Raw genomic sequence first — 144,179 nt, 5'->3', positions numbered from 1 at the left:
GTCAGCAGGACAGTGAAAGGTGGTGAGGTGGCTTTCGATATGTGAGGCAATGGATTCCTGGTAGGCATCCCAGTCAGCACGGTGGTTGTTGTGGACAGACTTTGGAGGACCAGCTGAGCTGAAGGCTGCAGGGGGCCCACAGACAGAGCAGACAGTGAGAAGGATGGGAAGGTGGCTACTACCAATGGGATTGAGGACGTCCATGGTGATATGATGAAGGAGGTTGGGGGAATCGAGAATAACATTGGGTGTGGAGTTACTTTCCGGATGGATGTGTTGTGGGAGAGAAACAAGGTCACCATGGAGGGTGGCAAGGAACTGATGCCACTGCCAAAGTGTGGCAGGGTCTTGGCTGTGGATGTTGAGGTCGACAGCAATCATGTAGGTGGACAAGGTATGGCCAACATGGGAAATGAAGTCATAGGGGAGAGGATCTGTGGGACAGATATAGATAGTGGCACAGGTGATGGTGAGGGAGTGAAAAAACATGCTGATGAGAAGGTGTTCAGTTGGGTCATTGAGTAGGGGTTGATGCCGGACAGGGAGAACCCTGAGGTGGCCAATAGTGACCCCGACTTGGGCGAGGGGAAGGGGATTGCCGGTGCAGTGAAGGAGATAGGGAGAGGTGCGGACAACATGGTGAGGTTGTCAGAAGGTTTCATTAAGGATGAAGGAGTCAACCTGGTGCTGGGATAGGGAATGCATGAAGAGGTATCTGCTGGCTGGGAGGAAGCGACTGTTGAGGTAGAAGAGACTATACAGGAGGTGGTAGGGGGGAAGGAAGTGGGGTGAGGAGAGAGGGGCTTAAGCGATGGTGTCTAGGTGTGTGAAGGTAAAGTGGGGTTGGCTGTGGGAGTAGGTGGTGTAGGTATTTAAATGGGAAACAGAGCGGGCGGCGAGGGAAATCTGCTGGAGAGTGTTGGGTCGCTAGAAGGGGCTGATGTCTTGCAGGACGATGGTTAGGAACCGAATGACGTCTTCTGCCATAGGGAGAGGGTGGAGGGAATTGTGGGGGTGGATGGACCTGTCGATGGTGCGAACAGGGACAGTGAGCTCAGGGTTGGTGGGAGGGGGTTTTGCTTTGCATTTGGAGGCATAGGGTTCATTGCAGGTGTTGCAGGAAGGGGGCGAGGTGAGTTTAGGACACTTTTTAAGGAAGTGGGAGGCTTTACAATGGGGGCAGGTGGGGGGGGGGGAGGTTCTTGCACTTTTTGGTGAGGTGTTCACTGTACAGGAGACAGCGCTGGCAGGGGTAGGATTGAGGAGGGGAATGGGATGGGTCAATAGGGTGGCAGAAGTTTAAAATCAGGGCCCCCTGTGTGAGGTGGAGATCGATGGAGGAGGTGGACTCAGTAAAGATACACACAAGCAAGGTAGGGCCAGAGGAGTTGTAAGTACAGTGGGCCAAGGGAATTTCCAGGGCGTTGTGAGCTTTCGGATCCGCCAACACCTCCACTGCCATGACCACAGGGCTGAGTTTTGTGATCAAGGTGGTGAGGGATGGTGGACAACGAGGGGGTTTGGGCTGATTAGGAGAGAAGGAAGTAAGGGAAGGGATGAGGGATGCATGGGGGTCAAAAGTGATGTGGGGAAGATGCCCAAGGACATCAGAGTCTCTGCAAGGGATAAGTTGAGTAATGGGATCACTGGGAATGTATTTTCAGATTTCAAGGGTGAGGGTGCAGACGAAGGTATACAGGGTGGGGGCTGGGGAGGTGGGAAGAGGGGTGGTATCCATGTTGGGATCAGAGGGAAGTGGGGTAGGCTGTGGTTCTCTGGAGGAGGGGGTGGAGGTGAGGTCACCACTTGGTCGCTTCAGAGATTTTGTGACGGGTATGGCATGGGATGAGGGACTGGATGAATGGGGATGTAGTAGAAGGCAGTCCTCTCTTGTGAGTCGGTAAGGGGTTGGGGCGCTGTGTGGTGGCGACTGTAGTGCGGCAGGTGGGTACTCGGGTGGGAGAAGCAGGAGTAGTTGTACTGGGGCGGGTAGGGAAGGAGAGAAAGTCACCTCAGTGGGCGACAGCAGTGGGAGGGGGGCAGGAGTAGGGGCAGGAGCAGGGCAAGGAGCAACGAGCAGGTGGGGATACAGGGATGAGGAGGAGACAGAAGGGGAGGAGACTGTGAGCAGGGGAGGTGGATGAGATGGGTTAAGCCCAGAGGGAGCACTCCACGAGGTTACAATGGGGGCAGGTGAAGGAGAGGTGTAGATAATGATGGTAGGTAGGGTGTCAATGATTGAAGGCGGCGTCCACTGGCGACAGGAGTCGCAGAAGTGCGGAAGGAACTAAAACGGGAGTCGGAGAGCATGACGACAGCGGCTGGCAGACAGACAGATGGCAACGGATGGAGGCTCTGCCAAAGCGACGATACACCCTGTACCAGGCAGTGTAATTCCTCGACTTACAACCGAGGGGATCCAACCCTAAAATGGGCATTTCGTCACTTCACACGATGGTTACTCTGTTGCATCTGTTTAATGTTTTTACATTTAAATTCTGAGGCATTACTTTTCATTGCGTCCTCATACACTAATACACTGCCGAAAAAAAACATTGTTTACTATTTTATAGGTTTGCAGTTCACTCAGAATTCTTTGTTCTAACACTGCATGCGGAGCACATGAAATGATTACATTTACACGTTAATAGGTCAAGCAGTTATGAGGTACGAGGAATCTACCACGCTGCAACACCCATATTAGTGCGTGGTGTAGCCTCCTAGGGTGAAAATGCAGGAGCTTCTTGGGATTCGTTATGTCCTGCCTGTTGGACCTGTTGACGTATTTCCGTAAGAATTGTTGGTTTACTAGTAGCACGAGTTACTTCGTACCCGATTATATCCCATACGTGGTCGATTGGAGACAAGTTCGGAAAGCCGGCTGGTCAAGGAATTTGCTGTACGTCTTGCAGATGTCGTTGAGTTTTCACGGGCAGTGTGGGGCCGGACATTAACCTGCTGGAATAATACATCATCTTGCTACTGCAAGAATGGCAAAAGAACGTGTCTAACAACATTCTGCAAGTACTGAGCGCGGTTTAGCGACCCTCCAGAAACTCCAGTGGTGCACGAGGTTTGTAGCTTATCGCACCCCTGACCATGAGATATGGAGGGGGGCCTGTGTGTCTTGGACGAATGCACTCTACGAGACAGCGCTCACCACGTCCAAGTCGTACGCGCAAACGGCTATTACTGGCGTGCAGGCACACTCTGCTTCCGTTGCTGAAGATCACGGCGCCATTCCAGCTTCCAAGTGATTGTCTGACGGCACCAGTCGAGCCGTGCACGTCGAAGCTGTGACGAGAGTGGAAGATGGGCTGGGGGTGTGGTTGTCCGTAGTCCCACTGCCACATACCGGTTCGCAACAATTCGTGTTGAAACGTCTGTGTAGTAACCATACAACTTCACCAAACCAAGCCCCGGGCGTCTCGTGAAGAGCGGCGCGGAGTCCACGTTGCCGTCACCTGAGTCCGAGGACGAGTAGAGGCCCTTCGAGGATGGCTCCGCTATGCTGGCGGCGGTGGACGATGACGCGGTGGCTACGATGACACCTGTGGGCTCGCTCGGCGTGAACTGCCTCTCCAGGTTTTTTTTTTCTTTATTGTATTTCAATTCCCCATCGGGGCGGGCTGGCAGCAGCATATGCGCTGCTCTTCAGCCGAAAGACATAGAACAAAACAATAGAAGACATTTAAAAACAGCAAGGAGAGAGAAGAAGGCGAACATAGATATAAAAAAGGGAGAACATCATGGAAGGCAATAGACAAAAAAACGGGGTGACTGTAAAACGGAGATAAAAAACTGTTTAAAAGTAGCACACACAAAAAGCCTCACACTGTGACGATTAAAAGAACACAAGGCACAGTACGACAGGAGCATAAAGGTAGCGACGGATGGCACAGCACATAACGTAACACTGATGGCGAACCTCAAGGCAGTACACAATTAAAATCACACCTCTTGACGCACACGAGAAACAGCACTAAACACAACACTGATGTGGCACACTGATGATGATCAATACAGAGGATCTGCCAGGTTCTAGGAGAGGAGGGAGACCTGAAGAAGGGAGGGAGGGGAAGAGATGGGGGAGGGGAATGGGGGGCGCGCGGAAGAGGGCCAGGTAGGGAGGGATGTGGGAAGGAGAGAGGCAAGTATGGGGTGCCGGGTCTCAGAGGAGGGGGGGATGGAGGAAAATCCGCTCTGGGAGAAGGAGGAAACAGGAGAAGGGGGCCCTGGGGTGGGGGGGGGGGGGGAACAAGGCCAGGTTATAGTTGGAAGGAAGGGTAGATGTCAAGGCGAAGTTCGTCATCCGGGAGGGGGAGGCGTTGGAAATTGCCCTGATGAAGGAGATGGAGGGTGTGGAGGTGGAGAGATGGAGTGCCTCTCCAGGCTCCTGCGCCAGCTTAAATACTGCTCGGCGCATGGATATGGCTGTCTCTATTTGCAGTCACGTGTGGAGCAGAAGGAAAGAGGCCCGCGGCTGTAGCGACCTCTTGCGGCCCCGTGGACGCCTCCTGGTGGTCTCTGGGAAGCGTCTGTGTTTCCGGGACGACCGGCCAGGCTGACCCCTACTCGGTCCGGGGCCCGCTGCACCGGTCTGCTTCGCGGGAGGCGACAGTTGCAGGCGCTTAGTGTGGACACAGTAGTCTGAGCCCGCAAGCCCTCTACCTGTACTGTCGTAGCTATAAGATCTGCCACTGCTGCCCTTACAATACGACTATCGTGGAAGGCGTCTGTGCTGCGTGGACGCCCAGAACCTCGTCTACGGGTGTAAGATGATCCAGGTGACCACTGATGCCAATCGAGCGGTCTAAGGCGCTGCAGTCATGGACTGTGCGGCCGGTCCCAGCGGAGGTTTAAGTCCTCCCTCGGGCATGTGTGTGTGTTTGTCCTTAGGTTAATTTAGGTTAAGTAGTGTGTAAGCTTAGGGATTGATGACCTTAGCAGTTATGTCCCGTAAGATTTCACACACATTTGAACATTTGAACTGATGCCTACATCGTTGAACAATTGACGCAAAACGTCCAACTTGGGTGACAGTTCTCCGAAAGGACCATCCCACCATTTGGAAGGCCACAATTTAACCCCTTTCAAAAGGGTTAATTTGGCTGTAGGGAGCCCGAGTGCGTCTCCGTGGTCTGGTTGCCTGCTTGCTTCACACGTTTGCACCACACTGAGTCTTCTTGCTGTGGGTATTCCCTGTTAAAGGGTAGACACAGATGGCGATCTGGTACCTAAGCCAATATGCTATCTGTTGGCGGACGACGTTGAAACAGTTATCAGTACGTCTACTATCTCCCAGGTGGCATATGCCGTTATCAGATCAAAATCGACGTCGTCTTTCCAGGTGTACTATTTTTTTTCCAGCAGTGTATATACATATATACACCCATTTTTATGAAATGTAAGAATACGCATTAAACGATACGTAAAATCACAAACGAAGTCCGAGTGTACCAGAGTATGGAGTGCCACAGTGTGAACGTCAATGAAGTGACATCTTGCACTGTAGAGGCTTAAAAAACACTATTTAAGGAATTTTCTGGAGCAGTTTTAAGCAGAGAAATCTGCTAACAGATTTTTAAATGAACACACCGCCATTTGAGTTGTTTGTTCAATTATGACCCAGGTTTCGGCCTTTTATGTCATTTTCTAGTGATTGAGTTTAGGGAATTAACATATATTGCAGGACATAAACTCCATCACTTTGAAATGGCATACAAGGCCGAAACCTGGATCGTCATTAAACAAACAACAATATAGTCAAATGGTGGTGTGTTCATTTAAAAATTTTTGTGTGACTATGTCTCAGCAACATCAAAAAGTGTTGATTTCCTCATAAGTTAACAAATACATAACGAGTGTTTCATATAGTTTTATAAATACAAAGTTCGTTCCTGTTGTTCACTTTATACCACTGACTAAAGAATTGTTTTAGAGAAGCTACTATTAATTCCATGTAGCTTGTTGCTTACTTGCGCTAACGTATAAAGTCAGTACAATCACTTTTCTCTATTACAGTGAACTTAAATATTTCTTACATGATATCTATTTTGTATTGTTTCATATTGAGCGTGTTGTGTGTACGCATGGCTGAGATTACTTATATCTGCGCTTAACCGGGGTTCTGCTTCACAATGTTACTCTAACGGCCCCCCTCCTTTTCTTGGGTGTGCTTTGACAAGTGAAGATAGTGATACTTCCTGCGCTCAATATATTACAGTCTTAAGTTTCCTATCAGACAAGCGTAAGTCCCGTATCTGAAATACAAAAATTTTATTATGTGGTGTCGAATGTTTGCAACGCGTTTGCTAAATGGCTCTGAGCACTATGGGACTTAACATCTACGGTCATCAGTCCCCTAGAACTTAGAACTACTTAAACCTAACTAACCTAAGGACAGCACACAACACCCAGCCATCACGAGGCAGAGAAAATCCCTGACCCCGCCGGGAATCGAACCCGGGAACCCGGGCGTGGGAAGCGAGAACGCTACCGCACGACCACGAGATGCGGGCACGCGTTTGCTGATTTGATACTCACTGAATGCATTGTGACGTATTTATGGATTTGTAAGTAGATAACCCGCAGAATTGTGACTTGTAGTGAAACCTTCGTGCGGGGCTATGTCACTATAACAGTTGGCAGTCACTTTCGATGTAAGCTTGAAGCATTGGCACCTAAGGTATCCATAAAGCTGATATACTTCCCACGCGAAGGCTAGACTAGCACTTTGGAGGACGACAGTTCAAATCCCTGTCCGGCTGTCAAGATGTGGGTTTTAATTATTTCGCTAAGTGGAGCCTGCGCTGTTTCCTTTGAAAGGACCTACAGCTTTCCTTCCTCATGTTTCCCCAAACCGAGCATTTCGTCCGTCAATAATGACCTTGACGTTGAAGGAACGCTGTACCCTAGACTTCACTTTGCAATAACACTCAGTTAGACCTTTACAAAATATCAGCCTTGAGCAAAGCTCGTGTGTGTGTGTCTGTGTGTGTGTGTGTGTGTGTGTGTGTGTGTGTGTGTGTGTGTGTGTGTAAGGTAATGTAAAGTTGTACGGTTTATGTGTGATTGATGATATTTAACTCGAGCAGTAACGACATGGAGACACCTTGGAGTAGCAATATAAGCAAATGTGAAGAAGAAAGACAACACAAAATCAATCTGTGTAAAGATGTTGACGACAAAACTCCTCTTCGGCTCGCTCTAATATTAATTATACGTGACCAGCGTCGACATTTGTCATTCACTTTTGCCGTGTATCCTGTCTGACATGTGTTCCATCTGCTAAAACTAGACGTAATATCCAGAACGCACGTCTTCACATGCAATAACACAGCAAAATATTTTTCTTTTGTGTGCTACAAAGATACATAGAAATTCGGCTAATGTATTAGACGGTGCTGCAGCCAAGGACTTGTGGGACACTGATGAAGAGATTCCCTGTGCTATCCTACATGCAACACTGTCGTTGGTGTTGAAATTTCTCATTATCATGCAACAATGGAAGACGTTAAGGCTATAGGTGATGGATAACAAGCGGTAGTCGATAAAATTGACAATATGGCCGTGGCATAACTCCTTACAGCCATCGAGACGCGACAAAGTCAGGATAATCCTACTTCGAATATGACATTGCTCTATAACTCACGGTAATCTCCTCCAACGAGAGGAACCTGCGGTCTGCCATACTTGTGGCCTGTTGTTTTCAGTGGGCCGGTGTACTTAACTGTGTTTTGTTTAGTCACGAGAGTGCAGCCATTGACGTAACTGGGTATCCGCCAACACAAAAGACCGAGGATGATGGGTGTTTGAAGGTTTTCTGTGTTGTTGGAGCTCCTCCTTAAACTATGCGGAGGTAGTATCCGACCAGTAATGATAAGTATCTTCAGTCTGTTGGTAAGGGATTAGCCATCCATATACGCCAGCCACTCAAAATATCGAAATAACTGAGAAGGAAGAGAGACAAAGGTGGGAACCAAGTGCAAATTACATCAACATATCGCAGATATCTAATTTCTACCATGTGTATGGGAAAAGAGTACTCACTTTTTAGAATAACTGAGATAAAAAATATTGAAAGGCGGTTATTAGTAACTCTCTTTCACGAAATTTCTTGATAAATGATAACCGTGTGTAGGTGTCTACACCATGTTGGTATCATGTTAAACGCATTCTCCTTGTATCTTAACAACAGAAGGCAGTGGGTCACATCAGCATATGAAACAACTGCGACAGAACTAAATTCAACCTGAGGAAACATTAAATAGGGTGCCTCGCAAGATTCGGTGGTTGAGACCCCCCACTCGTTCTTTACCTATACATATTATTTCGTTATTTTTTGTTTACATTCGTTATTGGGCTGCTTATGTTCTTGGGATGTTATTCGTCTAATGAAGCTAAATGAAACGTTGCTTGCACTGCGCCATAGGTGTTTCGCTTGTTTCTATCTGTGAGCTATCTTAGCGGTCTGTAATATATGCTTGTTTTTGTGTATAATAATTTAATTACATAATAATTACAGATTTGTCACTACACCACATTTTGTTCTTACTCTTTGGATTTTTAGTGACAAACTACTTTTTGTAGCAGTTGTTTCGTGATGTTAAATTAGAATTTGCCTCGTCTTTCGATTTGTGAACTTACTGGTGCTTATGAGCCGCCCTAGAGCTGTATTCATTTCGTTTGCGTATCCACGAGATCTAATTTACGAACAAATTTCGACTTAGCATTTCACTTTCACTCTTCACTGGGTTTCGGTTGGTTTGTTTAATACGCTTTTCTTCGCACGCGTGTGTGGCGGGGTGCGTTTTTGTTGTTATTCAGTCTTTGCATGTTCTACACTCCTGTTTGTTATTATTGTTGTGGCTAACATGATCAGATAGTTGTTATTTATACAAATTCCTACTTTCTGGCTCATTAGACGAGTGAGATTACTGCTGAGCATTCGACAGACCTTTGCAATTGTCGCAACGACCTGTATGGAGTGACCTTGTCGATGAACAGTTTGCTACTCATAAGATCACTTGAATCTAATGAAAGGTGGCTGCACTGTGCCACTGCGCCAGAGATTGCGCCAAAGAGTACTATTAAGCCGCCTCCACAGTGCTTGTCGAGAGATCGTAGCGGGCAGTGTGTGTTTAGAGTTCATGGCAGTCAGTGCTTGTTATGAGATTGTAGAAGTCAGTGTTTGTTGAGAGTTCGTGGAAGTCAGTGCTAGTAGAGAGCTCGTAGAGGACAGTGCGTGTTAAGAGTCGTGCCGAGATGTGCTAGTGGGCACTGCTTGTCGTGAAGTCGGAGCGAGATGTTGTAGTAAAGAGTGTTGTTCCATGTCTTATGCAGTTATTTGATTGGAGAGATAGCAGATGTTTTTGTAATGAGTGCATTTCGTCAATATATATGAAGGTAAAACTTACAATGTTCTTTTATTGGTTGTGTATCTGAAATAATGTGTCACTACAGGTTCAGTCAACAAAGCATCTGGCTTGTGTTCTTGGATTAGAGTGTAATTGTGATTTTCTTGCGTAATTATAGTTTTTCTAAATTTCTTTTGGCACGTCAGTATAGTTGGTATTTAAAAATTCTTGTCTTGTTGGAAAAGAACCGTGCCAGATGTGGGCGTTGAGTCACACTCCCACATACAGAACAGTTACTCTTGTGCTTGGATTTTGTAGGTTTTATAGTTGCTGGGGACTTAATTAATTAATTGTGTTTACGAAAATCTACTTACATTGTTTGTTGCAGTCAGATAGCGTAATAATACTAGTCAGGGCCAGCCGATTACGAGACACTGCGTAATCGGACTAACAGCTACTAAAAATATTTTCAATCAATATATTTAATTAAGCCCCCATGCACGTGGCGACCGCTGCTTCGGATCGTCCCTTGGATTCTTCTGATTGTGAAAATTGTAGACTGTAGTATTGTTGTAGCAATTTGTAGTTTAGTAATTGTAGGTTATATTGCATGTGTAGATTTGGTAATTGGCATTCTTCTAATGGTATTTTTCAAAATTTAATTTTATTGCCTTGTATACGCGTTTGACAAATTAGTGCAATTATTTCAATTGTCCGATCAATCGTGTTTGAGGGAGTCATTGCATGTGAATGGTATTGTTGAGATAAAGAGTCACCGTGTGTAATTTTCGTACAGTGACGAATCTTTCGTATATTTTGTAAATGATTACGCGATCAATGAAAAAGGCAAAAATGATGAATAGTGAGAATAACGAAATTGTTGACATGGCGAACTCGCCAACAGAGGAAAACAGTATGATGGATAATGAGGTGGAAAACAATGTGATAAGTCGGGAAAATAGTCCGGAACCATTTCGAAATTTTTCTCAATCAGAAAATTCACAGAATACGAGAGTAACGATAGAAGATTTTGGAATAGTATCGAACACAGATAGCTTTACAGCCATGCAGAAGGAAGCTGGTTTTGTGGGAAATGTGAGGGGTGAAAAGAATTTTGAAACAGTTACTATGGAGCAGTTGATGGGTGCAATATTAAATCTGGGATCACAAATGGGAACAATGGTAACACGAATGGAAACAATGGAAACACAGATGGGAACTTTGCGATCTGAAATTAAAACTGATATGGGAACAATGGAAACACGGTTAGGATCTGAATTTAAAACAGAGATGGGAACTTTGACAACACGGTTATGCTCACGAATAGGGACATGTTTCAAAAATACGAATGATGAATCAAAGAAAGAAATTAGAGAAGAAGTACAACCGATTTTAAATTCTCACAATAATAGTTTAATTTCAACAGAAATCAGACAAGAGGAACAGGACAGAGAACGGGAAGAAAGAGATCGCGTGATAGTACAGAAATTTTCAGAGTTAAATTTACAACGTGCACAAGACAAGGAAGAAATAAGTGAAAGAATCGAGGAATCCGTACCAAATGACAGAATAAATAATCTAACACGACAATATGAACAGTTAACTACCAAATGTGTCAATACTGAAACCCGAGTCGCGACACTTACGGAAGATGTAAATAAACAGAAAGGACAATTAAGTGACTCATCGGAAAGAGTTGAGGAGATCTCAGATAAATTGACAAGTCTTAGTTTAGCAGAGGGGTTTGAAGAAAGTAATTTATTTCATTTACGGGATGCAACAAGAGAGCGCCAGGCGCGTGAATTTAACAATAATCGTCATTGGGACTGGGACAGACGCGGTAGGTCTTTGTCGCCACGAGGCGAAAACGTTGACTATAAACACTTTTTGACTGTCCGGAAATTTAAGATCTTCCGCAATTCTAAGAATGACATACATCCATGTGCATGGTTAGATCAATTTGCGTACGCACTTCCGCCAGATGTGCCAAAAAGTCACAAACTGGAAATTATGTGCGGCTATTAATGTCCTCAGGGGATTCACTACTCTAAGTGAATATGTGCCGTAGCGAGCATAGGGCCCCGAGCTGTAGTGGTGCTATTTCTCTTTTAGTTTTCTGCACCGCTGCCTACTCTTTTACTATTCTTTGCATCTGTCAAAACAACTCTTCGACTATCAATCTATCTAGACAGTAAGTGAACAATAACCGGATATGACTGTTTTACCCAAAAGTGACTTTGGAAATTACCGATTGGACTTACTGTACCTATTGCAGCATTCATTCGCAGTTTAAACTAAATGTTACCTGTTTATCTTCGTGACAACATTACTTCTTATGTTGACGACATTCTTATCGCTAAACGTTCTTGGAGTGAGCACAACAAAATTTTGGATTCATTATTGCGTATTTTTGCACGAGTTGGCATGACAGTGAACTTAGAAAAATCTGAATTTGGTCGCTCTCAGGTGAAATTTCTCGGTCACATTATTTCTACAGAAGGTATTCTTCCTGATCCAGTGAAATTAGACGCTATTCGTAATTATGCTGTTCCTAGCACAAAACGTGACGTTCGTAGTTATTTTCCTAGACGCTTTGTTAGTTTGGACGATTTGACCACACCTCGTTTTTGCGATCTATCTGGAAAGTTTCTTTTTAAACGAAAATCGGTCGACAACTTCGTTTGGTTAGTTTGTATTCCTGATGAGTGGGTCAATAAATTGATTTGGTATACGCATCTGAGTTATGCACACTTTGGTCCCCGAAAATGCTTTCATAAATTACAAGAAAATTGTTACTTCAGTAATATGGAAAAACGTATTCGATCTGTTCTTGCCAAATGCAAATTATGTCAAATGGCTAAGCCTCCAACGATTTCTCACAGAGCACCGTTGTTTCCCGTCATTCCAGCGAAATTAAAGGAGATGGCTGCAGTCGATTTGTTTGGTCCAGTGGTTCGTTCTACTAATGGTTTTGCGTACATTTTCGTAGCAGTGGAGTTGACGTCAAAATATGTTTGTTTTACACCTTTACGCAAAGCAACAGCTCGTTCAGTATCTAACGCTTTTATCAAACATTTTCTTAAAGAAGTTGGTCATGTTGATAAGGTTATATCAGATAATGGATCACAGTTTCGTTCTAAAATTTGGCTTCGTACTCTACAGCGTCGTAAAATTAAACCAATTTTCATTTCACTTTTTCACCCTCAATCTAATGCTTCAGAGAGATGGATGAAGGAAATCAATAAATTGTGCCGTCTTTATTGTCATCAGAATCACAGAACTTGGGATCAGTATCTTCATATTTTTCAAAATATTCTGAATGAACTCCCTAATGATTCAACTTCTTTACCGCCTCTATTGATATTAAAAAATAAAGTACCAACAAATCGCATTTCTGAAATCGTTCCTTTTCCGCCTTCACGGAAACTGCGGCATTCTGAAGTTGTCAACCTGGCTCTGCAAAATATTGCATCTGCGGCTGCTAGAAGAGAGAAATCAGCGAAACGTCCTGGTCGTTTAAAAACTTTTTCAGTTGGTCAAAAGGTATTAATTAAGTCTCATCGTTTGTCTCATAAAGGAAAAGGCTTGTGTCGCAAATTTTTTCTGCTTTATAACGGTCCATATAGAATTCGTAAAATTATTCATGATAACACTGTTGAAGTAGAAACTCTTAAATCACGACGCTCTAAAGGAATACATCATATATCAAATGTTAAAATTTTTGTGGAATGACATACTTGTGAGAAACTAACAGCTACATGTAAACATGCGGAGAGTACAAGGATACCACGCTCTGTTTTGGCGGCGGCACATACTCAAAGCAACAGTCAAGTCTGCGCGCCGCACAAGGCAGTCGTTGACCGCGAACAATAGCTTCCTACGTCACGCGCCCACAGCTGATCGAGCGCTCAGTGCGAATGCACTGACAGCCGTAAACAAATACACAGTCTAATTTCTCCGACTAAATTCAGTATAAAGCTATAGTGACTTGATGAATTATGTTATTAACATTCAGTATTTTTCAGGATACGGTTGTATAAAATATTTAAGAACTTCAGGTAAATTCTGTGTGTCTCCGACGTTAAGAGGACTTGCTATCGAGAGATTTTCAGGAAGAATGTAATTTCGAAGAAGAAACTAATAAACTAAAAAGGGTAACTATTAATTGAGTTCATTTTTCAGGTAACATATTTCCACTTAGGTACGTACTTTAGACGTAATTTGCTGCTCGCGATTACGTGATTCATACTTTGTGCTAAATTTTATGTTCTATGAATTTACTTGTGAAGCGACATGCTTGCGTACATTTACTGATTTTGACAATTATTATTAATGAACTGGGTTGTAACTTGTATATATTATGCATCGCTTGGCTGCTATGCTTTTTCACTGATGTCATATTTTTCTATTATGTGCCTGCTGTGCTTATTTATTTAAATTATAATTGTTATCTGATTAATTGTGCTGACTGTGATTATGTATGTATGTTGTACTTTGTCATTTATCTGCTTGCGCCTTCATGTTTACTTATTAAGATGACATTTATTTGCTTATGCTGATATGTTGCTAATGACCTGTTTATTACGTAAGATATATATTTACTGCTATGCGTATGGATTACATATTTACACATTTCTGTTTTGTTGCCATAACTGCTCTTTAATTTGGTGTATAGAAATGCTGATATACTGTGTATAAACATAGAGTTTAGGTCACACTAGGGTATTAATTATAGATTATTCGCTTGGCAGAGCCTCGTCGTGGGAATTGTGCTGCATCCACTTGTTGACATTCTGTTCTCTACTGGTATATTTACTCGCTATTGCAAGTTTTGCTTACGCTCAGTGCCATATTTTTAAGATAAGAAAATGAATTGCTATAATTCGACGAACGACATTAGTACAAGAAAGTCATTGAAGTCACATGAGCTGAGGTTTTATGGAAGCTGTATAAATTTATGCTAATAGGAAGGAGGCTAACGACATGACAGACCGAAACTAGGTTTAGACCATTGACAATTATTAGACTGCATTTTTCGTAAGCAATTGAAATAGGAAGTGACACTTGACACAAAAAATACTCCACATGTTTGCTTCTGCTATGATTCTTGAAGTGGTGTACACACTGTGAAACATTATGATTATTCACACTCCGTAATCGTACTTAATTACTGAGAGTTATTCGAACTAAGTCTGTTACAGGTCAGGTATGCATTTCTTTTATTTAATGATGGACAAGGAACCAAAATGTATCTTATAATTTATAATGAGTAGAAAATTTGGGTCAGATGGATTACACAGAGGTTGTGTGTGGACACTGTGTCTTCGGATTGTATGGGATGCTGAATTGAAGTTGCATTAGGATTTTATCTGTACTTGTTCGAGGAGACTGACTAGAGGAAAGAGTTGTGTTGGAAGTGAAATGATATTGGTGCTGAGGTTTATATTTATCGACGTATTATTGAGGTACTGAGAGTATATGAAGTTGATGATTATTGGAGTTTTTGTGGACAAGAGGTAAGGTAAATGATATTGATGATAAGAGTTATATGTATCGACGTATTGAAGAAGTATTAGTGACATATTGAGATTATGTGATGCTGTTGATTATTGGAGTTTTGGTGTATAAGAGGTAAAGTAAGTGAGGAGCATATTTTTTTTGGTTGGTCTTATGGAACAAGGAGGATGAAGATAGCAGACTAGAACACTAAAATAGAAGGTAGATAGTCTATACACACACTTGGTTAAATCACTAAGCAGTATATACTTTTTTTTTGAAGAGAGGAAGTAATTGCATATCGTGGCTCACTGACAGTTGTTCAACAACAGTACATTTTGATCTGGCTTGGCAAACATTGGTCTTGACATGATGACTATGACGTTGACTAACTATTATTGACTGTTATACATTGCTGCCAGTACTACTTGATACACATGATGAACATCAGATTTTGACAGAATTACATTTACACAATTAACACTATTCAGTTACACAGTAGTACTTAATGTGGATGAAAGATGAGTGAGTGTGTTCTGTGTGTTTTCCTTTACTAATCCTAACCACCTATCTCCTAAGTATTATTTTATTTGTTGGTAGTGGCTTGCACTGACACCCATAAATATTATAGGTTTACTGGTATTTGTGTATTGTAATAGTTAATAGGACAATTATCTGACATCATTTGTGTGTTTGTTATGATTTGTATGTTACTGTAAAAGCATTTGTATGTGCATTCAAACTATTGTTCATGCCTGAACTGTCTAATTAGTGAAGATAAATATTCTTAACTGTTACCTGCACTTTTCAACATGATGTGTGACATTTAGTCGTGTTTAATTTCTGCTGATGAACTGTGTGATCAGTGATTGTAAAAAAAATTATGGACTGTTACTTGTACCTTTTCTACATGATTGGTGCCAGCAGGACATGTTTAATTTCTGCTCATAAACTCTGATGAACAGTGTGATCAGTGCTAGTGAGTTTGATGGAACTGCTTCTGCTGAGAGATGTGACTTTTTGCTGTCTGCACCTACTCAATATTGCTGGGTGCCACTGACAGACTGCGTCTACTGAAGAGATGACCCCTGTTGCTGTGTGCACCTGATCAACATTGCTGATGCCACTAATGGACTACTTCTACTGAAATAATGTCACTTGTTGCTGTCTGCACCTACTCAATATTGCTGATGCCACTAATGGACTGCTTCTGCTGAAATGATGTCACTTGTTGGTGTCTGCACCTGCTCTCAACATTGCTGGGTGCAATTGATTGACTGCTTCTACTGAAATGATGTTACTTATGAACTGTTTCTACTGAAATGATGTCACTTGTTGCTGTCTGCACCTGCTCAACATTGCTGGGTGCAACTGATGGACTGCTTCTACTGAACTAATGTGACTTGTTGCTGTGTGTACCTCTGCAACTTTACTGGGTGCCACAGATGGAACTGCTTCTACTGAAATAATGTCACTTGTTGCTGGGTGTACCTGCTAAACTTTGCTGGGTGCAACTGATGGACTGCTTCTACTGAAATGATGTCACTTGTTGGTGTCTGCACCTGCTCAACATTGCTGGGTGCATCTGATGGATTGCTTCTACTGAACTAATGTGACTTGTTGCTGGGTGTACCTGGTAAACTTTACTGGGTGCAACTGATGGACTGCTTTTACTGAAAAGATGTTACCTGTTGGTGTTCTTTTTTTGTATAAACTAATCATTGAAAGCATTTTATGTGAACATTTGTATAAACTGATTTTTTGTATATTGTGTAAACTATTATGTAAAGCCACATGCATGAAAAGAAGTTGTATTGCTTACTGTACTTTATATATTAGGTTAGTAAAAGGTCAGTGCAAAGCCAAAATTTTAACTAATTATGTGATATTTAGGTATTAATATTATCTTTTATTTTTGTCTGTATTTTTCTGGACGAATTTGGTGGCATTTTCACCACCAATGCTGGCAAAAATACCATCAAATTCTGGCCTGTGGAGGAGGGGCATATGAAAGGTGGCTGCACTGTGCCACTGCGCCAGAGATTGCGCCAAAGAGTACTATTAAGCCGCCTCCACAGTGCTTGTCGAGAGATCGTAGCGGGCAGTGTGTGTTTAGAGTTCATGGCAGTCAGTGCTTGTTATGAGATTGTAGAAGTCAGTGTTTGTTGAGAGTTCGTGGAAGTCAGTGCTAGTAGAGAGCTCGTAGAGGACAGTGCGTGTTAAGAGTCGTGCCGAGATGTGCTAGTGGGCACTGCTTGTCGTGAAGTCGGAGCGAGATGTTGTAGTAAAGAGTGTTGTTCCATGTCTTATGCAGTTATTTGATGGGAGAGATAGCAGATGTTTTTGTAATGAGTGCATTTCGTCAATATATATGAAGGTAAAACTTACAATGTTCTTTTATTGGTTGTGTATCTGAAATAATGTGTCACTACAGGTTCAGTCAACAAAGCATCTGGCTTGTGTTCTTGGATTAGAGTGTAATTGTGATTTTCTTGCGTAATTATAGTTTTTCTAAATTTCTTTTGGCACGTCAGTATAGTTGGTATTTAAAAATTCTTGTCTTGTTGGAAAAGAACCGTGCCAGATGTGGGCGTTGAGTCACACTCCCACATACAGAACAGTTACTCTTGTGCTTGGATTTTGTAGGTTTTATAGTTGCTGGGGACTTAATTAATTAATTGTGTTTACGAAAATCTACTTACATTGTTTGTTGCAGTCAGATAGCGTAATAATACTAGTCAGGGCCAGCCGATTACGAGACACTGCGTAATCGGACTAACAGCTACTAAAAATATTTTCAATCAATATATTTAATTAAGCCTCCATGCACGTGGCGACCGCTGCTTCGGATCGTCCCTTGGATTCTTCTGATTGTGAAAATTGTAGACTGTAGTATTGTTGTAGCAATTTGTAGTTTAGTAATTGTAGGTTATATTGCATGTGTAGATTTGGTAATTGGCATTCTTCTAATGGTATTTTTCAAAATTTAATTTTATTGCCTTGTATACGCGTTTGACAAATTAGTGCAATTATTTCAATTGTCCGATCAATCGTGTTTGAGGGAGTCATTGCATGTGAATGGTATTGTTGAGATAAAGAGTCACCGTGTGTAATTTTCGTACAGTGACGAATCTTTCGTATATTTTGTAAATGATTACGCGATCAATGAAAAAGGCAAAAATGATGAATAGTGAGAATAACGAAATTGTTGACATGGCGAACTCGCCAACAGAGGAAAACAGTATGATGGATAATGAGGTGGAAAACAATGTGATAAGTCGGGAAAATAGTCCGGAACCATTTCGAAATTTTTCTCAATCAGAAAATTCACAGAATACGAGAGTAACGATAGAAGATTTTGGAATAGTATCGAACACAGATAGCTTTACAGCCATGCAGAAGGAAGCTGGTTTTGTGGGAAATGTGAGGGGTGAAAAGAATTTTGAAACAGTTACTATGGAGCAGTTGATGGGTGCAATATTAAATCTGGGATCACAAATGGGAACAATGGTAACACGAATGGAAACAATGGAAACACAGATGGGAACTTTGCGATCTGAAATTAAAACTGATATGGGAACAATGGAAACACGGTTAGGATCTGAATTTAAAACAGAGATGGGAACTTTGACAACACGGTTATGCTCACGAATAGGGACATGTTTCAAAAATACGAATGATGAATCAAAGAAAGAAATTAGAGAAGAAGTACAACCGATTTTAAATTCTCACAATAATAGTTTAATTTCAACAGAAATCAGACAAGAGGAACAGGACAGAGAACGGGAAGAAAGAGATCGCGTGATAGTACAGAAATTTTCAGAGTTAAATTTACAACGTGCACAAGACAAGGAAGAAATAAGTGAAAGAATCGAGGAATCCGTACCAAATGACAGAATAAATAATCTAACACGACAATATGAACAGTTAACTACCAAATGTGTCAATACTGAAACCCGAGTCGCGACACTTACGGAAGATGTAAATAAACAGAAAGGACAATTAAGTGACTCATCGGAAAGAGTTGAGGAGATCTCAGATAAATTGACAAGTCTTAGTTTAGCAGAGGGGTTTGAAGAAAGTAATTTATTTCATTTACGGGATGCAACAAGAGAGCGCCAGGCGCGTGAATTTAACAATAATCGTCATTGGGACTGGGACAGACGCGGTAGGTCTTTGTCGCCACGAGGCGAAAACGTTGACTATAAACACTTTTTGACTGTCCGGAAATTTAAGATCTTCCGCAATTCTAAGAATGACATACATCCATGTGCATGGTTAGATCAATTTGCGTACGCACTTCCGCCAGATGTGCCAAAAAGTCACAAACTGGAAATTATGTGCGGCTATTAATGTCCTCAGGGGATTCACTACTCTAAGTGAATATGTGCCGTAGCGAGCATAGGGCCCCGAGCTGTAGTGGTGCTATTTCTCTTTTAGTTTTCTGCACCGCTGCCTACTCTTTTACTATTCTTTGCATCTGTCAAAACAACTCTTCGACTATCAATCTATCTAGACAGTAAGTGAACAATAACCGGATATGACTGTTTTACCCAAAAGTGACTTTGGAAATTACCGATTGGACTTACTGTACCTATTGCAGCATTCATTCGCAGTTTAAACTAAATGTTACCTGTTTATCTTCGTGACAACATTACTTCTTATGTTGACGACATTCTTATCGCTAAACGTTCTTGGAGTGAGCACAACAAAATTTTGGATTCATTATTGCGTATTTTTGCACGAGTTGGCATGACAGTGAACTTAGAAAAATCTGAATTTGGTCGCTCTCAGGTGAAATTTCTCGGTCACATTATTTCTACAGAAGGTATTCTTCCTGATCCAGTGAAATTAGACGCTATTCGTAATTATGCTGTTCCTAGCACAAAACGTGACGTTCGTAGTTATTTTCCTAGACGCTTTGTTAGTTTGGACGATTTGACCACACCTCGTTTTTGCGATCTATCTGGAAAGTTTCTTTTTAAACGAAAATCGGTCGACAACTTCGTTTGGTTAGTTTGTATTCCTGATGAGTGGGTCAATAAATTGATTTGGTATACGCATCTGAGTTATGCACACTTTGGTCCCCGAAAATGCTTTCATAAATTACAAGAAAATTGTTACTTCAGTAATATGGAAAAACGTATTCGATCTGTTCTTGCCAAATGCAAATTATGTCAAATGGCTAAGCCTCCAACGATTTCTCACAGAGCACCGTTGTTTCCCGTCATTCCAGCGAAATTAAAGGAGATGGCTGCAGTCGATTTGTTTGGTCCAGTGGTTCGTTCTACTAATGGTTTTGCGTACATTTTCGTAGCAGTGGAGTTGACGTCAAAATATGTTTGTTTTACACCTTTACGCAAAGCAACAGCTCGTTCAGTATCTAACGCTTTTATCAAACATTTTCTTAAAGAAGTTGGTCATGTTGATAAGGTTATATCAGATAATGGATCACAGTTTCGTTCTAAAATTTGGCTTCGTACTCTACAGCGTCGTAAAATTAAACCAATTTTCATTTCACTTTTTCACCCTCAATCTAATGCTTCAGAGAGATGGATGAAGGAAATCAATAAATTGTGCCGTCTTTATTGTCATCAGAATCACAGAACTTGGGATCAGTATCTTCATATTTTTCAAAATATTCTGAATGAACTCCCTAATGATTCAACTTCTTTACCGCCTCTATTGATATTAAAAAATAAAGTACCAACAAATCGCATTTCTGAAATCGTTCCTTTTCCGCCTTCACGGAAACTGCGGCATTCTGAAGTTGTCAACCTGGCTCTGCAAAATATTGCATCTGCGGCTGCTAGAAGAGAGAAATCAGCGAAACGTCCTGGTCGTTTAAAAACTTTTTCAGTTGGTCAAAAGGTATTAATTAAGTCTCATCGTTTGTCTCATAAAGGAAAAGGCTTGTGTCGCAAATTTTTTCTGCTTTATAACGGTCCATATAGAATTCGTAAAATTATTCATGATAACACTGTTGAAGTAGAAACTCTTAAATCACGACGCTCTAAAGGAATACATCATATATCAAATGTTAAAATTTTTGTGGAATGACATACTTGTGAGAAACTAACAGCTACATGTAAACATGCGGAGAGTACAAGGATACCACGCTCTGTTTTGGCGGCGGCACATACTCAAAGCAACAGTCAAGTCTGCGCGCCGCACAAGGCAGTCGTTGACCGCGAACAATAGCTTCCTACGTCACGCGCCCACAGCTGATCGAGCGCTCAGTGCGAATGCACTGACAGCCGTAAACAAATACACAGTCTAATTTCTCCGACTAAATTCAGTATAAAGCTATAGTGACTTGATGAATTATGTTATTAACATTCAGTATTTTTCAGGATACGGTTGTATAAAATATTTAAGAACTTCAGGTAAATTCTGTGTGTCTCCGACGTTAAGAGGACTTGCTATCGAGAGATTTTCAGGAAGAATGTAATTTCGAAGAAGAAACTAATAAACTAAAAAGGGTAACTATTAATTGAGTTCATTTTTCAGGTAACATATTTCCACTTAGGTACGTACTTTAGACGTAATTTGCTGCTCGCGATTACGTGATTCATACTTTGTGCTAAATTTTATGTTCTATGAATTTACTTGTGAAGCGACATGCTTGCGTACATTTACTGATTTTGACAATTATTATTAATGAACTGGGTTGTAACTTGTATATATTATGCATCGCTTGGCTGCTATGCTTTTTCACTGATGTCATATTTTTCTATTATGTGCCTGCTGTGCTTATTTATTTAAATTATAATTGTTATCTGATTAATTGTGCTGACTGTGATTATGTATGTATGTTGTACTTTGTCATTTATCTGCTTGCGCCTTCATGTTTACTTATTAAGATGACATTTATTTGCTTATGCTGATATGTTGCTAATGACCTGTTTATTACGTAAGATATATATTTACTGCTATGCGTATGGATTACATATTTACACATTTCTGTTTTGTTGCCATAACTGCTCTTTAATTTGGTGTATAGAAATGCTGATATACTGTGTATAAACATAGAGTTTAGGTCACACTAGGGTATTAATTATAGATTATTCGCTTGGCAGAGCCTCGTCGTGGGAATTGTGCTGCATCCACTTGTTGACATTCTGTTCTCTACTGGTATATTTACTCGCTATTGCAAGTTTTGCTTACGCTCAGTGCCATATTTTTAAGATAAGAAAATGAATTGCTATAATTCGACGAACGACATTAGTACAAGAAAGTCATTGAAGTCACATGAGCTGAGGTTTTATGGAAGCTGTATAAATTTATGCTAATAGGAAGGAGGCTAACGACATGACAGACCGAAACTAGGTTTAGACCATTGACAATTATTAGACTGCATTTTTCGTAAGCAATTGAAATAGGAAGTGACACTTGACACAAAAAATACTCCACATGTTTGCTTCTGCTATGATTCTTGAAGTGGTGTACACACTGTGAAACATTATGATTATTCACACTCCGTAATCGTACTTAATTACTGAGAGTTATTCGAACTAAGTCTGTTACAGGTCAGGTATGCATTTCTTTTATTTAATGATGGACAAGGAACCAAAATGTATCTTATAATTTATAATGAGTAGAAAATTTGGGTCAGATGGATTACACAGAGGTTGTGTGTGGACACTGTGTCTTCGGATTGTATGGGATGCTGAATTGAAGTTGCATTAGGATTTTATCTGTACTTGTTCGAGGAGACTGACTAGAGGAAAGAGTTGTGTTGGAAGTGAAATGATATTGGTGCTGAGGTTTATATTTATCGACGTATTATTGAGGTACTGAGAGTATATGAAGTTGATGATTATTGGAGTTTTTGTGGACAAGAGGTAAGGTAAATGATATTGATGATAAGAGTTATATGTATCGACGTATTGAAGAAGTATTAGTGACATATTGAGATTATGTGATGCTGTTGATTATTGGAGTTTTGGTGTATAAGAGGTAAAGTAAGTGAGGAGCATATTTTTTTTGGTTGGTCTTATGGAACAAGGAGGATGAAGATAGCAGACTAGAACACTAAAATAGAAGGTAGATAGTCTATACACACACTTGGTTAAATCACTAAGCAGTATATACTTTTTTTTTGAAGAGAGGAAGTAATTGCATATCGTGGCTCACTGACAGTTGTTCAACAACAGTACATTTTGATCTGGCTTGGCAAACATTGGTCTTGACATGATGACTATGACGTTGACTAACTATTATTGACTGTTATACATTGCTGCCAGTACTACTTGATACACATGATGAACATCAGATTTTGACAGAATTACATTTACACAATTAACACTATTCAGTTACACAGTAGTACTTAATGTGGATGAAAGATGAGTGAGTGTGTTCTGTGTGTTTTCCTTTACTAATCCTAACCACCTATCTCCTAAGTATTATTTTATTTGTTGGTAGTGGCTTGCACTGACACCCATAAATATTATAGGTTTACTGGTATTTGTGTATTGTAATAGTTAATAGGACAATTATCTGACATCATTTGTGTGTTTGTTATGATTTGTATGTTACTGTAAAAGCATTTGTATGTGCATTCAAACTATTGTTCATGCCTGAACTGTCTAATTAGTGAAGATAAATATTCTTAACTGTTACCTGCACTTTTCAACATGATGTGTGACATTTAGTCGTGTTTAATTTCTGCTGATGAACTGTGTGATCAGTGATTGTAAAAAAAATTATGGACTGTTACTTGTACCTTTTCTACATGATTGGTGCCAGCAGGACATGTTTAATTTCTGCTCATAAACTCTGATGAACAGTGTGATCAGTGCTAGTGAGTTTGATGGAACTGCTTCTGCTGAGAGATGTGACTTTTTGCTGTCTGCACCTACTCAATATTGCTGGGTGCCACTGACAGACTGCGTCTACTGAAGAGATGACCCCTGTTGCTGTGTGCACCTGATCAACATTGCTGATGCCACTAATGGACTACTTCTACTGAAATAATGTCACTTGTTGCTGTCTGCACCTACTCAATATTGCTGATGCCACTAATGGACTGCTTCTGCTGAAATGATGTCACTTGTTGGTGTCTGCACCTGCTCTCAACATTGCTGGGTGCAATTGATTGACTGCTTCTACTGAAATGATGTTACTTATGAACTGTTTCTACTGAAATGATGTCACTTGTTGCTGTCTGCACCTGCTCAACATTGCTGGGTGCAACTGATGGACTGCTTCTACTGAACTAATGTGACTTGTTGCTGTGTGTACCTCTGCAACTTTACTGGGTGCCACAGATGGAACTGCTTCTACTGAAATAATGTCACTTGTTGCTGGGTGTACCTGCTAAACTTTGCTGGGTGCAACTGATGGACTGCTTCTACTGAAATGATGTCACTTGTTGGTGTCTGCACCTGCTCAACATTGCTGGGTGCATCTGATGGATTGCTTCTACTGAACTAATGTGACTTGTTGCTGGGTGTACCTGGTAAACTTTACTGGGTGCAACTGATGGACTGCTTTTACTGAAAAGATGTTACCTGTTGGTGTTCTTTTTTTGTATAAACTAATCATTGAAAGCATTTTATGTGAACATTTGTATAAACTGATTTTTTGTATATTGTGTAAACTATTATGTAAAGCCACATGCATGAAAAGAAGTTGTATTGCTTACTGTACTTTATATATTAGGTTAGTAAAAGGTCAGTGCAAAGCCAAAATTTTAACTAATTATGTGATATTTAGGTATTAATATTATCTTTTATTTTTGTCTGTATTTTTCTGGACGAATTTGGTGGCATTTTCACCACCAATGCTGGCAAAAATACCATCAAATTCTGGCCTGTGGAGGAGGGGCATATGAAAGGTGGCTGCACTGTGCCACTGCGCCAGAGATTGCGCCAAAGAGTACTATTAAGCCGCCTCCACAGTGCTTGTCGAGAGATCGTAGCGGGCAGTGTGTGTTTAGAGTTCATGGCAGTCAGTGCTTGTTATGAGATTGTAGAAGTCAGTGTTTGTTGAGAGTTCGTGGAAGTCAGTGCTAGTAGAGAGCTCGTAGAGGACAGTGCGTGTTAAGAGTCGTGCCGAGATGTGCTAGTGGGCACTGCTTGTCGTGAAGTCGGAGCGAGATGTTGTAGTAAAGAGTGTTGTTCCATGTCTTATGCAGTTATTTGATGGGAGAGATAGCAGATGTTTTTGTAATGAGTGCATTTCGTCAATATATATGAAGGTAAAACTTACAATGTTCTTTTATTGGTTGTGTATCTGAAATAATGTGTCACTACAGGTTCAGTCAACAAAGCATCTGGCTTGTGTTCTTGGATTAGAGTGTAATTGTGATTTTCTTGCGTAATTATAGTTTTTCTAAATTTCTTTTGGCACGTCAGTATAGTTGGTATTTAAAAATTCTTGTCTTGTTGGAAAAGAACCGTGCCAGATGTGGGCGTTGAGTCACACTCCCACATACAGAACAGTTACTCTTGTGCTTGGATTTTGTAGGTTTTATAGTTGCTGGGGACTTAATTAATTAATTGTTTTTACGAAAATCTACTTACATTGTTTGTTGCAGTCAGATAGCGTAATAATACTAGTCAGGGCCAACCGTTTACGAAACAGCGTAATCGGACTTACAGCTACTAAAAACTAAAAAGTATTTTCAATCATATTTAATTAAGCCCCCATGCACTAATTACAGATGTAGTGCAATGGATAACTTAGTGACGTGAATTATTAAACATTGATGATCTTAACACATATGAAACATGGGTTCTGTAACTCAGAAGGGTGATAAAGATATAGGATTAATTAAACTAGTGGAAGAAACAATGCTCACTATAAAATCCTATTTTTTACGAGTACCTGTAGACCTCCAGTTAAAACAAAGTGCACAAATGAGAGACGACGGTAACTTTCATAAAATATCAAGACAGGTTACAATTGAATTAAGGTATTAACTCCTTCACAAAGGTCAGACAATAAATCTGGAATGAACAAGTTAGAATCAGCACTCGTTTAGCAAAGCAACTAAGTTCGTGGATGCCACACAGTGATTGGTGATTGTTAATCGAGAAGGAAGGAAATAAAAAGTGAAAGATTCACGCAAGCACCTACTGCCTAGATTGAGCGCATATTGAGCCTGTGATTACTAATAAGCGTACTAAAAATAAAATGTCAAAGTCGTAACGTTAATATGAGGTCTTTTCCTGCCTTCTGCAACTCAGGTTGCGAACGCTGCTGTTGTTCACCATAGGTTGCTTAATATTACTGGTGCCAACCAGTTATTGTTGTGGTGGCTGGAAAACTGTAAGAAGAAACCCCTTGAGTGAGATGTCACAAAAGACCAACCACGTTTCCTGCATTCGACGTCCTACAGATCGTCTTCTACGCAACCACAATACTGGCTGCTAATGGTAACAGTGGCGGGTCTGGACGTATCCAATAGTGAGCACAGCGTATGGCTACGGAGCGTAGCTGAATTACTTAGTCTATGAGTAACTAACAACAGAGCAACAGTGCTAGTGGTGTAGATACAAAGCAGAGCAATGGGAATGGTAAACAAAGCAAACATTACATTATATTTACGACAACGTTTCGTCAGAAAGGAACCCAAGCAATTTCCCAGAGTGAGAAAGTAATGGCAGATGAAATATTAGCGTTTCTGCAAAATCAGTCACTGGAATGATGGTGTCGTATACGCTCGACTGTGTAGAGAACGTACGCGAATAATATAATGATAACGATAGGTGCTTACCAAGTGAAAGTGATGTTAAGACAGGTATCGAGGCATGCACTTCATCATCCTTGTCGGTCAGGGAGCCACCAATCCCGTCATCAGCGAAAGGCAGTAAAGGCCAATCTTGTCCAAGGAGCGGGTACTGAAGATAATTACGCACATGGAAGATGATTCACAGTAAAAATACAGTTGTAAACAGCTTTCAGTAAGTCAGCAGCAAAATGAGCGGGTAGTGCATAAAAAAAACTACGGACATTCGAGCGAGGACAAGGCGCACTTGTTACAAAAACTAGTTTTTACTCGTTTTAAAAACGCTCGATACAATTTACAGCATGTCCGTAATAGTGATATTCTACATTATGCACATCAAACTGATCACGACATATATTACAGCGATTTCATTGGATGCAGTGGATGGTTGCGTAATGGCAAACAGTAACACAGAATTGGAAGACGTAAGATAATGAAATTTCAAACAAAGCGCCAATTTGTCAATGCACACCAGACTGTGGAATCGGTCCTAAAATGTTTAGATGAGATAAACAAATTTATCACATCGTTCAGTAAGGAATTTGTTTTCAGTTCCGACCAATCGTAATGTGAAGAGGAAATACACTCCTGGAAATTGAATTAAGAACACCGTGAATTCATTGTCCCAGGAAGGGGAAACCTTATTGACACATTCCTGGGGTCAGATACATCACATGATCACACTGACAGAACCACAGGCACATAGACACAGGCAACAGAGCATGCACAATGTCGGCACTAGAACAGTGTATATCCACCTTTCGCAGCAATGCAGGCTGCTATTCTCCCATGGAGACGATCGTAGAGATGCTGGATGTAGTCCTGTGGAACGGCTTGCCATGCCATTTTCACCTGGCGCCTCAGTTGGACCAGCGTTCGTGCTGGACGTGCAGACCGCGTGAGACGACGCTTCATCCAGTCCCAAACATGCTCAATGGGGGACAGATCCGGAGATCTTGCTGGCCAGGGTAGTTGACTTACACCTTCTAGAGCACGTTGGGTGGCACGGGATACATGCGGACGTGCATTGTCCTGTTGGAACAGCAAGTTCCCTTGCCGGTCTAGGAATGGTAGAACGATGGGTTCGATGACGGTTTGGATGTACCGTGCACTATTCAGTGTTCCCTCGACGATCACCAGTGGTGTACGGCCAGTGTAGGAGATCGCTCCCCACACCATGATGCCGGGTGTTGGCCCTGTGTGCCTCGATCGTATGCAGTCCTGATTGTGGCGCTCACCTGCACGGCGCCAAACACGCATACGACCATCATTGGCACCAAGGCAGAAGCGACTCTCATCGCTGAAGACGACACGTCTCCATTCGTCCCTCCATTCACGCCTGTCGCGACACCACTGGAGGCGGGCTGCACGATGTTGGGGCGTGAGCGGAAGACGGCCTAACGGTGTGCGGGACCGTAGCCCAGCTTCATGGAGACGGTTGCGAATGGTCCTCGCCGATACCCCAGGAGCAACAGTGTCCCTAATTTGCTGGGAAGTGGCGGTGCGGTCCCCTACGGCACTGCGTAGGATCCTACGGTCTTGGGTGCATCCGTGCGTCGCTGCGGTCCGGTCCCAGGTCGACGGGCACGTGCACCTTCCGCCGACCACTGGCGACAACATCAATGTACTGTGGAGACCTCACGCCCCACGTGTTGAGCAATTCGGCGGTACGTCCACCCGGCCTCCCGCATGCCCACTATACGCCCTCGCTCAAAGTCCGTCAACTGCACATACGGTTCACGTCCACGCTGTCGCGGCATGTTACCAGTGTTAAAGACTGCGATGGAGCTCCGTATGCCACGGCAAACTGGCTGACACTGACGGCGGCGGTGCACAAATGCTGCGCAGCTAGCGCCATTCGACGGCCAACACCGCGGTTCCTGGTGTGTCCGCTGTGCCGTGCGTGTGATCATTGCTTGTACAGCCCTCTCAAGTGTCCGGAGCAAGTATGGTGGGTCTGACACACCGGTGTCAATGTGTTCTTTTTTCCATTTACAGGAGTGTAGATATGAAAGGAACCCTGGGAATCAGAGCTTCCAAGAAGGTTATATCAAGATCGGCTAACAACTATACCTCAACAGATTTGTACAAAATTATGCCTACTGTTAATCTGGATGGAAAATAGTCTGGGATATTTACGTCATAGCAAGCAAGAGTGGGAAAATGGAAGTAAGAGAACTACAACTATGGCATGAGCACATCCTTTGGCCAATAGGCGGTCGAAATGAATCGCTTTTGATTCATTCCTGGTCTGCTTATAAAAATCATACTCCCTTACAGCAAATTATATCTCCTGAAAAGTGTGACATTGCAACTGATACCACCTGGAACCAGTGGACAAATTCATCTTCTGGATGTTTATTTTTCCCGTGTCTATAAAACACATTATCGCACTATCTGCAAGCAGTTTCACGATAATGTCCGCGACAGACTATTTCGGTTGCATGCAATCCCATTCCATCAGTTCTTATCACCCTCTTACACCAGTATGGTTCCATATGATTCGATGTGCATTCCTCAAAAGTGGATACATAGCTGAACGTCCGTCACTGCTTACAATTCCCCAGGATTTCGCCTTCGATCTTGATGGTGCGAGGCTTTGTGATGACTGTCGCGAGTCATTTTTCATTCGGTGATCATGCTGCAAATTAATGGTTTGTTTCGAAAATCTCTCGAATATTGACGACGTCCATTTCGTGAAATGTAATACAAACATTCCACTGAATGTTGATCTCTAAACCTCCCATCTCCCACACACACATTTTATGTCACCCTCTTGATACACATTGTTAGGCATTTTAAGTTGATATTTTTCATGCCATAAATGTTAACATAATGCTTAGTAAATGAGCCTTACTAAAGACTGAACTTGCAACCTCGCACTCCAGGGGTTCCTTGTAAGTCACCTAGCCTGCACCAAAGGCTGCTCTACCTCAGTGCTCGTAGCGGAAATCCCTCACTCGGCTAAAGAGTCCCATGCTGAGTCAGAGATGGAAGTATATTGTACAGAACACTCCCAGCAAGATATGAATTTTCATTCTTTCTTTGTGTGTGGGCCTTGATTTCCAGAAGCAGTGGTTCTTGCAAGTGGCGACCAGTGAGATTCATTCTAATAAGGCAGCAGTCCCCTCCCATACTGAAATTTAATATGATTAACCCATTGTGAGAATCTTTTAGTGCTGTGCTCACAAACAGTCAGCTTCTGACTCTCATTATCTCTCCTATTATGTGTGCCCGCCAATAAAACTACAAAGGTGAGGTCCGTTCCCCACTCCAGAGTTTATTTATGTTAACCATTATATTATCATTACAATTTATTAGTAAAAAGCAAAATCCTCGTCTAGTTTGGCACCAGCCTGACAGCTGCCGAGGCGATGCTCCCAAACACAAAAGATGCCTGGATGACCTCTTCTCACTTCACCTCTTATATCTTACCTCTAAACTGTCCGTTGCCCAGCGTTTCCCTCATTCCGAGACTCCGGCTCATTTCTTTACAATTCAGCACGTCCCATGGCTCTTGGCCTCTGTGAAAGAGTCTCGACACGCCTCTGGTGCTGGAAGGTACACCAGGTAAAAACAGTGTTTTGTTACACAACAGCCTCCGGTAGCTTAGGACGCAAGCGCTGTAGCCAGTCAGGAAAACGTATACGGCGCCAGTCCGCCGGGTCTCTGGTCACACACAATCCACCATTCCCAGCAGCTCCTTACCTGGGGTCTCATCTCCCACAGCTGTGACGGCACGCGCATATCTCTTTGTGTCTAATAGCTCGACACTGGTCCTCTGTCTCTGCTTTGCGACGCTTTGCTCAACTCACTATTAATTCAAAGAGACTCCCAAAAGCCGATTTAAGTAACAGTCGAGAAGTAGACATCAATATGGAATCTTAAGGTTACATATGGCAGCCACTGGCATTACCTTTATCATTTCTCGTTCTCTCACCTTACAATAAGAACTGATGTAGATTTGGTGGGTTTATCAGTTAAATGGAATTTGATTATGATGTGTGGCAGTTCCAATAAAAAATGGTCTCATATCACAAGGTCTCTTTGTACGTGAAAGTTTTTCTGTAATGTTAGGAGCGTTTTGCTGTTATTGATAATCTTAACAATTTCGTATCTGGTTCGATGTTAAATGGCTATATCCATTCTCTATTAGGTGTTTAGAGAAGGTAGAATGCCTACTTCCTATTTCCAGTTTCATATGTGCTCTTTATACATAATTTTGAAATTTCCAGATCATTTCCAGATACACTGGTTAAAAGTCTTGAAATTTAATCAGGTATATACCAGCTTCTTGTTATTTATTACAATTTTGTATTGGTGTTTGTAAATGTGACTGGAGTGTTTTGCAAATTTTGAAAAAAAAAGGGGTTCAAATGGCTCTGAGCACTATGGGACTTAACATCTGAGGTCATCAGTACCGTAGAACCTAACTAACCTAAGGACATCACACACATCCATGCCCGAGGCCTGATTCGAAGCTGCGACCGTAGCAGTCGTGCGGTTCCGGACTGAAGCGCCTAGAACCGCTCGGCCACAACGGCCTGCGAAATTCTGAAAATTTATGGTAAGATCATATGGGACCAAACTGCTTAGGTCATCGGTCCCTAGATTTACAGACTTCTTAAACAAACTCAAATTAACTTACTCTAATAAGGTGCGTTTACACTGCGATTTGTATCGGCACATGTATGAGATACATGTATATGCGACTTTGCGACATGTATCGCGACTTGTGTGAGTTGACAAGTATCAATTTCATATATGTATGAGCGTGCGTTTACACTGATTTGTATCACTGTGCGATGGCTTCCGACGACGATTTGGAAGATTTCACATTTTTATGTGCTGGTACACTTGCTCTTTTGGAAGATGATAGGAAGAAAAGGCGGAGGAAGCGTAGATGGTGGCAGAGAGAGTTTCTACGCAAACGCGCTACTCACGGAGCTTACGCAATGCTCGTTCAGGAATTAACGCTAGAGGATGGCGCATATTTTAGAAATTATGTTAGGATGAGTATGGAGGATTTCCGCGGTTTGCTATCTCTTGTTGCTCCTCTTGTGTCCAAAACCAACACAAACTTTCGGGAAGCTATTCCACCAGAGGATCAGTTGGCAGTAACACTCCGTTTTTTGGCCACTGGGGATTCCTTTTCGACGTTAATGTATCTGCATAGAATATCAAAAAGTGCCATATGCATCATTATTCTTCGTGTTTGCGAGGCCATTGTGCAAGTTTTATCCCAAGAAGTGAAGGTAATAGTTTTATATATATATATATCAGAGTATGTAATACATTATATAATTTTTTCATGCATCTGGCACGTATATCAGTTTTTAACTATTATTCCGGCGGCCTCGCGTGATAATGTTGACAACGGATGCTAATGCCGACAATCGTGTGTGAGACGTTGGCATTAGCAATCGCGCGACAATGCAAATGTTTCGTCATGAAATCTTCGTTTTACGAGGGCAATTACTTTTAACGAGCGGACGAGGGTACATACAAGTAACTGTCAACCAGGAACAGCAGCACAAATTTTCTACCGCGCCGTTGATGTTGCCAACATAACCACGTGAGGATACTGGAATAGGAACTAAAATTTTAACGGCACATACAGTTTGCAGCATAAATTTCTCAAAATTTGCTGAAATGGGTTAGCTTTTAGTTCTTTGGATCGACTGACATGCTTCACTCAGTAATACAATATCACAATTTCTAAGGAGACTTTCTTCACAGTAAAGATATCCAACAACATTAATTTGTATTTAGTTTCATTAAGTAGTACTTGACAGCACATTACGGGCATATTTCAACATTTATACATGTTTTTAAAGAATCCATAAATTATGATGCATTTGCATCTATTAGTTCATCGTTTGCCTCCTGCAAACATCTGTATATTCCGTTCTCAAGTCTTGCCATAATTCTAGTATGGCCATTTTCATAAAGAAATCTGAGCTTATTGGCGACCAAGTCACCCAAGTGGGTAAACTGGTCCCTTTTTCTGCCTGCTAAATTGTCGCCAACTTTTCTTGAGGTCTGTAAAAGACCTTTTCGGTCTTCATCCAGGTCACTCCTCGCTCTCTTCAGTGCACTTGATCTACCACTTCCACTCGCACTTGGAGTGGTACAGGCTGACACGGTTGCACATCCACTTTCATGTGGAGGCACAGAGATGACTGGAGTGGTTTCCACTTCCACAATGTCTTGTGGGGGCGTGGCAAATGTCACATCCTCCATTTCTGTTACATCGAAAGGGAAACTAATGCTTCCTTCTCCTTCTCCTTCACCATCTCCTTCTGTGGCTGGGGCTTCCATGACCTTTAAAATACATAACACATTTCTAAGGCAAAGTGAGCTATATGTTATACACACATTATAATCAAAGTATCTTAATGTATTTAGAATTTTTTTGAGTGTCCATGCATAAATTAAATTAAAAGAGTAACAATTTTCTTTCCAGCTTCCTGCTGCTGCAGAGGAATGCCTGAAAATTGCCAAAGAATATGAAGAAAAATGGAATTTCCCCAGGTGTTTGGGAGCTATAGGTGGGAGGCACATTGACATTGTGGCACCACCCAACAGTGGAACTGTTTATTTTAATTATAAAGAGCGCTTCAGCATTGTTTTGCTAGCAATTGCTGATGCTAATTATAGAATAATTTACGCTGATATTGGCACGCAGGGGATGATTTCAAAATGTTAGAAACCAAAACTCTAAATATACCACCATCAACTCCTCTTCCTGGTAGGAGCAAGCCTGTTCCATATGTTTTCGTCGCTGACGAAGCCTTTGGCCTAGAGGAAAATATTGTGAAACCATTTCCAGGTCTGCATGAAAAAAATAGTTGGCAACGTATTTTTAACTATGGAGCATGCAGGGCAAGAAGAGTAGTCGAAAATGTATTTGGGATTATAAGTGCTGTTTACAGAGTGCTGAGGAAGCAAATGCTTCTCAGTCCGGAAAAGGCTACAGTGGTGGCACTAGCCTGTGTTTATTTACATAATTTTCTTCAAAACAGAAAATCTCAAAGGTATTGTCCAGCAGGAACAAACGACAGAGAGGGAGATGATGGCAACGTAATACCTGGGTCCTGGAGGGACACCCCTACAGTGCTGGAGCCACTGCCCAGAACTGGCCGAAGAACTTCATTGCTGAATGACAACAGAAGAGAATATGCCGAATACTTCTGCAGTATTCAGGGCTCCATCCCATGGCAGTATGGAAAATAAGTTCCACATCATTGTTAAATGATGACATAAAGTAATATGCTCTATTCTTCTGCAGTATTCAGGACTTCAAACCATAGCAGTATGGAGAATCATGTTTTTCAGTGAAATTGTAAATATTCACATTATGTAAAGCATTAGCACGAAAAAATGTTGCCAAATATATGATTAATAAAATAATATAACAAATTTACTTACTGGTACTACTTCATGTGTGCTCCTATGAGAGAGTGGTTTGTAATTGTGTCTTATGAACTGCATACTTTCAAAAGCATACCATGAAGAGTGGTACACATTGCTTGTAGCACTTCCAGTTCCTTTGCGTCTCTTCCTTTTCGCTAACTCGCGACTATATTGGCTTTTTAAATTATGCCACTTGTCCTCACATTCCTTCTTTGACACGTTAAATGCCTTGGCAATTTCCTCCCACTCGTCGTACCTTTTCTGAGTGTTCTTATAGTCTCCTAGTTTCACATCCCATATACAGGGATGCCTGCGCACTGCCTCTATAAAATGCAGTGTATTTTGTTTTGACCAAGAAGTCATGGCAAATTTTAAAGTATTACACGCGGGCACAACACACGACACAATACACAAATAACTACACAACAAACGGCAGTCGGCACCTCCAAAACTCAAACAGCCGCCAAAGAGAATGGTACTACGCATGCGCTAATCGTCAAAATAAGCGGCAGGTGACAAGACGACAGGAAATGATAGTACTGCGCACGCGCGAGTTCTTAAAATGTCGCTCATACATGTCGCGTATATGGCCAAAAAGCGATATACAAAATGTATACGCGACATGTATGAGCTCGAGGGTCCGCATACAAGTTCTGTGAATTTTTGTATGAGGTGATGTATCGCGACATGTCAAATTGACATGTCGCTCATACATGTCGCGATACATGTATCCCAGTGTAAACGTACCTTAAGGACAACACACACATTCGTGCCCGAGGGAGGACTCGAACATCCGACGGGGGGAGCCGCGCGAACCGTAGCAAGGCGCCTAAGACCGCTCGTCTACCCCGCGCGGAAACTGGAGTGTCTTTCTTGTTCTGCATGGTATCTGTAATGCTTGTTTCTTCAGTATATTTACTATTCTGTGTTGTGCTATGTGTCTGTATGTTAAAGTGTACCATTTCTTTTTGTTAGCCATGACACGGGTGTTTCTGTTCAGTGGTTTTGTGTGTACTACAGTATCTATGTTATTTGTAGAGCTTTATGGTGCTTGTGTACTCTGTAGATTTTCTTTTTTCTTCAGTTTTGTTTTAATTTTGTAGTTGTGTTTATGTATTATATGGGTGTTAAAGCCACTGTGTTTGCCTATGAGCTGTATTTTCTTGAATGCTTCTTCATAGTTTTCTCTGCTGAGTGGGATTTTATTCAGTTTTTGTATCATGTGATGGAAAACTGTTAGTTTGTGGTTTTATAGATGGTTTTACGTGGCACGTATAGTTGTGTCTTTCGTTTTGGATTCCTGTATATGTCAAATTTGTGCTTATTGTCATCCTGAAATTTACAAAAAGCCAACAGCAATAGACACAATCGGAGTACTATCATTCATAAGATCGGTCACAGATTGAATCAGCACAGTATTCCGAAGACGCAGTATTGATACGGTGTTTACACTAAGAGGAACTGGGCATGAATATCTGAACACTTCAAAAGACATACGTAGGCCGCTTGCTACAGCTGGAGTATATAAATTATGTGGCACGTTTAGTCAAGGGCACATAGGAATTATAAAAAGAAGCAAGTGGGAGAACTGTCAGAAAATTGTGAAATAAAATCAAGAGTAAGACGAGGGAATGGTTTGTCATCCACTACTTTTTAACTATCCACTGAAGAGTGTGGATAGAGAATGGAGGGAGGCCATTTAAGTACTAAAGGTATACAACTAAGAAGAAAACGAAACAAGATCAGTGTAGATTATCTAGCATTTAAGATTACATGGCGATTATTACAGACTCAACTGAAATAGCAGTAGAACAAATCACAGAACTACAACGTCAAGCAGAAAAAGTAGCATTACGAATAGCATTCGAAAAAGAAAAAATCATGACCAACGCTGACGATGCACTTCAACAGTTTAAAATAAATAACAACACAGTATCTAATGCTGCCTGTTTTAAATATCTGGTAGAATAATGGACTTAAGAAAACATGATGGAAAAGACAGTAATACGGTCTACAATACATTAATTGGATAAGGCCTTTCGAATGACAAAGAAACATATACACAAAGAGATATTTATCATGGAACAGAAAACGGAAAAAACCATGAAACTGTGGCCAGACCAAAAATACTATATGCAGGGAAAGCTCTTAAACTGATTACTAAGGGAGACCTCGAAAAACTATAAAAACTGGAAGAAGACTCCTAAGAAAAATACTAGGACCCCAAAGAGACCGTGAACCTAAATACAGATTGAGATACAATACTGAACTGTAGCTGAAATTTGAAAACTGAACATATGCAATAAGAAACAGGAAATTAAAATTTTATGAGCACATACGCAGGATGAACAGTGACAGAATCTTAGAATTACGAAGTGTTTGACTTACTAAATAATCCTAAAACCCATGACTGAGAGAAGGTCGATGAATCCTCTGCCAGGCACTTCACTGCGAATGGCAGAGTAATCATGTAGACGTAGATGTAGGAGAGAAATCGAGAGATGTGGACACAATACGAAACACAACGCCTATCAAAGAAGAAACAGAAAAGACTTGGCTTCCAGGACAGGAAAAATTGGATTATTGTAAGGAAGGGGATACAAGAAGAAAAGGAACAAAATTCGTGAAGCACAAAAGAAGTGCGGGCGCAAAGGGAATAAATGGTAAAACAAAGAAACAGAATAAGTATTATTTCACCGTACCACCTAAGAACTTTAATTGAGGTATTAAAAAAAATATTCACCGGAGAAAAAATTATTCATCCACAGGCGGCATAACGGTAATACCGTGTAACATCGCCTGTAACAGCCAGAATTTGGCGAGGTACTGATACCACAAGTTCCTCCAGAAGAGTCCCGTACTGCTTAAGCCGCTCATTGCCTAATAAGACCCGTAGAGGTCAAAATTCCAGGGTCGTTTATTGCTACGTTTTACCCACTGTTCCACACACGGCCAGACATATACTGAGAGATTAACATTGGATGATTTACAGGATTACTTAAAGCGTGATACGGGGCCCGATAATGCATCAAACCAGGAGGGTGTACGTCCAGTCCTTTTAACATGGATGTTGTCATCTTGGAAGAAAGAAGTCTCCAGTGCATACTCGTCAGATAAATGTCGATGGAAGAGAAATATTTAGTCACCGAATATTGAAATAAATAGTCTAGTTCAAGTTCACGTTAAACTGAATGAGTGAGCGTAAGTCACGGTACCAAAAATACCCTTTAACCATCCCAGAACCACCTCCAGCCTTAACTGCAGTCTCTACCCACTGCACACTCAATGTCTCACTGGGGTCTCGGTACACTCATCGCCTTGGATCATTTGAAAATAGGCAAAATCGCAACACGTCGGACCAAACTATACTTAGATATTGCCGAGTTTCAATGTTTGTCTCACCGAGAATGCAGAGGCATGTGTGCTGCTGTGAGGCACCAGACACCAGATGTCCATTTCATTCATTTTTCTTCGGTCCGTACCTGGTTGAGTTGGATTCAATGACAGCAGCAGTTACTGTCGGTTAAGACTTCAATTTTTTTATACATCGTATATTTTGCCGTCTCAGTTGCAAGCTCAAATAAAAGATACAAAAGAATTTAAATACCGTCATAGTTCCTAAAGTCTCTCGCGACGAATATGTCGACAATAGGGGCGAGAATCTGTTTATGACCACTGTTTTTACATCGTGTTAGATGGCTGACAGTGGGGACCAGTCCTTTTTAGACACGTTGAAAAGTCCGTGTTGAGAAATTAACAAACCGGTTAACTTCCTTTACGCTGTGGTTGTGGGCATGTCCAGACACGAGAGTGTCATTCAGTCACATTTCCTTGTTTATCCAGGTTAATCAGTTGATCCCATACGTCAACTATCATACACACCACTTCACTACCACAACGTACGTTAGGGCTGGTGGGTCACATGACTCTCTGATGCCAGTTTTACACCACGTATAGCGCTCTAAAGCGACCAATGTGCCCTTTTAAGGGGATATCTGTTATTTTGTCTAGTGATTTTAATGGTAACCATTAGAGTATTTACATAAAATAACTTTGAAAGTATAAGAGAAGAGGCAGGGTGGCTAGGTGGTGCGAACAAGTATTATCCCAGTCTTCTACTGGGTTCACATTCGTCCGATGGTCTCCGTATGGTCGTCCAACCGCTTAAGCTGGTCCAAAGCAGCCTGAAACCCAGTAAACGCGTGACCCACCCGAGTGGTCTGCACGCGCCTACGCTGTGTGAAAGAGAGCGCGAAAAGACTTCGCAAAGGTTGGCGGTAGTTGCCGGAAATGAGCGATGCTGTTTAATAACACGAGCGAGTGAGCGCTTGGGCACAGTCATGCAGATATGACGCGCTTGCACGCACTTGCACATAGGCTGCGAATGTGCAGTGTGCGCATGCCTAACGTGCTTCCTTTACCACCAGAGTTGGGTAACATTTATTTGAATGACGAATAACGAATGCAGATAACAATTATAATTTGTTGTTCGTGAATAGCAAATAAAAATGTTTACCCGAAATATTATTCATTTAGACGAAGAAAAATATTTATTCGTCATCTGTGAATAAAAAGCGCGACCAATAATAGATAAGTTTGAAATCTAATAGCATTTGCAGCTAAGTTCTTTTTCATTTATTTAAAAACTGTATATTTTGTTGCATTGAAATTACTTTTCAGAACACAACTGTTTTCAAACATCACCTCAGAAGGTTTATTTGAGTTTTGGAAATTTGCCGTTGTAACACACTAAAGATTGTGTGCTCTATACCTTGTAAGAGGATATCGGTTTGTTATAAATCCTGAAAGTGTTTTTATTTCAGGATAACAATGTAATACATTCAAATCACGACCTTCTTCACAAAAAATTGAAAACTCACCAATTAATTTTTAATTTCTGGCAAGTAATTTCATTGCGATTCCATGCTAGCTTCAACTTCGACATCACGTTCAAAATAAATTTTCTTTTTACGTTTCCTTTAAGATTTCCTTGGCTGTTATATGTTTATAGTCATATGAAATACTCCCTTGGTCATGGACAGCAATACAAGTAAACTATTGGTTTTTAAAATGTAAGTAAGGCATTCCTGCAATAACGGCAGTTGTTGGAAAAAGGCTAAATCAATCTTTCAGCCGTCTGCTGACACTTTCACAAGAAAAAAGTTACCATCGTGCTGCAGTATTCTGAACTCTTTTCGGTGCTCAAACACAGTCTCCCTTCCAGAACTTTTCAATCTCAAAACTCTATGTAACTGTTTGGATTCACTTCGGATCGAAAGCTCTTCCATCTGACAGCGCAATACTTAATGCGTGTTAATTCTAAAACACTTTCGGATGATTTCAGAAGACTAGGAGCATTCCACAAATGTTTCAGATTCTGTTTATGTTAGACGTTAGCAGCAATGTACAACAGAAGAAGGTGTTGTAGGTTATGTGTTTCCGTTGGCCGCATTCTCATTTTTGGTGAGTTATGTAGAGTACTTCGATATGTTGGAAGAGGGAGAGGAGAAGTACTGTGAAGTGCGGTGTCGGTTGAACTGGGCCGCGTTGGCAGTGTAACTGCTAAGCTCGTCCGCAAATGTAATTTTACGTTGCATTCGTTACGCTGTAAGTCAAGTTAACTGTGCTCAACACTCCATTGCTTTACGAGGCATGGTGCTGTACCTTGACTTATATTAGCCTCTGATACGACTAATACAGCAAGTAAGAGGGACACCTTGATTTTCACATGTGCTCCGAAACACGGTGCTAGTTTCACTTGAATCGACAATTTTATCATCGTTAGAGACGAAGGAAGCGATAAGTAAGAGAAAAACGGTGGATAGAATCTATGCCGTATGACACCTCTCAAATCCCGTCAGTGAAAACTTCACTCAGTTGTTTTTATTAAGAGACCAGCAGTCTGACCGACAAGCTGAACGTCGTTCCAGCATGAGAATAACGCATCTCTTCTCACCGCTAGACCTTGTGCTTCCTTCCTCTTTCCAGCTAATGTATCTGACGGTACCAATAGTAAGAAATTCTATTAGTTCATTTACCTGATTTACTCACTAGAGCCTACAATGAAGCTCAACTGGAATGCGTGTCAGTGTCAGTGAGATTTTATCTGCGGACTGAATGCGAGCATTATTTCATAAGCTACTCATTCAGATAAATTTGCGGTCCCACAACTAAACCAGTGATCTGTAATAACGTTTAATATCCGGTTATCATTTTAATTTTCGTTATACACAATCACACTCGGTCACTGAGGTAATGTTTGATAAATCTCAGATGAACAGCATACATTTTCTCCGTAGAAAACATGGAAAATCGACAGCTACGAAAAAAATTATAATCCTAAGTGTATTCCAACGCTTGGCGAATCCATTAGCGCCGCTACGTGGGGACGGAGCTCTACAGAGCCCAAGTTCCCGTGGCAGGGCCACTCGCCTGTTGTCCTGCACTGAGTGCGCCACAACGTGATGGAGAGTGAGGGAAATACTGGCCGCGAACTTTCAGCAACGAGTGCGAAACGAGTGATGGCGAATGTAGGCCCGTCACGCAGAATCGTCACACTGGCGCAGTGTTCCACTGCAGCCGCCACGAAAGTGCACCGCTTCATTACCGGATGGACATGGCGTTGTACTGTCCATAAAATGCGTATCTAGTGAGGCAAACAGCCCGGAGAACGTAACGAGATTACTTGACCATTCTCATACTAACCAAACGAAGCGGACTAGAAAAATAGTGCTAGCCATATTAAGAAGTAAAGCTGGTCACAGTATATATTGAACCACTGTGAGTAGACTATGAAAATATTTCAGCACATCCATGAATCTAATCACTACATGACTAAGAAATGCTTGAATTTTAGAAAAACGATGCGGCCTGTGAAATATCTGGCTTCACATTGAGGTAAGATGTGTACGTGGTTAGCTATAAAATACCAAAAATAACTCATGCATACGAATTTGTCGGTGAGAATCTTGGTGTTTGTGGGGTCTTGCCCACTCGTCGCTAATAGGGTGCCTACGGGATACAGCGTTCCGGTAATGCTATACAACAATATTTCAAACAAACAACATTAGTACACTACTGGTAATTAAAATTGCTACACCACGAAGATGACAGGTAGATGATACTGTGATATGCAAATGATTAGCTTTTCAGAGCATTCACACAAGGTTGGCGCCATTGGCGACACCTACAACCTACCGACATGAGGAAAGTTTCCAACCGATTTCTCATACACAAACAGCAGTTGACCGGCGTTGCCTGGTGAAACGTTGTTGTGATGCCTCGTGTAAGGAGGAGAAATGCGTACCATCACGTTTCCGACTTTGATAAAGGTCGGATTGTAGCCTATCGCGATTGCGGTTTATCGTATCGCGACATTGCCGCTCGTGTTGGTCGAGATCCAATGACTGTTAGCAGAATATGGAATCGGTGGGTTAAGGAGGGTAATACGGAACACCGTGCTGAATCATAAAGGCCTCGTATCACTAGCAGTCGAGATGACAGGCATCTTATCCGCATGGATGTAACGGATCGTGCAGCCACGTCTCGATCCCTGAGTCAACAGATGGGGACGTTTGCAAGACAACAACCATCTGCACGAACAGTACGACGACGTTTGCACCAGCATGAAATATCAGCTCGGAGACCGTGGCTGCGGCTACCCTTGACGCTGCATCACAGACAGGAGCGCCTGCGTTGGTGTACTTGTAACCTCCCCACCATAATTTTAAATAGGACAGAAATAATAAATGAATGGGAGCCAAACGTAACCTCCCTAGCAATTAAATTTGATGACAATAAAAAATGAGAATCGCTACTACTAGCGTACTCCACAACGACTACTACTGTACTGCTCTGCATGACGACAACTAGCGAACTCCACGACGACTACTACTGTACTGCTCTACATGACGGCTACTAGCGTACTGCACGCAACGACTACTGACACAGTACCGCTCGTAACACTCGCGCGGTCAAGCGCATACTAACCACGATAATAGGCTCTCTGGTCAAAGATTTTAACGTGCCTCACCATCGCTGCTACGTTACATACGTGTTTCATACTCAACGACGAAACTGGGTGCACGAATGGCAAAACGTCATGTTTTGGATGAATCCAGGTTCCGTTTACAGCATCATGATGGTCGCATCCGTGTTTGGCGACACCGCGGTGAACGCACATTGGAAGCAAAACCCTACATTTCAGCAAGATAATGCTCGACCGCATGTTGCAGGTCCTGTACGGGCCTTTCTGGATACAGAAAATGTTCGACTGCTGCCCTGGCCAGCACATTCTCCAGATTTCTCAACGTCTGGTCAATGGTGACCGAGCAACTGGCTCGTCACAATACGCCAGTCACTACTTTTGATGAACTGTGGTATCGTGTTACAGCTGCATGGGCAGCTGTACCTGTATACGCCATCCAAGCTCTGTTTGACACAATGCCCAGGCGTATCAAGGCCGTTTTTACGGACAGAGGTGGTGGTTCCGGGTACTGATTTCTCAGGATCTATGCACCCAAATTGCGTGAAAATGTAATCACATGTCAGTTCTAGTATAATATATTTGCCCATTGAATACCGGTTTCTCATCTGCATTTCTTCTTGGTGTAGCAATTTTAATGGCCAGTAGTGTAGTTTTAGTTTTATTTTCAGGAAAGCAAACTGACAATACTTAAATTGTGGTATACACCACTTCTAACAAACACCGAACAACGCGCTCCAGTACGCGGCCGCCAAATACATCGCTGGCCGCACTTCTCTGGGCGGCCCGCTGCTTCCATCGCTGGCCGTCTCCACACGCACGCTCCCTTACGTGGCCGAGAAATACATCGCTGGCCGCACTTCTCCGGGCGGTTCGCGGCTACCATCGCTGGCCGCCTCCTCGCGCGCGCGTTTGTCAGCACACAGCAATTGGCTACGCCAGGAAACATTGCGATTGGTTTTCCCTGGAAAACAGCGACCCCAGCCGACGGCTCCATTAACTAGCAAGCCTTATATAAACCCGGCCGCCGCCGCAAACGACAGTTCTCATCGGGAAGTGCAGTACGCCGTGTTCCAGCTGCTTGTGGATGACTCGCCGCACCACTCGAGGTTACCTGGCTGCTCGGCGGAAAATCTTGCGACTTCACTTGGAGAGACTGAACTTCACTGGACTTCGGAATAATTACGGGACGTGCACCCGTACATTCGGACATTGGTATAACCAAACTTTAATTCTGCATTACTTCTGAGTGTGAGCCTTGGTAGACGCTTGGCTAACATAATTGAAGGGGTCGGAGAGATATAGTCATAAGCCACATCGAACTAGTTTTGAGATACAGCGAGTATAAAGTTCCATAGAGGTCTGAAAATGTTTAATACAAAATAGAAACCTCATTTCTACTGCAAACACTTGCTTAATACTTGCGAAGCATGTTGTTAAATAGTCAACCCTCTGCATGCTATAAAATATTAATTTTAGAGTGATTCTAATTAAGATTTAGTCAACGGTGGCTTATGACTCTATCTCCCAAAAAATTGTTTAAAACATAAAGTATGAATTTGTAAGGATTTATTTTAACTACTCTTACACAGCAAGCAGAATATATAATTTTTACACATTAATATATACACATCAGGTATCTGAGATGTATAAATTACTTTTTTCATTTATACAGTTACATCAAGGAAGTTCCTCTACCTCATTATTGTACACTTTATTTCCAGTATATGACCGAAAGAAATCTTGATTTGCTGCAGGTATGTGTGACATAAGAGACAGTACATCATCAACTTCTTTCTGGTTAATTGGTAGTGGCTTTCTGTACTTTATTGGCAGCTGATATGGATTTGGTTCAACTAGTCTTCCTTTCTTTTTGACACGAATACCCACTGACGTGAAAGCTCCTACGTCTGAATAAGAGTGCTTTACACTTAGCTTGAAGGGATCTTCAGACTCAAATTGAGTAGCTTCACTGAAATGGTGGGGATCTCCATACGTGGATTCTGTACGTTTTGAGGTCAATGTATTCAGGCTTTCCAAACTTCTGAAGTCTTCTCTTTCAATTTTAGTTACAATGAAATGTTTTGGACTCGCAGATTTTATTACTTCTGCCCATTCATCTGGAGTGTACACTATTGGACGTCTGTTTCTTGCATACCGTACAGTGCAATCAAAATCACGATCGCAAGGTAGCATGGTGTGACCTACCACAGGGAAGTAATGCTGGACAGAATCAAATCTTTTGGTTGAAACAAGGGACCTTTCCAAAGCAATAATAGTCCAATTCTTTGTCTGACCCTTGCAGTTGTCTGTGATTATGTGGAGATGTTTTGTCTGAGGATTAGCTATCTCCAAGTACTTCAATAAGCAGCTCCCAACCTCATCTGAACCCCGTCCTCCATCTTTCTCGCTCCACAGAAACATATAATCCTTATTTGATCCACAGTCGTGGATACCATAGTTGTATGTCCATATTTTCCTCTTGTAAAATGCTCGACCTACTGTTAGTTTAGGTGTGGGGAATGTTTGCTGCATGTCCATTGCTATCACATGATGCTCCTTCGAATTTTCTTTAGCCAGAGCAGTTAAAGACGCAATCATATTTTGTCCTCTATCAGCCTTTTTGAGATGCAGTTCACATTGTTGTTTCTTTTCTGTGACTCCTTCTGCGCATAATTTTGGGTTATTTATATTAGAAATCCATCACCTTTTGAACAGGTGTCACTTTTTGGTAGTTTGAAGCCTACGTTAAATTCAGATACAAAAATTCTCTGAATTTACTTCCAGATACTGCAGGAACCTGCTTTTCCTTGCAGTATTCTGAGTATTTATCTCGAAATGAGGAAGCAATTGTGAGATCGCAATCCAAATACAGTTTATTGGAGTTCTGTTGCCTACTGTAATGACTGTTATATTTCGGTATGGCGAAGAGAAATTCTCTAACACTTTGTACAGCTTCGTCTTGAAATTTATATGGGTAATTTTCATGTTTTCCACAAAGAAAAAAAAAGATGAGCTTATATCCTCTTCTTAATAGAAATATTTGTATAGTACTCAGTTTGAGTACATCCATAACTTATAGCACAGAGTAACATGCAAACCTCTTCCATCTTCTTTTGGCACTAAAAATCCCTGCTTCATTTGATGTTGCGATTCCTCACCTTTCGTGCATGTATCCGTAAGCCATGAACCCTTAGGAAAGCTTCCTTGCAGATCATGACTTTTATTCCGCATACCGTCACATTATAAGAAAATGTAACATCCCGGGATGATATTTTCTTGGAAGTCTTTTTTGGATAGCTTTGAAAGAAATTATGACAAATATAACAAAATGAAATAAATGTACAAAATATTAAACCATTTGTATTTAAATAGTGAACAAACCTCCGCTTTTTCGGTTCCATTTTCATACAGCTCATCAGGTAAGTATTCGGGGCATTAAAGTTTCTTATGTCCCAAAATGCATGGAAAAATGTTTTCTTCCTCTGCAAGCAGTATTGTGAATAATTTATTTGAACAAGTACAGGGACTTCCTATAGTAGCAGCCTCAACAATCTTGTGGGTTTTTAAAGACTTATACTGCTGACCAGCATTTCGTCGACGTTTTGCTTTATTTTTCTTCCACTGATCAATATTTCACTTTCTGTTCCGTGAAGGCTTTGGTTTTTCGGGTGATTCTTCATCTATTCTACTTATTTCAAGGTATAATATGAAGAGCAAAATAGTCTAAGAATTTGCGTGAGATATAGTCATAAGCCACACAAAATATTAAATTTCGCTAAAATCACATTAATGAGAAAATATTTTTTTACACATCTTTTGCCTTTGAAACTACATTATTGCACCATTAAGCAGTAATATAAATGTGCCCATCAAGTTTCATCATTAACACACAGGATGGCTGTCAAATGCGTTGCCAATTTTGAGAGGAACAAAGTCATAAGCTACAGGAAATTAATCACCAGAATTAAACCGTTTTATTTCCTTACCGAAACATCATCTGAGCTGGAACTGCTGGTCAATGGATGCCAAGATTCATCGTTGTCATGATCCAAAGGGTAAAGCTCTTCACTTCCACTACCGTCTGTGTCAAATATGCGTTGAAGACCCGAAGACGCTTCAGACGTTCCTGACCCACCTGCCATTTTGCCGTGGCTTGTGACTATGTATCTTCTGAAACTACCACCAAATGGCACAGCATAGAAGTGCACTCCGTCATAGCCTGCCATCTGTTGCAGTAACACGGAACTTTTTCAACTCATTGTGAAGAAGACATTGTTAAGAATGTCACAACATGAAAAACTCAATTTCGTGAAAGTTGTGGCTTATGACTATATCTCTCTGAGCCCTTCAATTGTTAAAAGTGATTTGTGATTTAATAAACCAGACTGAAGACGTTATTGTTTTATTCCTGGTTATAGCATAAATCTACTACAGCAAATGTCGCAAGCGAGAGGAGACGTGAAAACAGTCCAGTTCTTGGTACGCACAGAGTCCAACGAAACACGTGAAGCTGATAGCGCAGCACTAATCCCATTGCAGACTCCGGCCGATTTTGTGCGGTCGAGGCTAGCAGCATATTCCGAGGCATCAAGGGATCACCAAATTGGAGGGCAGCGTGGAGGGTTAAAATCGTAGAGAGAGTCCAAGACATGAATACACCAAACAGATTCAGAAGGATGTAGGCTGCAGAAGGTACTGGGAGATGAAGAAGCTTGCACAGGATAGAGTAGCATGGAGAGCTGCATCAAACCAGTCTCAGGACTGAAGACCACAACAACAACGAGGCTAGCAGGAGCTGCGTTTACATGCAGCTGTTGTATGGGGCGCGCCTGGCACGGCGCGGTCCGATTCCGCGCACCATTGGTCGCCGAGTCTTCACAGCCATCTCTGCTCTTGCGTTCCACCTCTTCGTTCCGGCGTTTGTGGTTACGCCAGAATAGTGTTAATGCAGCAAATTTCACTCGAAAGAAGTGTGTGACATTCGCAATAGATGGCGCTCTAATAGTCACAAATGTATAAGTACGTGGTATCACGTAACATTCCGCTTCGTGATACATCATCCGTGTTAAAATGGACCGTTTACCAATTGCGGAAAAGTTAGATATCGTGTTGACGTGTGGCTATTGTGATAAAAATGCCCAACGGGCGTGTGATATGTATGCTGCTCGGTATCCTGGACGACATCATCCAAGTGTCCGGACCATTTGCCGGATAGTTGCGTTATTTAAGGAAACAGGAAGTGTTCGGCCACATGTGCAACGACAACCACGACCTGCAACGAATGATGATGCCCAAGTAGGTGTTTTAGCTGCTGTCGCGGCTAATCCGCACATCAGTAGGAGACAAATTGCGCGAGAATTGGGAATCTCAAAAACGTCGGTGTTGAGAATGCTACATCAACATCGACTGCACCCGTACCATATATCAATGCACCAGGAATTGCATGGCAACGCCTTTGAACGTCGTGTACAGTTCAACCACTAGGCACAAGAGAAATTACGGGACGATGACAGATTTTTTGTAGGCGTTCTATTTAGCGACGAAGCGTCATTCACCAACAACTGTAACGTAAACCGTCATAATATGCAATATTGCGCAACGGATAATCCAAGATGGCTGCGACAAGTGGAACATCAGCGACCATGGCGGATTAATGTATGGTGCGGCATTATTGGAGTAAGGATAATTGGTCCAAATTTTATCAATGGCAATCTAAATGGTGCAATGTATGCTGATTTCCTACGTAATGTTCTACCCACGTTACTACGAGATATTTCACTGCATGACAGAATGGCGATGTACTTTCAGCATGATGTATGTCCGGCACATAGCTGACGTGCGGTTGAAGCGGTACTGAATAGCATATTTTATGACAGGTGGATTGGTCGTCAAAGAAGCCATACCATGGCCCGCACGTTCACCGGGCCTGACGTCCCAGGATTTCTTTCTGTGGGGAAAGTTGAAGGGTATTTGCTATCGTGATCCACCGACAACGCCTGACAACATGCGTCAGCGCACTGTCACTGCATGTGCAATCATTACGGAGGGCGAACTACTCGCTGTTGAGAGGAATGTCGTTACACGTATTGCCAAATGCATTGAGGTTGACGGACATCATTTTGAGCATTTATTGCATCAATGTGGTATTTACAGGTAATCACGCTGTAACAGCATGCGTTTTCAGAAATGGTAAGTTCACAAAGGTACATGTATCACATTGGAACAACCGAAATAAAATGTTCAAACGTACCTACGTTCTGTATTTTAATTTAAAAAACGTACCTGTTACCAACTGTTCGTCTAAAATTGTCAGCCACATGTTTGTAACTATTAAAGCGCCATGTATCACACAGCGAAAAAGCTGGTCCAACTAAAACATTCATCCAGAATGAGATTATCACTCTGCAGCGGAGTGTGCGCTGATATGAAACTTCCTTAAGATTAAAACTGTTTGCCGGACCAATACTCGAACTCGGGATCTTTGCCTTTCGCGCGCAAGTGCACTCCCAACTGAGCTACCGAAGCACGACTCAGGGCCCGTCCTCACAGCCTTACTTCTGGCAGTATCTCGTCTCCTACTAGGAAGTTTCATATCAGCGCACACTTCGCTGCAGAGTGATAATCTCATTCTGGAAACATCCCCCAGGCTGTGGCTAATCCATGTCTCAGCATTATCCTTTCTTTCAGGAGTGCTAGCTCTGCAAGGATCGCAGGAGAGCTTCTGTAAAGTTTCGAAGGTAGGTGACGTGGTACTGGCAGAAGTACGGCTGCTTGGGTAGATCAGTTGGTAGAGCAATTGCCCGCGAAAGGCAAACGTCCTGATTTCGAGTCTCTGTCCGGCACACGGTTTGAGTCTGCCAGGAAGTTTCTTTCTAAAAAACATTCATAGTTCTTTAGGTACTAAACGAATATATAATAAAAATGGGGGTTCCTATTTTAAAAAAAACGCAATTGATATCCGTTTGAATTGTGGCAGCGCCATCTAGCAGCCCAACCATAGCGCCATCTGGTTTCCCCCTTCAAGCTAGACAAGTTTCGTTCTTTGTAGTTTTTTCGTTTGACGCTTACTTCGTGAGATATTTGGCCTGGTCACGATCAATGGACCACCCTATATAGCGTGGACGCAAGGTTGACGTTTGCAAGTCAGTTATTTTAAATCTCAATAAAGTTACAAGAATTACTTTTGGTTGCCCTAAACGTATCTTTGACAAAGTACATCACTGTTCTGTATTTACTAAATCTGGTGACACAGTATTATACTTATTCCAGCTTCTTATTAGCGTCTCCTGTTACAACTTACAGCCACAGGCCTTGGCGGAGTGGCAGGTCACCAAAGTTAAGCACTGTCGCGATGGGCGAGCACTTGCGCGGGTGATCGTCCAGTCTGCCGAGAGCTGTTGGTAAGCGGGGTGCACTCAGCCCTTGTGAGGCAAACTGAGGAGCTACTTGGTCGACAAGTAGCGGCTCCGGTGTCGTAAACTAACATACAGCTAGGAGAGTGCTGTGCTGACCACATGCTCCTCCATTTCGCATCGAGTGACACCTGTGGGCTGTCGATGACACGGCGGCCAGTCGTTACCGTTGGGCCTGTTCGGGTGGAGTTTACTTTTGGTTTAGTTACAGCCCAACTTACCTCATCTGCATCTTTTCACCACAATTACCGTTGCAAGTAAGGTGAGGATATATCTATATTAGGCACCTCATAGTTGTATATTCCGGCTGTCAAAAATTACAAGTCTCTAAGCATGCATAGTAGATAGATGGATATGAAACACCCTTAAAATGCAAGCAGAAATAGGTGCATACTTGAGCTGTCCGATAAATCTCGTTTCAGTAGGATCATCGTCCGTATGAAGCAGACATTTCCCAATCAATTTCTTGACCTGTCAGTAGTTAGTCCGCCGTTGTTGGAGGTCTTTACGTGCCCGCATTGTCGGACGAATACGGTTTCAGTCATCGACTAGCCGTAAGATATTCTCATTAACTTATTCCTATTCTTTCAACACTTTCGTGAATCACGGTCAGTGAGATTAACAAAAAGGCTATGTTCGAATGCTTACACTAGAAATGTAAGGCTGTATATACATGCGTTAAGAGGAGAAAGACAGAAATATGGAAATATTAAAGAGATCGTCGGAGAAACGGGAAGCATTTCTAAGAGGAGACCTCAGAAAGTAAGTTACACATGCTGTCTGACACTCAGATCATTGCGAGCAAGAGAGGCGTATTGTCAGAGGCGGTTACATGTTCTGGGTTCCTTGGGGACACAGATCTGCTGTGGCACGGGTGACAAATGCATCACACTTTGCGAGTGAAATGGCGCGGCAATTGGAAACGTACTCCACAGCTGAATTCTCGGGGCAGTACGATTCTTGTGGCCAAAATGTCTACATTGCACACAGACTCTCTTTGCAGTTCTGGTGGTATATATGTGTAATGCGATGTCGCGCTCAATCGTAGTGAAACGGTTGCAATGATTAAGGCCATCACAGACGTTGGTGATGCTGACTGCAAGTTCCAGATGTTGCACCATACGATTTACATCTTTTCCGAAATCTGGAAGAATACCTTGGGAGAAAGAAATTTTCCTGCATGACCGAGGAGTGGGTTTACATCGTCGAATTACTGAACAATCGATTGATCGTTACGATAGTTGTTTATGGAGGCTTGGTGACTATATTAAAATTAGTATTATGTGTCTGTGTCACCCTTAAGTGTAGTGCAGCTTTGAAAAGAAGTTACATGGCCGGCCAGAATTACATGAAACTTAGTTTTCGGAGTCCCTAGAGCTCAAATGGCAACCCCGCGCTAAGAAAAGAAGGGAAAGCTGAATGGTTGAAGAAAATTATGGAAAGACTCAACAGGGGATATGAACTTGAAAGTAATTTTATAGAAAGGGAAAAGAAAGTAGATGACTATGAGATGGGAGGCACGATAGTGCAAGTAGAATTTGAAACAGCACTGTCGAAACAAGGCCCTGATGTAGACGATACTATCCATAATTATTACGATCATTGGGAAGAAACTACTCCATCTAGTGTTCTAGATCTATGATGCAGGCTACATACTCTCACACTTAAAGAAGAATGTAGTAATTCCAGCTCCAAGGAAGGTAACTGCTTATATGCGTGAATATTATCGAACTATCAGTTTAATAATTCAGGGTTGTAAAATATGTTTACGAAATATTTACAGAAAAATTTATTTAAAAAATTGATCTAAAAAATTGAGAATAAATGGTTAATTTTTTTGTGAAACAGTTTGTCTAAATTTGAGGAATAAAGTACACGCAGTGATAAAAAAGTTTCTGTTCTTAGGACACATTAACCTCTTGACTACATGTCGATGCTTATATACCCACATCGGAGACGCTCTGGGTTGCACATACACCGCAGCAGTAGTTTCAAACGGAAACATTATGATCGCACCTTATACATAAGAGAACCACTGGGCGTGCCTTTGAACCATGCACATAGTCCTACTGCAGCTGAGATCCCCATACGTTAGTGACGGAAGGAGACCACTGAGTATGATTCCACCAGACGAACATCCAGTATTACTGTTTGAAATTCTAATCGGTACATTGAATTTTCAATTCTCAATCGGCACGTCATTTGTTGTGCATGATTTCGAGCGTAATTCAAAGGCATGTGAATTGTTTCTCTAATCGGTTTTAATCCTTGTTTTTAGACAAATCATTTAATAGAATATTTGATGGTATTTCTCTCAAAATATTTTACTTATTTTCAAGCGTTGTTGAATAACACTGGAACGTAACGTTTTAAATCCGTTTTTACAAATTTAGACCTCACGCTGGAGAATTTAAAATCCCATTTATCCAATATACACTCTTCCTTTGCCTGTAAAGATTTAGACAAATTTCTCTCAAACAGATAATTACATTTTTCTTAGTTACCGTGACTTGCTTCAAGCAATGAAATTATTATTTGCACAAAAAGCCCTTATGTTGATCAATCTGATAACCCACTTGTGCATTTCCGAAACTTTTATCTGGCTACGAAAATTCTGGCAAGCATCCATTGTCCAATTTCTAGGAAATATTCTGTTCTCTCTGCTCAGACATCTGACCCAAAACTGGTAGAAACCGACATCGAGGAAGAAAGATTTGAGTCCAAGGAGATATAGAAATCCGCAAGTCAATCTGATCCTATGACATTTTTGGAAGATAATTTAAAGACAACAAAACTTCGTTAACAGGATTTGTAGGTTTAGAGCAAGCTTTTCATAATGTGGCTCAGGAAAAAAAAAAAAAAAAAACTGGCATTCTACAGGCCGTAACGTGGAATGTTGGATACCTTTATGGTGTAGATATGTCAATACGTTAGTTAGTTGTATGTTACATAAACTATTTGAACGAGTCTTATATAGAAATCATGTAGAATGAGCCAGTTTACAGGATACGTACACATGTCTAGTGTTAATATGGATAAATACAATACTTTTTAGTCCTTCTCATGCAATTACACTTAAGAACTAGGTTTTATCCTTATTTTTTTTAGCAAGCTACCAGTTTTTAAACAGATAATCACCCATCAGATGTAAGTTATGTTATCGGGCATATGCTCAAACATTTTTACTGCTGCATATTGAACTTCTTTCTGAGCCACTGACAGCATTAGTAAAGGGGAATAAATGTAAGTCCTTCCTCAACTCTTTTAGGTAAGGACATCACTATTCTTCTCAAACTGTGATGAATTATTTATGAGTAATTTAATTAGGGAATATATATGTGTTGTGGTGGTGCCTTTAAAATGCCTAATTCCTTGCAGAGGTACCTACATGACGACCACAGGTGCACAGCAGATATTATTGTTACTGCTCAGTTTTGTATAATCAGTACATTCGTTCTAAGTAATGAGCTGCCCCCGAAAATCATTCCATAACACATTATTGAGCGTATGTATGCAAAAATGTCAGCATGTTAATTCGTTGTTTCCAAAACTAGCAGTTATATGGAGAGCTAAAATAGCTGAACTTAATTGTCTGAAAATTTCAGTGATATGCTCCTTCCAATTCAATTTTTTATCAGTACATAAACCCAAAAATTTGGAACATTCTACCCTGTTTACTGACTTCTGTCCATGTGCTACATTAATTACTGGCATGATTAGAGTTTTGTACAGAAATGAATACAGTGTATTTTTCAAAATTTAGGGAGAGTCAGTTTTTGGAGAACCACTTAATAAGTGTTTGTAAAATATAATTTAACAACTCTTGTGTCCTCTGTCAAAATTAATAGAGGCAAAATTTTCAAAGTACCGCATAAAAAGTCTTCGAAAACATTCCTAACAACTTATTATTGGTTTATTATCGATTGCGTAGGGACCAATTCAGCTTGTTGAAAATGAAGTAGAAGTTCATAAAAATATACGACGGTTGGAACTTCAATAGCTGGTAATATTGTATTATTTAAGGCTTGTAAGATTCAGGGAATAAATAACATTCTCAGTCGAGCAACCCTGTGGTCTGGTTTGAGGCAGCTCTCTATGCTACTCTATCCTGTGCAAGCTACTTCATCTCGAAGTAACTACAGCAACTTAAATAATTCTGAATCTGCTTTACTGTCTTCATCGGGTAATCTCCCTCTACAGCTTTGTACCCACCGACACATCACTCCATTACCAAATTGGTGATCCCTTGATGTCTCAGAATACGTTTTATCAATCGATCTCTTCTTCTAGTCAGGTTCTGCCACAAATTTCTTTTCTCCCCAATTCTGTTCAGTACCTCCTCATTAGTTACGTGCTCAAGTTACGTGATCTAGTCTCTTCTTGTCTAAACCGTTTATCATCCATGTTTATCATTTATCATGGCTACATTCCATACAAGTACTTTCAGAAAAGACTTCCTAACACTCAAATCTATATTCGATGTTAACAAATTTTTCTTCTTCAAAAACGCTACTCTTTTCATTACCGGTCTACATTTTATATCCTCTCTACTTTAGTCATCATCAGTCATTCTGCTACCCAAATAACAAAACTCATCTACTACTTCAAGTTTCTCATTTTATTATCAATGCCCTCAGTGTCAGATGATTTAATTTGACAACGTTGTATTGTCTTTGTTTTGATTTTGTTGATGTTTATGTTATATCCCTTTTCAAGACACTGTCCATTTCGTTCAACTGCTCTTCCAACTCCTTTGCTGCCTCTGACAGAATGACAAGAACATTGGCAAACCTTAAAGTATTTATTTCTTCGCCCTGAACTTTAGTCTTGATCAGAATTTTTCTTTCGTTTCCTTTACTACTTCTTCATGTACAGAATGAGTAACACTGGCAATAGACTACAAGCCTGACTCTCTGTCTTCTCAACCATTGCTTTCCTTTCATGCTCATCGACTCTTAAAACAACCGTTTGGTTCCTGGAAAAGTTGTAAGTGGCCTTTCGCTCCTTGTATTTTGCACCTGGTACCTTCAGACTGTACAACATTGCCAACAGCATTCGTTAAGTCTACAAAAGCTATAAATGTAGGTTTGCCTATCCTTAATCTATTTTCTAAGAGGAGTCGTGGGATCAGTATTGCCTCACGTGTTTCTGTGTTTCTCCATAATCCAAACTGATCTTCCCTGAGGCCGGCATCTACCAGTTTCTCCAATCTTCTAAGACGAATTCGTCTCGTTATTTTGCAACCATGACTTCTTAAACTGGTAGTCCGGTAATATTCACACCTGATTTCTTTGTAATTGGAATTATTACGTTCTTCTTGAAGGGTCAGGGTATTTCGCTTGTCTCATTCATCTTGCACACCGTATGGAAGAGTTTTCCCATGGCTGGCTCTCCGAAGCCTGTCAGTACTTTTGACGAAATGTCGTCTGCTCCCAGAGCCTTGTTTCGTCTTAAGCCTTTCAGTGTTCTGTCAAATTCTCCTCGCAGTATCATATTTCCTAAATTATCTTCATGTACATCCTCTTCCATTTATATAATACTGCCTTCAAGTTTATCCCCCCTGCATAGTCTCTCTATATAATGCTTCCACCTTTCAGCTTTCCCATTTTTGCTTAGGACCCGTCTTCCACCTGAACTCTTAATATTCGTACATCTGCTTCGCTTTTCTCCAAAGACCTCATTAATTTCCTGTAGGCGGAAACTAACTTTCTCCTAGTGACAAATGCTTCTAAATCCTTACATCTATATTCTAGCCATTCCTGCTGAGCAATTTTGCCCTTCCTCTCAATCTCATTCCTTAGATGTATGTTTTCTCTTTCGCTGGCTACATCGGCTGGATTTTTACATTTTCTCCTTTCACCAGGTGTATTCAACATCTCCTGTGGTATCCAATTATTTCTATTAGACCTTGTCTTTTTACCTGTATGATTCTCTGCTGCCTCTGCTAGTGCATCTCTCAAAGCTACTCATTTGTCTTCTACTGTTTTCCTTCCACCTGTTCTAGTTAATTAATGCCTAATTCTACCTCTGCAATTCTCCACAATCTCTGGTTCCTTCAACCTATGGAGGTCCCATCTCCTTAAATGCCTACATTTTTCCAATTTCTTTAGTTTTAATCTACAGTTCATAGTTAATAAACTGTGGTTAGAGTTCATATCTGCCTCTGGTAATGTTTTACAATTTAAAATCTGGTTCCTAAATCTCTCTCTTACCATTACATAATCAACCTAAACCTTCTTTTGTCTCCAGGTCTGTTTCACGTATACAATGTTCTTTCATTATTCTTAAACCGAGTGTTAACTATGATTAAATTGTACTATGTGCTATGTGCCTTCCTAGTTCATTCCTTTTCCCCACTCCATAGTTACCTACAATGTTTCTTTGCCTTACTCTTCGTACTACCGAATTCCATCCTACATAACGATTAAATTATCATCTACCTTAAATATCTAAATAATTTCCTTTATCTCCTCAAACATTTCTTCAATCTCTTCATCAGCTGAAGATGTAGTTGGGGTATAAACTTATACTAATGCGATGAGTGTTGGCTATGTGTCTATATCTTGCCTACAATAATGCTCTCACTATGCTGTTTATAGTCGCTTACATGCATTCCTTTGTTCTTGTAAATTATTAAACGCACACCTTTAATAATCCTTTTTGATTTTGTATTTATAACCCTCAATTCACATGATCAGAAGTCCTGTTCCTCTGCCACCGAACTTCACTAATCCTCAGTATATAGAACTTCAATATATCCATTTCCGTTTCTAAATTTTCTTACCTACCTGCGAGATCTAACATTCCACTCTCCGATCTTTAGAACGTCAGTTCTGTTTCCCCTCAAGACTACATCTTGTTGAATAGTCGCCGCCCAGAGACCCGAATGGGGGACTATTTTACATGCGGAATAGTTTACCCAAGAGGATGCCATCATCATTTAGCCATGCAGTAGAGCTGTTAAATGCTAAGTACGCTGTTTCCACTTAAATGTGAGAGTACTCTTGAGTACATTACTTTTTGAATATTTTGTAAACAGAGGTCAGTTAGGAAACTGGAAGATCATTATTTAAGTCTTCCTTGTTAGCTTCATTATGAAGATGCTGAAATCTCCAAATTTGAATCTGTCTGGAAAACTTCACTGTGCCAGTGACGGATTACGTAAATCACTGAGAATATTGCCTCTTAAGTTACAGCAGTTTTTCAGAATTCTGTTTGAAATTCAGTCAACACCTTAAGAACTTTAGTTTTATAGAATTTTCATATTTCTATTTATTTCAGTGAAGGATGTCGATGCTACTTCTAGAAGCTTAAAGTTTTGTGGGGTCGCTTCTTTAATATGCTATCTTACTCCCTCAACTGAACCATTTAATCCGATATTTGCTGCTACATTTAGAAAGTGCAGATTGTGAAGTATCAGTCACAACACTGTCATTTGGAGAGTTATTGTTAAAATTACACCAAGCTTGTGAATTATGAGTCACAATATTGTCATTTGGTTTAATTGTTATGGCGCTTTGTAAAGTGACTGGCTGTCCTGCCTCCATTTCACAAATTCCCATATATTTTTAATCTTAATAGAAACATTGTTAATTTTTGCCTGGATGTGCATACTTCTGGAAAGTTTAATGACATTCCTTAAAATACTACAATGTATTCTGTAGTATGTAAGTATGGCTAGATCTTAATTTCTTCTGGTCCTCTTCCTCCTACATCAGGTCTTAATTCCCTTACTTATCCATGGTTTACTTGTCTTTTGATTGATTTTTTGGATACCTTTCTAAGAAGCGATTTTCGAATAATCACGCAAGTTCACTATCGAATAAATAGAGTCTGATATTAGCAGCTCTCTCTACATGTACCTCATCCCATACCACCACTTTTAACTTACTCTTAAAACACAGTATTCTTTTCTGGTTAAAAAGCCTCACTCCCTTGTATGAACCTGTCCAGGGCTGTAAGGTACCATATTGTTATTTCAGTTATTTGTGTATCATGTCAGACAGACCATAAACAATTGGTTCATATCACTTTTTTAGCCTGAGCGCTGTCTATAATTATGTTAGCAATCAGTAGCCTCCAATCTTGGTGCACATGAGTTGAAAAATTTAGTAAGGAAATTAGATTTAGGCACCCAAATAGTGGCTCCATTTCATTTTTTCTGTCTGTATCTTTTAATAAATTTACATTGAAATCTCTAAAAACTACTAACTATTTCTTCACATCTGAGAGACAGCTCAATAAGGTACGCAAATTTTTCATAAATATTTGAAAGCATATAGAAGAGATCTGTAGACTGTTGTACTGTATTACCAGAGAAGTATTCTGTAGTGGCAACTCACAAGCGCATACCTCCAGGTTCTGAGCACCACAAAAACTGTTTGATTCAGAGACTTTCACTGCGTTGAGCCTCCTCTTTTTCCTTCATTGCCACAGGCAACTATCACATGCGTTGAGACTCCTTTTCCCGTGATCACTCTACATGAAAATGAAGCTAGTCTACAATCCCTGATATTTAACGTCTGTGTCCCTGCGGTTACGTGGTATTCAGAGAGGCACAGAACATCTATTACTTCAGAAGTTTACACAACTTCTAGGCATCCATAGACTTCACCTATGTTCTTTTTCACCCGTCTAATGTTGTGATGAAACAAATTAATTTTCCTTTTCTGGAAACTTCACACATGTTATTGTCTTGTTACGTTTTAGTTCTCTTCAAGACAGCGTGTGACATGACTCGAATCTAGAAAATGTGCCCCTCTGAATCCAGTACTGACAGGGATTTTGTCTTCTGTGCTTGTGGTGCCCCTTAAACGTTCTGCTTAACTAATCTGTCCTTATCACTCTCATTCAGGTGCAGTCAGTGATTTGTGTATCACCATACCCAATAGCAGCAACACGTACAGCACGGGTATGAGATTGTTCCAGTCGAAAACAATACAATCAGTTCTTTGTTTAGATAGCTGACAGCAGTTTTAACCCAGTACTGGTCATACGTCTACAAAATCTACACTACCACCACATGAATATGTGCTGTTGCTGCACTATACTAAACTGCAAGCTAGGCTATTTTCTGCTTCTCTCATACTGTAAGTATCTGATCCTGTTCATCAAAGTCTCTGCACAAAGCCAAACGTCTCTGTCACTTGTCTGAGCTTGACACTAGGTTTAACGAATACTGTGACCTGCTATTGTACATCAGTCGTTTAGTGTATAATTTGGACTACACCTTTCTCATGACTACTACCTAGCAGCAGTACTCAACCGACGTAACATTAAAGTTGTTCCTACGAGTCTACTGGACTCTATTTAGCTCAGAAACTGGTTGAGGTTCTGTCCTTTTACAGGTAACAGGTGAAACTGATTGCTAACTGGTATCTGAAATGTGATTTCCGAGACATTCACCTTTTGCATAGTATTTGTCACCTTTTCCTATCAGACATCGGCTCTTACTCCCTTCAACCTATCTAATTCAAAATACGCCGTTTCTCATTCTGCCTGAAGAGTACAAATCATTCTTCCCTGTTCCACGGTTCTCTTGTCCAAACCAAATAATCTACAACTCGACGGGAGAGCTGTCTCTATTACTCCACTGTCTTCCTCGCGACAATCACTCCTTCCCCCAGTGAAATAACAACCAATACTATTGAATAGATCCTCCCATACTAACTAGCCTACGATAACATCGTCATTTGTCACACATGACATTACTTTTACCGAAAAGCAAAAAGCACTGGCACCCCCTTAAAGTTTAGTGGGTAAGTAGGTAATAGTCAAAACTTCTCTTTCGATGATCTGCACAGCAAACTACCAGGTAGCAGGTGGACGTAAAACACGAGAATGTAAACACAAAACAGATATGCGCCGAATGTATCTTTTAAGGCCTCGACAAAACTCTTCCATCAGCTGTGCAAGATGTATGAGTCGGACGACATACCCTCAGACTTCATGGATGATGTAGTAATTCTGATTAATGTAGTAATTACCGAACTATCACTTTAACAATTCATGGATGGAAAATACTAACACGAATTATTTACAAAAAATGGAAAAAACTGGTGGAAGCCAACCTCAGGGGAGATTAGTTTAGATTCCGGAGAAATGTAGGAGCACGCGAGGCAATACTGACCTTGTGACGTGTCTTAGAAAATATGTTAAGGAAAGACGAACCTAAATTTATAGAATTTATAGACTTAGAGAAAGCTTTTGACAATGTTGACTGGAATACTCCCTTTGAAATTCTTAAGGTAGTAGGGGTAAAATACAGGAAGCGAAAGACTATTTATAACTTGTATAGAAATCAGACGGTAGTTATACAAGTTGAGGTGTATCAATGGGAGGCGATGGTTGTGAAGGGAGTGAGACAAGGTTGTAGCCTACCCTCATGGCCGGTATCTGTGGCCGAGCGGTTCTAGGCCTCTCAGTCTGGAACCATGCGGCTGCTACGGTCGCACGTTCGAATATTGCCTCGATGTGTTTGATGTCCTTAGATTAGTTAGGTTTAAGTAGTTCTAAGTCTAGGTGACTGATGACCTCAGAAGTTAAGTCCCATAGTGCTTGGAGCCATTTGAACCTACCCTCATGTTGTTCAATCTATACACTGAATAAGCAGTAAAGGAAACAAAAGAAAAATTAGGATTAGGAATTGAAGTTGAGGGAGAAACTTTGAGGTTTGCCGATGACATTGTTATTCTATCAGAGACCACAAAGGACTTGAAAGAGCAATTGAACGGAATCGACAGTGTCTTGAAAGGAGGATATATGATAAACAGAAACAAAAGCAACACAAGGATAATGGAATGCAGTCGAATTAAATCAGGTGATGCTGAGGGAATTACATTAGGAAAGAAGACACTTAAGGTAGTAGGCGAGGTTTGCTATTTGGGCAACAAAATAACTGACGATGTCCGAAGTAGAAAGGATATAAAATGTAAACTGGCAATGGAAAATAATGCATTTCTGAAAGAGAGAGACTTGTTAACACCGAATATAAATTTAAGTCTTAGGAAGTCTTTTCTAAAGTTATTTGCCTGTAGTGTAGCTGTGTACGGAAGTGAACCATGGACGTTAAGCAATTTTGACAAAAGAGAATAAAAGCTTTCGAATTGCGGTGCTGCCGAATAATGTTGAAGATTAGACGGGTCGATCACGTAATTAATGAGGTGCCACTGAACAGAAACGGTTAGACAAGAAATTTGTGGCACAGTTTGACCATAAGGAGGGATTGATTGATAGGACACATCTTGAGACATCAGCGACTCACCAATTTAGTATTGAAGGGAAGTGACTTGGGTTAAAAAATTGTAGAGGGAGACCAACAGATGAATACAGTAAGCAGATTCAGAATCATGTAAGTTACAATAGTTACATGGGGAGGAAACAGCTTGCACAGGGTAGAGTAGCATGGAGAGCTGCATCAAACCAGCCTTCGGACTGAATACCACAACAACCACAATGATTTAGTTAGTAGAAGACACGAAATGAATGAAAATATCAATGAATTATATTTTAACAACAGTCGTAAGCAAAATCTATCTGGAAATTATTAAAATCAATGTAATGTATCCAGAAAACACAAAAGAAGTAAACGGCTACCTGACTTTGACACTGGAATGCAAAACCCCCACAGCCATTCACTGAAGTTAGTTTTTAAATCGCAGAATAAACGAAATGATTGAAAGTTAAGGACGGATGATATTTCCAAGATCAGTATTAAACATTTTACATACAAAATTATGAAAAGAACTGTAATGTTTTCAAAACAACAGGAAACGTTCTGCAACTGATAATGCTGTCGTGAGAGGTCTAGGACAATGTGGCCGTCTGCCACGACTGCTGACTTTCAAGACAATTTAAAAACAAAGACTGGCTGCTTGAAGTGGTAGGATTACTTAAGTGCGGTGGCAGGAAGAATGAGTCTTCTACGCAGATCAGTGTAGGTTTATCACCACAAGATTAAGTAGGGGTAACGAAGGGATAAGTCTAATAACGAATAAGAAAACAAGAATGCCCATAAGCTGCTGTGAGCACAGGAGCTACTGCATTAAACTGAAGAAATGAGAAAGCTGCAGCGCGTGAAACACGCGGAAGGAAATACAGACATATAAAAATATGAGATTGATCGGAAGTGTAAAATGCTAAGTAGGAGAAGCTAGAGGACAACTGTAAGGATATAGAGGAACGCATAACGTGGAAAAAGAAAGATACCACCAGTAGGAAAATGAAAGAGACCTATGGAGAAATGAGAAGAAAATGTTTAAATATGAACAGCTCAGTATTAAGAGAAGAAGGTATAGCTAAATAGTGGAAGAAATATATAGAGGGTCCACCTATACAAGGGAAACAAAGTTGAGGACAGTGTTATAAAAAGAGAAGAGGAAGTAGGTGAAGATGAGAGTGGAGAAGCGACACTGCAAGAAGAACTTGACAAAGAACTGAGCAGACTTAAAGCCCTTGGAGGAGACAGTGTTGCCTATAATTATTGAACTTAGAACTAGTTAAACCTAACTAACCTAAGGACATCACAAACATCCATGCCCAAGGCAGGATTCGAACCTGCGACCGTAGCGGCCTTGCGGTTCCAGACTGCAGCGCGTTTAACCGCACGGCCACTTCGGCCGGCTGATGCTTGCATGTCCGAAGGAATAATGCATCGTCCTTAACAACACAGGCACTGCAATGTAACATATATCGACTGATACCAGACAGCGATTTTCAATTAAAATGTACTCCTCTGTACGGGAATTACATAAAGTGTGTGTGAGTACAGGTTGTGACGCAGGAACGACGACGTATGGAAGTTTGAGGTTGGCCGTGAGCTGTGTACGGATAACCAAAGCGACATCGGGACGGTAGCTCAGCGTGTTCGGTCGGTCGCTGGATGCCCTTTATAATAATTTAAAAAAATGTGACTGAAGTATTCAGCGATGAACTTGAAGGGATACCACGTGACGTCTGCCCAGATAAAATGACGAGAACAATGACGAACAAAATGAAAGAAAACAAACAGATGGCTTAGGCGACTTCTCGCGTAAGGCAGGACAAACTGTTTGGAGTCCCAGTTCGGTACAAATTTTTACTGTCATTATTCCTGTATACACCTGATGGTGTTCGTATTAGCAAAACTACGAAGGTATCTCATACATTTCGCAACGACTGTAATCGCCGCAGCGCCTGTTGCTTCGGACATGCATGCTTGTCCGAACGAACATTGCATCGTACTTCTTAACAACACAGGTACTGTAATACCGTATTTGTCCACCGATACCAGGCAACGACTTTCAATCAGAATGTCCTCCCCTGAACGAGAACTGCATAATGTGTGTACGAATACAGTTTCTGACGCAAGAACGACGACGTATTGGTCGTGTGTCATGAACGGATAGTCCAAACGGTTAAGGTGACCGCTTGCGTAAAGCAGGAAATCCGCTTTCGAGTCCTGGTCCGGCACAAGTTTTCACTGTTGTCATTCCCTTTTTCAAAAATGCTTCAAATGGCTCCAAGCACTATGGGACTTAACAGCTGAGGTCATCAGTCCCCTAAACTTAAAAAAAAAAATGGTTCAAATGGCTCTGAGAACTATGGGACTTAACTTCTGAGGTCATCAGTCCCCTAGAACTTAGAACTACTTTAACCTAACTAACCTAAGGACATCACACTCAACCTTGCCCGAGGCAGGATTCGAACGTGCGACCGTAGCGGTCGCTCGGTTCCAGACTGTAGCGCCTAGAACCGTTCTGCCACTCTGGCTGGCCCCTAAACTTAGAACTACTTAAACCTAACTAGCTAAGGACATCACACACCCATGCCCGATGCAGGATTCGAATCTGCGACCGTAGCAGCAGCATGGTTCCGGACTGAAGCGCCTAGAAACGTTCGGACACCGCGGCCGGCATTCCCTTATTCAGCTGACGGTTGTTCATATTCGTAACTGTGAATACATTTCACGTATAAATGAGATAGGTGGTATACTCCCAGACTACAGGACGAATGTAATAATTCCAGTTCCAAAGAAGGCAGGCGCTGACAGGTGTGAATACTACCGACCCATCAGCGCAATATGTTATGGTAACCAAACATTCACACAAATTATCACCAGAAGGAAGGGAAACTGGTAAAAGCAAATATTGGTAAAGATCAGTTTGTGTCCCGGAGAAAAGTAGGAACACGCCGAGGTGGTACTGACGATGCTGAATTTTGTAAAGATGGGTTGAAGAAAGGCAAACGCGTGTTTACAGTAATTGTAGAGTTAGAGAAAGTGTTTTACAATTGTTACTGGAGTACACTCTCTCAAATTCTGAAGGTAGCAGGGATAAAATGCCCGTTATTTCGAACCTGTACACAAATAAGACTGCAGTCATAAGAGAGGCAGGTCCTATGAAGGATATACATTACTTGAGAAGTGAGTGACACCGAATTGTAGTTCATCCCCTACGTTATTCAGTATATAAGTTGAGGAAGCAGTAATGGAAACCAGAGAGAAATCTGGGAAAGGAATTGGAGTTAATGGGGAAGAAATAAAAAGAAAATTATGTCTTGCCGATGACATTGTAATTCTGTCAGAGACGGCAAAGGATTTGGAAGAATAGTTGAATGCTGTGGATAGTCTCTTGAAAATAAATTATGAGATGAACATCAAGGGAAACAAAAGAAGTTTAATGCGGTGTTGCCGAATCAAAACAGACGATGTTGAGGGAGCTATATGAGATAAGGAGGCACTGAAATTAGTAGGTGAGTTCTGCTCTTTGGGCAGCAAAATAGCTGATGATGGTCTAACTAGAGAGAACATAAAATGCTGAGAAGAAATAGCAATAAAAGTATTTCTGAGAAAAGAATTTTGTTAGCATTAAATGTAAATTTATGTGTTAGAAACTCTTACTTGAAGGTATTTGCTTGGCGTGGAACTTTGACTACAAGCAGTTCAGACAAGAGGACAATGGAAGTTTTAGAAATGTGGTGCCACAGAAGACTGCTTGAGATTATATGGGTACAATTGAAATTTAAAGAAAGAAATTTAATGCACAACTTGACTAAGAGAAGGGTTCGATAGATAGATCATATCCTATACCAGCAATGAATCGAGAGTTATGTGGCCCAGGGAGGTGGGCGGGGGGAGGGGGGTGGGGAGGTTAAATATTGTTGAGGGTGACCAAGAGAAGAATAAATTAAGCAGGTTGAAACGGATGTAAAAGAAAAATTAGGTGTACTATCCCTGTCGGGCATTCAGCACCAACTGGCCACCTTGTCATTCTCTGCCAGTGACGTCATTCATATGTGAAATGGGGGATCATGGGTCCAGTACGCCGTTATCCCGGGCATTACCAGCATTCCAGACCATAGAAACGCAAATTCTCACTCAAATAGCTTGAAATAGATGTAAGTAGCAGTAGTTATGAAGAGATGAAGAAACATCCCGAGGACAGAGGAACATGAAGAGCTGCTTCAGACCACTCGCCGGACTCATGATCAAAACTGGCAAGCGGATCTAAAACAATTATATAAAACCAGTAATCTGTTCAGTTTAATGTTTCGTATTCCTATAACACAATCAAGAGCAGCTGAAGTACGCCTGTAGAGAGTAGATGTATGCCGGAAAAAAGCTTTCTACATAGCTCTCAAAAACTATGGATTGTCATAAACAGCATGCAAGTGTTGTGGAAGACTGTTCGAAAAGTTGCAGCATAGATGACAGGACCGATTGCGGACTTCTGGGACAGAGCCGAGTGGAGGGTCTGAATCAGAGGCTCAGACGGTTCTGCGACCGTGGAGGCTGCAGGTTCCTCCACTTGCGCCACAGGGTGTTTGGGTTTCTGGCTCCGCTGAATAGGTCAGGTGTCCACCATACGTAGGAGGCGGCTACACGGGTAGCAGTGGCTGTGTGGCGTGGACTGGGCGGTTATTTTGGTTAGAGGGTCTCGGGAAAACACAAGAAGGGCTTCAGTCACGAAGGGTGCAGACCGAACACAGGAAGAACGTAGATACAGGAACCATCGGTATAACAGTTGTAAATTGTTGTAGCTGTGTTGGGAAAGTACTAGAGTGCCAAGCACTAATAGAAAGCACTGATGGTCAAATTGTTATAGGCACTGAAAGCTGGCTACAGCCGGAGACAAGTTCAGCCGAAATTTTTGCGAAAGACCTAACGATGTTCTGAAAGGATAGACTAAACACGGTTGGCGGTGGCGTGTTTGTTGCTGTTAGAAGTAGTTTATGTTGATGGGAAATTGAAGTACATAGTTACTGTGAGATAGTATGGGCGGAAGTCATTGTTTCCAACCGGGATAAAATAATAATAGGATCCTTTTACCGACCTTCCAATTCAGATAATACAGTTGCTGAAAGTTAAAAAAAAAACTTGAGTTTGATGTCAAACACGTGCCCGACTCATAGGATTATAATTCGTGGTGACTTTAATTTACCCTCAATATGTTGGCGGCAATACACGTTTAATTTCGGAGTTACACCATAAAACATCATCCGAAATTGTGCTAAACGCTTTCTCTGAAAATTATTTCGAGCAGTTAGTTCATGAGCCAACGCTAATAGTAAACGGCTGTGAAAACACACTTGACCTCAAAGCAACAAATAATCCTGAGTTAATAACGAGCATCAAAACGGATACAGGGATTAGTGAACACAGGGTTGTCGTAGCGAGACTGATTATTGTAACCCCTATATCCTCCAAAAATAAACCAAAAATATACCTATTCAAAAAGCAGATAGAAATTCACTTGACGCCATTCTGAGAGACAATCTCCATTTCTTCCAAATTAATAATATAATTGTAGACCAGATGTGGCTGGAATTCAAAGAAATAGTATCGGCAGCAATTGAGCGATGTATACCAAATAAATGAACAAACCACGGAGCTGATCCTCCTTGGTACACAAAACGGGTCAGAACACTGTTGCAGAAACAACGAGGCAAACATGCCAAATTTAAACAGACACAAAACCACCAAGATTGGCGATCTTTTACAGAAGCTCGAAATCTAGCGCGGACTTCAATGCAAGATGCTTATAACAGTTTCCACAACGAAACTTTGTCTCGAAACCGGGCAGAAAATCCAAAAAGAATCTGGTCGTATGTGAAGTATGTTAGCGGCAAGAAATAATCAATGCCTTCTCTGCGCGATAGCAATGGAAATACTATCGAAGACAGTGCTACCAACGCTGAGATACTAAACATAGTCTTCCGAAATGCCTTCACAAAAGAAGACGAAGTAAATATTCCAGAATTCGAAACAAGAACAGCTGCCAACATGAGTAACGTAGAAGTAAATATCCTCGGATTAGTGAAGCAACTTCAATCACTTAATAAAATCAAGTCTTCTGGACCAGACTGTATACCAATTAGGTTCCTTTCAGAGTGTGCTGATCCATTAACTCTATACTTAACAATCAGATACAACCAGCCGCTAGACGAAAGATTCGTAGCCAAAGACTGGAAAGTAACACAGGTCTCAGAAATTTTCAAGAAAGGTAGTAGGAGTAATGCACTTAATTACAGGCCCATGTCATTAACGTCGATATGCAGTTGGATTCTGGAACATATATTGTGGTCGAACATTATGAACTACCTCGAAGAAAACGGTATGTTGACACACAGTCAAAATGGTTTTAGGAAACATCGTTCTTGTGAAATACAAATAGCTCTTTATTCTTAGGAAGTGTTAAGTGTTATTGACAAGGGATTTCACATAGATTCCGTATTTCTCGATTTCCGGAAGGCTTTTGACACTACACCACACAAGCGGCTTGTAGTGAAATTGAGTGCTTATGGAATATCGTCTCAGTTATGTGACTGGATTTGTGATTCCCTGTCAGAGAGATCACAGTTCGCAGTAACTGACGGAAAGTCATCGAATAAAACAGAAGTGATTTCTGGCGTTTCTCAAGGTTGTGTTATAGGTCCTTTGCTGTTCCTTATCTGTATAAACGATCTAGGAGACTATCTGAGCAGCCGTCTTAGGTTTCTTGCAGATGACACTGTCGTCTACTGACTAATAAAGTCATCAGAAGATCAAAACAAACTGCAGAACGATTTGGAAAAGATATCTGAATGGTGCGAAAATTGGCAGTTGACCCTAAATAACGAAACATATGAGGTCATCCATACGGGTCCTAAAAGGAATCTTTTAAACTTCGGTTACACGGTAAATCAGTCAATTGTAAAGGCCGTAAATTCGATCAAATACCTAGGGATTACAATTACAAACAACTATAATTGGAAGGTACAGATAGAAAATGTTGTGTGGGAAAGCTATCCAATGACTGCGCTTTATTGGCAGGATACTTAGAAAATGTGATAGATCTACTAAGGAGACTGCATACACTGCCAAGATGCTACTCCAGGCGGCTGTAAAATGAATGAACGCAACCGAAAATAATGAACACTGAAATGGATTTGACCCTGTCTGACTACCCCCTGAAGCAGATCTTAATGATGATATATCTTCCTTCTTGCTCTTTAACATATAAATTACAACATAAACATAAATTGGTGATTAAAAAACTAATAACTATAAAATGATAAATGCTACTTCTGCTTATACATTTATTGTAGATTAAAATCCCTTTATATTACAACTTTTTACACATCAATGTCCAATGGACATAAATAGATACAAATGAATTTCCTTACCAATACGATTGATCAATTGCCCAAATCAGCTCCTTTTCTCGGCTACGTGATCTAATATAAATAACACGAGACGACTTACATCATCTACGTACCAAACACTAGAAGACACAACTTTCAAAGATGATCTACAGTGGTGTGCAACCTTGTTGATGTTGTTGTGGTCTTCAGTCCTGATACTGGTTTGATGCAGCTCTCCATGCTACTCTATCCTGTGCAAGCTTCTTCATCTCCCAGTACCTACTGCAGCCTACATCCTGCTGAATCTGCTTAGTGTATTCATCTCTTGGTCTCCCTCTACGATTTTTACCCTCCACGCTGCCCTCCAATACTAAATTGGTGATCCCTCGATGTCTTGTGCAACCTTAGTGGAAATAAAATTTACGTGATCACATCTGTTTAACTTTATAGCCCGAATAAGCCGAAGCACTTAGCAATATCTCCGTATGTACTGCGTCCAGTGCGTCAGAGTGATGATTCTCGTACACCTCTGCGACGACAGAACTACTCCAGCCACAATATATATAAAAAACTCATTCAAACACTATGACGGCACAAAACTGTCCTCTGACTAGTATAATGTAATACTGTCTTCTCCTCTCTGTTTTCTGCAGACGAGAAACGCGAACTACCAGTCAGAAGGACGGATTTCAGATAACGTCTCAACGTGAGTATTGGCAGAAGAAGTGCTCTCAACCAGTGAACGCTGTGTGCTCAACGACGACTCCCTACGTGGAGCCGAAGTCCAGAATCGTGTAAGTTCGCAACAGTACAGTGTCTAACCGTTCTAACTACAAAATCTCCTGAGAGCAAAGACTGCAAGTCTGTCTGTACTAACAAAGTTGATACTGAGTGACCATCAAACCGAAGCACTCAAAACGGAAAGACCTCCTCTCTCCACCGCTGGCTTCCCAGCAAAACTCGGCTCGCCTACCTCGTAACTCAGAAGGCGAATCATATTCTGGAAACCACGGAATATTCTCCCTCACTACAGTTTCTTCTGAACACTGACCAACCATCTTTTAGTCTTTTGTCATCCAGCGCGGAAAGTTTGCGAGGAAATACCTGTACTCATGCAATGGAACGCTTCTCAGTGTAAAATATCCTCGGAAATAACCCAGCCTGCAATTTCCGAGGTAGCGCTTCCTCGTTCCTCTCTGCTGCGTCCAAGATTTTCAGAGTTTCCGAAGTATTATCCGGTTATCCTTCGGCCCCACTGCAATACGGGCTGGCCGCCGCTGTATTGCGCTCAGGTGACCAGACCGTCCGTCTTGGCACTTCCCGTGTGAAGCATGACCAACACACCTGTGCGGGCTTTTCCACCCAGGACTTGAGTTACGCCTGCTGTTTCATTTTCACTGGCGTTCCAACCTCTACTAGTGTAGGCAATCATTGATTGCGCCGTTTTTATAATAAAGACACTCCGTAACCTTTCGTGCAATTAGCTTTAACAATTATTTACAAGGTGTACGTGACAATGTCAGTCTTCTTTAAATATTCATATATACGACGTACTGCCTACCAAATGATACCAAATTTCGGATGTAAATCACGGCAAAGTATGTAGATGAGTGCTTGTAAGGTGCGAAATTATAGCCACCTTACACACTACGCTTGTCTCTCCTGTTTTAGAATACCGCTACGTAGTGTGGGATCCTTGTCAGATAGTCCGCAGCTCGTGGTCGTGCGTTAGCGTTCTCGCTTCCCGCGCCCGGGATCCCGGGTTCGATTCCCGGCGGGGTCAGGGATTTTCTCTGCCTCGTGATGACTGGGTGTTGTGTGATGTCCTTAGGTTAGTTAGGTTTAAGTAGTTCTAGGTTCTAGGGGACTGATGACCATAGCTGTTAAGTCCCATAGTGCTCAGAGCCAGCCTTGTCAGATAGGACTGACGGAGCACATCGAAGAAGTCCAAAGAATGGCAGCACGTTTTGTATTATAGCGAAATATGGGAGCGAGTGTCACTTAAAAGATAGAGGATTTGGGCTGGACGTCATTAAAAGAAAGGCGTTTTTCGTTGCGACGGAATCTTCTCAAGAAATTTCAATCACCAATTTTCTCCTCCGAATGCGAAAATATTTTGTTGACGCCGACCTACATAGGAAGAAACGATCATTACAAGAAAATAAGGAAAATCAGAGCTCGTACGGAATGATATAGGTGTTCGTCATTTCTGCGCGGACCGTGCGGCTGGTCCCGTCGGAGGTTCGAGTCCTCCCTCGGGCATGGGTGTGTGTGTTTGTCCTTAGGATAATTTAGGTTAAGTAGTGTGTAAACTTAGGGACTGATGACCTTAGCAGTCAAGTTCCATAAGATTTCACACACATTTGAAAATTTTGAACATTTCCACGTGCTATACGAGTTTGGAATAAGAGAAAATTATGAAGGTGGTTCGATGAACCCTCTGCCAGGAACTTAAATGTAATTTGCGGAGTATCCGTGTAGACGTAGATATAGATGTAGATGTATGTTGCACAGTGCTGCACACTATTTTTCAGTGATAATTGAAGAAGTACTCATGAAACAAAATCTATGTACACGGCTTAAAAAAAGTTCAAGACAGTCAAGGACTATGTTCAACGGCACCAGGGTATAATATGTGCATACGGAGGGGCTGTAGTCTTAGTCATTCATCTGTCACAGTCATCGGATGATACTTAGGAGGCCTTTTTATTCTAATGTAACGAGTGTTGAGTGAAACCATTCGTGGAACTCAACATAAAAAATAGTTAATATTTGTTGAACGGTCGAGGATGTGCTTACAATAGAAGACTGAAACTTAACAAATCTTGGGAGAATCTCGAAATTGAAGTGAAACATAACAGAGACTTACGTTCGTTTCGAGTCTGAGTAAACAAGGAAAGAAAGCTAGAAGGCCGGAAATGGTTTCCGCTGAGCAGGTATGGAGAGGGCCTACTGACAATGCCTCGATGGAGAGCTGGTAGTTGGATTCTAAAGTATACAGCTGGCTAAAGGCAGACACAGAACACACTGAAATAACATCAAATGAGGATAGGAAGACTGGTTTAGTAAATTCAATTCACAGAGTACAACACATCGTATAAAAACTGTCAACAGTAGTCATAAAAATATTTACAATTAATCCATTAATTCTACCACAAATGTTTGCATTTACTGTATGATATATATCATTATGAGATGTTCAAATGTGTGTGAATTCCAAAGGGACCAAACTGCTAAGGTTACCGGTGCCTAGACTTATACACCACTTAAACTAACTTACGCTAAGAACAACATACACCCGTGACCGAGGGAGGACTCCCACCTCCGGCGGAAGGGCCGCGCAGTCCGTGACATGGCGCCGCCTAACTTTTTGATGCACAATAAACCAAATGTCCGGTAATGGCACTGCGCAGTAATCATCATCACGAAAGCGAATATTACATTGTTACTAAATATTCTACAATAGTAAGTTTATATTATAAGAAAAGATAGAAATATAGCAATATCTTATGTAAATCAGTAATTTTCAAGCATTATAGCACTGAAGATGGCTATATGTAGCTAAAATCTAGATGTGCAAGAATAATAAGAACCAGTGGCTGTTGCTACTGATTGCTGCTTCCTATTCTTTCTTATAATAATATGCAATGGCTGCGCACAACGGCTCCATATGGAGTCAAAGTTGGTACTAAGTTTATATATATATATATATATATATATATATATATATATATATATATATATATATATATATATATAAGGGAGTCGAACCAGACCGTTCTCCAGACTTGCACTGATAAAACGAAGCAATATGTATTTATTAGTGAATTAGTTTATTAATCTGTGATCAATTATGATTACAATATCAACGAAGGCACGCTAGAAGCACAAAGATGTCACTGTTAATGAGAAATGTAATTAAAAATGATAGGAATTAGTGTCAACACCCTGCCAATTAGAATAATTTTTTCGTTGCAGGATAGTTACTATAGAAATGGTGGTCCATTTGCATGTATGGTCAACGTTATGTAATGTGTGTAACTTGGTGGGTAGCAATTCGAGCTCTCCTTGGATGAAGGGTCACGACGTTGCGTGATGTTGATGGTGGAAGAGACGCTCTTGTGAGCAGAAGAACGAAGAGAAGGAGAAGAGTTCGGGACATCGATAGAGAAGGAGACACTCTAGTTTTCTGCCATTGGAGAGTATGGCAAAATGGTGTGATATAATTTATGTACAGACATTTCGGATCGCTTATCTGATCTAAGTTATGGGCATCTAAGAATCCAGGCGATGCAACTGATGTAATGAAAACACGTCGTGGCTTGCCTGAGTAGGGATTCTGTCATCTTTCGAGTCACACTAGATCCTTCAAGGTCTGTGGTATATTTCAAGAGTTACTCTATTTATGTGTAAAACTGCTTGTAGAACTACTATTCAGTAGGAGTTACTACCTTAACGAATATATCATCTGTTTTTAAAAGTTAAATCTTCAATGTTGCAAATGACTGTTACAAGTGTTTCTCTGTTAGTTTGTCTTAATTTATAATTCGCACAACTTGGCTACCCTCAATTATTCGACCTCAGGGCTACCTTTAAATAAAATGTGTTGTCAATACAGCAACAGGACGGAAAGAAGACGGTCTACGGCTCGCCTCTAGGACATCTACGAACCACGTTTTGTACAGAACCGTGCATTTACCTCTCTGTCACATTAAAAGCAGAACAGTAACATCGTACTATGCAAGCAGTATTTGAGCTGAGCTTACGGGCGAAAAGTGTTTCGAACTTTCATTCTATGGTACAATCATGAACCAACAACGAGTACATACTCCGGCTGAAAAGCTTCAACCGTCTGAATGGATGAACGTGTCGACGGATTGCTACTCATGTTGGGCACAGTAAGTGGTGCGCAGCCGCTTTCAGAGTGGTCTGTGTAACAGTCCCACACCCGCAGACAATGTTCGGAACGTCTCCTAGTGCACGTTAACGTCGATGCATTGTGCGAGCAGCGGTGGCCAGTGTAATACGATGCAGGGACGAAGTCTTGACACGAGTAGCAGCTGCTGTGTGTTCAAAGACTATTGAGAACCATTCGTCTGGAGAAGGACTAAGAAACGTGTGAATCTAACTAGGATACCAATGACACCAAGACGCCACCAGGCTGTTCTGCTGCCATGAGACAAAAAATGGTTCAAATGGCTCTGGGCACTATGGGACTTAACATCTGAGGTCATCAGTCCCCTAGAACTTAGAACTACTGAAACCTAACTAACCTAAGGACATCACACACATCCATGCCCGAGGCAGGATTCGAACCTGCGATCCTAGCAGTCGCGCTGTCATGAGACAATCGACTAGCGAGTACCATAGCGCTCTATTGTCTTAAGTGATGAGTGTAGGTTGTGTCTGTATAAGAGTGATGGAGATACACGTGTATGGTGTAAACCTGGTGAGCTGCCTATTCCAGACTGCATTCACCCACGACACACAGATTCCTTCCCAGGTTAAATGATGACCGAGGGCGGCGGGCACCAGCTACAACTCGCGGTCACATTCAGTGTTTATGAAGGACAAAATGACCAGTACCTGCTGTATGAGTATTGGCTATGTTGTTGTCCTTGTGATACTGCGACGAAACGTGCTCTTCTTGGTTTACAACAACTGCCCTGATCCGCAAAGTCACCAGAGCTCTTGCTAACTGAACACTTATGGCACGTGATGAAACGGTAACTTACTTGTTCTCCTGGGCGTCCAAGAACCATTGACAAATAGCAACAAAAGCAGCAAGATACTTGACGCAATCCATTGCAGGACGCCGTTTGGCACCCTTATGATCTTTTGCTTGCGAGAGAACACGCATGTGTTACCGCTGGCGGGAGGTACACTGTCTCTTGACGAAACTGACTGTGCGCCGCTTACTGCGATGCGTGTGTTTCATTTGGTCCGAATAATATATACTCCGGCAGTGGTCGGCAGCTCGTGGTCTCGCGGTAGCGTTCTCGCTTCCCGAGCACGGACTCCCGGGTTCGATTCCCAGCGGGGTCGGGGATTTTCACCTGCCTCGAGCTGACTGCGTGTGTCGTCTTTCTCATCATCATTCATCCCCATTACGGTTGAAGTAGGCAATGGCAAATACCTTGCCTAGTACGGCGCTGCGGGTCTTCCGCATCGCTCCCTTACGCTCTGGCAAGGAGTGTGGGGCTTCACTCCTCCAATGATGAACTACCTGATGCATCACTTCCAATAAAATGACCTTGCTTTTAAAGGTGTTTCATTCTGTTATCAGGCACTGTATATGGTGATGGTTATTACCAATATGAATCTCCTGAGGTCAGAAATAACGCAGAAACTTGAATATTTAAATGAGTGTTCAGTTTTCTTATTGATTTTATGTGTGATACGAAGGTACAAAAAATTCAAATGGCTCTGAGCACTATGGGACTTAACATCAGTGGTCATCAGTCCCCTAGAACTTAGAACTACTTAAACCTAACTAACCTAAGAACATCACACACATCCATGCCCGAGGCAGGATTCGAACCTGCGACCGTAGCAGTCCCGCGGTTCCGGACTGAGCGCCTAGAACCGCTAGACCATCGCGGCCGGCTACGAAGGTACAGGAGAGATATTAAATAAATAACGATGACGCGTAGATACAGAAGATTTTTCGATACGTTTTATACGCCACAATCCCACTTCACTAAGAAGTTATTAGTTTTCTCGAAGATAGCGTTCTATGGTATAAGTAACTGCTTTTTGGGAATTTGAATCATACCTCAGACATTATGTCTTAGAAGTGGCTTCACCAGTTACGAGGGCGTACTGAAAAGTAATGCTTCTGAATTTTTTCCAGTTTGCTCAACACTGATGGGGTATTACACGTCATGCACATTACTCCGTCCACCTGTCCGCTTCACTGACGTAAGTCGCTTCCTCTGCCGCCAGAGGGCTCCGTATTGTAGTGTGTAACAATACAGTGTGTAGCGTTAACTGTGTCGGTGCGTCAGAAACAGCGTGCTGTAATCGAGGTTCTAACCGCAGAAAGCGTTTTCTCATACATGGAGCACTCTAACCTTCAGCATGACAATGCAACTCCACCGAAGAGCGCTGCGACTTCTGTAACAATCCGACGCCTTGGGTTCACTGTCATCGATTATCCTGCAGTCGGTCCCGACTTTGCCCTATCCTATGTTCATCTGTTTCCAGATCGTAAAGAACACGTTGGAGGATTTCTTTTAGACAGTGATGAAGTGGTGTAAGTAGAGGTCAGGTTGTGACTTCGTGAACAAAGTCAGCTATTCTGTAGTGATGGTATCAACAAACAGATCTCTCGTTGGGAGAATTGTGTTCGTCGCCAGGGTGCCTATGTTGAGAAATAAATATGTAGACATGAAGAATAGAGACGTATAATCTTAATGAAGTTTGTCTGATATAAAAAGCTCGAAGAGTTTTCACATAAGCAATTCGAAAGCATTATCTTTCAGCACTCCCTCGTGGATGAATTGAGTGTCTGGCAACCTAATTGGTCAGTGTAGCTTTTAGAAAAGCTGTGAAATTTGCATTCCGTTATGTTGACTGTAGAAAGAAGTCAATCCCTGGACTGCTTTTGTCAGTACCGAGATTTTAAACAACATTCAACACAAGTACTAGCTCTCAGTCTGGTGAATGATGTGCTACAGGCAACACGAATATTCCTCTGTTCATACAATTAACTTCCACGCCATATACACCTACCCCTTGGGAACCATGTTGCAGTAGTTTATCAAGGAGATTCTTAGACCTCAGAAGTTCTAGAGAAGCTTCTGGTTTTTTTGAGTAAAATGGTTTACACCCTCGTTGCTCTCAAGTCGCAACAACAATATACTTCGGAATTAAGTTGGAAACTGGCAGTTACGACCACATCCGGGCCACCGACGCTTCTATGCAGTCGCTAAGATAATCTTGGACGTTCTACTGACACATATCATCAACAAATAGAATCTCTCTCACTCGTCCTCAATTTCTGATACTTGGTTCCCATATTCATATTGCTCCGTGGTGCCACGTGTATGTGGTCTTTTTCTTTTTGTCAAAATACTGTCTGCCGGGCCCTTAATCATTGAGTATCTATAATTACAGAAATTTTTCCAATCATTCCAGGGCTTACCAACTGATCAAATGTGTGAACCTTCTTGAAAATCTACACAAGGGTCTTTATGAACAAACTAATTAATTGAATCTGTAGTCAACACTTATTTAAGTAGAGTTGTGGTGTTCCCTCCTGTCATTAATTTTAGTCAACTTAACCATCGTCAATATTACCGAACGTTACGCCTAGGTGAATTAAGCATGTAGTACGAAAGGTGTATGAGGCCTTTGGCACCGGTCAGCACTGCGAGCTGCGGTACTCGGGTGGTCCGCTTTTAAGCTGTGTCGGCCAGCAACACGAAACATTTTATAACATTTTATCTGTAACACAAGTGGCAAATTATCCAGACACAATATTTGAAGAAAATACTAGTAAATGTGATTCCCAGCAGATGGCTGACCTTCTACCACTTTACTTTGTAGACGATGACCTGAGAAATACAATATATCAGTATCAAGAATTACTTGTAATTAATGGGATGTTACCTGTATTTTACTAAGGCTTAGATAAAATATGTACAGTGATCTGCAGTCTATTTCTTCTGTAGCCACTGGATGCACAGCTTTAATTACAGAGACCTCCTGTAGGACTAGTCACCTATTATTATAATACACATTGAAAAAGATACCCTACACTCCTCCCCCCCCCCCCCCCAACGAATACAATTATATAACCCCAACCTCACCCTCTTTTCTCTGACTAGTAACCTCAGGTAGCCTCCTCCTTCAAAACTTGTATAGGCGTGTGTTGTATAACAGCACGCACCAATAATCCGGTCTGGTACCAGCTTAATATGGGTCAAGCCAGCAGTCATCACGACCAGTTTCTATAGACCGTGAACTTCCTCTTGGCCAACGTTGACAGGCGGCTTGTAGATACAGTCACATAAAACACACATTTTTAGCGCGCGTTTCGAAAGCTATCTTTACCAATCTTTACCAGATTGCCACTCATAACGCCCGCTCCTATTATTGCTGTAAGATAAAATAAACAGAAAACCTGTGAAAGAAGACAAAATCTACGTCAGAAAGCTCTCAGCCCTCATTTAGTATAAATGAGAGCTTGTTAACCCATAAGGTGTGGATAGACACAAGTTCAGCCCAACACTCAGAGGTACGTTGGCGTAATGCGACAAGTGTGGTTCAACCCCTAGACGAGTTTGAGCCAAGGCATTTCGACGAAGAGGAAGCGCATGTGAGCCAGAACATCTATAGGATGTTAGTTCGCAACAGTTACCAGGAACCCCCGTAATGCCATTCTCATAATGACGATAATTTGACATTACACTGTTATTATTGTGTGTTCAGTATCACTTGCTTTACTTTCTTAATATTTCAATATTCAGATTGTATACTATAGAACGAAGAGCTGGCAGCTCGCTGCCAGTAGGATAAACGAAAGGAACAGATAAACAAAGAAAAAAAATCTGATTTCGTATCACCCGGTCATGATAGCCGCTCATGTTAATGCGACCACTTCCGGACGGAGAAGTATGCTGGCCCTGCATCGAATCCGCCTGCAGGATTAACGACAAAGTGTCGGTGTGCCAGCCAGCCTGGATGTGGTTTTTAGGCGGTTTTGCACATCCTACTAGATGAATACCGTGCTGGTTCCCACGTTCAGCCTCACACACACACACACTACACAAACATTTAGTACACTTTCTCACTCTCGCGCACAGGATTTACTAAGTACACAAACAGTTTTGGTACAGTGCCTCTGTCCCGGGGTAGGAGGGCGAGGGGGTGAAGAGGAGAATGATGACGTCAGCTGTTTAGTCGTCTTCAACACTTACTCAACATCAGAATCTCTAAACGTCTCCTACAATGTGTAGTTCGCATTACACAGTTCATTCTTACCTAACAGCAGAACTTTCTTGAAAGTTCCTTTTACTGCATTCAAAGTCTGCTCCACTTTCTAACACCCGCATCTACAAGTAGCGCTCTTCATTCGATTCTGAAAGTAGGTAAATCAATTATACATCTAATACTAGCCATCGATGGCCTCAGGGAAAGCCACATAGGCTTGTGCAAATAACCTCGAGAAGAACGATTAGGTTTAAACGTTTCTTCGACGATCAGGTCATTAGAGACGGATGGGGAAGGAAGGGTAAAGTAATAAGATTTGTCGTCTCTAAGGAACCACCCAAGCACTCACCCTAAGTGGTTTAGAGATACCACACAAACCAAAATTCTAATGGCTGGATGAATATCTCACCGACCGTCCTCCTGAATATGAACCTCGTGTATCACTACCGCGCCATCTCGCTCAGTCTAATTTCCTTGAGAGTTTCTCAATGAATACAAATGTTTGAGACACCATTGGTAATATGTCCGTAGTTCATTGTATTTTAGGAAGACAGGACAGAAATAATGACATTATTAATATTTAATTTTTTTAACAACATGGCGACGTTCCAAACTGCCATCATGATGGAGCTCTTCTTCCCCACATTATCGAATGAGAGTGGTAGCGTTTCAGCCGCACTTATCTTAATCGAGAGTTTGACGTACAAGTACCTTTATGCGTGTAGCAAGGTTAACAGATCTACAATTGTAAGATTCTACGAGATTTTATGAAATCAAAAGACTACTGAAGAAACTTGGACTTACGTGATAAATTGCTTGTTCACATAGTGGTCAGTGGTATTGAGGAAAAGGAGTGAAGACAACCAACGCAGTATATTGTACTGAAAATATAACCGTAACTCCATTTGATAGTAGGCTTTTTGAAAATTTATTGTGATGTCTTTAGAACTAAATGGAAATTGTAGTAAATTTATTTTGGACTATCGAAGGCATGTCGACAATTGTTGTAAATTTATATCGAATGTTGAATACGTGTAATGGACTGTTGAGAGTTTGTAGCCCCACACGTAAATAAAAATGATAACACATAAAAATGAATGAAGAAAACAGCCAATTTATAAAGATCCTATGTCTGTAGGAACGTGGTGCAAATTACATTTCCTATTACAACCCTCGATACTGACCTTTTCTCTTGCAATGAAATTGGAACCACAGTATACCTACATGGTAAAAGTGGCAGAGCTGTGTATAACACTGGTATAATACTAACACATTATATAGATGTACACTTCACTCGCATAACAAAATATTTCAGCATTTTTAAGATTAGGACAAATGTGTAAATAAAACTGCACAATGAATACGAAAGGCCACGTTGATCTGTTGTATACAGATCGTTTGTTTTAACTCGGAGCAACTAAATATCTCAAAAAATGCGCATCGTATAAGAAAAGGTCCAGACGTATACTTAATATTTTCAAGAGGAGTACTTGCCTGTTCTAAATCAGGCCATAACCGAAACGGCCCTCCTTCACCCTCCCCCGCCCCCTCCCCTCCTACCACATGAGGGGTCTGTGGTGTCACCGCCAGACACCACACTTGCTATGTGGTAGCCTTTAAATCGGCCGCGGTCCGCTAGTATACGTCGGACCCGCGTGCCGCCACTGTCAGTGATTGCAGACCGAGCGCCACCACACGGCAGGTCTAGAGAGACTTCCTAGCACTCGCCCCAATTGTACAGCCGACTTTGCTAGCAACGGTTCACTGACAAATACGCTCTCATTTGCCGAGACGATAGTTAGCATAGCCTTCAGCTACGTCATTTGCTACGACCTAGCAAGGCGCCATAGCATTTGATATTTGTCTTGAAGCATGTACAGTCAAGAGCGATGTACACCAATTATGGATTAAAGTTAAGTATTCTACCAGCTACGTACCTTTTTTATTAGACTCAACTCCTATAACTGTTCCAGACCTCACGGCAATCTGCGTGAGCTTAAAAGCGTGCATTTCGGCCTCCTCTAGCAACACGGTGTTGGCTCTTCTGCCAACACTTCAGGGTCAACTTTATATTTTCAAATGGGAACCTCACATTTTTGTTGCAGATTCGAATATATATCTAGGTTCACCCAAAACATATCTTACCATTCGTGGTGGATGGCGCTGTAATCATCAAAATTAATTTTTTCCGGCTTTTGCAATTAAGAAGCGATTTATTTAATTCTACAATACGTTTTCGACAAAAATGCAATGTCGAATATGTTTCGTTAATAACATTGTATCTTGAGAATGAATGAAACTGTTCGAATCTAGTCACTAATAAAACTATTATATTCAAATCTGACGGAATTTTGTTCTCAACAGTTCATATTATTGTTATAATTCAGTTCAGTTTTGCAAATTTGTTTGTACAGTTAAACTTTTACGTTTAGTCATTTAGAAGTCTGGCAACGAAGTTTTTAGTTCCCTTCGGTGTTGGTTTCGGTGGGTCTCCACATCATCATAATTCATGATTCTGTCGAATCGCCTCGAAGTTCACCATCAGGGTGACTGATATCGATGTGTTCCTCCGTCCATCCGGCGTAATTCTCGCGCCGATTACAGCACCATCTACCAAGAACGCTAAAAACTTTTTCAGATAAACCCTAGGCACTGTTTGCCGTAGAACGCAAATCTGCAATGAAACTGGGGGTTTCCGTTGGAAAATGAAGGATTTGTGGGGTGGCCAGTTTTTGCACGGACAGGTATCAACTCTTCATCTGAAACATTTTTTTTTTCCGCACGATGCGTATTTTTCGAGATCTTTTGTTGTTCCAGTTTACATCACACACCCCGTATACTTTTGGAAAGAAAAGAAAATGTCTGATCCACGTAAAGAGTTGACCAATAGTAAAGACGATGTGACAATAAATTGAAAAATGCAAGGCGATAGTGCCTATTTGGTAGGGAGGCACACAGATCCCTACGGAAACTGTATGTGACATCAGTGCACACAGAGTCGAGCAGGAGCCAGTAAGTAGTTAACACTGCGTCGCGGAAAGGCAAACATGGTACAAGCAGTATGATTAAAAAGCTTCGGAAGGATATTACTAATATATCAGGGGGATAAGAAGAAGACACTCCTGGCTCCGTAAGAGGTCTGACCAAGATGAAGAATTAAACTTTGTTTTGACAATTGTGAAAACAATATTAACCAACATAATGGAGTACAGTTAGTTTTAGCGTTTTTAATAATACTTTAAAGTTATTTTCCTAGTAGATTCACGAAATTGTGTTAATTTCATAAAAATTTTATGTTTTCCTGCTGAAACTGTATTTCATAGAGTTATATATGTGTACTTTACCTGCCGGCCGCGGTGGTCTAGCGGTTCTAGGCGCGCAGTCCGGAACCGCGCGACTACTACGGTCGCAGGTTCGAATCCTGCCTCGGGCATGGATGTGTGTGATGTCTTTAGGTTAGTTAGGTTTAAGTAGTTCTAAGTTCTAGGGGACTGATGACCACAGATGTTAAGTCCCATAGTGCTCAGAACCATTTGAACCATTTGTACTTTACCTTGATATGTTATTCGTCTCTACCTTCGCCAGCGATGCATCAGCTTTGGTTTTGTTTCATTACTATTTCATGTCCACGAGACTCAGAGGGCCATAGACACGGGTTCCCAGGTAGATGCTGTGTTTCTTGACTTCTGTAAGGGGTTTGATACAGTTTCCCACAGTCGTTTAATGAACAAAGTAAGAGCATATGGACTATCAGACCAATTGTGTGATTAGATTAAAGTGTTCCTAGATAACAGAACGCAGCATGTTACTCCCAACGGAGATAAGTTTTGCGTAATAAGAGTGATTTCAGGTGTGCCGCAGGGGAGTATCGTAGGACCGTTGCTATTCACAATATATATATATATATATATATATATATATATATATATATATATATATGACTTTGTGGATAACATCGGAAGTTCGCTGAGGCTATTTGCGGATGATGCTGTAGTATATCGAGAGGTTGTAACAATGGAAAATTGTACTGAAATGCGGGAGGATCTATAACGAATTGACGCATGGTGCAGGGAATGGCAATTGAATCTCAATGTAGACAAGTGTAATGTGCTGCGAACACACAGAAAGAAATATCCTTTATCATTTAGCTACAATATAGCAGGTCAGCAATTGGAAGCAGGTAATTCCATAAATTATCTGTGAGTAGGCATTAGGAGTGATTTAAAATGGAATGACCAGCCGGCGGGGGTGGCCGAGTGGTTCTAGGCGCTACGGTCTAAAACCGCGCGACCGCTACGGTCGCAGGTTCGAATCCTGCCACGGGCATGGATGTGTGTGATGTCCTTATGTTAGTTAGGTTTAAGTAGTTCTAAGTCTAGGGGACTGATGACCCCGGATGTTAACTCCCATAGTGCTCAGAGCCATATGAAACATTTTTGGTTCATGTGGCTCTGAGCACTATGGGACTGAACATCTGAGGTCATCAGTCCCCTAGGACTTAGAACTATTTAAACCTAACTAACCTAAGGACATCACACACATCCATGCCCGAGGCAGGATTCGAACCTGCGACCGTAGCGGACGCGCGGTTCCAGACTGAAGCGCCTAGAACCGCTCGGCCACACTGGCCGGCGAACCATTTTTGGAATGGCCATATAAAATTAATCGTCGGTAATGCAGATGCCAGACTGAGATTCATTGGAAGAATCTTAAGCAAATGCAGCCGAAAACAAAGGAAGTAAGTTAAAGTACACTTGTTCGCCCACTGCTTGAATACTGCTCACCGGTGTGGGATGCGTACCAGACAGGGTTGATGGAAGTAATAGAGAAGATCCAACGGAGAACAGCGCGCTTCGTTACAGGATCATTTAGTCATCGCGAAAGCGTTATGGAGATGATAGATAAACTCCAGTGGAAGACTCTGCAAGAGAGATGCTCAGTAGCTCGGCACGGGCTTTTGTTGAAGTTTCGAGAACATACCTTCACCGAGGAGTCAAGTTGTATATTGCTCCCTCCTACGTATATATCGCGAAGAGACCATGAGGATAAAATCAGTGAGATTTGAGGCCACACGGAGGCATACCGACAATCTTTCTTTCCACGGACAATACGAGACTGGAATAGAAGGGAGAACGGATACAGGCGCTCCAGGTACCCTCTGCCACACGCCGCCAGGTGGCTTGCAGAGTATGGATGTAGATGTAGATGTCTCTGGAATAACACAAACTCTGTCATAATAGAATTGACGGCTCCAGGAAGTACACGTTATGAGGAAGTGACTTAAGTAACTGTATTTATTATTCTTCGAAACAGTGAATTAGAGCACTTTTACTATCGAATTGATTACATTCATTGTGACTTTAAAAGATTTATTGATATCACAGTGAAAATTTTCCTTCATTTGTTAACGATAAAACCGAATGGTTTAAGAAAGTGCCTGTTCAAACTGGACTTGGAACCGTTGCAAAATGTGCTACGATTTTCATGGATTGAATTCTGCAATTGGTATTAACAACAATTCCGTTTTGACAACGGTATTGCACATGAAAATCGTTTTGTAATAATGTGACAACAGAGAGAACGTTTTTTATATCTATATCTTTCAATCTGTACTAAACGGAGTTCGATAACTTATCCAAAATCTCGGTAAGTTTTCCAATGTCAGATTTTTGCAATATCAGTGAAGTCGATAGAGAGATTGCAATTTACCACAACACGATTAGTATTACGCTTGTAACATTCACAACAGGATGTTTTAAGAACTATATTCCTACTGGTGAAATGGAAATGAGCGTATGGCATCGTTAGCAGGGAGGCCCCTATTCGGGGAAGTTCAGCCACCAAGTGAAAGTCGTATTTCATTCGACGCCACAATGGGCGACTTGCGCGCATGTGATGAGGATGAAATGATGATGACAACAACACAACATACAGTCCAAAAATGGTTCAAATGGCTCTGAGCACTATGGGACTTAACTACTGTGGTCATCAGTCCCCTAGAACTTAGAACTACTTAAACCTAACTAACCTAAGGACATCACACACATCCATGCCCGAGGCAGGATTCGAACCTGCGACCGTAGCAGTCGCGCGGTTCCAGACTGCGCGCCTAGAACCGCTAGACCACCGCGGTCGGCGCAACATCCAGTCCCCAAGTGGAGAAGATCTCAAACCCGGCCGGGAATCGAACCCGGATACGCTTGCATGGGAGGCGAGCACGTTACCACCCAGCTAAGAAGGCGGACTATTCCTAGCAGTAGTATTGCAGAAGAGACAGAAATTTTGTATTTTGTCGGAGACAGGCTTATTTTTGTGTCCTTTGTTTCTTCATGGTACGCGCTGAAGATTATTTGAGGTTGGTACAGCACCTGTTTCTGTATCAGAGCCCGGCGATAAACATCTCAACGCAAATAATTCCTATTTCTAGTCTCGTAATTATGAACTCAGTTGTTTTATATTTGGAGACCTTCTCGTAATTTAAGAAAAAGTAGTCCTTCATCTGTGTGTAATCCCAGAAAAGTGATATTTTTAACTTCTTCAGAAAGTATTTCTTCATTCCCTGTTAGGTAAAACTAGCTTGCCAGGAGAAACTGGTTGCTATGCACGAAACACGTTTGATGTGTCAAACAGGGTACATCGCCGTCTACGGGAAAAAGCAGTAAATGAACAAAGAGCAACGGAAATCCATCACGCTAAACTTCAGATCAGTCATCCACACTCCACAAGGAACTGAGCATCGGTTGTTAGTAACTGGATGTTTCCGAAGAAACAGAATGTATGGAATCGGAAAAACTACGAATATCTATAACCGTTGTTTGACTGAAAAAGAGAAAAAGGGAAGAATGAGAGAGAGAGAGAAAGACAGAGAGGGAGGGCGGTGGAAAGAGTTTTATAATGCAGTGTGAGTTCCGTTGTTGGCGCTTTTGATGCGCTGAGGCGCTGGGTATCGCCTGGTAGCAGAGAACTACTGCGTCCGCCTGGGAGCGGCTGTCGATAGCTGTCTCGCCATTGTACGTCTGGGGAGCCTGTTGCTTCGTGCGGGAAAAAGCTAGCGCCTCCAGTCCCTGCCGATCGCACTCACTTTTCTGTGCTTTACTTCTGTGCTTATGAACTGATTTGAAACAAACTCTCTTGTCCCTTAGAGCCCGAGCGCTGATAAAATGTTCTTTGCGCAAACCTTAAATACACGAGAACTGTACAGTGCGAGGGGCTATATCTTGAACCATTTCGTGTGTTTCTGTTTAAAGAAGAAATTAGAAACTGATCAGAAAATGTATATACCTGCTAGTACAAATTCATCGCTGTGTGTTAACGCCCAATAACGCAGCCAGGAAATTAAAATTAGCATCCTCTTCAACTGCCTGCTGTAGATGGACATTTGGGATGGGGCGAGTACACTGACCGACAATTCCACTTGAAACTCTACCGAGCGAGGTGGCGCAGTGGTTAGACACTGGACTCGTATTCGGGAGGACGACGGTTCAATCCCGAGTCCGGCCATCCTGATTTAGGTTTTCCGTGATTTCCCTCAATCGCTCCAGGCAAATGCCGGGATGGTTCCTTTCAAAGGGCACGGCCGACTTCCTTCCCCGTCCTTCCCTAATCCGATGAGACCGATGACCTCGCTGTCTGGTCTCCTTCCCCAAAAACAACCCCAACCCAACAACAACAACTTAAAACTGTCGAAGGAATACAGATAACAATCAGTTACTTGACCTTTGCCGACAATTTCGTACCGTTAAATGATAGTTAACAAAACTGAATTATTAACTAATATCAAAACCGGCTTAATCTACACGCCGCAGACGATGATCGTGGTACATGTGTAACCTCAAATTCAGCGAGAAACTTTTTCATAAGGCCAGGGGGAAGAAGTTATCACCTGTGTAAGAGCATGTGGATGTCTAACGTCGTCTCGCTTCATCTTCATTTTAGATATTACAGTAACGTATAAACACCTCTTATTGCATGCTTCAGAACACCTAGACGTGGCCTGGAAGGCGCTAGATATGAGAGACCGAAAGAAATAAAGGGCAATCAAATCCAAACGAGACAGATGGGATTAAAATAAGTACACTGTTTATTATTTCAGAAGTAATCGCCATAACTGTTAATACATTTACCACAATGTGAGAGAATACAGTCAGTACCTTTATGGACAAATGGTTGTGGTTGATTATGGGAACATGATATGAAATGAAATGTCGTGTGGCGATTGCCTCCCGTCGGGTAGACCAGTCATCTGGTGCAAGTCTTTTAGTTGACGCCACTTCGGCGAGTTGCGGATCGATGAGGATGATATGAAGATGAGAACATCACAACACCCAGTCCTCGAGTGGAGAAAATCTCCGACTCAGCTGGGAATCGAACGTGGGCCCCTCGCATGGTATTCTGTGTCGCTGATCACTCAACTATGGATTGTCCCTAGACACGCGCCTCTTCGGCCGAAGAAAAACGACGGCCACGAGTGTGTTTGTTCAGGGCACCGAAAATATGGAAATCGCATGAGGATAGATGGGGACTGTATAGAAGATGTGTAAGGGTTTCCCAGCGAAACTTCTGCAGCGTAGTCGAAACAACTTTGACAACCTGTTGGCCGTCGATATGTTTCAAACGAAGAGGTGCACGCCCAAGTACAGTCATCGTTCCATATGCAGCCGCAAACAGTTTTCCATGAAGGCACTGATGATCTTGTCTCACAGCGGCATATATATGTTAACAGCTGGGGTCAGGGATTTTCTCTGCCTCGTGATGACTGGGTGTTGTGTGATGTCCTTAGGTTAGTTAGGTTTAAGTAGTTCTAAGTTCTAGGGGACTGATGACCATAGATGTTAAGTCCCATAGTGCTCAGAGCCAGCCATCATATGTTAACAGCTATGGACATTACTTTTGTAATAATAAACAGTTTCTTACTTGACATCTTGGATTGTCAGGTGTATGCCAGCGTCGTTCTTGCACGATATTTCGGAAACGTAGCTAGTAAACTTCTTCAGGTGCGACCTGAGACCGCTCTTCGAGCAGCTGCAGCTGCGTGGCTTCTTCGCGAAGAAACTTCAGTCTTCGAGTAAAGCGGAGTTCACAACATATACATGTTTTGCCTCCTATTTATTCTGGCGGTGCGTCTTCTAGAGGTGATTGGCTTCTGGTTGTTTCCACTCTGTCTTCTTCTTCAGTTACAGCCTATGCCGTAAGGAGCTGGGGCCAGCGTGTGTTGTCATTGCGCCGTATCTTCTGCCCCAGAGAACGAATGTACCGGTTCTCGGATTGCCGCGCCTGTTCGTAGAAGCGGCGGGCAATCAGACGGACGTGGTCCTTGACTGTGCGGACCTCAGCGAGGTCGTGCAGTGGTCCAGATGGGAAGTCCCGCGGCAGGTGCAGCGCGAGGCGGAGAGCCCTGTTCTGCAGAGATTGTAGTTTCTTCAGGTGGTCGTCTGCCGCATTCCCCCAGACGACGGCCGCGTAGTCGAAGACAGGGCGGATGAGCGCCCTGTACAACGTGACGCCCAGTCGCGGAGGAAGAGTCGACGTCGGGTTGAGCAGGGGGTAGAGCTGGAGAAGTCGACCCCTTGCTTTGTTTACGACGCCCTTCACGTGTGGGCCCCAGGTGAGGCGGCGATCTAAGGTGACCCCAAGATACTGCGCTGTCGGTCGCCAGTTGACAGGACTGCCTCCAACGACGAGTGGGGGCAGAGCTGCTGGGATGACACGACGGGTTGCAATGAAAAATTGCGTCTTGGCGCCGTTGAACTGCAGTTTCCACTTGACGGCCCAATCGGCGAGGGTGTCGACAGCGTGCTGCAACCTCTGGCGAAGTGTGTCCGCGCGCATACTTCGTGAGTAGAGCGCAGTGTCGTCGGCGTACAGTGCTAAATGCACACGAGGGACCGTCGGCGTATCAGCCGTGTAGAGCGTGTACAGGATCGGCCTCAAGACCGACCCTTGTGGCACGCCTGCTCTGATGGAACGGACGGTCGACAGGCCAGTTTCTGCACGTACGTGAAAAGTCCGTCCATCGAGGAAGGACCGTAGCAGACGGATGTGGGATCCAGGGACCCCCATTTCGAGAAGTTTGAAGAGCAGCCCATCGTGCCAGACGCTGTCAAAAGCGCGCGAGACATCAAGGAAGACTGCTCCGAAGTATTCGCGCCTCTCCAGGGAATCGAAGGCTTCTTCCACGAGGCGGAGAAGTTGGTGCTCCGTAGAGTGGCCCTTACGGAAGCCGAACTGGGCATCTGGGAGTAGAGCTTCGGCGGTGACGTGGTGCTGTAGCCTCTTCAGGTAGATGCGCTCGAAAACTTTCGAGATGGCAGGCAGCAGACTAATCGGGCGATAGCTCTTCGGCTGCCGGAGATCTTTTCCCGTCTTAGGAATAGCCACAATCTCAGCATGCTTCCACTGCAGGGGAAAGTGACCGGTGCGAAAGATCTTGTTGAAGATTGCAGCCAGGTGAGTAGAGGCGTCCTCAGGCAGGTGTTTCAACATGGCAGGGGAGACGTCGTCAGGGCCTGCAGCTCTCTTTGGATTGAGGGCTTTCAGAGCCGCCGAGACTTCTTCAGGAGTTGTGGCCTCGATGTCATCATCGCCCTCCGTTTCCAGATAGCGAGGGAGCCGGTCAGCGACCATCTCTTCATGTTCTGCGTCCAGTGGATCCTCTACAGGCTTGAAGTTCTCTTCAAAAACGTCGGCCAGGGCATCAGCCTTCGCGTTTGGTTCGCAGACAGTTCCGGTTGCAGTACGGAGAGGCGGCATACGCCGCGTTCGCCGGAGGAAGTGTTTCGTGGTCCTCCAGGCAGACCCGTCGTCAAGCTGAAGAGTCGCCACACGGCTAGCCCACTCCCGGTTGCGGTGATTGCTCACAGCCACCGTGATTTCGCGCCGCATACGGTTGAGTTGCCGTTTGGTGGCGGGGTTCCGTGTACGCTGCCATTCGCGGTACACTCTGTTCTTCTCGGCAATTTGTGCAAGGAGATCGGGGGGCAGCTGTCGAGAGCGGTCCTGGCGCTCGCGTCTGGGCGGAGCTGGTGCAGTGACGGCGGCGAGGGCGGCGTCCGTGAAGTGGAGGAGGGAATCTTCAGCTTCCGCGTCGTCTACAGGTGGCATCCCAGCGAGGGACTCGGTCAGGGTGTGGCGAAAGAGATCCCAGTTGACTCCAGAGAGTGGCACCCCACGCCTGGGTAACTGCAGTGGGTCGAGGTCGACGTCAAAAACAACTGGCACATGGTCAGAGGAGAGAACATTCCGTGTCGAGGCGAGGATGCGGTGCGGAATGCCTTTCACGACCGCGAAGTCGACGATGTCCGGTTGTCCATTAGCGGGGAAGATGGTGGGATCATAGGGACCCACTACCACGGCGTCATTGCGATCCACGATTCGGAGCACGCGGCGTCCGTCTCTGTTGGTGAGTCGTGAACGCCAGGCGACGTGCTTGGAGTTATAGTCTCCAGCGATGAACAGCTTGCCTCCGTTGGAGAGAAGAGATTCTAAGTCCGCGTCTACCCATGGATGCGACGGTGGTTTGTAGGCAATGAAGGTTATGGCACCCGCTGACGTGTGCGCGACAACTCCAATCGCCTCCAGAGTCACGAGCGGCGGCAGTTGAATCTGGTGGTGACGGATCCCATTCCGTATGTAGATGGCTATTCCGCCGCCGGCAGTAAGCCTGTCAGCACGGTAACAGGAGTAGTTCGGCGCGTTGACGGCAATCCCTGGTTTAAGGCGGGTTTCGCTGAGCAGACAGATGTCCACGGCTTCATCACGAAGAAATTGACGAAATTCGCCAGCTTGTGTGCGTAGACAGAGGGTGTTCCACGCGACGACCGTGAGTCCTCTAACACTTCCCATTATGAGGAGTGGAGGAGCGTCTGGTGGCTGCCGGAGCGGCAATCTTCTGTGCAGCGGTCAGGTGCTGCGTGAGGACATCAAGCAGTTTTGTTGTGCTCGCCACAAGGGCGGTGAGTTGAGTAATCAGACTGGCGATGTCCGTGGCGGAGGTGGCAGGAGCCGTATCTTCTCTGGCGCCGATGGAAGTTGCCCCCTCGTCGCCATTGTATGTGGCTTCTTCTGGGGCGTCGGGTGTGCGGCCCCCCGTCTTGCGCCGGCCGCCGCGGCGTTGGGGGCGTGCACCAGACGTCACGGGGAGAGCAGCAGAGGAGGGGCCCGATGCCGGGTCCGACGAATTCTGCACAGGCGGAGTGGCGCAGTTTAGTAGTGGATGTCGGGCCCCTGCGTCTTCGAAAACATCGCGGGTGTGGGAGTCTTCAGTGCGGCGACGTGCCTGTGGGCCTGCATGGGCGGCGTCAACGCAGTTGGGTCGGCGGGGCGCCAGGCCTCTGGCGACAACCGTGGCGTGGGAGATTGTAGGTTCAGCCTTGGCAGACTTCTTCTGTTTCGCGGCGACTGGCTGGCCTCGCTGACGAGCACTGGCGCGCCTCCAAGCTTCACAGCCGCGGTAGCTGGCAACGTGAGCGCCCCCACAGAGAGCGCACGTTGGCTGCTGCTTCCGAGGGATGGGGCAGTCCTTCGCCGGGTGTGCACCGGCGCACTTCACACATTTTTCAGGCATGGAGCAATGCCGGGCGACATGGTTGATGCCCTGGCACCGGTAGCACTGAACAGGGCCTCTCTTGGCGCGCAAGTCTTCTGTGGTCACCGAGACGTTGGCGAGTCGGGTGAGCTGGTAGAGCTTTCTGTTCTCGATGGTATCGGTTGCGATGACGAGAAACAGGGGCATGTAGTCACGTGATTTGGGCTGCTTCATCTTGACCACAGTTCTGACACTGAAGTCGAGTTCTTCGAGTTCTTCTTTAATGTGATCCGGCTCCATGTTGAAGGGCAGATGCCGGATGACAATCTTCAGGACGCGGTCCGGTGTGGTGGCGTGAGTGAAGAAAGGGATCGCCCTTTCAGATGCCTCCTGCGTGACGCGTCGGTAGTCGTCCGCTGAGCGCAGCGTAATCTTGTACATGTCTCGGCCGGCGACCTTCACATTGTAGACTGCCGTCGTCCAGCTATTGAGAAGCTGTTGCAGCTGCCGGAAGGTCCCTTCGTATTTCAGAACGATCGGCGGAAGTGGCGCATCCCTCCTTGGCGCCGTGGAAGGGCGCGGTGGTTCCTCTGGGGCATCCTCAAGGGCAGCAAAAGTGTTGGCAGTTGATGCCGGCTCGTGGGTGGACAGCACCCGTCGTCGCGCTGTATGGCGGCGCTTCGGGCGAGCGAATCCGTCAGCATCGTCAGCAGGCGGTCGTTTCGATCGCTTCTCAGCCGGGGAGCTGCGCCCACCGGTAGGGGCCGGATCGTCTTCTCTTCTGCTTTTGCCGGATTGCCGACGAGGTGGTGGTACGGCAGACGGCTCGTCTTCGTCCGACTCCGGAAGCGGAACTGTAAGCGCATCCATAGCGATATCCATCATGTCTTCATTCGTTGCGTGGTCCGTCATAAGTGGGGGGCCAGATGGGGCCGCCGACGGAGCAAGCTCCGCCGGACGGCGATCTGCCACACCCTTCGCAGTACGTAGCTCCGTTCGCTTCGACATCTCTCGCGCGAATGTGACGTCGCGTCCGCTCTTCGAGTGGACCTGGTCCAGTATTTATGTCTGTTGCCTTCCCCTCCACCGGAGGTTGCAGGCGTTCCCTGTGCGGTCCGCGCCCGCTCGCTGCAACCTGCTGGTGCGCTGCCGTTCAGTTTTTCGTCCGCTTAGGTTCTGGGCGTTCCCTTTGCGGTCCGCGCCCACCAGACCTGCTCCTGGGTGTTCCATCTCCGGCCTGGCGCATTTGGAGTTCTGTCTGGATTGCCAGGCGCTCTCCCTGTGGTCCTCTCCCGCTTGCTGCGATCGTCTGGAACGTCGCCACAGACACAAATACTGGACCAGGTCCACTAGAGGAGTAGAGTTACGGCTGAGCAGCGGAGGCGCGCACATCGCTGGTGAAGAGCGCCACCTGTGCTGGGCGAAAGGAAGAGCTGCGAAGCTGTGCTCTGGCTGTGACGCGACGCTAGTGCAAATTGTCGTGCGTCGTTTTTACGACTCTGCAAAATTGTCGTGGTCTCTCGCGTCAGAGTACGGGAAGAAACGGACAAAAGAAGAAGACAGTCGTTGAGAAAAAGCCGCCGATGCCGCAACCCAGCAGGAATGCGGGTCTAAAGCGTGAAGAGCATCATGTAGCTGTCCCCCCTCTGTACATTCAGTGCAGTAGGTCGTGGACAGAGATATATGATGTTATAGGCAGCTGCTGCAGCGAAGAAGTAGGCGTTGAGTCACTCGATTCACGCGCCATGGTCCATCTGCAGGCAGCGAGCGCGGCCGACCACCGCGCACTGAAGAACTCTGTGGCCGCCCACATTGTGGATCCACCCAGCGTGGAGAAGACGGCCTGGCCGAAACAGCGCGAGAAGCAATCCGAGGCCCTAGCCAGAGGGCTCTCTTGGATCTGTGACGAGGAGACAGTCCAGGAAGGGCTGACACGTGCCGGATTCCGGTTTGCAACTATCAAGCTGCACAACCGGACGAATAGGAAGAGGCCGCCGCTGTACATCGCCGTAGTTGGTACTGCGACATCTTCGGGTTAAGGAAGCTCCTAGGCTTTCCCGTGACCGCCAAAGCTCTCCCCCTCGGAATGGACCCTAAACCACAGTGCCGAGCCGAGGGGTACGTGGCGAAATACAGCCGCAACTCGCCGCGGTGCGTAAAGTGCGCCGGCGCGCACGACACCCGCGCATGTGACAGAAGAAGAGAAGAGGCGCCGACTTGTGCTCGCTGCGGTGGACCACATGTGGCGAACTGGCGCGGCTGCCATGCTTTCGCCAGCGACGGCTGCGCTGGAGAAAAGACGCACACGGAGATGCAACGACGACGGCACCGCAAGCGCCGACGAACGAAGACCGGACTAGTGAGTAGGGAGGGGGACCGTCCGCCGATTGCAGCGAAGCAGGCGCCGCGGAGGAGGAGGCGATTGCGGCCTTCAAAGCCGCCACGGACGCGGATAGGGCGGCCTTTAAGGCCACCCTGACCGCAGAGACGGAGGAGGCATGCAACCAGCTGCGGCAGTTGCGCTCGCAGGTGGCCCGAGACATCCGTGCAGACGCCGCAGGCGAAGAGAAGACATCAGCCGCCGCTGCCTTGGCGGAGCAGCCGGCGGAAGGACACACCGCGGCGGACACCGAGGAAGATGAAGACTGAATGCGCCGCACCAGCGCCAAAGCCCATCGGCTGTGAGCAGCTCTGCTCCGACGAGTGGGCAACAATTACTTTAAGGACGCTCAAGGACATGGGCTGCGTCATCCACACCACGGGAAAGACGCAGCCACGGCCCTCATTGAGCCTGTCTGCGCAGCCAAGAAGCGAGGAGTGGTGCCACTACGCGGTGACGCATCTCCGAGCGCTTGGCTTCGACGCACGCCCACCAGACACCGATGGACGACCCCCCCCCCCCCCCCCCCCCCCCCCCCCCGCTGGCGAAGTCACAACTGACAGCGCGGCAGGGGCTCTCACAGCACACACTGCAGCACACCGTGCTGCAGCATCGTCTGGGACTGATCTCTTATGACGAAACTTGGCATGACACGGTATCCGATTGCGTGATACCCAACCACTAACATAACCTTACCTTGCACGATCTGTCGCAGACAGCAAGAAACCGCTACTGCCCTTACTACCCAACCTGACACTGTCGCCGAGACTTTTTTCCCTTAGCACTTTTTTCCCTCTGCCCTTAAAAACCGCTCTTCTTTCAAGTTTGATTCTGTCAGCTTCTTCGACCACTTCTATCACCCAGATGCAACCGTATTAATGGATAATCTTACGCAGACGTACGGATAACATCGCAGTTCCTCGTTCCTGCGATCTCCTCGATTCTAAATACTAACAATGCAGAGGTGACAGTAGAGCTTTTGAGTTGGTCACCCCGCTTGTGACAGCGTGCAGGGGCTCCCACCTACTCGAGGAGAAGTCTCAGGTTGCACCTGATGAAGGCTACGAGCTACGTAACCGAAATATCGTCCAAGAAGGACGTTGATATCCGGTAGAGCACCTGACAACCCAAGATGTCATTAGACGGACTGGGAACCCTGAAGAGTTACAGTTTACCTACTTTTTTCCCTGTGTCTCGTCTTCATTTGACTGACCCTTTTACATAGGAAAACTGTGTATCTTGGACATTTTTAAAGAGATAAGCATGTCACAGTTTGGCGGTACAGGGAATTTTATGTGCAAAGTAGGGAATTAACCAAAACTAATACTACCTACTCAATTAGACATCCAGTATATTCACCGTTGCAAATGCAGTCCAATAACTAATGAATTAATAAAAACGCTACATGAGGAAAGTAATAAAAATATTAAAGAAATATGAAAGCCGGCTGGCAATAAGCCGGATGTCTTTCAGCGTCAACAAATAAGGACGACAGTGACATCCTGTTTCACAGACTCACGCCCTTAAGTGTCCCTCACTACTTCTTCCATTGCCAAGCGGTGTGGGAGTCACACGCGCCTGTTGATGGAAGTTGTCTTTAGCGGGTCACGCAAATGCTCTGCTTCCTCTTCGTCACTTACAGGCGTTTGGGTGATAGGTTGGTGAGACATCACTGAATGAGGCTGACAATGACAGCCACCTTCCCAGACACAGTCCTGGAAGTGTCCAAGTCCTCTTCTTTGACAACTCAGTGTTGTCTGGCCATGTGATAGACAGTCAGACCACTTCATGGTAATTGGCTTAGGTGAGGCGCATGCACATACTTCTCACATCACTTGGTAAACAGAATCGGCAAGTCAATGGGTGATATGTCATCTGATCTGCCACATAAGACGGCAGAGGTCTCCCATGTGCTGCAATGCGGCAAAGACTGGATGACCTCAGGTAATAGGCTGTGTGACGTCAGAGTTGTTGAGGTTAGCACTGTGCCCCAGTTTTGCCCATAGCTGGCCGTTGTCAGGGGCCTTGACTGCAACCTTGCTGACTGCCTTGGAAGCCCTGCATGCAAGGTCATTGACTCATCAGTGGTGCTTGATGTTCTGGATTCACAGAGAAGTACAACAGTAAGATATATAGATCACATATCTAATAATTGACCCAAAACCTTTCACATGACGGAGCGATCCTCTGACGATTCCTTAAAGACAACGATCAATGATTTCTAAAACTGTTTAACATTAACTCCTTAGATCTAAAATTTTTAATTTATCATATAGATTTCATGATATAAATTCATCCACAGTAAATTTTAAAGAACATCACATTAGCGAAACAGCGCCAGTGGCCATAACTTACATGAAAACAGTTTGCTATAACAATGATTTGTGCGATTTACGTGAAAGATGTTAACGTTTTCAAAAAGCCTATTTTGGACAGGATTTTAACGTCTCACACGTGCTGAAGCAAAATATTTCGCAGTACAACTTCGAAACGGTCCAAATGCTACAATTGTAAAAGAAATAATTTCTACAGTCAACGGCGAATATGATGTCTAAAAAATTATACATTACAGTGAACCGTGACCACGAGAAGTTAATCCACGTAATGTTTCTTATGCTTGAATTTTAGAATGCTGCAGTGCTTTCCCCAATAAAATGGACTTTACAGAAAGGGTATGATTATTACATATTTTTATTTATATCATGAACACCTTGACTGTTTTATGACATCACTGTTTCATTACATTAGTTGTCCCAAAGTATAATATTACAGATGCACTTACATCTAAACTTATCAACTATATGTAATCAGGGTATGATGAGCTCATGTGAGGGTATGATAGTTATTGTTCACTCACTCACTCACTCTCTCTCTCTCTCTCTCTCTCTCTCTCTCTCTCTCTCTCTCTCTCTCTCTCTCTCTCACGCACACACACACACACACACACACACACACACACACACACACACACACACACACACATATCAGTTTCACAGATTCATTCAGACATGATAGGTGGCATTCACGCACATTTATTTTTCGCATTCTTCACACACTAAAAGACGTGGATTCTTAGCACAAACTACACAGAAACTATTTACAAATTTAGTACATCACATGAATATCCACGAACACCTAGCTACCACACACAGTTTATAACACACACCGTCTCCCAGGTTAGGTATCATTAATGACATTATTCCTCAACACAGATCATGCGAAATGATACTGGCACGTTAGCCTCATCCCTGGAATACTTCTCCATCAGGATTACCTATCATATTGAACAGCATTGAGCACATCCACCAGCTTTTCTCAACACAATCATCAAACATGGGGATTCGGCAACTCTCATTTCAAACATGCTAAAACAACTCTAATATCAATTTCCGCTCAATAATACATCATATAACCAATAGGGCAACTATGACCATTGCTCACCCTCCATTTCATATTTACAGACAACATCAGTCAAGTGAATACATTCATCGCTCTGACATACATTCTGAACTCTAATATTTTTTCCATTCCTTCATAGTAGACGAATACTCACATCAGCCACAATTACTGACTCATTTTAGAAGTTGTCGGTGATACATCTATAGACAATGACAGAGGAAACATTACTAGTTCGAAATTCAATATCCTTATCCCACATCTTTGCTTCACATCAGGCATATAACTACATGTAAATATCTGACAATCCGTTATCATTTCTATATGGTCCACACACTATTTTTACACTACTAATGCTTAACTTGCTGTTTTGAGTTGCTGGAGGAATGGCACCATAACAACCATTTTATTTCTGATATTCACGGCCCATCGTCAGTGACTCATTAGGTGAACGAAGTTATGGTGAAGTCCTCTCGATATTTGCACTGAGAGGGTGTTTACTTCCAGCGCATTTGGGTGCGGAATGCGTCGTGTCTGGAATGCCCTGTTATAAACTGAAGAGCCGAAGAAACTGGTACACTTGCCTAATATCGTTTAGATCTCCGCGAGCACGCAGAAGTGCCGCAACACAACGTGGAATAGACTCGACTAATGTCTGAAGCAGTGTTGGAGGGAACTGACACTATGAATCCTGCAGGGCTGTCCATAAATCCGTAAGAGTACGAGGGGTGGAGATCTCTTCTGAACAGCAAGTTGCAAGGCATCCCATGTATGCTCAATGATGTTCATGTCTGGAGAGTTGGGTGGCCAGTGGAAGTGTTTAAGATCAGAAGAGTATTCCTAGAGCAGCTCTGTAGCAATTCTGGACGTGTGGGTCGTCGCATTGTCCTGCTGGAATTGCCCAAGTGTCGTCGGAATGCACAGTGGACATGAATGGATGTAGGCGATCAGATGCTTACATACGTTTCATCTGTCAGAGTCATAACCAGACGTATCATGGGTCCCATACATATCACTCCAACTGCACACTCCCCACACCATTACAGAACCTTCACCAGCTTCAAGAGTCCCCTGCTGACATGCAGGTTCCATGGATTCATGACGTTGTCTCCATACCCGTACACGTCCATCGCTCGATACAATTTGAAACGAGACTCGTCCGAACACGCAACATGTTTCCAGTCATCAGCAATCCAATGTCGGTGTAGAGCGGCCCATGCGAGGCGTAAAGCTTTGTTTCGTGCAGTAATCAAGGGTACACGAGTAGGTATTCGGCTCCGAAAGCAAATATCGATGATACTTCGTTGAATGGCGCAGCACTGAAATCTGCAGCAATCTGCGGAAGGTTTGTACTTCTGTTACGTTGAACTACTTTTGTCAGTCGTCGTAGGTCCAGTTCCTGCAGGATCTTTTTCCGGCCGCAGCGATGTCGGAGATTTGATGTTTTACTGGGTTCCTCATATTCACGGTACACTCGTGAAATGTTTGAACGGAAAAATCCCTACTTCATCGCTACGTCGGTGATGCTGTGTCGCACTGCTCATGCGCCGACTGTAACACCACGTTCAGACTCATTAAATCTTGATAACCTGCCAGTGTAGCAGCAGTAACCGATCTAACAACTGCGCCAGACACTTGTTGTCTTAAATAAGCTTGGTTCAAATGGCTCTGAGCACTATGGGACTTAACCTCTGAGGTCATCAGTCCCCTAGAACTTAGAACTACTTAAACCTAACTAACCTAACGACATCACACACATCCATGCCCGAGGCAGGATTCGGACCTGCGACCGTAGCGGTCGCGCGGTTCCAGACTGTAGCGCCTAGAACCGCTCGGTCACCCCTGCCGGCCTCAAATAGGCGTTGCCGACCACAGCGCCGTATTCTGCCTGTTTACGTATCTCTGTATTTGAATACGCATGCCTATACCAGTTTGTTTGGCGCTCCAGTGCAAAATCTGAAAAGTTTCTGCATAATTTATATTTATTATTAGACAGTGAACGCAGCCAAACTGTTTCTTCAATATCGAGTTCAGTCTTCTTTATTCCTTTTTAATACGCCTTTTTTCTCCTTTTCACCACTTGCTCGATACGTTTCAAAGCCATATAGACGACAGCCATATGTCACAACATTGGTTCTATTGACCAGGACACAATTCCTTTCATTTTACTGGACATCTCTTTGTTCTTGTATACCGAAACTGGATGCAAGAGAATGGATGCGTTTAGCAGCTTATTGATAAAGTCCCACACATTGGGCGTTTGGTGACAGTACAGACTAAAAATCTTGTCCATTTCCCCCCATAAAGCGTTCTGAAGGATCCACACACCTTTCTCTTCTCTACTGCTTGTGACCAGCTGTGCGACTGAAACTGATGCGCATTATCTGATATCAACCAACTCACATGATGCACTTTTGTAAGAATCCATTTGTGAAGTTAGTGGCAGCTGTCTTCGCTGTAGCCTTCCTCAACGCAGAGAAACACACTAAGCCCTAATTCAGTTCCACAGCTGCAAATGCATAAACAAAATCCAATTCCGTTCGCCCTACTGATCCAGACAGGTCAACCGCGGAAATATCTCGCTATTCCTTTGGTGTTATTGGGTATATAGGTGTGACATAGCAGAAGAATTAGCCTACTGACATGGTTTACACACCGTAATAACCCAATATAATCTTAGCAACAAGTCATTAAAGTAACATGTTTACCATAATTTTTGGAAAAACTTCCTTGTTCCAAAACGTCCATAGATAAGCTGCATGTATCACACAAGTTGGTTTACTAACTCCTGTGGAATTGCCAGAAGCCGGCTTGAGTCTTCTATGTTCGATCAGCAGAAGAAGATATGATCGTTAACCAAGTACAATTGGCGTATAGTTGGCTGACTCCTATCCTGCCACTTTTCTTTGACCTTCTGCAATACCACATCCATTACTTGTTCGTGTACAATTGTGTGCAGTAGCGCCATAACAAAATTATCGAAAGCTATGTTCTTGAGGTACAAAATACTAATATTTTGTAGACATCTTTCATCGCCTTGTATCATTTCAAGTGCAGCGTGGGGAAGCAGCAAGGAATCTGCAGCCTATATGGTCATAGCCTCTGATTCAGACCATCCACTTGGCTCTGTACCAAGGGTCTGCAATCTGTCTTGTCGACGATGCTACAGACGGTGAGTCCTGAAAGACTGGCAGTCTGTACCACTTCAGATATCTGGTATAAACCAGAGAGGGTCTGTTCCAATCCAGAGCGACACACTTCATTAGTACCGACGTGAGTTTCCAAATGCAGTTGGCGGCACCCTATGCTGTTCATGGCATCCAGATGGACCCATTTTTCATTTGGGATGACTGCCTCCAGTATGCACACAGAGTGCACAGTGGTTTCCTTCACGCCCTTAGCACCTACATCCATAACAAGTGCCATTACGCATCCAACTACCAGTAATCCCACCCTCTGTGAATAGCAGGATCTTTCTGGTCGAGAGGCTTCCTCTGAAACAGAGTAAGTTACTGCATCTGGCTCATGATCCATGATCTTTATCAGCCACATATGGCACCAGAAACTTGTTTTTGAGACAGACTGAGGAAGCATTTCGATAGACCTCCCCCCCCCCCCCCCCCCCCCCGTCCCGTCCCAGTAAGTATCACGGCCTGCCGCACCTTGGAATGTTGGAATGATCTTCCACTTGACCACGAGCGTGGGCTCAACTTCAGGGTGGCTAGTAACCAGGGCAGCCACAGTAGTGGACAGGGAACGTGGACCGTGCTGGACGTACCTTTGATCCCTACAACCGGCCCACCACAGTAATGTCCAGCCTCAAGCTGTGAGACCAACGCCAGCACCGCCTGGAGATGTGAGCTAAGGGTCCCCAACTCAGTTAGTATCTGAACACAGCAATCACGATCGCTGTTCATCCTAAAGACGACTGAACTACACACTCACAGTTACTAAAAGGCGGCGCCGTGACTAGTAAGCACACAAACACCAAGAAATTTGCGACTTAAACTACTAAACACGCAAGTAAATCAATGTAATTCGCTGCCCTTTCAAGCTCATAGAAATAATTAACAAAGAAACGCTGTTCTCTCTTGTTGTTCTGGTGGGAAAGGAGCTAACCACCTTACTCAGCTCTCTGACTGGCTTTGGCTGTTCTAACCAAAATAAACAAGCACCTATAGAGATACAGATGGTGCAAATACATACATTCACAGCCGTTAAAACACTATACTGTGCCTATTCAGCACTCAAACACGCAATAAATCTACGAATTAAATTACTAAACAAAAACGTAAGTGAAAATAAATTGATCTGGCTCTGCCTGTGTTGTTACGAAGAACGATGCCTGCATGAATGTCCGAAGGAACAGGCACTGTGTCTACTACAGCCGTCACGAAGTACATGGAATGTATTCGCAGTTGCGAATACAAACAACCTTCGGCTGTATGAAGTAATGACAACAGTGAAAAAAATTCGTGTCGTCATTCCCTTATACAGTTGACGGTCGTTCGTATTCGACATTGCGAATACGCTTCATATGTTCCATGACGGCTGTAGACGCCGCAGGCCTGATCTTTCGGATATGTGTGCAGGTCCAATGAAACACTACATCGCTCTTTTTAACAACACACACACTGCAATATCGTATTTATCCGTCACTATCTGGCAGTGAATTTCAATTAAAATGTCCTCCCCTGTACGAGAAGTACATAAAGTCTGTACGAGTACAGGTTGTGACGCAGGAACAACCATATATGGAATTTGGTTCTGACCGTGCATGCTGCACGGATAGACAAAGTTGTGAAGGCGACACCTCATATAAAGCGGGGAATCCGGGATCGAGTCCCGTTCTGGCACAAATATTCGTTATCGTAATTCCCTAATACAGCTGGTGGTTGTTCGTATTCGTAACTGCGAATACATTTCACGAAAATAAATTGCTTCTCGTTGAAGTTTCTGCAGACAATTCGCAAATGGCCGCTGTTCTCCCCTGTCGTGCTGCTGCAACAAGATCGGCTCGAATTGAAGAAAACATCATTTTTGAATAAGGGCGAGGTGATTCTGATGTACAGAAGCAGCAATGCTGACAGTACGTAGTCCATACTAGTGCGAACGGAAAGACTACTCAAGAACAGACATCACTCGCAAGAATTACTTGAAAAAACACCACAATTCGAAATGAAAAACTCTCCTGAACATTTGGCGAAATTAAGGAAGTAGTTTCCTAACAAAAGAAAAGTGTCTGCCCCCAAACTAGTTTACAAGAAAACATTTGCAAGAGAAATAAAAGTGGGCTTACAAAACCAGTCCGTCCGACAACCACAACAGAGGCCAAAGAACATAGTAAGAGTGTCATCTGCGAATGCCGTGCAGCTAGTAGCATTACTAACCAACCGGTCCGGGAAAAAATTTGTGTCGGGAAATTAATGTATTCTCAAAATTTACAAGCAGAAATCGCCAGTCCAAATAGTTACACGGAGTAACATTGAAATGATAAGGTCAGTAACGTTCCAGCGACTGTCGCATTATTATACATGTGTTCGTTTGCTATTACCTATTAGGTTATTTAGTGGGTAATTACTGGAATCCGACACGTCGATATTGCGCAGCACGGCACGCAATATAGGCCAGCGGGAGGCAACTAGTGTGTGCCTATCTGTGAATGCGTGCGTTAAAGCCACCACTGCCGACTAAAATGGATTTCCAGGAAACCATCGTCATGAACAGTTCAAGTGAAGTTAATTTACGTTATCTCAATTATGTGAGAATCAAGACCGTTTTAAATTGTCATTGTAGCAATTCTAATATTCTACACTTGTGCAGTGATAAGTCAGTATGTAACTGGTACAGAACAAAACCTCACTCCCGAACTTCAATAGATATATAGTTGCGTTCGTTGCCATTCTGAGAACTTATGAAGCGTTCAAGGTACGTACGGGATTAGTAATCACACGGGTATTCCCCATTTCGCATCACCTAACAACACCCTTACGATTTCCCTTCCAGAGCTAAACTGGATGAATATTACGCTCCAAATACCAAAATCGAGTTTCGGCAAACGAACTATGACGCAGACTTAATCTATTACATACGGTGAACTCCGTGAATACTTTATCTAGTGTCAAATAGTTCTTGTCAGTTTACAATTGAGCTATTGTAATGTTCTAAAGAAAGCTTTCAGTGTGAAGGTGCGCAATGCTAAGATAACATGTTTCTTGGTAATGTCTCAACTTTTCTTCCTTCATTTGGTTTCGTTAGAGTCAGTATTTCTTATAAGTCCAGATGTATAAGAGGTTTTGAAACGAGGGTGAGGTAGTCAGCCTACAAACGTCCATCATCGTTTACGGTAGTATGGAAAATGTGCTGTGCATGCTTATCGCAAATAATTTGACAGAAGTTGGATTAACTGCTGTGTTGCACACCAGAGGGAGCTTTACGGTCTTCCTAGTCCATGCTGTAATTTACAAGGACCTGAAAATGGAGAATTACAATATAAAAATCAACGATGGAATGCAGCAGAGTTCATTTTGTTTCGTGCAATTAATGTTTTGCCCTGTCCTTGAATGAAACTATATAACTAACTATCATGGCTGTTTGTAAAAACACTGAAAATCCGAAACAGAGACCCTCTGTGATCAACGTAGTAGGTATCTGTGAAGAGTAGATGTATGTGAAGGGAGCTAGTGCAGCGAAGTGTTGTGCGATTATTTAACGAAAGGAAAGAACATTGTGATACCAGTACTGAAACGTATTATACTCCTACAAAATAACAATCAGCGGGCCACCGAACACATTATCGCCGTTGGTTTGCAAAGTGTATGGACTCAGGACTGCAGAATCATAGTAATTAATCAGAAACGAACATATCTGAAGTAAAAGACATTGACTGAAATACCCACATTCTAGTTTTTTATTCACCATACTGTCTGATCAAATGTCTAAGTTGAGCGAAACCAAGAGTCCTAGAAATTACAAAATGGATTTTTATCTTAATTTTCACAGCCAAACAAAGACTGGGAAATGGACAAATTGAGGACAAATTTACCAGAGTGAAGCTTAGATTTTCAAGAAAGGTTTAACTGCTTGAAAGAAAACAGGGTAATTAAGAAAATCTTCTTTGGTGAAGAGGGCAAGCTGAAATATTTCACGTACAGCTGCTGTTAGCAAGTGAAGTGCAGAAGGTTCGCCTCTTTAGGGCCTAACTATTTTCCCCATAAAAAGTGATACTGGTGTATAAATTTTGGAATTCTTTCTTTCAAGTTGAAAAAATAAAATAAACATCAAATTAAACCCAAATTATAACTCCTCTTCTTTCTCTCGATCTATATATTCTTCATAATAATAGAATGCCAGTCTAAATTTAAATACATGTCCTGCTTTCCGAAGAAAAGATGAAAAAAATAATAAAAACACGAAAAAATGTTTTGTTTTGTTAAATAATTAATCTAAAAGCAAGGTATAAATCACATTATGGAAATATTAGACGTCCCTTTCAATGATGCTAGAACACATGTTCAGCAAATGAGCCACGTCAAACGTTTCACTAACTGTGTTTTATTTCTTATTTTGGACAAACCATTTCACGAAACTTTGACCGTTTCTTTTTCAAATGTTTTATTTATAAGTATTCTCAAATTTTAAAAGGGACAAACAGTGACAGTTGGATAAAAAATAAGTAAACTGTTAATTATTTCAAAAGATATCGTCATAACTATTAATACATTTATCCCACTATGAGACAAGACAGCCAGTGCCTTCGTTGGCGGGTCCACATGTTGCAAGGTTATTTCAACTACACTACAGAATTATCGCTGGAAAACCCTTACACACCCTCCATATAGTTTCGATCTCTCTCCACACGATCTCCAATTGCGGAGCCTGAAAATAGACGTTCGTGGTCGTCGGTTTGCTTTGGACGATTAGGTGCATGCTTCGGTAGAATCGTGGTTCACTAGGGAACGACAAACATTTTGTCATGAAGGCACCGACGATCTTGTCTCACGGTGGAATGAATATATTAACAGTTATGGCAATTGTTTCTGAAATAATAAACAATATTCCTACTTTTTTACATGTGTATCTTTTTCATTTGCCTGGCCGTTACATACTTTGTTGTATACTAATTAAGGAATAACTTTCTGTGTATACTCGTATGTGTTTTTATTTTATACTGACAAAGTACAGCTTAAGCCAGAACTTACATAAACCTAAATTCAAAGACTAGTTTTGGGGGAAAACTGCGTTTCTTACAGGTGGAAATGTTTGTGCTGGCAACAGATAACCTCGTGGGAGATGCAAGGCATATGAAATAGTTGCACTTTCCTACGCTTCTGACGTCAGTGTTGAGTTACCGTTGTGACAAGAAATATGCATATTTTCCCAGGCTGAACCTTATGTTCATTCTTAAAAGTTTCTTCATATCGCTGTCTATGTTAAAATGTCAGGAAGACATTATGGTAGCTTTTCTTGAAACAAAGGTGTCTAACGAATCAACGATTTCACGCATAGTCAATCGTTCCAGAAAAATTGTTAGTGTGAATGAATGTGAACTTTCCAACCGACCTTCAGTGTTAAGTGTTGCCTCCTTGGGAAATATCCACGCATCCTTGCTACGCTCACCAAGAAAGTCGATATGAAAACTGTGCCAGTCAAGTGCAATATGTTACGGGACTGATTACAGAGCTACAAAGAAGCTGAGGCACCACCCGTATCGCATTCACGTTGTGCAAGAGCTTCAAGAAGCTGATAGAGAAGAGGTAGTGTGTTATAGTCAACGGTTTTTGCGTTTCATTCACAAGAGAAGAAATACTACATTATATTCAATGGTTTTTGCGATTCATTCACAACAGTATTAGGGTGTTGGTTAGCGCGAGACCCCATTGCATTCACAGAAGCTAAGAGTTTAGCGTCCAGTTTCGCGCAAAATAATTGTAGGCCTAATTTCTTTCGCCGAAAAAATAACAGCTAAACGTTACCAGAACACGATTATTCACTTAGGCCGGCCGAAGTGGCCGTGTGGTTAAAGGCGCTGCAGTCTGGAACGGCAAGACCGCTACGGTCGCAGGTTCGAATCCTGCCTCGGGCATGGATGTTTGTGATGTCCTTAGGTTAGTTAGGTTTAACTAGTTCTAAGTTCTAGGGGACTAATGACCTCAGCAGTTGAGTCCCATAGTGCTCAGAGCCATTTTTTTTATTCAGTTAGTAGCATTGTTTATAGGTTTGTGAACGATGTTGCTGGCTGCATCAACATGGTGCAACAGCAGACACTGGGAATAGCATCACGATAGTGTTGGTTCCTTGGAGGACACATCATTTCACGTAACTTGTGGCCTCCTACATCCCCGATTTATCTACCCCCGACTTTTTCCTTTGGGGACACAAGACGGATAACGTCTCTAAGAATAACATTCACACAATCGACTCAAACACAATATCGGAGACGATATATCTTGCATAATTGTAGCGACCTCACAACAGTAGCAGCTAACATGAAGAAACGTGCTGAGTCGTCTTTTGCACAACATGGAGGCCATTTCCAGCATCTTCTACGAGAATACGTAAATTGTGATTGAATACAGAATGAGTACATTAATAAAGATTTAATTTTTTTTGAATTCAGTATGTGTATCGCTTGGCTCACCCTGTATATTAATAACAGTCTCATAAATCTGTCGTTTTATGATTTTCATTTTCCTCATTGTAATTGTGTGCTTATTTAATTGTGTTTTACTGCACAATTGATTTAAACTGTTTCGCTTATCACAAGTTAATTTATGGTCTCAGTTGCTTTACCTCTGCTGTTATAAAGCTGTAATTCCAATGTCAGTTCTTCCTGAATGCTTTAATTTGTTTTACTTAAGCCCTTCCCTCTGCCAAACCTTAATCACAGCTTAAGACACATAGCAGCACTGTCAGAGACGTCTGTTATTCCATCTTGTTAAGAATGACTCCTTCTCATTAAACAATCTGCAGCCTTTCGGTACCTTATATTAGCTTGCCCTTCATACACTAAAGCAGGCAGACGATTGTAGCATAGAACCTTGACATCGGTGACTTTAGCGACGCCTACAAAACGTCTACCGGAGCGAATACAGGCCTTTGTCTCCCTACTGGTCAGCAAATAGAGGCGAGTACCCTTCAGACGTCATGAATAGTACATACCTATTACCTATTAGTTTTTCGCGTCAACGTGAATCGTTGTAGTTCATTTTCGGAACTTTAACGGGCTATTGTGGGTGTAGAATTTCCAGTAATTTCTGCTGCCTGGCACGTGACTCGGTCCGTATGCCTCCTCCGATTCTGCCCCTTTTGCAGGTTATATGCTTCTAAGGGTTGAGAGCGTGGCTCATTGTTTGCGCGGTGTGGATGCATATATTTGCTGTGATCTGAAGCTGAATATTCTATTAGAATGAAGGACAGCTAAATGAAAACGAGGCAGATGAAGAAAATAAGTAAACTGTTTATTATGGCAAAAGTAATCAGCTTAACCGTTACACATTTGTCCCACTGTGAGACAAGATGACCAGTGCCTTTATGGAAAAATATTTGTGGTTGTCTATGGAATCATAATTGTACACAGGCGTGTACTTCTTCTTTCAATGCAAATGAGTTTCCTCGAATGTCTTGCTTAAGGACTTCAAAGACACAGAAACTTCATTGGGAGATATCGAGATTGTATGGAGGATGTGTGAGGGCTTCCCAGCGAAATGTCTACAACGTACTCGAAACAATACATACGCTATCTCTGGGAAACTCATAATGACCTTCTTCTTTGACTGCAAGCGCCCACTGCTCATTCACTTTCTCGAACACGGTGTCACAATTAACACACAGCGGTATGTGGACACTGCAAAACTGAAGTCCGCCATCAACTCCAGACGCCCAGGAAAGCTGACGGATGGCATTATTCTGTTGCAGGACAATGCCACCAAGGCTATTTCGACTACACTACAGATTATCCACTGGGAAGTCCTAACGCATTCTCCATACAGTCCCGATCTGTCCCCACAAGATTCCCATATTTTTGGAGTGCTGGAGGAAGACAATTGTGGCCGTTGATTTGTTTTGGACGTGGATGTGGGTACAATCATTATGCCGTGAGCAACGGCCAATATTTTTCCATGAAGACACTGACCGTCTTTTTCACAGTAGAATAAAGGCATTAAGAGTTATGGCGACACTTTTGATTAGTAGACGGTGAAACTTCCCCATTTTTAACAATTATACATGACTGTGCTTAAACTGACACACAATGTTTTTAGCGCAACGCAATCTGACTTTCAAAATTCACTACTAAAGAATGGCCCTGACTAACATTAAACTATACCTTTCACAAATCACTTACCTCACAAAAATCTTCGCTGCTCAAGCTACTGCAATACAGCGAGCGCCACTACTGCCAGCTAAATAAAAGTTTCAAACTACTGAAGGCACTAACTACTGATAGGGATAGTTAGCAAATGAAAGATATTAATAGAGAACAAACAATGTATTTACCTTGATATCATCATATATAAATATAGCAGTTCATGACAAATTTCAAAACTCCGCCATCTCTCTCCCCACATCCACCACTGCTGGCGGCTCACCTCCAACTGCGCAACGCTACGCGCTGTTAACATCCAGCTGCCCCTCTACAATGGCAGACAACAATGCAAACTAGCCACAGACTGCACACAGCACAGCCAGTGATTTCATTTTGAGCGCTACGTAACGTTGCCAATAAGAAAACATAAACAGCCTACTTACATAGAGAAAACATAAACAGCCTACTTACATAGAGAAAATATAAACAGCGTACTTACATAGCCCCCATGCTCCCCACAAAAAAATTTTACAAATGGTGTTGGGCACTGGCCAATACAGATATGACAAAAACTTTTCACAATTACAGTAACAAAGATATAGAATGCACACACTTATTGATACAATGTTGGTCAAAAGCTAAAATTTTCTCACAGTCCATAAAGATAGTCCTGATCATTCATCATAATAGTAATTACACTTTCTCATTAGTAAAAGAAATTGCACATAGAAGTAGTGGATTTCCATACAGTCTTGAAGAAGTAGTGTTGTCCTTCCAACGGAAAGACAGTGCTGACTCTTGACATGCTGACAGGTAATGGGCCACAATGGAGCAAACCCACTGCAGAGTCAGTCGAAGTTTTGATGAATATTGGTAGGTAGGTTATCACAGAGCAGACCCACCGTAGTCCTGGTAGAGATTACGATATTGGTGGGCCACCAGAGGTGCAGACCCACTGCAGTCCTTGTAGAGATAATGGTATTGGTGGGCCACCAGAGGTGCAGACCCACTGTAGTCCTTGTAGAGATAATGGTATTGGTGGGCCACCAGAGGTGCCGACCTACTATAGTCCTTGTAGAGATAATGGTATTGGTGGGCCACCAGAGGTGCAGACCCACTGTAGTCCTTGTAGAGATGGCCAGCAGCCATCTGTTGCGATTGTGCAGGTGCACATTCACCATCAAAGAGTCTTGCGGAGAATATAGCAAGTCCATAAACCACCACTTGTTCACTCACAAAGTTTTTTGGAATTGTCCTTAGAACGAGCAATGCTGTTATCCAGTCCCTTGCTGAATTATCAACACACGTGCAAACACTAACAGTCCCAACTTCTCACATACTGTCCATATACTACGACCAACAGAAACGTGTGCAGTGAAATGTAACTAACAAGTTAATAATATCATGAACTGGTGACAATTACAATTTTATAACATAAGAATACAATAAAGGTACAAAATACATCATTAAAAACATAACAATATAGATAACATTTGTAGTACAGGCTTTACAAAAGAATAGAAATAAACATATACATCAGTGTTACAGGAATTATGACATGAGTACATACATAAAAGATCAGAGTAACTTTCGAAACATCAACTTCACACATGAGCATTAACACAAAACAGAATAAATAATGTCTAACATCTTTACAAAGTAAATAACATATTATTAATGCCAATTATATTTGAGGATAACAGTATTCCTCATCATAGTGAATGTAGCTTAATATTAAAAGAGGAAAAAATTCTATGAAACTGTACACAGAGACAGGAAGAAAACAAATACACAAGGGTACACAAACATATAGTGGGATAACACAAAAGGGAAAGGACAGGGTTCGTTTTCAGTGTAACATGTGGTACTGCAGTCCAACCCAAAACTTCATATATCTTTCCTCTTATTTCATCCTTTGTTTCCACCAAAAAAATTCTATCTAAGCATGCTTTCTGTATTTATATGTTCATACATTTCTTACTTCAACATTTATTTCCAAGAAAATCCTACCTAAACCTGTTTTCTCAATGCATTTCTTCCAATTAATCGCAACTCATTCTCTTAGAGGCTACCCCCTCTTAAGCTAACTTAAATCTACTGAGCTCAGATGCTAAACTAAGGGACGAGGCAATGCAGCAGCACATAAAACAATTAATATAAACAGCAATTAAAAAAATGGAAAATCGCAAAGCAAGCTACAGTAAATCTAAATTACCAAGCAATTCAACACTACAACTAATATGAGCCAATGTGCAGCAACAATAAAAATAAATGAGTAGTAAAACTGGCTTAGCAGAGTAACCCAAATTAAAGTTCAGTAGCACTATGCCTGGCAAACAGCAACTTATATCTAAACATGACATAGCTCAAGCAGAAAAATATTACAGTAAAAACAACAATGCAGATAAGGGAAATGTATATTCACATCTTAATATCTATGTAATTAAAGTGGTGCACCACAAGAAGTTATTCTACCAAAAAGTTACCAATTACTTGAAAAGAAAATTATGAATGCAGTTCCTGTGAAGGTAAATGTCATTTTATGCTCCCTCATTTTTTTAAAAAATTATTATTTACTCGATCTGTAGACAGAAAATATTTATATTAGTACATCTATAAAATTTTATTTTAACCAATGCTGCAGTGCAGCTAGAAACTAGATATCAAATGAAATAAGCAACTATGTACAAAGCAAAGCGTAAGAACATCGTTCAATAGTCATGTGGCATTTCATAAGTAGTAAAAAAATCTCTCATCTAGAAAGACAGTAGTCATAGTCAGGTGTGTAGACAAACTATTTCTTGTCATTTCATTAGGCATTTCAGTAAATATCAGAAAGTACGATATGTTTCCAAGTAATCAGCGTGTCGGATTTGCGATGCTTTCTCTAAAGGAATGACAATGGCCAGGATAATGGCCTCCCTTTTTTTTTTCTTCCTGTGCTCTGAAAGGCCCTCTCTCCAGGTGTCCGACACAGCTGGGTGCCCACGACGCATTATGTGCAGGTGGTCACTTAATTTTCTTACAGAAATATTTACGACAACTTTTTCCGCCACAGTGGCAGTCTCATATAAAAATATATCACAGGTCAAGAATTAGCGTTGCAAATCTGTAGAAAGAGAATCCTATAAATATAAGTGTCCAAAAAAATTTTCGCCGGCATTGTGATACAGCCACGCATTTACACACCCATTTCATAACTCTTAAAGTACGATTCTCAGTTTCCAACATCCTTTTCATAAATCAGAGTCCTTAAACACTACTCATTATTCCTTACCTCATTATACATATACATATTCGTCGACACTTCTTCAATATTTCATCATGAGAAATACGTAGCATAATAAACATTCCTCAACAACATAATACACATCGTCGTCGTAATAATAACATCATAACACTTCAGTCAAATCTCAAAATCGTCGTGGCTTCCTCCAATAATTAAAAAAATTCTCTGCTCATGTCAAAAGTGTCATCTACCTCAAACGTACTTTAAAAATCATGAATCCATACCAAATACATCATTCAAAGCTCTCATAGTATCACAATGATTCCGAAAAAATATGAACAGTTTACAAAGTACAGACAAAATACAGTTTCATAAGTGTGAAGTTATCCAACGGTGTAATTACGTAAACATGTGTCACTGACGTAGTAAAAAAAACATGTTTATCTCTCAGTTAAATGATCAGATAGCTGTGTAATTTGTGTGTTAGAGAAATATGGTACCGATGTGTAAAGTTGTATAAGCAAATACCATATTAGCTAGGGTTCCTTGTGGTTGCCAAACACATGGTACACAAAGTAGGCGTATACCCCCCTGAGGATTAATGTAATTATACCCTCAGGTGTTACAGATTACAGCAATGGAATGAAATGTATCACGGAAAACTTTCTTTGTAATTCAAAAATCTTTAAAAATAAATGTTTTAAGTACAAAATTAATCACTCAAATACGTGTACTGTAGCGCTAAATGTGCGTCTTGTTGCAACATAATCTGTGTGGAAGTGTCGTAGTTATCGTCCTCCGAAAGCTAAGTTCTGCAGAAGTCAATGTACTTACCTCATGATAAACAAAAGTGAAATGCTTTGCGTATAGATATCGTAGTTATTATGCTTATTCGCGTGATGAAGAAAGTACTGTACAGTAACGTAATGTTGTGCCACGAAAAAGGCTGTCTCATTGTTGCTATACCACAAAAGTTACTACTAAAACATGTTTTTCTTTCCAGAAGAATTCAGAAAACTGTGCAGATATAAAACAGATACACCGCAAAAGCAACATTGTAAATTGTCACTCATTAGTAGCGTCGTGATAAAAATCGTGTAGCTGTCACATAAACTAACCACTGTGCCATCTGGTATCTCACTGAAAGTACTTTAAATCCAGAATATATTTTCAAGTAAACCAAAATGTTGCATTAAAATCTCATTAGCAGTACTGGTAAATGTTCTAAGTATGTGAGCCTTATAGTCGTTACGTAATCGTGCAACAAACAAGCAAGAATGTACACACACAATAACACTGTGACGTCTGTTCACTATAACAATGCATTCGTCATTTCTGTTTAAATAAGTTCTCTTGGTTCTTGATTGGATATTTAACTTCAAACATTGTTGTATGTTAACAGATTCTAAGTCTGACAATGCATATTAGTAATGTGAAGCGAAAAATTTTATGGCAAAGACTAAGTTAAAAAGCAGATTATCTTTCAATAAACGGTTTTACATGTGAAATGTGGTGTAAACCTTTACTCTTCCTAGTACGCAGAGTTTGAACTTGAATGCAATTGTCATGCGGTATACGTCGGTAAAGAATACTGGAATTTTTCTCAAGGTTAGCATCTATGTTATTTTTCTCTGAGCCAGCCGGCGCACGTGGGTGCCTGCGGCGCGAGTCATTGTCTGTCTCTTTGTTGGCGCGCGTTGTTATTGGGATTAGGAGACCTAACTTCTACAAATTCGCCTTGCCGAGAGGGCCCAGCCGTGTTAGAATCCCGCCAGTTCTGATGAACTTACGATCATATCGTCTGTCGTCATGTCGATAGTTCCTGTAGTTTCTTTCTTGTCGGTTAAGTGGTGGAGAATTTCTCCCTGAATCGTAACTGCGCGCTGGACCGTTGCGTCTAAAGTTATTCTGTCTCCCGTAATAATAATTATTTTGGTTCCCATATTGTCTGTTTCTCTGATTGTCTCTGTGATAGTCACTACCGCGGAGAGGTGATCTTTCCCTGTAATTATTACTACTCTGCCAACGGTTGTAATACGGGTGGTGTCTGTTTCAGTCACGATTTGTGTTGTGAGAATAGCCTTGTCGCGTCCAGTTATTATTTCTTTCATCGCGGAATTGCGACTGATGTGATTTGTAATTGTTTTGCTCCTGCGTTCCGTGATTGTCAGTGTCACTTTCCAGTTCTTGTAACAGTCCCTGAAAAGCTTCAATGTCGTCTTTGCAACGTCCTGCCAAAATAATATGTCGTAAACGTTCAGGCAATTTGAGTAAGCAAATGCGGATGAGTTCTGAGGGGCTGTATGGCTTTGAAAGATACTGATTCTTATGCAACATGTCTTCAAAATATTTCACAAGACTGGAAAATTCAGATTGTTCGAAATGTTTCATCATTATGATACCATGTTTTACGCGGTCTTGTGTGGCTTGAGACCAATATGCTGAGAGGAAGGCATGGTAAAATTCTCCTTCACTGTGGCAATCGTGAATGACCGATCGCATTCTTACAGCTGGTTCATTCTCTAAGTAGCCACACATAAATTCTAATCTGTGTTCCAACGACCAGTTGGGAGGAAAACAATGAGAGAATTGATGGAGCCAAGCTTGTGGATGAATGTCGTTGCCAGAATTCTTAAATGTTTTGAATTTACGTGTAGTAATGAATAGCTTATAGTCAAAATCATCATGTCGGCGAGTCGCATGTCGGTCATTGTTAGGTCGTGTCGGCCGTTCCATCTCAAAATTTGGTGCACATTGCCAATTTCTTTCATAACTTCCGAAATGCCCTGTGTTATTATTTTGCGGCTTTTCCGTATTTCTAAGTCCCTCTTCCCGTGTTGGAGCGCGAGTGTCCTCTGAAATACGTAATTCTTGTATTACCTGTGTCAGCTGATCTTGTACTTCCCGGATTTCTCTTTGGTGTTGTGTATTAATTTGATTCTGATTTTGTTTGAATTTCCTAATTTGTTCGTACTCTTCTGTGTCATTAAAGACTACCGGTCTTGCGTCAATCAGATTATCATCTACCTTCGTAGATAAATTAGTGAACTGATCCAAAAGTTCGGCTACTTTCTCCGATAGTGTACTTATTTCCTCAGTGTGTTTTTCTGAACCAAGTTTCAGAGTATCTACTGTGTCCTTAAAGTTTTCCTGAGTTTTTGCAAGTTGCGTAACCGAATCGGTAGATGCAACTGAGTCAAATTTAGCTTGCAAGGTCTCATGATTTTCATGTACTATAATTTGCAGTTCTTTTATGGCTGCTTCGTGATTCTGTAATGCATTTTCATGCCGCGAAAAAATAGGTTGAAAATGCTCACAAATTTGAGTTTTTACGTCATTACAGACTTTTTGACATTTCGATTCGATTTTATGTAACTCAGTAGTTAAATCTTCACGTGTTTGTTCAAGTGTGGTGTCTAACTTTTGAAGATTTTGTTCCATTGTGTCTAACTTTTGAAGCTTTTGTCCCATTTGTTTCTGATTTTGTTCAAGTGTTGTGTCTAACTTTTGTAGCTTTTGTCCCATTTGTTGCATTAAGTGTAATAACAATGCACTGGTGTCTGAAACATGTTCCTCAGTGCTTTTCGGCAGTGAATTTGCACCGGCAACATTCACATTTTGACAAGCGGAAAACGTGTCTTGACTCATTTGGGAAAACGGTGAGGACGCAAAACCTGAATCTACAGTATTTGCAAAATTGTGTCCTGTCATTTCGGATTCCTGAGGCGAGCTGTTGCCGACCGATCGATCGATAATGCTTCCCTCTTCACTAATTGTTTCACTGTCCACGCCATTGTTTGCCGCCCGCTCCATTTCCCTATGCACAATTACCAAATTACTACTTTGAACATCAGTTAATTCATTACTCGGTGGCGCTAACACACTGCTTTCATTTTCACTGTCATTTCTCAGTTTACTTTGGAGCCTAGTATTACGTTTTTCACACGCCATTATTGTCACAGTATTTCACACGACAACACAGAAAAACACAATTCGAATATCAAAAATAAGAGAACACATTAACATAGCACTGAAAATAATATTTAGTTAATTGCAGCTGCGAAATACTTGGTGCAAATCTACATGCATGCCACAACTGTTTTACTGTACAACAATGAAAGACTGCAGCTACAAAGGAGATTCTCTCTACAATTACGCGCTAGCAATAAACAAAATCTACACTAATTACACAAACTACAAGAAAAAATCAGAAGATTCCAGTGAGGTATCCTCGGCTAAGGGTCGACATATGAAACTTCCCCATTTTTAACAATTATACATGACTGTGCTTAAACTGACACACAATGTTTTTAGCGCAACGCAATCTGACTTTCAAAATTCCCTACTAAAGAATGGCCCTGACTAACATTAAACTATACCTTTCACAAATCACTTACCTCACAAAAATCTTCGCTGCTCAAGCTACTGCAATACAGCGAGCGCCACTACTGCCAGCTAAATAAAAGTTTCAAACTACTGAAGGCACTAACTACTGATAGGGATAGTTAGCAAATGAAAGATATTAATAGAGAACAAACAATGTATTTACCTTGATATCATCATATATAAATATAGCAGTTCATGACAAATTTCAAAACTCCGCCATCTCTCTCCCCACATCCACCACTGCTGGCGGCTCACCTCCAACTGCGCAACGCTACGCGCTGTTAACATCCAGCTGCCCCTCTACAATGGCAGACAACAATGCAAACTAGCCACAGACTGCACACAGCACAGCCAGTGATTTCATTTTGAGCGCTACGTAACGTTGCCAATAAGAAAACATAAACAGCCTACTTACATAGAGAAAACATAAACAGCCTACTTACATAGAGAAAACATAAACAGCCTACTTACAACGGTTCACTCACTTTTTCTCCATCTGTGCATTCTATGGAACTGATGTCCTCAGCAGTTAAGTCCCATAGTGCTCAGAGTCATTTGAACCGTTTTTTTTTCTCCATCTGCCTCGTTTTCGTTTGACTTCCCTTTATACACTGGACACAAAGTGTGTAAAAGAAGTAACGACCTTTATTTCAAGAAATGAATATCTTAAATCAGAAATTTTTAATCAGAGTAATCTATAAACCACCCAAACAGACATCATATGATCTTTGTGATCAGCCTTGTCCTCGACAGTGTCGCGGGAATGGAATCTTTATGGGAGACACAAATGTAGACCTGCAGTTAAAATCTCACACTGCCTGGAAAAAACAGGGAGACTTTTACTATCTAACGATGTGAAAACTATACCTCTAGATCCAACTTGTCACACACCATATGGACAAATCCTTATAGATACAATAGCAACGAAGTGGCGAGAAAAGTAGTTGACGGCAGTCACACATGTGCTCCATGTCTTTTGACTATTGATATGACATTCCTAATGTACTCAGTACATGCCGACAGAGAATAATCTCACCTAATAATACATAGAAACTTAAACCGGATAACGATGAAGCCCTGTACGGTATCAGTGCAGATACTGCATGATAATGTGCAACCGATGAGCCAATATTATATGGTAAAGTCCGGATTTCAGTCGTAGGCTTACTGCATTGTATGACAGACATAACTTTAAACGATCTGTGAAAGTAAAGAGATCTCCAAATCCATGGATGACTAAGTTAATGTAGAAGATAATTAATGAACTAGACTCTGGACACAGAAGGTTCAAGCGAAATAAAACAATAGAACTATATGAAGCATACAGAAACTTGCTGCACAAGCCTAAGAAAAACCTACGCAACGCTATATTGCGTGTGATTAAAATCCCGAAGTACCGTGGAAAAAACAATGTAGCTTCGGCACAGGAAAGGCAAAAACGAATGCTGTTTTGCAGGCCTCTGCAGACGAATTAAATAAGTCTTTCTCGACGGCAGTCAGTTCTTAAGTTGTGATAAATTATCGGCCACAAGACAGCACTTTCACTACAGACGCAGTTATCTTAAAATGTGCTTGTGGACACATAGCAAACCTTCCCGATGTTTGTTTTATAGTTCTTACAGACATATGTTTTTAGTTATTCGTAAATTTGCTACTAACTGGTAGCAAATCTTAATTTGACCAGTTCTAAAGAATATATACCTAAAGTTACTGACGACATCAAAAATGCCATTAACATGCATGAAGTGTCAATTCTGACACAGACTGATTTCGATCTATTACTTATGGAAATGAAAAAGTTGAACTGCTCAAACAGTACAGTACTGTGGTTCGACAAATAGCTCAAAAGGAGATGTCAACGATTCGTTTAGGGTAGATGTCATTAAGGAAATATGTGCTCTCTCTAGTCTCTCAGGATTCAGTTCTTGGTCAGTTGCACTTTTCACTGCGTATCTCTGATAGTGCATATGTGCTTTCTCATTATCATTCTCACCTACGTACTGACGATATCCAGTTTTATCTAATCGAAAAAATTAAAAACAGTGCTGCTTCCATATCTGATATAGAAGGAAAAACTGGATCTTAGATCCTGAGAAGTCAGAGGTCTTCTTCATATCGCACCAAAACGTGATCAGCGGACATTTACATGAAGTAGTTCGTTCTTCCTGGTGGAGTCCAATTACCTTATCAGAAACATTATGGAATCCGAGCATAATCTTGAATGAGGATGATTACGAACGGAACGAATTAACTGTTGTAGGTTAAAGGAAATTTTAGACTTACACATGGTGTAAGGCACATATCCCTAATTAAATATTTATACATCGAAATTGTATGTCTGCCAAATATCACAATGTTCATTAAACGAATAAAATGTCTGTTAAAGTATGTCAACAAACCAATGTTCCTGTCAATGTTATTTACATTTCTTGTCGATAAATACGTCTGGAACACACACACACACACACACACACACACACACACACACACACACAACGTAGATGTCAAATCTTACATTGGCGTCTCCATGTATAAAATACGTTAAGTGAGTTGGCAATTCAATATGAGGCAATGTCATTAGGAGATCATAGGTCGAACTTAAATTACTTGATATTATTGGAGGTTTATCAGTAATGCAACCGTTCACCAACCACAATTTTAGGGTAAAGAAGATGATACAGCATATTCTACAGTATAAAAACATATTCGGTGATTCTGAAAAGTTAATTTCACTTTGTATTGTAAGGGAACGAGGTAGCACGCATGCGGTCGTTCACCCTCCAGCGCGGACCGCATGTTTCCGTCCCCGCTGAGTCCGCACTGGCGGGTCGTCGCCCTCGCGAGTCAGCTATCCACGCGGAATAAAAGTGGGTCTTTCCACAGACCGGGGGGGGTTGCTGTTGCTGTCGTCAGCCGCCGGGCTTCCTTGTCGGGATTCTGCGTCGCGTACGAGTCGGTAGGCTGCGAGGACGCCGGCCGCTACAGAGTATATAGGTAACAGAATTTGAATAAAGTTAAGTAAATCAAAGAACTGTCTTGGAATGCTGATCACCTGCTCGCCCTAACAACCCCACTCAAACTGCCACCCATCCTGATCAGTAAAACACTTTGTATCATTAAAAGTTGTTTAGAAGTATTCGAGGTTATGTAGAAAAATTAATATCGAGGAAGACTGCGATGGTTACCAAACAGAATTGTAGTGCCAACATTCCTTAATACTGAATTCCATAATCAACTGCTAAATAATGCTAAAAGATCTAATCATTATGTTCCAAAATAAGAAATGTAAAGAAAAACAACATAGCCACAGACAAATAAACTGAGCACACACCTTTATAGGTTGGGAAGCAGGAGTTTTGACGAGATATTTATTATGATGCATCACTTATTTATTTTCGTAATACGCAAGGAGAAAATATTTGGAAACAACACAATTTGGCCAAAGGTAGTGGTGGAACCAGACAGAGATGAAACATTGTCAGGCCAATGGTGAAAATGAGTCACGATGAAAGGTCGGTAACTCTACACTAAAATTTTAGCACAAAAATAAGATTATTTATCAAAATATGTAACTATTTAAAGTACAGTTACACCGTATATGCAAGTACAATTACACTAATTGCAGTAAAATAACATCATATTATTTCTCAACATGTATAATATTCCAAGTACAAGAAAGACATGGCACTGCTAAAATAACTTATCTTTCCCACAGGATTTAAAGAAAAATACACATGACTTGTATAATGACACTATTGATAAAATTTCTAGGCTAATCAGCACTTGTTGACTATCAAAGTTCGATATCTGCTCCACAATTTTCAAACACAATCGATCTCCAGTTGCCGACAACCATAACAACTGACTCTCGCAGTACAGACAGGGCACATGACCGTAGCATACATAGGGTGAATGACCTAAAATTTGCACCGAAAATATCGCATAAATGGAAAGTACTGTTGATGTGTGGGTTTCACAGAATGGATTGGTAGTCAGAGGTTCGTATTGTTAGCCAATCAGCAGATTGTAATAATAGTTAAAAATCTATTTTGTGTGCAGATATACACTTTGTAAGTGGAACAATGTCTACTGAAATTAACAAACTCAAAGTAGGGTAAATTAGAATGCCAGTGGTGTGTCTTGTAGGATTCTAGTGAGAGTCGTTTACGAGACATCGTTTTTTGAAAAGTTCCCACACTCACACACAATACCTATGTAGCACAAACTAAACAACAATACAAGTGAATACACTAATTATGTAGATTCTCACCAGTAATAATACAAATTACCATCATAAGTTGTCTTCAAAATGACTATCGGCAGAAGCAATACATGCTGGTTAGCACACTGGACTCGCATTCGGGAGGACGACGGTTCAATCCCGTCTCCAGCCATCCTGATTTAGGTTTTCCGTGATTTCCCTAAATCGTTTCAGGCAAATGCCGGGATGGTTCCTTTGAAAGGGCACGGCCGATTTCCTTCCCAATCCTTCCCTAACCCTAGCTTGTGCTCCGTCTCTAATGACCTCGTTGTCGACGGGACGTTAAACACTAACCACCACCACCGCAATACATGCTTCCAGTCTGGTATGGAACGACTGCATAACCAGAGTCGACACAAAAACGCATTCTGCCTCCTACGATAGATTACAAAAATGACAGTGTAATGCAAGACCCGGAAAACTCAATGTAGCTAGGCAACTGAAGCATGAACTGTACCTTAATATACTTTCTCAGATAGGGTTAACATTATGCACTGGCGCATTAGAGTGTGAAATTAGCAATGGGAAAGAAAAAGAATGTGCGGCTGTACCTTAGGGAAACAACGAACACAAAGTGCACAACCAAACACATCCTACACTACAACACCGGATCCAGAACACACCAAGAGATTGATATTAAACAGCCCAAATTGTTGGAGTAAAATCTCGCTAGAAGATTTCACACCAACACCAGGAGCAGACACACAAATGAACAGGTACGCCATCAACACACCACAAAGCATAAGACAGGTGAGGGGTGAGAGCAGGCAGACTGCAAAATGAAACAAACTAGAAAAAATGAATAAGATGCGACGAAAAGTACTCGGTAAGTCGACCCAGAACACGTTGTATCAGGAGGCTACCCTGATGCTGACAGAAGAAAGACATCATACACTACACATCACTTTCCATAACAGAGCAATGAATCCATCACCAACGCCAGAGAACATGTGTTAACAATGACAGAGGGCAAACAGATGCACCGAGCCAGATGCAGCAGACCGCATCCGACACAACACACAAACACATCTGCCAATCCTAAATAAAGGAGAAACTGATCAGACACCAAAACCCCTGCGGAAGCAGAACAGGGAGACACTCACAGGATCATAAAAAAACTTATTCTATGACTATTGGAGCCTGGAGGAGACCTCGCGCATAAACATATGGGAACAATGAGATTTCTTTCAAACTGCCCAGCGTTTCATAAGAAGCAAAATGCAGCCCAAAGGGAGCAAAATATGTTTTCCCAACAAAGAAACATCAGACCAAATAATTTTAGAAGTTGAAAGTCTCTTGACTGATTGCTCCGTGATGCTTGAACTCATATGGGGGGCGTGTGCACGGCTATCGGAAGGGTTCAACCTGGACCAAGTGTAGAAAGACCTCCAGAGGGCGAACGACCGTGTAGTTTTCGAGCAAGTAAGAAAGGGCATGACATGTTTTATTTTCACCAAGCACCCGTAAGGCTGATCCAACTAAACGATATGTAGAGTATTAGCGTGAATGTGGATCTTAAAAATGTCGTGGACGAGGAGTGTGCGGGCATGGTGTGTCCTAAACAAAGAAAGGACGACTTGCTGGTATCGCAAACAATACAAGAGCCATCGCAGGGGCAACCGATCCAACAGCTGCAATCATATTAGTCAACTTGCAGTGGACTGCGACTAAGATATTACAACTCTGTTCGGACCACGTACTTACGGTAGAAATATATAAAGGAAATGATGCGTGGGTAATTCCGTCAATTTATGAACAGTTTCCTGCTGAGATCCACCAGTACGGAGAATGGATAGAGAGAATAGCACAACACGGTCGACATCCAAATCTGGATCCAAACTGCTAAGGTCATCGGCCCCTAGGCTTACACACTACTTAATCTCACTTAAACTAACAAACGCTAAGGACAACACACATACACCCATGCCCGAGGGAAGACAGGAACCTCCGACGGGGGCAGCCGCGCGAACCGTGGCAAGGCGCCCACAGACCGCACGGCTACCCCGCACGGTGGTCGACATAAAATTTTTTATAATACCTTCAGATATCAAGAAATTTTTAGCACCATGTCACTTTTCATGGGGCTGCTTAGTTAATGACAAGATGTGCCCAAATAGTCCATACATAGTTAACAGTGAGGGCCAACCCAACACAATAGCAACAGAGCAGGACCAAAATCAGACACTGACATTACAGTAGGAAACATAAACTCTATTGGTCTCATGACATCATCGAAGGTGCGCGATGGGTTACACACACTTCTCACAATGTCATAATGCCAAACATAGCCTCCCCCCCCCCCTTACACACACACACACACATACACACACACACACACACACACACACACACACACGACAGGTGAGAAACACGCAACAAGCGATTTCTGTTTAGTAAAGCAGACTGGCAGAAATTACAGAACTATATAGTAACACGCAACCTTTAGCAGATTGAAGGCGGCATTGAGCATAAGATACACAGACTGATGGAAAAGTTGCAAGAGGTACAAGATAAAGGAAACCCAACTGTAATGGATAAAAGTGAAAGGAAAATAACCTGGCCGAACGAACTTACCAGACTCAAAAGGGATTCGAGACACAAAGGCAGATACTACCAGGGAGCATGAACTGCTAGAGGGAGACAAAAACGACTATAACAGTTTAAGGAAGCGAAGCGACAATATATGAACATTCTACACCAAACATAGAGATGCCATTGGGACTAACGCTTTCTAAGAAAGTTAAGCGACAACATATGACCAAGCCCGAACAAACTATTGACCGAGAGGTTAAAAACACCGTTCGTGCTAGCCATACTTGAGGGGTCGAAACCTTCACACAGGGATGGAGAATGAGATTTTCACTCTGCAGCGGAGTGTGCGCTGTTATGGATCTTCCTGGCAGATTAAAACTGCGTGCCGTACTGAGACTCGAACTCGGGCCTTTGCCTTTCACGGTCAAGCGCTTGCCCGTGAAAGGCAAAGGCCCGAGTTCGAGTCTCGGTCCGGCACAGAGTTTTAATCTGCCAGGAAGTTTCAGGGATGGAGAAGTACAGTGGAATTTCTACTTTAAGAGCTCCTTCCCGATGACAACCGCAACGAAGTCAATCCACACGACACCCGTTTAAAAGCTTTAACACAGAAAAAATACACAATGGAGGTTGTCATCTTCCCCTTCGTACAAGTGGAGGTGGTGTTAGCCATAGTAAAATTAAAAGTTAATGAAGCACCAGACCTGGATGGCACTCATTCGGAGACCTTTAAATGACTAAAAACACAGATAATCAACCTTTTAGCTAAGATAATAAATTAATTCCTAAGGCAAAGAAGAGTACCGTATGTAACTGATTACAGGTCACACACGGCTCCCGGGACTCATGTTACAGCAATATAGGTCTGTATAAATTAAAACAGATTCGAATCAGCACATTATGTCAGCAGAAAAAAACGTAATGGTCATACTCATAGGCATCATTGGGGCATTTGATAACCTCTAGGAGCCAGCCATGTACTTGAATGGTGGGTGAGTGAACTGAATGTGATGAAGAGAATGACAAAGGAGTGCCCGCAGGATTCAATTTGTAGACCCATCTTTTGGGCTCTTTCCATTGGGCTCCTCCGAACAGAAATGGATGGGGATATACAGAGTGACGGAATTGTCGTGTACGAAGATGATCTCTTGATTGTGGTGTCAGCCAACTCAAGAAGAGAACTGGAAACCAAAGCCACGGCAATCTACAAAAGATGGGCAGATGGGACCTGAAAAACGAACTTACCGTGGCATCTGACAAGTTAGTTTACGTATTACTGAAGAGAAAACTACAAACAGACCTGATTGTAAAGCTGCACAATAGAAATACTCACAGAAAGCACACAACCAGATACTGAGGGGTACAGATTGACGATCGACTGACAAAGCAAAAAATTTTGTACAGAAACTCACACGTATCAGGACAGTCACTTACAGAGTTTCACTGCAACCTATACGAAAATGTCATTGAGCCTTCTTTGAATCGGTGGTATGCTTCACGCTGAACACATCTACATCTACATCTACATTTATACTCCTCAAGCCACCCAACGGTGTGTGGCGGAGGGCACTTTACGTGCCACTGTCATTACCTCTCTTTCCTGTTCCAGTCGCGTATGGTTCGCGGGAAGAACGAATGTCTGAAAGCCTCCGTGCGCGCTCTAATCTCTCTAATTTTACATTCATGATCTCCTCTGGAGGTATAAGTAGGGGGTAGCAATATATTCGATACCTCATCCAGAAACGCACCCTCTCGAAACACACGTGCTTTCAGCACCACATCAGTGGAAGCACTGTGCGTTCTTCTTGGAATATACTTGATTGACCAAAAATCCGTCAGCTAGATGCCACATACAGGCAGCAGAAAGACAGACTAGGCAAGGTAATAGAAATCACGATGGAAGATTTAAGGAACAAGAGCCAACTAAAACAGTGGCGAGTAATAAGTGGTAGCGAGAGTGGGCAATCGGTGGTGAAAGCCACAGAGTTTACTCCCTCTTCCCTGACATCTGGGAGCGGTTGAAAACGCACCTTCATCGAATACTAATTTAGTGCTGAATGCCAATTTGTTTGTGTCAACCATCATAGCCTTACCCTGTTATCATTGTAGTTCCCACTGTGTGATACCACAATATAACATTATCAGCAGAAAAGGACAAGCATTATGCGCTGCAGAATAAGGTTAATACCCTAGCAGGGGGTCACTGTAATGATTCATTGACTCTGAAAGTGGGTGGTTGAAAGAACAACAACCCTTGTTTATTACCTATACGAAAATATACTACTACTGTTCAGTATCGTGTTTCATTGAAGTCTCATGCAGTTCTAAGTGTGTGACACCAGAAGATGACAAACTAAATGCAAGATGAAGTTAGTAGGGGAATAACGATCTTTCTATGCCACTTTTATTTTATTTAAGATAGCGCCTCTCCCTGGTTGGTCTCCACTCCTCATCTTTGTGGCGGTGGATGTGGGAACGACGCACTGATAACGTCACCACCACCACTCATCTCCACTCACCCATTCTCTCTCTCCTCCCCTACTTCCCCTCCCCTCCAGCATATCCCACCGCCCGTCCCCCACTTACTCTCCTCTCCCCAACTTGTGAATCGGTGCGAAATATGTGTTGAGCTGCTGGAAAGGAAGAATATATGGTACGGTCTTCATTTATTTATTTTTAGGGTTTTATCCTGCTGGAAGAGTTTTCAAAGTTTTGGCGGGGAATCCTAACTGACAATTACCCTACTGCCTTGCTGGTTGAAATGCAAATAAGCACAACTGCTTAAAGGACATGGGACGATGGAATAACACTCTCATGAAAAAACTGTTGTCATGACACGAAATGAAGTGTAAATTCGAGCAGTGTATTGTTTATTTATTTAAACATTAATCAAATGAATTACCTAAATTGCTGGGAAATGTGTCCAATGATGGTGTTTGGCAGAGAGGAGTTTAATAAGAATGTTACCTGTAAGCATACAGCTGAGGGCTGTGTCTATAGCCTCCTACATGAGTGTGGGGGAATACTTTTCAGCTAATAAGGGAAATACAAAAGGATAGACTGAGATCCACAGTGTAGGATACAACTTCATTCTATTCCACTCCTCCAGACTAAATATACCAGTTGTGCTCTCCTTGGTGTATGGAGCTCGGTCGACAACAAATGAAACGCGTTCTGTATGCCTTTACGATCGTATGTGTGTATATGTTCCCTAGTCGACAATATTGCGCGAAATTAGCAGGGAACTATCCTACAGCCATTGCTGGAAGAATTGTCTCCTTCCGATCTCCAAGTTAAATAGCTGCTGAGAAAGTTTTACACACACATACATAAATGGCAAGAAGGGACAGGGCAGCAAACTATCACTGAAGCGTAGAAAGACCAATACACGCTACCAGCTACCACAACTAACGGATAATGCTTCGCTGCTCTAACAACACATCGAAATCTTCGTGAAAAAATCACCACTCGTAAACAACAGGTCATAATGCAACATACGCACTGCGAATTGAATAAAATCATTGTAATAACACAATTACGACGAAAACCGACCCCCAAAAGATTTCGCCAGGAGAGAGTGGCTACGTGAGTATCCACATCAGTATGTGGATACAGACTAAACTCCTTAGAATCAGCCTTACCTTCCCTTCTACCTCCTCTCCTTCCTCCCTCTCCTCCCTCCCTCGGTCTGGATACCTGTTTTGCGGGCCTGTTGTATCCCGTTGCTGATGGTACACAAAGAGATCCATATGCCGGCAGTGATATACTATTTCCAGTCTGCAGAAATCAGTCACAGATGAACAAAAGACTCAAGAACAGAACACTTCCAGAAAGCGGTTAAAAGTATTACTCGGAAAGACTAGCCCTCTGGAACAATTTCTAGGAACGACTGCCCCCCCCCCCCCTGGAAAAATAGCAGAATACCTGATTATATGTCATGGGTGAAGAACTGAACAGTCAACAGCGGTGGGCTTTTAAACCTTCCGGATGTGCTGTCACTGTCTGATAGTTATCCCCAGTAAGTAAAATCAGTGTCATGTAGGCAAAACACTGAAATAATATGTCCTGCATCAATGAGGTACACATGGATCTTTATACTAGTGACCTCACTGGCCGCCGATCTGCTACTCTACCCCCGACAGGTGGAAAGCAGTACCTCGCACTCGCTAGCCTCCGCTGCTGCATGCAGTTATAACCCGCCATTGCTCATGTTTATTCTACTCGTTCAGGTAAAAACTGTCCGAAATCGATCCGGTAGAGGTTTCAGACGCTCCACTGCACCGTATAACAGCTTTGTGTGTGTGTGTGTTCTCGTATAGTGTGAAAGGATGAGATGCCTGCCGTGCAGCAGGCGGAGGAGTAGATGGTGGAGGAATTTTACACAGCCCACTTGCTCCTGATGGAAATCACACTGCGTATCTGCCTGAAGTGTTGCCGTCATTAGCAGCTCAACTGGTGTAATGTGAGCTCATTTATTAAGAAAAAGTTTAACTGAATAAACACGAACAATCATTTGCTGCATTAAGTATTACTATCGTGTATTCTGCACGTGTGATTCGTATGCTTGCTACAACGAATACTGTTGGGGCAGATCTCATCTCACATCGTGTAAAGAGTGTAGATTTACGATTTTATAACGAATATTGTGATAGCAACAGTGCAAATAGTGGATATAGTACTAAAATCAATAAGATCTCCATCTACATACGTGTAAACTCACTCACCAGGTAAGAACTTATGCTTGCTACAATGAATGTTGAACCGAAAACATTGAACCTTGCGCTGAATAGCAGGCCGGTATGGCCGTGCGGTTAAAGGCGCTTCAGTCTGGAACCGCGTGACCGCTACGGTCGCAGGTTCGAATCCTGCCTCGGGCATGGATGTGTGTGATGTCCTTAGGTTAGTTAGGTTTAATTAGTTCTAAGTTCTAGGCGACTGATGACCTCAGCAGTTGAGTCGCATAGTGCTCAGAGCCAGCCATTTGCGCTGAATATACTAGAAAATAAACTCGTAGCACCGTCCAATTGTCCATAAACAAACGCTCAGCTAGCAAATTCCACACACTATGGTGAGTAAAAGACTTTGCCAATAAGATAATGGTAGAAGGAGCAACCAAAATCATGATAACCACTACTGAGTGAACATTCCAGGAGGGATAGACATGTCTTTATTGTGACTGGTACACCTACATCTCCATCTACAGAGATACTCCACAAGCCACCATATGGTGCATGGGTAACACTGAAATGTACCACTATTAGTCATTGTCGCTCCTGTTCCACTCGTAGACAGAACGAGGGGAAAACGACTATATACTGCATACGCTTCCTTATGAGCCCTAATTTCTCGTATCTTATTTTCGTGGTCCTTAAGCGCAATGTATGTTGGCGGCAGTAGCATTTGTCAGCCGTCAGCTTCAAATGCCGGTTCTCTAAATTTTCTTAGTAGCGTTTCTCGAAAAGAAAGTCGCCTTCTCTCCAGGGATGCCCATTTGAATTCCCGAAGCACCTTCGTAACACTTAAGTGTTCTTCGAACCTATCGGTAACCTATCTAGACGCCCGCCTCTGAACTGCTTCGATGTCTTCCTTCAATCCGACCTGGTACGGATCCCAAAGACTCGAGCAGTACTCAAGAGTAGGTCGCACTAGCGCCATGTACGGAGTCTCCTTTACAGGTGAACCGTTCTTTAATTACATTCTCCCAATAAACCGATGTCGGCCATTCGCCTTACCTACCGCAGTTCTCACATGATCGCTCTATCTCGTACCGCTTTACAACACTACGCCCATATATTTAAAAGACTTGACTGTGTCACGCAGGAACATTAAAGCCTTTCAACTTCTGACTCATCTGCACTTACTCACATTTCGCAACATTTACTGCTAGCTACCATTCGCCACACCAATTGGAAATTTTGTCTAAGTCGTCTTTTATCTTCCTACAGTCACTCAACTTCGACACCTTACCCTACACCACGGCATCATCTGCAAACTGTAGATTGTTGCCCACCCTGTCGGCCAAATCATTTATGTGTATGGGAACAACAGCGGTCCTATCACACTTCGCTGGGGCACTCCTGACGATGCACTTGTGTCTGATGAACACTCGCCATCGAGTACAACATACTTGGTTCTGTTATTTAAGAAATCTTCGAGCCACTCACATATGTGTGAACTCATTCCATACGCTCGTACCTTCGTTAACAGCCTGCATAGGAGAACCGTGTCAAATACTTATCGGAAACCTGGAAATATGGAATCTTCCTGGTGCCCATCATCCATCATTCGCAGCATATCATGCGAGAAAAGGGCAAGCTGAGTAGTCAAGTATTTCTAAACCCATACTGATGCCTGGAAATGAGCTTTACAGTCTCAAGAAAATTTCTTATATTCGAACTGAGTATATCTTCAAGGATTCGGCGACAAACAAAAGTTAGGGATATTGGTCTGTAATTTTGCGAATCCGTCTTTTACCCTTCTTCCATTCTGCAGTCACCTGCGTCAAGTATTTCGTTATTGTTCTAGTGGTCTTCATTTCCTGGAAATACGACTGATTTCTGAAGACCTGAAACAGTATATCATTGTCAAACCGGCACCGACCAAAGCAGAGCTTCGCCTAGGGACGGTTCTCTTTCTTTACCATCAGCGAGAGGACGGAACAGGATGGGAAAGCAGAAGCACTACCTATGGGAGGGTCTGGCTGCAGACCAGAAACAGTATACCATTGTCAACCCAACACCGACCAAAGCAGAGCAGGTGCGCTGGATGGAGCTCTCTGTGTACCATCAGCGACAGGATAAAACAGGCGTTGAAAAGCTGTATCCCTACCTATGGCAGGAGAAGAGGAAGTAGGAGAGAAGGTAAGATTGGTTCTAAGCTACTTAGGCTGTATCTACACATCGAGGTGAACAAACGTACAGCTGCTGTCGAGGGACATCTTGTGGTGGCAGCTTTTACGGTAGTCGTGTTATTACAATAATTTCTCTCAACTCCCAGTGCGTGTGTTGCATTACGATTCATTGTTCACGAGTGGTGTTTTTTTTTTATTTTTCACGACAATTTCAATGTCTACTTAGAGCAGTGCAGCTTTTTCTATCAATTATGGTAGCGTATATTGGCCTTCATACACTTCGTGATAGTTTACTGCTCTATCACTTTTTTATCATGCATGTACAATGATGACCCAATACATTATTATTACTTGCTTAATAGCTTGTTCGTCTGTCTTAGGAATGAAATATATCGCCAGCCGCGGTGGTCTCGCGGTTAAGGCGCTCAGTCCGGAACCGCGCGACTGCTACGGTCGCAGGTTCGAATCCTGCCTCGGGCATGGATGTGTGTGATGTCCTTAGGTTAGTTAGGTTTAAGTAGTTCTAGGTTCTAGGGGACTGATGACCACAGAAGTTAAGTTCCATAGTGCTCAGAGCCGTTTGAACCATTTTTTTGAAATATATCACCGATTCTGCGAATCAGGGATCCTGTAGTTTGTTGGTGAGTTTGTGGACGTATGTGGCATTAGACGTCTACGCACACGTCATGTAATTCACGTAAATAACGGGCCTCTGGTTCGCATACTCGGTGGTGGCGCCCGACAGCGACCCAGATGGGTTACATAGGATTTACATCAGACGAATTTGGTAGCCGAGGCATCAACATGCATTCACTACAATGCACCTCAAACCATTGTAGCACCGTTCTGGCTCCGAGTCATGGACTATTCTACTGCTGAAAGATGACATCGCTGTCGGGACAGACATCAAGCATGAAGGGATGCAGGTGGTTCACAGCTGTGGAGCTGTCAGCGGAGCGTGTCTTCGATTACTACCACAAGTCCCATGCAAGCGCAGGAGAATGTCTCCCATAGCATAATGCTGCTCCCACCAGCCTGCGTCCATGGCGCGTTGCAAGTTTCGGGCCGCAGTTCACCTCGATGACGACAATCGCCGTAGTGTAGCAAAAATGTGATTCACCCGAAGAGCCGACAAGTCTCCATTGATTGACGGTTGAATCTCAAGTGTCCTGTGCCCACTGTAATCGTAATTGGGTCCTTGGGTCAACATGTGAACACGCGAGGACGGTCTGCTACAGAACTCGATGTTCAACAATGTACAATGAACAATGTTCTTCGAATCACTTGTGCGTGCATCAGCATTCTGCTCTTTCGGCAGAGATGCCACAGATCACCTTCGAACCTACTTTGCAGAGTAGGCAAGCCTCCGAACGCCATGTTCTGTGAAGAGTCGTGGACGTTCAACCATTTAACGCTTAGAGGTAGTTTCACTGTCCTTCTACCTCATTCCTTAGAAGCTCACGAAAATAGCACATGAACATTCGACAACCTTCGCCAATTTCAAGATACTCGTTCATAGGCTTTGCGTAATAATAATCTGCACTTTGTGAAATGCGATTATCTCGATGGATTTCCCCATTTTTAGCCCACATCTTCGCTAGGGTGATGCCCCGTCCGTGTCTGTTCCATTCACATAATTTTGCTATCGCGTCACGTGCCCCCAGCGCCACCAAGCAGCATCCAACGTTGCGGTGGGCAGTGGTCATAATGTTTTGACTGATCAGTGTATATGAGCGTACAACTCCCTCATCAGCTATACTCTTGTAAATCGGTAGGAGGCAAATCTTAGTACATTTCAGTGATATCTTGCTGTCCTGTTCCTTCTTAACGTGTATGTATGTTTGTGTACAACTTCCTCAGCAACTATATCACTTGTGGATCTCTATGAGGCTACTCCTCCCACAATTCAGTGATAATTTGCTGTCCTATGCCTTTTTACCGTGCATCTGGGTACAAGTTCCTACGTAACTATACGCTTGTATATTGGTAACAGACAATTCTTCCGGCAGCTGCTGTAGCACAGATCCCCAACAATTTTGAGTGGTATTGTGGACTAGGGCACACAGCAAGGTGAACATATATACAAGCGATCGGAAAAGAGAAAAAAGAAATCCATTTCAAGCTCCCTTAGTTGAGGCGAGAACCTCTGGTTCATTTAGTATGGGGTAGTGGGATAGGAAGAAGTTGTCTCCTGCACTGTGGATTGACCGGACATTTGAGAAAACACGAACAGCTCCAGCACATGAAATGCATCCTCATTCCATCCTCTTGCATCATCGTTATTAGCTGAAAAGTATTCCCGCTACACTCGTGTAGGAGGCTATGGACACAGTCCTCAGGTGTATCCTTACAGGTAATACCCTTATCACACTCCTCTCTGTCAAACACCAACAACTGAACACATTTCCAAGCAATACTCGTAAGCACAACTGTTTAAAATATACGGGACGATGGAAAAAACGTTCTCGTGAAAAAGAATGATCTCATAACACGAAATGCAGGGTAAATTCGAGCAACATATTGTTTATTTATGTAAACATTAATTAAATTTATATATGTAATTAATTTAATTAATGTTCACATAAATAAACAATATGTTGCTCGAATTTACCCTCCATTTTGTGTTATGAGATCATTCTTTCTCACGAGAATGTTTTTCTATCATCCCGTATATTTTAAACAGTTGTGCTTGCGAGTATTTGAATTTCAGCCAGCAAGGATGAACTGTAATTGTCAGTTCTTTTCCCCACCAAAACTCTAGAAACTCCTCCAGCAGGATAAAACCCTAAAAATAAATAAATAAAGACAGTACCATATATCCTTCCTCTCCACCAGCTCAGCACTGATTGAGTCTTTTTCCCACCAATTCAAAAGTTGTGGAGAGGAGAGTAAGTGGGGGAACGAACATTGTTCCCATCCTAAAGATAATAGCATATTTGGGAGGAGGGGCGGGTGTAGCTCTAACGTTTAGCTGGTTTAACATCTGTTTTAGAGACGAGTTTTTATAAATTTATATATATGAATAGTGTTGTTTACTGTGGCAATTTTCTTCGACAAATGCTGTTTATGCTGTAATGTATATCAGCAGTAATACCCTTGTCTCTTTCGCAATGTTATAAAACGTATTTTTATGTATTTAGGTGGATTTAATGCTCATCTATCTATCTTTCTATCGCTTGAGTCTTGTCCCGCAGTTACGCAGGATCAGCCATTGTTAATCGGATTTGGCAAGTTAATGTTTAAAGGGTGGTCGGATGCCCTTCCTGCCGCCATTCCATCCCCTCCGGGACAGAATTAGCGTACCCTAACTGGCTGCGTCGAGCGAAATCCATGGAATAGTGCGAATGTATTCAGATGTCTGAGAGCCGTGTAACTGAGGTGGAACATGGGGACCAGCCCAGTATTCTCCTAGCGGGATGTGGAGAACCGTCTAAAATCCACATCCAGGCTGGTCAGCACATCGGCCCTGTCGTTAATCCGCCGGTCGTATTCGATCCGGGGCCGGCGCGCCCACCCGAGTCCAGGAAGCAGCGCCTTAGCGCTCTCGGCTACCCTGGCGGGACGATTTAATGCTCATCTACTAAACTATAATTTATCTTAGTAATGCCAATAGCCTCATGTACAGGGTAATTATAATTAAAGGTCGAACTTCAAAAAGTTGTAAGAAAGATCACTTTTCAGACGACGTCAAATTTGAATGAAGTATTATCGAAGAAGTGGGAAACGTTACGCTGAAAGCGGCAAATTGCGCAATATAAAAGACACGAGATACACGACTGTACCTCAATTTGTGTCGCAGACGCTAGGCATGACTGTCTCAATGAAGTATCGCGTGCTCTTTTACAAGAACGGTGACTATTCGCCAGTAGCTTTGCAGAGGTTCCGGATACTCAAGGGTATTAAAAAGGCGTTAGTCCCATGTCTGGCAAGGGTCTCCATAACTGATTACGAAATTTAAAAAAAAAGACAGTCTCTTTTGTTGTGCAATGTAGCAGAACAAGAAAGCAATTGTTCCGACATCAGTAGAAGATGTGGTCACAGCACTGCAGGAAGTGTCCATCGGTGATGTGCAAACATGCAGTGCACAGGGAATTGCCCGAACTTTGGTCATGCCTCAGAGCATTGTGCATAAAATGCTACGAAAACTCTTGCATTGCTAGCCATGCAACATTATTCATATTCAGGAGCTGTTTCATGCAGACCTGCCAGTAAGATAAACGTTTGTTATGGTGTTTCTTTGTCACGTCGAAGTGGACACTGAATGGCCGTAGAACTTTCTGTGGACGAATGATGCCAATTTTCATCTGAAAGGATATGTCAGTACACAGAAATGCAGGATACAGGCAACGAAAATCAGCTCGTACTTCAACCGGTACCACTTCATACTGCAAAGGTAACTGTGTGGATCCTACAGGTCTTGTGATCTGTGCAGTCAGTGATAAACGGTATGAGACCTTTTTGCACACCAACCTCATTCCAAACTTTCAACATCGTGGGTGTGTGGACGGGATCATTTTTGTTCAAGAAGGCGCTCCTCGTCACAATGCACAGCCAACGAAGCAACTGCAGAATGGGTACTTTGGGAATACTAGAATTATCAACCATTATTTCTCCACAGCGTGGACTGTGCAGATCATCTGATATTGGTTCAAATGGCTCTGAGCGCTATGGAACTTAACATCGGAGGTCATCAGTCCCCTAGAACTTAGAACTACTTAAACCTAACTAACCTAAGGACATCACACACATCCATGCCCGAGGCAGGATTCGAACCTGCGACCGTAGCGGTCGCACGGTTCCAAACTGAAGCGCCTAGAACCGCTCGGCCACTCCGGCCGGCCCATCTGATCTTAATTTGTGAGACTTCTGACTGTGGTGTTATTTAAAAGACGCTGCGTTCAGTGCTCCGATTACAAACGTAGCAGAAATTAACGCACACACAGTGCAACGCATTCTGAACGTGACCCCCTAGGCAATCTGATCTATTGTGGAACATGCTGTTTCTTGGTTCCAACTTGTGGCAGAAAACGGTTGACAGCATACTGAACATGTCTCACTATAGCCGAAAATCGATGTCATTGTTGCTTTTTACGCGTTTTTTTATTTTATTTATTTATTTATTTTTTTTTTTTTTGGCTCAGGACAATTAAAGATCGATTTTCCCCATCCGATATAGCAAGACCTCGCCGTGGTGAATGAGGTTGCCCAACTACCAGTGCCTTAACTGTTGAATGTGAAATTTGAGCGGTCATGCACGTTGCACAGTACTGTTGGTTTAATGAGCAACTCACAACATAGCCGCCATATTGCGATTCATTTGTCATTTGCAGCCAAACCCATTTATCTCATGATGCTCACATTCCTATCTAGTGGAAAACTTTTGTTAACATTTTCCTTTTGTTTCTATAACGTTCCGTCCTTCTTTGACAACATTATATTCAAATTTGACGTCATTATGAGCAGTGGTTGGTTTTATTTTTCAGCGTTTTGAAATTGGTACTTTAATTACAATGACCCTGTATTTTGACTAGTAATACAAACAACTTTGAAGTGGAAATATTTAATACGAGGGTCCACTGTGTCTTACACCAAATGTTGGGGTACCATTAGGACGTTATTTCTTATCCATCTGATATCTGATATCTGATATCGAAATAGCACTGGAGTAACTGATTTGAAACTCGGCAGTGAGGTTTTAGGCACAAATTCCGGTGGACATGAGTGTGTGTGTGTGTAAAAACAGCTGTGACACCTAACTTAACCACTGCATTTTTTGTGTTACTGACGTGTTATTGTAGACAGTTTAGATGCAGAATTAACACTGTGGCAGCTTACAAGCATTACAGAACAATTTAGATTTGGAAATATTTAATTTGAGGCTCTGTTGTACCTTATACCAAATATAGGGCTAAAGCTGGAAATGTCAGCTATTTTCTTACTCATGTGTCTTGTAACAATCAAAATATGGAAATAGCATTGGGACGTTTAGTATGAGAGATCATAACCATGATTTAGGCTACAATTTTCACAGCCGGCAAGTGTGGCCGAGCGGTTCTAGGCGCTACAGTCCGGAACCGCGCGACCGCTACGGTCGCAGGTTCGAATCCTGCCTCGGGCATGGATGTGTGCGTTGTCCTTAGGTTAGTTAGGGTTAAGTAGTTCTAAGTTCTAGGGGACTGGTGACCTCAGACGTTAAGTCCCATAGTGCTCAGAGCCATTTGAAGCATTTACAATTTTCACGGATATACTCGTATTTGTGTCAGGAAATAACATCGTGACATTTGACAACAACATTTCTTTTTTGGTTTTCTGATGTAGATTTTTAGGAATTTTAGAAACGGGAAGGATGTGGAAAATCTTTAATTTTAAGGGCCCGTTTTGCCTTGGCGATGTATGGACAGAGATCGAACTATGGATATTCACAAATTTTGCTTAATTAGTAAGTACGTGGTGTAGACGTTTAGTGTGTGTGTGTGTGTGTGTGTTACTGACATATTTTACTAGTGGGAATACAGCTAGTTACACTCTTTCCACTTTTTTTTTTTTATAAATGCTCCGACCAAAAAATTATCATTGTAGAATAACGAAATTTCTATAATTCATTTGTCAACATAACATATTTAAGTGATTAACATTACAAGATCACATGTTAATGTAAGCGCGAGATGAGTCATTGCAAATGGGAAATGCTTGTACGTTAACAACCAGTGTAACCGCCAAAATGTTGCACGAGAGCATGCAAACGTGCGTTCATTGTGTTGTACAGCTGCCGGACGTCAGTCTGTGGGATGGATTTCCATGCCTGTTGCACACGGTCAATACAGAAACGGTTAATGCTGATTGTGGATGATGCTGGACTTGGCGTACGATGACGTCCCCTATGCGATCGATTGGAGATAGATCTGTTGATCGAGCCGGCCAAGGCAACATGTCGACACACTCTAGAGCATGTTCGGTTGCAACATCCGTATCTGGGCGAGCGTTATCCTATTGGAAAACACATCTTGGAATGCTGTTCATGAATGGCAGCACAACAGGTTGAATCACGAGACTGACGTATAAATTTGCAAACAGGGTTGTGGGATGACCACGAGAGTGCCCCTGCTGTAATACTAAATCGCACCTCAGACCGTAGCTCCAGATGTACGTCCAGATTATTAGGCACTCAGACAGGTTGGTTACCGGCCCTCATCTAACCTCCTTACAATCAACATACGGCCATCACTGACACCGATGCAGAACGAGCGTTCAACGGAAAACACGACATACCTGATCCCTGCCCTCCAATGAGCTCTCGCTTGTCACCACTGAAGTCGCAGATGGCGGTGGTTTGGGTTCAGTGGACTCCACGCTACAAGGCGTCTGGCTCAGAGCTATCCTTGAAGCATACGATTTGTCACTGTAATATCAACTGCTGCTCAAATTGCTGCTGCAGATACAGTACCATGCGGCAGATCCATATGCCAAACACTACGGTCTTCTCTCTCGATATGGCTACGTGGCCGTTCGGAGCCAAGTGGTCTCGCAATGTTACATTCTCATGACCACTGCTGGCAGCTGTCATGCGCAATTTCTACGTTCCTGCACTTTCTGCGGTGTCGCAGAAGGAACATCCAGTCCCTCGTAGTCCTATTACAAGACCTCGTTCAAAGCCAGTGAGGTGTTGATAACTGCGTTTTAGTCGCCTTAAAGGTATTCTTGACTAACATCAGCTCACCACGTTCAACCTCAAACTATCGCTTACGACCATAACACGCATATTTAAAGCAAACGTGTCTGTTATTCTCAGATTGACGCTGCTAGTGCCACTCTTATGCGACTGGCGCGAAACTGGAATAGACGTCATCTTTTAGGTGTAGAAACACGCCCACCAACTTTCGTTTATGTCACTCAACTCGTCCTCCGTGATGCGACTTTTTTCCTTTTCCGAGAGTGTACTTTTGAACATGGAGCAGATCGCTCGGATACATTAGATCACAAGCAAGATGGCGGCTCTCGCGCTCCATTGTTATTCGCTGCGTCGATTGAAATACCTGTAAACTACTGGGATGAATCGGTTGTTTCATTTTAATGTCCACTAAAATATTATGCTCCGATTGCCTAAAAATAGGGCTGAGGGTTGAGGAGGAGCTACACGGTCCACTTGACTTACTTTCGCCATCCCGGAAATATTTGAATTTCTTTAAAAAAAAAGGTTGGAAAACTCTCGCAAATTTAATTTTTGACTTTCTCGCCAGCATCACCTTGCAGTTGGGTATTTCCAAACAGTGCCATCTTCCATTTTTAATGTTTCCCACCAGAGCCATCTTGGAATTTTGAATTTTCTGTCATCCGGCATCTTCATGGAACGAGAAGGAGTTATGTCTCTTCTCTGTGCTAGTTGCTTGAGAAGCAGCCCAGAATCCCTTTAGCTACAAAATTGTGCCAAATTTTGTAATTTCTAAAAACTACTAATCGGATTTTCAAGAACGAAATACTGAATGGGGCTATTTCAGAGTTACGATACCACCAGCTGAAAAAAATATAGTTCTGCGAAAGTTATTTCCCGATTGCAAGTTCATTTGTCGTAAGTTGTGCTGTGTATGTACATATACCACATGCAAGTTTGTGGAGGATCGGGACTAGGGCGTGGCAGAAATATTGATGTGTGAGGGTGTGCAGAAAACTAATGGCTCGGAATTTTTTACGTGAAAACTCTTAAAGCTTTTCCAATGAAACTAACTTTATTAACATTCTGCATCTTTATTCTTCCTGTCTGCATACTGTCAGCTCTCTGCTACTAGGGGGCTCCGAACTGTACCATACAACATGGTATTGTGTGGCGTGGAACGACTGTAGCTGATCGGCTGTCGAACACCCTCCGTCTAATGGCGCTGCTCATGCATGGTTGTTTACTTATTTGGGCGGGTTTAGTGACATCTCTGGACAATGAAAGGGACTGCGTCTGTGATAAAATACCCACAGTCAACGTCTGTCTTGAGGAGTTCTGGGAACCAGGTTGATACAAAACTTTTTTTGATGTGCGTATGTAAATGGAAGATGGAGGGAGATACAGGAAGGGAATGGAACTACTGATGCCAGCTGCAATGGGACTTTTCGCAGAATCAGCGGTGACGAGTAAAAATGTATGCCGGACCGGGATCCGAACCTGGGATCTCCTGCTTATTTGGACAGTTCCGCTAACCACTTCCCAACCTTTGTTTTTCCACTTGCAACTCTATTTTACAACTTCGATGTTTACCACTTTTTTATCTTTCTTTGTCCCTTTTGTTTATTATCAGAGTGACTGGGTACTATCATGAAACTTCAGAACATCATAGTGAAATCATCAAGTAATATAAACTGCAAATGGGAGAAAAAATTAATTATGATAACAGAACAATAAATAAAAAGAGAGGAGAAAAAACGAGATCATACCCAGCAGAACACTACCAAGATCTCATGCTATTTATCAACAATTTTTATTAATTTTTCTTATATTTTTTTATTATTTTAAAATGTTTGTTTAGTTTGTATTTTTATATCTATTTTTTAAATATTGGTACAGAATATAAAAGCACAACAACTAAATCAGGTTATATTCTAATCGAATACGAAGGTTTCCGTCTAGAGAAAATTTCCAATTTTATTGCACGGATTATATACGTTCATGTGTATAGATACTTCATATATACACTTTTTTATACAATAGAACTAGGGTGATACTGAGGCAAAAAAAAACACAAAACAGAACGAGCAGCAAAACAAGGCGAGAACCAGCAGAAGCAAAACAGATGGGAACGTACATAACAATGAAAACACCTATCATCCGGAAAATGCAGTGAAGGAACACCCTGCCGACGAAAAACTAGATTCGACACGTTGGCAAAGAGGTCTCGATATCGAGGCAGTCGCAAGTATGTCCAATAAGCCGTGATCATGTACTTTCTGAGGGCCATGTAATCTTCCCTTTCGCCTTCTACGATATAATGAAGGAAATGTACCAGCAACCACATTACGGTACGGGGTTTTGACCGTGGAAAGAAGGAAGAATTTGGGGGAATATGATGTCCGTAGTGTATACAGTCTCAGAAGATCGAATAAGGAAGGCCAATTGTGTCCTAATCCAAGACCAGTTAGCCATATGACCTCCACAAGCAAAACGACGCCGTACCGTATCTGCAGACGTACAACGAGTCCGTGTCGTTAAGCAGAATACGGAAAAATCGCTTGTTGATTGGAATCAAGTTATTTACTATTCGATAACACGAGGACACTGCGTGTATCGGCAAAATCGGAAGACTTATATCGAACCAAACTGTTGTATAAGATGTTTCCGTCCGTTACGTGACATGGCAGCCTCTGCAGACGGAGGTGTGGGAGGGCTCATACGAACAGCTTCCTACCCCTCAGAACAAGGAACATGTAATGCAGGTCCAGTCACTATGGCGGAAGCATTCTGTGGAACAACCAATGCAATAGGTGATACTTTGTTGATAATTTTATTCTGAAGTGGCTGAAGACGAAGGAGCAAGAGGACATTGACACGTCTCAGATTGTAGGGGGACACAAAGACGAAGGGGAAACCCTACTGCCTTTCCTCACACAGGCAGCTCAGAAGGAGCCACGTCGCGAGCAGGAGGGACGCTGGAGGTAACTCTGCCACTCATCGTACCAAGGACGGGGGCGGGTTGGGGGGGGTATCGTATCATCGAGAGAAACAATGGACAAATTCGATGAGGGGAAGTTGGGGTAGAAGAAGGCACAGCCAAATCCTCACCCTCATCATCGTGAGTGTGACGTCGCTTGTTTGTCTCTGTTGCCGGTTCTATCCTGGGGGGGGGGGGGGGAGGGGGGACAGCAAGATACTGATCCTGTAGCGGAAGTAAAGGTGGAAATTCATTTACACGATTTTCAGAACTGTATTTTCATTTATTCGTTTCCAAAGTAGAGGCAGGTCCTACATCGGGAGTGGGAGGAACCAGATGAGCAACCGTTCATTTTCGACCCTGCACTAATGACTGATTTAATACGTACATGACACGAACAGGGTGATATATTGGGTTTGACATGCATTTCCATGGAACAAATTCCACTATAACACCGCAATATGTGTTGAGTAAACCAGCGTTCACAACGAACGTCTTTCACGTTACCATAAGGAGTCAATATGTCCTTCAGAAAGTTGTCATCTAACTCCGACGAGAGACTGAACAATCGATCACTATTATAGTCAATTTCAATTCTGCGAGTGACACCATACTAACGGGATTTTTTCGATCTTGAACGATACTTGAGAACCATGTCGCGACAGTAATCTTTAAACTTGAAGGGTATCCATAAATTTTACGTAAAACACGTACTCGTCTGCGCCAAAACAATCGGTGTGGACCTGATCAGAGTTCACAAATTGCATCGATAAGACAATCGTGGATTTCTAGAGACCCGGGCTGTACGTGGCCCATTGTTTTATCGAAAATAAAGTTCATAGTAAGTTTTCGTGGAATACACTTGGAAAATACGGCACCCATAGCGGAGCGGCCGACGCCACTGCAAGTTGACGAACAAACAAACAACAAGACGGAGCGGAGGCCGCTACGACTCACTCAGCAGCCAGAGCCCACTAACGAGGGAAACTTCATACAAGCGACGCTACGGCAAGTGAGACAAAAATGGCTCAAATGGCTCTGAGCACTACGGGACTCAACTTCTGAGGTCATCAGTCCCCTAGAACGGAGAACTACTTAAACCTAACTAACATGAGGATATCACACACATCCATGCCCGAGGCAGGATTCGAACCTGCGACCGTAGCGGTCGCGCGATCCCAGACTATAGCGCCTAGAACCGCTCGGCCACTCCGGCCAGCCAAGTGAGACAAACAGGGACCTTCCAGAATGAAATTTTCACTCTGCAGCGGAGTGTGCGCTGATAGGAAACTTTCTCGCAGATTAAAACTGAGTGCCGGACCGATACTCGAATTGGTGACCTTTGAATTTCGCAGGTAAGTGCTCTACCGACTGAGCTACCCAAGCACGACTCACGACCCGTCCACACAGCTTCAAAATGGTTCAAATGGCTCTGAGCACTATGGGACTTAACATCGGAGGTCATCAGTCCCCTAGAACTTAGAACTACTTAAACCTAACTAACCTAAGGACATCACACGCATCCAAGCCCGTGGCTGGATTCGAACTTGCGCGGGTCCGGACTGAAGCGCCTAGAACCGCTCGGTCACCACGGCCGTCTCATAGCTTCCGTTCCGCCAGTACCTCATCTCCTACCTTCCAAATTTCACAGAAGTGCTTCTGCGAACCTCGCAGAACTAGCACTGCTGAAAGAAACGATATTGCGGAGACATCGCTTAGCCACAGCCTGGAGGATGTATCCAGAATGAAATTTGCCCGTAAAGGGCAAAGGTCTTGATTTCGTGTCTCGGTCCGGCACACAGTTTTAATCTGTCAGGAGGTTTCAGGAACCTTCCAGCTCGGCACTCGAAGTGAAACTGACACCTGTTCACAGTGTTTATCGCAGCTACACGGACTGTCTCGGCACGCAGCTCTGCGCAGACCAGCACTTCCACCTGGCGCAACCTACCCGCAGTCCCTGTCCATGTCCTATATGCTCGCTACTTAGAGATCCTCACAAGAGGTCAGACGTAATTCGAGAGCGTGAATTCGTTGCCCATCGAGGCAAATCAATTATATGAATGTGTAGTGTCTGTTCTGAACTGACACCACGCATTCATATAACCGGTGAGATTGGCGCTGCGTGACATTGACGGTATAAGTAAACTAGTCTCTCCTTGTGAAGATGTGTTCGCCAGAGTGACTATGCTTACAAATAAATATCTAGATACGAGTAATAAAGTTGTTGTAACATTTTAATAACGCTTATTTCACTTAAAAAACCCTTAAAAGTTTTCAAATAAAAATTTCAGAGATAATACTTTTCAGGACGCACTCATAGGCTGAGCATATAGCTACACCTGGTGCAGATGACGTCATAGAAATTCGCATTCTTCAAATGAATTTCATAATATTTAATAAATCTATTGTTCGTTTGCAATGTCTGTTATCTGTTCCTTCAGATATGCGAAATAAATAATATATTACTGTTTGGAAAAAGTGAAGCTAACACGAATAAACATCATTTTTGACCACTTTCCTCTAAATTCATTTAACGGTTAAGGAAATATCTGAGATGAACAAAATGGTTCAAATGGCTCTAAGCACTATGGGACTCAACTAAAAAATGGTTCAAATGGCTCTGAGCACTATGGGACTTAACATCTGAGGTCATCAGTCCCCTAGAACTTAGAACTACTTAAACCTAACTAACCTAAGGACATCACACACATCCATGCCCGAGGCAGGATTGGAACCTGCGACCGTAGTGGTCGTGCGGTTCCAGACTGCAGCGCCTTTAACCGCTCGGGCACTCCGGCCGGCTGAGATGAACAGCTTGGCTCAATAATCCTTTGTACTCTTTATGGTCTACACGAACTGAAACGTTGACTCACTAAGGCCGTCTGTTTACACGTAACAAAGTGTCTCAAGGCACTAAGTACTTCCTTCCACTAACAGGATCGCCTACCACTGTGCCGCCTGTATCAGCATTGCTGTTCTGAATGTCCTCTTTCGTTGTTAAGCAGCAATAAATATATGTCTTAGAAAGCTCAAAAAACTCCAATTTTGTAAGTTATATGTTTCCATAGATGAGTTATTTATTGCCAACAATCTGTAGTAGCCATATAGGTTAGTTAGCTATGAAAAATGTAAGCATCATTCGAATTTCATGACAAATAAGCATTTATACATGTGTACTTTTTGTACCGCTAATTGTGCCCTCCGACCCTGTTCCACTCTCGAATAGCGCGCAGGAAGAACGATTGTAGGCAAGCCATTGTATTGGCTCTAGTTTCTCGAATGTTCTCCTCGTGGTCATTACGCAAGACATATGTATGGCGAAGAAATATGTTGTCCAACTCTTCCCAAAAAAGTGTTCTCTCGAAATTTCAATAGTAAATCTATCTGTGACGCAGAACACATCTCTGGTAACGTCTCCCAATGGAGTACCTTCGTAACGCTTTCGTGCAGACTAAACGATCCCGTGACGAAACGTGCCGCTCTTCGTTGGATCTTCTCTGTCTCTTCTATCAGCCTTACCTGACAGGGATCCCAGATACATGAACAATACTCAAGAATGAGTCGAACAGGTACCTTATAAGCTACTTCCTTCGTGGGTGAGCAACATTTCCTTAAGATTCTTCCTATGAATCTGAGTCTGGCACATGCTTTACGCACTATTTGTTTTATATGGTCATTCCACTTAAAGTCGCTCTGGATAGCATACTCGTAGATATTTTACAGCAGATACTGTTTTCAGCAGTTTGTTATCAGTAGTGTAGCTATAAAGTAGTGGATTTCTTTTCCTATTTATCTGCAGTATGTTACATTTATTTACGTTCAGGGTCGACTGCCAGAGCCTGTACAATTCATCCATTCTCCGGAGGTCATTCTGCAAATCGTTACTATCTTCTGGCGTTGCTACTTTGTTGTTGACAACCGCATCATCTGCGAACAGTCTTACAGAGCACCCGACGCTTTCTACTAGATCATTTATATACACCGTAAATAGTAACGGTCCTATTAAGCTTCCTTGGCGCATACCGGAAATTGCCTTTACATCTGTCGATTTTGTTCCGTTATGAGCGACGTGTTGAGATACGTTTGCAAAGAAGTCTTGAATTCAGTCGCGAATCAGCTCCGATACTCGATAATCATTTTCATTGTTTTTTCACTAGACGGCAGTGCGGGACGGTGTCAAATGCCTTCCTGAAGCCAAGGAACACGGCAACAGCCTGAGCGATATTGTTTACGGCACAGTGGATCTCATGGAGGAATAGAACGAATTGGGTATCGCGGGGTCTCTGTTTACAGAATCCACGTTGATTTTTATAGAGGAGATTTTCCATATCGAAGAACGTCATAATTCTTGAGCGTAAAATACGTTCCATAATTCTACAGTAGATTGACGTCAACGATATGGGTCTATAATTGTGTGCATATGTCCTACTGCCCTTCTTGAAAACGGGCGTGGCCTGCGCTTTCTTCCAGTCACTAGGTACCCTTCGTTGCTCAAGCGATCTACGATATATTACTGCTAGAAGGAGAGCAAGTTCTTTCGCGTGATCTTTATAGAATATTATAGGTATTTCATCTGGTCCTGACGCCTTTCCACTAGTAAGTGATCGTATTTGTTTTTCTGTTCTGCTATCGGTTATCTGAATATCTGCAAATTTGGCGTTCGCGCGACGATTGAAAGAGGGGATCGTGTTATGATCTACGATTTTCCGCGGTGAAGTAATTTTAGAAGACCTAATTCAGTATTTCGGTCTT

Source organism: Schistocerca serialis, chromosome 3, assembly GCF_023864345.2.
Source record: "Schistocerca serialis cubense isolate TAMUIC-IGC-003099 chromosome 3, iqSchSeri2.2, whole genome shotgun sequence".
Taxonomy (NCBI): Eukaryota; Metazoa; Arthropoda; class Insecta; order Orthoptera; family Acrididae; genus Schistocerca; species Schistocerca serialis.
Note: the sequence above shows the minus strand (reverse complement) of the source record.